This window comes from Salvelinus namaycush, chromosome 8 (genome assembly GCF_016432855.1).
Source record: "Salvelinus namaycush isolate Seneca chromosome 8, SaNama_1.0, whole genome shotgun sequence".
Lineage (NCBI taxonomy): Eukaryota > Metazoa > Chordata > Actinopteri > Salmoniformes > Salmonidae > Salvelinus > Salvelinus namaycush.
The window spans coordinates 11,637,188-11,781,366 of record NC_052314.1 but is presented as its reverse complement, the minus strand read 5'-3'; the positions used below and the strand labels follow the sequence as shown (position 1 = coordinate 11,781,366).

The 144,179-nt window shown below is 45.2% G+C and overlaps 4 protein-coding genes across 5 annotated transcripts; 3 read left to right on the top strand and 1 right to left on the bottom strand.

The window, feature by feature from the left end:
- Window positions 1-23,676: 23,676 nt before the first annotated feature.
- On the top strand, window positions 23,677-28,399 carry LOC120051766 (5-hydroxyisourate hydrolase-like). 2 transcript variants are annotated; one of them, XM_038998655.1, is made up of 4 exons: window positions 23,677-23,926; window positions 24,615-24,760; window positions 27,698-27,833; window positions 27,972-28,399. In XM_038998655.1, the coding sequence occupies exons 2-4, from the start codon at window positions 24,624-24,626 to the stop codon at window positions 28,059-28,061; spliced, it is 363 nt and encodes a 120-aa protein (XP_038854583.1). In that variant the 5' UTR covers window positions 23,677-23,926; window positions 24,615-24,623; the 3' UTR covers window positions 28,062-28,399. The 2 variants fall into 2 exon arrangements, with proteins under 2 accessions (XP_038854583.1, XP_038854584.1); XM_038998656.1 differs by having other exon boundaries at window positions 23,683-23,926; window positions 24,676-24,760.
- A 182-nt stretch (window positions 28,400-28,581) lies between these two features.
- Window positions 28,582-45,423, top strand: LOC120052392 (AFG3-like protein 1). Its single transcript, XM_038999267.1, has 16 exons — window positions 28,582-28,843; window positions 29,125-29,206; window positions 29,469-29,551; window positions 30,734-30,883; window positions 31,098-31,169; window positions 31,853-31,977; window positions 32,142-32,412; window positions 37,586-37,723; window positions 37,950-38,103; window positions 38,333-38,440; window positions 38,631-38,756; window positions 38,843-38,953; window positions 39,839-39,954; window positions 42,235-42,435; window positions 42,981-43,175; window positions 43,638-45,423. The coding sequence occupies exons 1-16, from the start codon at window positions 28,715-28,717 to the stop codon at window positions 43,860-43,862; spliced, it is 2,286 nt and encodes a 761-aa protein (XP_038855195.1). The 5' UTR covers window positions 28,582-28,714; the 3' UTR covers window positions 43,863-45,423.
- Window positions 45,424-46,917: 1,494 nt separating this feature from the next.
- On the bottom strand, window positions 46,918-118,623 carry LOC120051824 (voltage-dependent calcium channel subunit alpha-2/delta-4-like). Its single transcript, XM_038998707.1, has 34 exons — window positions 118,553-118,623; window positions 111,075-111,156; window positions 109,604-109,720; window positions 109,291-109,350; window positions 108,844-109,006; window positions 108,484-108,615; window positions 106,801-106,861; window positions 104,950-105,100; window positions 104,639-104,713; window positions 101,031-101,120; window positions 100,778-100,891; window positions 100,201-100,413; window positions 99,473-99,550; window positions 97,933-98,088; window positions 92,032-92,118; window positions 90,158-90,229; window positions 89,519-89,580; window positions 89,339-89,406; window positions 88,333-88,378; window positions 88,047-88,144; window positions 85,049-85,142; window positions 84,809-84,901; window positions 83,832-83,995; window positions 82,946-82,996; window positions 55,885-55,946; window positions 54,923-54,967; window positions 54,785-54,847; window positions 49,816-49,886; window positions 49,345-49,420; window positions 49,027-49,079; window positions 48,822-48,877; window positions 47,770-47,887; window positions 47,288-47,486; window positions 46,918-47,019 (listed from the first exon to the last, which is right to left on the bottom strand). The coding sequence occupies exons 1-34, from the start codon at window positions 118,621-118,623 to the stop codon at window positions 46,918-46,920; spliced, it is 3,243 nt and encodes a 1,080-aa protein (XP_038854635.1).
- LOC120053074 (leucine-rich repeat and transmembrane domain-containing protein 2-like) lies at window positions 79,628-81,589 on the top strand. The gene is made up of 4 exons (XM_039000326.1): window positions 79,628-79,673; window positions 80,226-80,516; window positions 80,589-80,906; window positions 81,090-81,589. Exons 1-4 carry the CDS (start codon window positions 79,628-79,630, stop codon window positions 81,587-81,589), a joined length of 1,155 nt encoding a protein of 384 aa, XP_038856254.1.
- Window positions 118,624-144,179: the final 25,556 nt, after the last annotated feature.

Here is a 144,179-nt window from a genome sequence, read left to right as displayed (position 1 = left end):
TCATAACCCCACTATTTCGTGGCAACAGAGGGCTCTCAAGGGGTGGTCAATAGAGTGCTCAGGGAGGTGTGTGGGGATTTCCATTGGTGCAACTACGGTGGAAAGTCCAGACCAGGTCTCCACCGTGCGCATCCCCTCAGAATATGCCGATTTGACTCTCGCCTTCTGTAAGAAGAGGGCGACTAAATTACCACCTCATCGACGGGGGATTGTGCGATAAATCTCCTGGTAGACGCAGCACTTCCCAGGAGTCACGTGTATCCTCTGTCACAGGAGGAGATGGTGGCTATGGAAACATATGTCTCCGAATCCCTGGGCCAGGGATACATTCGGCCCTCCACTTCACCTGCCTCCTCGAGTTTATTTTTTGTGAAGAAGAGGGATGGGGGTCTGCGCCCGTGTATTGACTATCGAGGTATCAATCAGATCACTGTGAGGTACAGCTACCCGCTGCCTCTCATCGCCAGTGCGATCGGAGTCAATGCGCACGCTTCTTCACAAAATTGGATCTCAGGAGCGCTTACAACCTGGTGCGCATCCGGGAGGGGGACGAGTGGAAGACGGCATTTAGTACCACCTCAGGGCACTATGAGTACCTCGTTATGCCGTACGGGTTGATGAATGCTCCATCAGTCTTCCAGGCCTTTGTTGATTAGATTTTCCGGGACCTGCATGGGCAGGGTGTAGTGGTGTATATCGACGACATTCTGATATACTCCGCTACACGCGCAGAGCATGTGTCCCTGGTGCGCAGGGTGCTCGGTCGACTGTTGGAGCATGACCTGTACGTCAAGGCTGAGAAATGTCTGTTCTTCCAACAGTCCGTTTCCTTCCTAGGGTACCGCATTTCCACGTCAGGGGTGGAGATGGAGAGTGACCTCATTTCAGCCGTGCGTAATTGGCCAACTCCCACCACGGTAAAGGAAGTGCAGCGGTTTCTAGGGTTTGCCAACTACTACCGGAGGTTTATCCTTGGTTTTGGTCAGGTAGCAGCTCCCATTACCTCACTGCTGAAGGGGGGACCGGTGCGGCTGCAGTGGTCGGCTGAGGCGGACAGGGCTTTTGGTCACCTGAAGGCTCTGTTTACCTTGGCTCCCGTGCTGGCTCATCCGGATCCCTCTTTGGCGTTCATAGTGGAGGTGGACGCGTCCGAGGCTGGGATAAGAGCCGTGCTCTCTCAGCGCTCGGGCACGCCACCAAAGCTCCGCCCCTGTGCTTTCTTTTCGAAGAAGCTCAGCCCGGTGGAGCGAAACTATAATGTGGGGGACCGGGAGCTGTTGGCTGTTGTCAAGGCTCTGAAGGCATGGAGACATTGGCTTGAGGGGGCTAAACACTCTTTCTCATCTGGACTGACCACCGCAATCTGGAGTACATCCGGGCGGCGAGGAGACTGAACAGGCAAGGTGGGCTATGTTCTTTACCCGTTTTGTTTTCACTTTATCCTACAGACCAGGTTCCCAAAACGCTAAGGCAGACGCATTGTCCCGGATGTATGACACAGAGGAGCGGTCCATGGATCACACTCCCATACTTCCGGCCTCTTGCCTGGTGGCACTGGTGGTGTGGGAGCTGGACGCGGACATCGAGCGGGCGTTACGCACGGAACCCACTCCCCCGTGTCCAGCTGGGCGCCTGTACGTTCCGTCTGCTGTCCGCGACCGTTTGATCTATTGGGCCCATATGTCACCCTCCTCTGGTCATCCTGGCATCGGTCAGACGGTGCGATGCCTTAGTGGGAAGTACTGGTGGCCCACCTTGGCCAAGGACGTGAGGGTTTATGTTTCCTCCTGCTTGATCTACGCCCAGTGCAAGGCTCCCAGGCACCTGCCCAGAGGGAAATTACAACCCCTACCCGTTCCACAACGGCCGTGGTCGCACCTGTTGGTGCGCCTTGCCCAGTCTCCCTATGGCACTACAGACTGCGGAGGCCCTATTCACACACGTCTTCCGGCACTACAGGGTGCGTGAGGACATAGTTTCTGATCGGGGTCCCCAGTTCACGTCCAGGGTCTGGAGAGCGTTCATAGAATGTCTGAGGGTCTCGGTCAGCCTCACCTCAGGTTTTCACCCCGAGAGTAACGGGCATGTGGAGAGAGTAAACCAGGATGTGGGTAGGTTTCTGCGGTCATATTGCCAGGACCGGCCGGGGGAGTGGGCGGCGTTCATCCCCTGGGCAGAGATGGCCCAAAACTCACTCCGCCACTCCTCCACTAACCTCTCTCCTTTCCAGTGCGTACTGGGGTATCAGCCGGTTCTGGCACCTTGGCATCAGAGCCAGATCGAAGCTCCTGCGGTGGACGAATGGTTTAAGCACTCGGAGGAGACCTGGGCCATGTGCACCTACAATGGGCCGTGAGGCGGCAAAAAGCGAGCGCCGACCGCCACCGCAGCGAGGACCGGGTCTGGCTCTCTGTTCCCCATGTTGTGTTTGTGAGTGATTGTTTATTGTAATTCAGTCCGTCTTTGTGGGCTCGGTATGTTACTTTGTAAATTTGTCTTTTTTGAGTAAAGTACATTGATTACTCATATCTGCTGTCCTGCGCCTGACTCTCTACACCAGCTACACACAGGACCCTTACAGTTATATTACTAATTTACATGATTTATATTTAAAATCACTACTGCCGTGGTATTTTAATGGTTTCATGGGAATGACCAGCGTATATGTAAAAAAAAAAAAAATTTGACACATGCTTTGTGAACAAACAGGTGTAGTTATCGTTATATAAAGATGGCTGACGTTTTACGTGTTCCTAACCAGTTGTGTTTTTTTGTTATTTTCTTTTCGTTGTTTGTCACTTTTTTTCCTTTCATTTTGTACATAATGTTGCTGCTACTGTCCGCACTCAAGGAGCTGTATTCCACCATAAGCAAACAGGAAAACGCTCACCCAGAGGCGGCGCTCCTAGTGGCTGGGGACTTTAATGCAGGGAAACTTAAATCCGTCTTACCAAATTTCTATCAGCATGTTAAATGTGCAACCAGAGGGGAAAAAACTCTGGACCAGAGAACACACAGAGAACCATACAAAGCTCTCCCTCACCCTCCATTTGGCAAATCTGACCATAATTCTATCCTCCTGATTCCTGCATACAAGCAAAAATTAAAGCAGGAAGCACCAGTGACTAGATGAATACAAAAGTGGTCAGATGAAGCAGATGCTAAGCTACAGGACTGTTTTACTGGCACAGACTGGAATATGTTCCGGGATTCCTCCGATGGCATTGAGGAGTACACCACGTCAGTCACTGGCTTCATCAATAAGTGCATCGATGACGTCGTCCCCACAGTGACCGTACATACATACCCCAACCAGAAGCCATGGATTACAGGCAACATCCACACTGAGCTAAAGGCTAGAGCTGCTGCTTTCAAGGAGTGGGACTCTAACCCGGAAGCTTATAAGAAATCCCACTATGCCCTCCGACGAAACATCAAACAGTCAAAGCGTCAATTCAGGACTTAGATTGAATCGTACTACACCGGCTCTGACGCTCGTCGGATGTTTCAGGGCTTGCAAACCATTACAGACTAAAAAGAGAAGAACAGCCAAGAGCTGCCCAGTGACATGAGCCTACCAGACGAGCTAAACTACTTCTATGCTCGCTTCGAGGCAAATAACACTGAAACATGCATGAGAGCTGTAGTCAATGAACAACATTCTCACATAGGTGTTCCTTTTGTCCAGGTGGGAAAGGGCAGTGTCAAGTGTAATAGAGATTGTGTCTTCTGTTGATTTGTTTTGGAGTGAATAAGGTTAAGGGCAGAGAAGCTTGTTTGACACTAAGAAAGCTTTGTTGTAGAGCGTTTAACACAAAATCCGGGGAGGGGCCAGCTGAGTATAAGACTATTATCTGCATATAAATCAATGAGAGTGCTTCCTACTGCCTGAGCTATGTTGTTGATGTAAATTGGAAAGAGTGTGGGGTCTAGGATCGAGGTACACCCTTGGTGACAGGCAGTGGCTGTGACAGCAGATGTTCTGAATTTACACACTGCACTCTTTGAGAGAGGTAGTTAGCAAACCAGGCCAAAGACCCCTCAGAGACACCAATACTCCTTAGCCGACCAACAAGAATGGAATGGTCTATCGTATCAAAAGCATTGGACAAGTCAATAAAATAGCAGTGAAATGCTTAGAATCAAGGGCAATGGGGACATAATTTAGGACCTTTAAGGTTGCAGTGACACATCAATAACCTGAGCAGAAACTGGTTTGCATACCAGAGAGAATACTATAGACATCAAGAAAGCCAGTTAGTTGATTACTGACACGTTTTTCCAACACTTTTGATAAACAGGGCAAGATAGAAATTGGCCTATAATAACAGTTAGGATAAACTTGATCTCCCCATTTAAATAAAGGATGTACCGTGGCTGCCTTCCAAGCAATGGACATCTCCCCATAGAGGAGAGAGTTTCAAAAGGTCAGAGAGAGGCTCAGCAAATAATAGGGGTTGCAACCTTAAAGAAGAAAGGATCTTAACCATCTGACCCAGATGTTCTTTTGGGGTCAAGTTTAAGGAGCTCCTTTAGCACCTCAGACTCACCACCTGCAGGGAGAAACTCTGTAGCGGGCAGGGGAAAAAGAGGGAGGAGCATCAGGGCTAGTCGCATTAGAAGGGGTGAGAGATGAGGAAGTGTTGGACGGGCAACACTATTTGGCTGAGTCAAATAGGAATCTGGACTTTATCAAGTGGTGATTATAGAACTCAGCCATGTACTTCTTGCCAGTAACAACCACATAATCAACATTAAGAGACATGGGTAGCTGTGAGGAGGAGGGTTTATTCTCCAGGTCTTTCACCGTTTTCCAGAACTTCTTGGGGTTAGACCCATAGAGAGATAACTGCTCCTCGAATAACTAACTTTGGCCTTCTGGATAGCCTAAATGCACTTATTTCTTATTTGCCTGAATGACAGGATTTGTGTGCCAAGCTTTTCACCAAATAGTGTTCTTGAGGTGGAGTAACTCTGCCGGATCACGGTCGAACCAGGAACTTGTTTTTCATTCAAATTTTCTTTATGGGGGCGTACTTGTTAACAATACCACTGAAAAGATAAAAAAAAGAAGGTCCAAGCATCTTCAACAGAGGGGATCAAGCTGATTCTATACCAATTTACAGAAGCTCGGTCATGAAGGAAGGCTTGCTCATTAAAGTTTTTCAGCAAGGGTCTATGACAAATCAGGACAGGTATAGCTGAGCAGCCATTACGAACGCAGGCCGTAAAACAGTGATCATTAAGGTCATTACAGAAAACACCAGACTGATTCCTATCAGGACTATGTGAGGATAACATCAAGGAGAGTAGCATTTTCTGGGTGTTTGGAGTCATACCTTGTGGGATTGGTAATAATCTGAGAAATATTTAGGGACTCCCATTGTTTTAAGACTTGGTCAGGTGGTTAAAGCATGTCCCAGTTTAGGTAATCTAGCAGGACAAATTCAGACTGAGTGGGGCCAGGAGAGAGCATAGGGCAGGTAGGGTACAGGCCGGTGCTGATGGTGGCTCAGCCAACAGATCATATGATGCAGTACTTCCCCTAGGGTTGCGGGTAGCAGGGCAGCAGGGTTTCTATATTGAAACTATCTATTGACCCGCACTGTATCCACATGACCTGGTTGTCAGCGGCTGGTGGTGATTTCACAGATGGATGAACACTGTCTCTCTGTACACAGTCTCTTTGCATAGCTGACTGGACGCCTGGCCGCCCGCCCACTGGTCCGGAGTAAAAACACAGCCCAGGGCGGCGGCAGTGGAGCACTGTGAGGAAAGGGGGAATGCCAGGGCAGTGGAGGGAAAAGGGCAGATCGAACAGAGGATGAGTGGAGAGGGGGATGACAGTATGAAAAACAAGGCACTCACCAGCCAGCTCAGGCATCGCTGATAAGTGTTCCATTCAGTCCCATCTCCCCTTTTACAGACACTCTTATGGCCATAGAAATGCAAGGCCTTGCAGTCAGAGTTAAAAAGTATCTTAACTTCATCCTGGCATTGGATTAGTGATTATATATATATGTCCTCTTATGAAAAACCTAAATCTGTTTTGCAGTGCATCCAATAAGAACTTTGGTAATTCTCTCAAACAACATCTTACCCTTTCTCTGAGTCCCAGTCTTCATCTAATATCATTGTCTTTGTGTATCTTCTTAGTATAAAGTAGCTTCCTCCTGAACTTACTTTGAACTGTAGCCTACTGTACATACGGTATGAAATGAGCTGCCAGACTAAACCACTGATTCATTCTCATTGAGCCCAGCATGTCAACAGAGGCCCTGTGTGTGTAAATATGTATTGGCAGTTATCTGCTCTGATGTGGATTAAAAGCTTACAAAGGTACAGTACTCTCAAAGTAATTATCTCTCTCCTTCATGGACTTTTCTTTGTTGGCAGAGACTACATGTAAGGTAGAGTAGGTCATCATATTCAAAAGTTCTCAGTAAAGTCAACTATATACCCACAGTTCTTTTTTGCTTCTCTACATTTCTGTAAGACTCATAGACAATAACCATGTGTGTAACGGCTCTCGTTGGTGGTATGAAGAGTGGACCAAGGCGCAGCGTGGTAAGTGTTCATGATTATTTTATTTCAAAAACACTCAAACAAAATAACAAACGTGAAAACGAAAGCGCACAGTTCTGTCAGGCAGAAACACTAAACAGAAAACAAGATCCCACAACCTAATGGTGGGAAAAAGGGCTGCCTAAGTATGATTCCCAATCAGAGACAACGATAGACAGCTGCCTCTGATTTGGAACCACACTCGGCCAAAAACAAAGAAACAAAAAACAGAATGCACACACAAATCACACCCTGACCTAACCAAATAGAGAAATAAAAAGGCTCTCTAAGGTCAGGGCGTGACAGTACCCCCCCCCCCCCCAAAGGTGCGGACTCCGGCCGCAAAACCTAACTCTATAGGGGAGGGTCCGGGTGGGCATCTATCCTCGGTGGCGGCTCCGGTTCGGGACGTAGCCCCCGCTCCGCACGCTGATCCCTCCGCTTCCGTGGAACCGGACCGTGGATCGTCGCCGGAGACTCCGGACCGTGAATCGTTGCCGGGGGAACCGGACCGCGGATCGTTGCCGGAGGCTCTGGACTGCCCACCACCGCCGTAGACTCCAGACTGCCGACCGCCGCCGGAGACTCCGGACTGCCGACCGCCGCCGGAGACTCCGGACTGCAGACCGCCGCCGGAGACTCCGGACTGCAGACCGCCGCCGGAGACCCCGGACTGGGAACTGTCTCCGGAGGCCCCGGACTGGGAAACGTCACGGGATTCTCCGGACTGGGGACCGTTGCCGCAGGCTCCGGACTTGGGACCGTCGCCGCAGGCTTCGGACAGGGGACCGCCACTGCAGGCTTCGTGCCATGGATCGTCGCTACAGGCTCCGTGCCATGGATCGTCGCTGGAGGCTTCGTGCCCTGGATTTTCGCTGCATGCTCCGGGCCATGGGTCATCACTGGAGGCTTCGTGCCATAGATTATCACTACAGGCTCCGGGCCATGGATCATCACTGGAGGCTTCGTGCCATGGATTATCACTACAGGCTCCGGGCCATGGATCATCACTGGAGGCTTCGTGCCATGGATCATCACTGGAGGCTCCGGGCCATGGATCATCACTGGAGGCTTCGTGCCATGGATTATCACTGGAGGCTCCGGGCCATGGATCATCACTGGAGGCTCCGGGCCATGGATCATCACTGGAGGCTTCGTGCCATGGATCATCACTGGAGGCTTTGGACCATGGATCATCACTGGAGGCTTCGTACGTGGAGCCGGAACAGGTCTCACTGGACTGAGGAGACGTACTGGCAACCTGGTGTGTGGAGCTGCCACGGGGCTTACCAGGCTGGGGAGACACACTGGAGGCCTGGTACGTGGAGCCGGAACAAGTCTCACCGGACTGGGGAGATGCACTGGAAGCCTGGTGTGTGGAGCAGGCACCGGATACACTGGGCCGTGGAGGCACACTGGAGGTCTTGAGCGTAGAGCTGGCACAACCCGTCCTGGCTGGATGCTTACTTTCGCCCGGCAAATGCGGGGCGCTGGCACAGGACGCACTGGGCTGTGAAGGCGCACCGGAGACACAGTGCGCAGAGCCGGCGCAGGATATCCTTGGCCGAAGAGACGCACCGGAGACCAGGAGCGCTGAGCCGGCACAATCCGTCCTGACTGAATGCTTACTTTCACCCGGCAAATGCGGGGAGCTAGCACAGAGCGCACCGGGCTGTGAATGCGCACTGGAGACACAGTGCGCATCACCGCATAACACGGTGCCTAACCGGTCACTTGCTCCCCACGGTAAGCACGGGGAGTTGGCTCAGGTCTAAACCCTGACTCCGCCTATCTCCCCGTGTACCCCCTCCAAAACATTTTTGGGAGCTGCCTCTCGGGCTTCCATCGTTGCCATGACTCCTGGTCTCGTCGCCGTTCCTCCCTCGCTGCTTCCACCTGTTCCCATGGGAGGCGATCCCTTCCGGCCAGGATCTCCTCCCACGTCCAGGATCCTTTGCCGTCCAGGATGTCCTCCCATGTCCAGTCCTCCTGGCCACGCTGCTTGGTCCGTTTTTGGTGGGATCTTCTGTAACGGCTCTCGTTGGTGGTATGAAGAGTGGACCAAGGCGCAGCATGGTAAGTGTTCATGATTATTTTATTTCAAAAACACTCAAACAAAATAACAAACGTGAAAACGAGAGCGCACAGTTCTGTCAGGCAGAAACACTAAACAGAAAACAAGATCCCACAACCTAATGGTGGGAAAAAGGGCTGCCTAAGTATGATCCCCAATCAGAGACAACGATAGACAGCTGCCTCTGATTGGGAACCACACTCGACCAAAAACAAAGAAACAGAAAACATAGAATGCCCACCCAAATCACACCCTGACCTAACCAAATAGAGAAATAAAAAGGCTCTCTAAGGTTAGGGCGTGACATCGTGCTACAACCACATAGACGGGGCAGCTGCATCTCTGTCAAACTGCAGTCAGATGATCTGAAACATCACCACACCCTCTATTCGCTGGGAAGCATACCACAGGAGGTTGGTGGCACCTTATTGGGGAGGAAGGGCTCCTGGTAATGACTGGACGGGAATTAGTGGAACGGTATCCAATACATCAAAGACAGTTTCCATGTTTTTGATGCTATACCATTCGCTCCGTTCCAGCCATTATTATGAGCCGTCCTCCCTTCAGCAGCTTCCACTGATGCACACACAGTAATCACTGGTATCAGAAGAGATATTTGAGAGAGAGAGAGACCAGCGCAAATCTAAGCACCCCAGACAGTGCTCTTTGGACAAGGGCTATTTAGTGCACCAGGCTATGAGATCAATCTAGAACAGATGATATCAATATATCACTGTGATTATAGAGTATACACTCAATATATAATGGCACCAAATAGCTTATGGACATTATAAACAAGTCCACCATTTCATTTGATTGGCATTAATAACCTTTACTGTAAATCTGTCTGGAGGCAGGTATTTTCAGTGCTGCCAGCCTGCCAGGGAGATGGAGTCTCATCCTGCAGGGATATGTCTACACTCTTAGAAAAAAAGGTGCCAACTAGAAAGTTAAAGGGTTCTTTGGCTGTCCCCATAGCAAAACCTTTTGAAGAACCCTTTTTGGTAGCAGGTAGAACCCTTTAGGTTCCAGGTAGAACCCTTTTGGGGGTTCTACCTGGAACCAAAAAGGGTTATCCTAAGGGGACAGCCGAAGAACCATTTGGACCCCTTTTTTCTAAGAGTGTATTGTCCAGCTCCCTTTTGGGAATTTAGGAACGTTTGCTCTGACACATCAGCAGGCGATTGTTTTAAAGCATATGCTAGCTGGAGAATCTTCAGTTTATGAGAAGGGGAAAAAACAATATAACTGTCTTAACTAGGGCATATCACATGGCCAGGAAAGGATCAGGACACTATTCATAAGCAATGTTCCCTATAATGTTTTTCGACATTGAGCCATTTTCAAGTCTGCTGAGCGCAACTTCCTGCGCGTGTTTACTGTGAACACTGAGGCTGTGCCCACTCTAAGTTACAGTTTTAACAGTGGCCAAGTAGGCTACTGTGGCTATTTGATCACAATGTAGGCCTACAAGAGTGGTCTACCATCAAAAACAATGGAGAAAAATGCATCCCATAACATTTTAGCATGTAAATAGCTGTTCTATCATTCAGCCTACAGTAGCAGCAAATGTGTGGTATTCAATGTAGGCCTACCAGCCATGAGATTTTGAAAAAAAAACATACTTGCGACTGCTCATGCTGTAAAAACGGTCCAGTTCATATTGAATGGCACAGATAGCAATGGCTATTTGCATATAGGTCTACTGCAGCTCTGATTGGTTACGGCGCACCGGTCTGTGTAGATTACAGGCCTTGATTGTCAATACAATAGAATCCTACTTCGATGCACTCTGCCTACAAGAATATCTCTTGTAGTTAGTTTTGCATACTAAATCTTGCATAGTTCGTTTTGTTTCAGTATGTTACGTTGAAAGTGGCTAATTTTGCGTTGATTTGAGCACAATTCCCACAGTAGAGTGAAACGATGATAGTGTTCACTAAAGGGGAAAAACTAGAACGTTTAGTGAAGTTCAATCTTGTGCTCTCTGCACGGGCTGATATTTCTTCTGTGCGGCAATCCGAGGGAAGCTGAGCTCCCACTAATGTGTGCAACTTAGAGGGAACATTGCTCATAAGTAATATTGTGTATTTTCCCTACAGGGTGATTGACTACCAGCGTGTCTCAGCCTCCGTAATGCCAGTCCCAGTGGAGCACAGCCCTATGAAACACTCCCGTGATCCCTCTTTCTCCTCCGGCCTGCACCGCTCCAGAGACAGACCACAGGACAAGAGGAGCGCACATCGCACCAGCTCTTCCAGGGCCAAGTGTAAGGGACCTCACACACTGTAACACACACACACACACACACACACACACACACACACACACACACACACACACACACACACACACACACACACACACACACACACACACACATGCACACACACATACACAATCTGTCATACTATGTCACTTACACACTCTTGCTCACGGCGCACTCTATGCAGTCACACACAGTCCCATCCTTACCACACACAGAAACACCTTCACCACACACAGAAACACCCTCACCACACAGACACACCCTCACCACACAGTACTACACTCACCACACACAGAAACACCCTCACCACACACAGAAACACCCTCACCACATACAGAAACACCCTCACCACACACAGACACACCCTCACCACACAGTACTACACTCACCACACACAGAAACACCCTCAATACCCTCACTACACACAGAAACACCCTCACTACACACAGAAACACCCTCACCACACACAGAAACACCCTCTACACACCCAGACACACCCTCACCACACAGTCCTACACTCACCACACACAGAAACACCCTCACCACACACAGAAACACCCTCAATACCCTCACTACACACAGAAACACCCTCACCACACACAGAAACACCCTCAATACCCTCACTACACACAGAAACACCCTCACCACACACAGAAACACCCTCACCACATACAGAAACACCCTCACCACACACAGAAACACCCTCACCACATACAGAAACACCCTCACCACACACAGAAACACCCTCACCACACACAGAAACACCCTCACCACATACAGAAACACCCTCACCAGACACAGAAACACCCTCACCACATACAGAAACACCCTCACCACACCCAGACACACCCTCACCACACAGTCCTACACTCACCACACACAGAAACACCCTCACCACACACAGAAACACCCTCACCACACACAGACACACCCTCACCACACAGACACACCCTCACCACAGTCAGACACACCCTTACCACACAGTCATACACTCACCACATACAGAAACACCCTCACCACACACAGAAACACCCTCACCACACACAGACACACCCTCGCCACACAGTACTACACTCACCACACACAGAAACACCCTCACCAGACACACCCCCACCACACCCAGACACACCCTCACCACACAGTCCTACACTCACCACATACAGAAACACCCCCACCACACCCAGACACACCCCCACCACACACAGAAACACCCTCACCACATACAGAAACACCCTCACCACACACAGAAACACCCTCACCACACACAGAAACACCCTCACCACACACAGAAACACCCTCACCACACACAGAAACACCCTCACCACACACAGACACACGCTCACCACACACAGAAACACCCTCACCACACACAGACACACCCTCACCACACACAGAAACACCCTCACCACACACAGACACACCCTCACCACACACAGACACACCCTCACCACACACAGACACACCCTCACCACACAGTCCTACACTCACCACATACAGAAACACCCTCTCCACACACAGACACACCCTCACCACACAGTCCTACACTCACCACATACAGAAACACCCTCACCACACACAGACACACCCTCACCACACAGTCCTACACTCACCACACACAGAAACACCCTCACCACACACAGAAACACCCTCACCACCCTCACTACACACAGGAACACCCTCACCACACACAGACACACCCTCACCACACACAAACACACCCTCACCACACACAGACACACCCTCACCACACACAGACACACCCTCACCACACAGTCCTACACTCACCACACACAGAAACACCCTCACCACACACAAACACACCCTCACCACACACAGACACACCCTCACCACACAGTACTACACTCACCACACACAGAAACACCCTCACCACACACAAACACACCCTCACCACACACAGACACACCCTCACCACACACAGACACACCCTCACCACACAGTACCACACTCACCACACACAGAAACACCCTCACCACACACAGAAACACCCTCACCACACACAGAAACACCCTCACCACACACAGAAACACCCTCACTACACACAGGAACACCCTCACCACACACAGACACACACTCACCACACACAGACACACCCTCACCACACAGTACTACACTCACCACACACAGAAACACCCTCACTACACACAGGAACACCCTCACCACACACAGACACCCCCCCACCACACCCAGACACACCCTCACAACACAGTCCTACACTCACCACACACAGAAACACCCTCACCACACACAGAAACACCCTCACCACACACAGACACACGGTCACCACGCAGACACACACTCACCACACACAGACACACCCTTACCACACAGTCATACACTCACCACATACAGAAACACCCTCACCATATACAGAAACACCCTCACCACACACAGAAACACCCTCTCCACACACAGACACACCCTCACCACACAGTACTACACTCACCACACACAGAAACACCCTCACTACACACAGGAACACCCTCACCACACACAGTCCCACCCTCACCACACACAGAAACACCCTCACCACACACAGAAACACCCTCACCACACACAGTCCCACCCTCACCACACACAGAAACACCCTCACCACACACAGTCCCACCCTCACTACACACAGAAACACCCTCACCACACACAGAAACACCCTCACCACACACAGACACACCCTCACCACACAGACACACCCTCACCACACACAGACACACCCTTACCACACAGTCCTACACTCACCACATACAGAAACACCCTCACCACATACAGAAACACCCTCACCACACACAAAAACACCCTCACCACACACAGTCCCACCTTCACCACACACAGTCCCACCCTCACCACACACAGTCCCACCCTCACCACACACAGTCCCACCTTCACCACACACAGTCCCACCCTCACCACACACAGACACACCCTCACCACACAGTCCTACACTCACCACACACAGAAACACCCTCACCACACACAGAAACACCCTCACCACCCTCACTACACACAGGAACACCCTCACCACACACAGACACACCCTCACCACACACAAACACACCCTCACCACACACAGACACACCCTCACCACACACAGACACACCCTCACCACACAGTCCTACACTCACCACACACAGAAACACCCTCACCACACACAAACACACCCTCACCACACACAGACACACCCTCACCACACAGTACTACACTCACCACACACAGAAACACCCTCACCACACACAAACACACCCTCACCACACACAGACACACCCTCACCACACACAGACACACCCTCACCACACAGTACCACACTCACCACACACAGAAACACCCTCACCACACACAGAAACACCCTCACCACACACAGAAACACCCTCACCACACACAGAAACACCCTCACTACACACAGGAACACCCTCACCACACACAGACACACACTCACCACACACAGACACACCCTCACCACACAGTACTACACTCACCACACACAGAAACACCCTCACTACACACAGGAACACCCTCACCACACACAGACACCCCCCCACCACACCCAGACACACCCTCACAACACAGTCCTACACTCACCACACACAGAAACACCCTCACCACACACAGAAACACCCTCACCACACACAGACACACGGTCACCACGCAGACACACACTCACCACACACAGACACACCCTTACCACACAGTCATACACTCACCACATACAGAAACACCCTCACCATATACAGAAACACCCTCACCACACACAGAAACACCCTCTCCACACACAGACACACCCTCACCACACAGTACTACACTCACCACACACAGAAACACCCTCACTACACACAGGAACACCCTCACCACACACAGTCCCACCCTCACCACACACAGAAACACCCTCACCACACACAGAAACACCCTCACCACACACAGTCCCACCCTCACCACACACAGAAACACCCTCACCACACACAGTCCCACCCTCACTACACACAGAAACACCCTCACCACACACAGAAACACCCTCACCACACACAGACACACCCTCACCACACAGACACACCCTCACCACACACAGACACACCCTTACCACACAGTCCTACACTCACCACATACAGAAACACCCTCACCACATACAGAAACACCCTCACCACACACAAAAACACCCTCACCACACACAGTCCCACCCTCACCACACACAGTCCCACCCTCACCACACACAGTCCCACCCTCACCACACACAGTCCCACCTTCACCACACACAGTCCCACCCTCACCACACACAGTCCCACCCTCACCACACACAGTCCCACCCTCACCACACACAGTCCCACCCTCACCACACAAAGTCCCACCCTCACCACACACACAGTCCCACCCTCACCACACACAGTCCCACCCTCACCACACAAAGTCCCACCCTCACCACACACAGTCCCACCCTCACCACACACAGTTCCACCCTCACCACACAAAGTCCCACCCTCACCACACACAGTCCCACCCTCACCACACACAGTCCTACCCTCACCACACACAGTCCCACCCTCACCACACAAAGTCCCACCCTCACCACACACAGTCCCACCCTCACCACACAAAGTCCCACCCTCACCACACACAGTCCCACCCTCACCACACACAGTCCCACCCTCACCACACAAAGTCCCACCCTCACCACACACAGTCCCACCCTCACCACACACAGTCCCACCCTCACCACACACAGTCCCACCCTCACCACACACAGTCCCACCCTCACCACACACAGTCCCACCCTCACCACACACAGTCCCACCCTCACCACACAAAGTCCCACCCTCACCACACACAGTCCCACCCTCACCACACACAGTCCCACCCTCACCACACAAAGTCCCACCCTCACCACACACAGTCCCACCCTCACCACACAAACAGTCCCACCCTCACCACACAAACAGTCCCACCCTCACCACACACAGTCCCACCCTCACCACACACACAGTCCCACCCTCACCACACACAGTCCCACCCTCACCACACAAAGTCCCACCCTCACCACACACAGTCCCACCCTCACCACACACAGTCCCACCCTCACCACACAAAGTCCCACCCTCACCACACACAGTCCCACCCTCACCACACAAAGTCCCACCCTCACCACGAACAGTCCCACCCATAAAAACAGCTCATTACAGGGAGAATGTAATCTGTGCATGTGCAGTGAACGTTTTATCTGGAGTGTGTGAGCCTATGAATCCATGTGGGAGTGTGTGTACTGTATGCCTGAATGTTCCTCCCTGTGTAATGTCATCCCTACATGGGGAACGGCAGCGCTGGGAGCCACATAGAACAGTGAGAGGCACCAGATGGTCTCTTCATTAAAAGCTCTCTGCTCCTTCCACTACCAAGCCTACCATACCCAGTCTAGCAGCATGCTGCAATTATACCAAGTTAATAGTGCATAACAAATAAGAATTGTTTATACTAGTTTATTACAAGCCTTAATAGTTTTTACTGCCAGCCCATCATATGGGAATTAGATTGTAGCTGCAGAGGTCGAACAGCTTTTAACAGTAGAGTTTCAGGGTTGTGATATGAATGTTCCATTACAGACCATAGGCTACTGGAGAGAGATGTTAAGGGAGAAGGTAGGGTGCTTACAGTGATGGCATGAATGACAAGACAAAGTGGAGGATAATTAAGGGAGGCACGATTGCCGATGACCCAGGCCAAATTTAAAGCCTGGCCCTGCCCGAAACCAGAAATAACTCTGTTAGTAAATCTGTTAGCTGCTCCTCTATCTCACTCGCTCCCTGCGCGCAGACAGCTCACTCTGCTTATGGCGGCTCTGAGGCGGTAACCATAGCAACGGCTCTGCTTGGGCTACTCTGCTCAATGAAGAGACATGAGACCAGTGAGCTGTTAGCTACTTTTCAGCACTCTAAACTCCAACATTATTATTTTCTGTGAAATAATATCTCCTGTCTTATATTTGACAAGGTTGAAGCATCTTCTGACACGATGTTATGATCTTATTCAGATATGACTGTACTGCGCAGCAGAGCACGAGCAAATGGCTCAGCTTCAAAATGTTAGTGATACACTATATATACAAAAGTATGTGGACACCCCTTCAAATTAGTGGATTTGCCTATTTCAGCCAAACCCGTTACTGACAGGTGTATAAAATCGAGCAAACAGTCCTGCAATCTCCACAGACAAACATTGGCAGTAGAATGGCCTTACTGAAGAGCTCAGTGACTTTCAACGTGGCACCGTCATAGGATGCCATCTTTCCAACAAGTCCGTTCGTCAAATTCCTGCCCTGCTAGAGCTGCCTCGGTCAACTGTAAGTGCTGTTGTTGTGAAGTGGAAACGTCTTGGAGTAACAATGGCTCAGTTGCGAAGTGGTATGCCCCACAAGTTTACAGAATGGGACCACGAGTGCTGAAGCGTGTAAAAATCGTCTGTCCTCGGTTGCAACATTCACTACCGAGTTCCAAAATGCCTCTGGAAGCAATGTCGTCACAAGAACTGTTCATCAAGAGCTTCATGAAATTAAGCATAGTGCCAACTGTAAAGTTTGGTGGAGGAGAAATAATGGTCTGGGGCTGTTTTTCATGGTTCGGGCTAGGCCCTTTAGTTCCAGTAAGGGGAAATCTTAACGCTAAAGCATATAATGACATTCTAGACGATTCTGTGCTTCCAACTTTGTGGCAACAGTTTGGGGAAGGCCCTTTCCTGTTTCAGCATGACAATGCCCCCGTGAACAAAGCGAGGTCCATACAGAAATGGTTCATCGAGATCGGTGTGGAAGAACTTGACTGGTCTGCACAGAGCCCTGACCTCAACCCCATCGAACACCTTTGGGATGAATTGGAATGCCGACTGCGAGCCAGGCCTAATCGCCCAACATCAGTGCCCATCCTCACTAATGCTCTTGTGGCTGAATGGAAGCAATGTCCCAACATCTAGTGGAAAGTCTTCCCAGAAGAGTGGAGGCTGTTATAGCTGCAAAGATGCGACCAACTCCATATTAATGCCCATGGTTTTGGAATGAGATGTTCGACGAGCATGTGTCCACATACTTTTGGTCATGTAGTGTACATTTAGTGATACCTGAGCCCTCCCGTACCCTAGTTGTTGATGAAAAAACAGGCCCTACCCGGCCCTAACCCGATGTATAATGTCGGGGCTGGTTGGACTCGGGTCGGGTAGCAGAGCTCTAGTCTGTTTCTACACTATTAAACCCCTCTGGGCCCAATCCTTTTTTAAGACCTACACTCAAACATTTATGTCAATGGGAGATTTGTGCGAAAGAGGATTCATCCTTATCTCCCTTTCTCTTAGTCTCTCCCACTCTCTTTCTGCAGTGAAGATGGCAGAGCTGCTGGCCATAAAGCGGGAGTTGACTCAGATCAAGGTGCAGATTGACGGACTGCTCGACAGCGTGGACAAGATGGACAGACAGAGGAAGGACCACTCAGGTAGAAGAGCTGGGCTGGAGGCTGGGGAGTTTGTTTTATACTATCTCTTCATTGGAAGCTTAACTTTGAGAATTTCTCCAATTCTTTAGTGCTACATGCGATACATTATTTCTAATGCTCTTGATAAGAGCTAACTGGAGGGGAAACGTATTATTCATTGATGAGAGTAATGAAAATCTATTCATCATCAGATTGTTGGCCAATTATGACTCCTATTTATTATCAATTGGGACATCTTGCATCAGTGAGAACTGCATCCAAAATGTTGTGTACAGGATTGGCAGGTTGACTAATGTGGCGCTATCTGCAACGACATTAGTAAAAAAAACAACTGTTATAATCAGGGCTATATTTGCCATGGAAAGCTGAGGTGCACTGAAAACAGAGCTTACTGTACTATTGCTGACACTGTCTCTCTCTCTGTGTGTGTGTGTGTGTGTGCGCGTGCGTCTGTGGTCCAGATTCCCCTCCTACCCAAGAGGGCAGTGTGTCGGACTCAGTGAGCAGTCTGGAAGATTCCCCCGTCAGCCTCCTACACAGACAGAGGGAGAGCCCAGAGCCTGGGGAGGCCAGCGATGATGACCAACACCTCCAACACTACCAGCGCCACTGCAGGGTAAACAATACATCATTCTGCCTCCCTCTACTGGAGACACAACACACCTGCACCACCAGTAACTACTTCTGTGTGGGCTGTTTGTCAACGTTTTCTGAAAGTCAATATCTTAGCATATTAGCTGTCACTGTTGGTTGTCATAGTTATCTAAAAGTGGGTGTATGTCATTGAACAAAGAGAGCAAGATATTGGTAGAAAAATAAGTGATTATTTAGTAGCTTATTGTCATTTAAAAAAAATATTAATTATCTGCAATTACAGCCAAGTGTCTGCCTACCTGTCTGACACAATAAGGGTTCTGGTTCTGTACCACTGTTCATTATCTATGCCAGGCCGTGAGTCCGACATGCTCACTGAGTCCGACACACTGCATGTTGGCATGTATTGTCATGAATCTTGTCCCGGAGGCAGCTCTGCAGAGTGGTCTCTAGCTGGCACAGCCACGAAGTCATACATCTGATTTTAAACCTAACCTTAACCAAAAAGTGAATTTTTGTTTTCATGAATTCTGAAGATATAGGCAATTTTTACTTTTCAGCAGACCCATCTAGTGGAAATCGCTCAATGTTGCCTACAGGGCAAGATTCATGACAATTTTATTTTAATTTGACCTTTATTTAACTAGGCAAGTCAGTTAAGAACAAATTCTTATTTTCAATGACGGCCTAGGAGCAGTGGGTTAACTGCCTTGTTCAGGGGCAGAACGACAGATTTTTACCTTGTCAGCTCGGGGATTCAATCTTGCAACCTTCCGGTTACTAGTCCAACACTCTAACCACTAGGCTACCTGCCACCAATAAACCTCAACCTGCGGCTGTGTGGGCTGAGCTGTAGGTGGGTTCACCAGGCAGGTGAGTCTTTGTTTCTCTGACAGTTGAGGGGGGAGGAAGATGGAAGGTATGAATAGAGAAGAAGATTGTTAATCAGTCATCCACTGTACTGCATCCCAAATCTGTCTCAATGGCAAGGGGTAATGCCACCTTCTACGGTTGCCAGGCAGTGTCACTCATCCCTCCTAAACTTGGTTATGTGCTGACATGACAAACACTGTGCTATATTTGCTCATCGCCATTTAGAAACCATCACTTTCACCAATCAAAAAGTGATCTCCAAAATTACCACAGCTGGGCATTTGATTAAGTTGATTTTGTTGGTCGATTAAAATATCCTGATTGCGCTGTGACTGTAATTCTCCATCTGTGCATCTGTTTAAAGTCTTCTCTCTGTCTTTTGGTTTCTCAGATAAATAACCATCAATCTGATCTGGAGGATGACATGTGAGATCAGGTGTGTATGGCTAATAAAGGTGATTTGACAGAACTATATCACAAAAAAGTATTGTTTGCATTGGAATGCTGTGTAATAAGTATAGGTTAATATATTGTGATATCGAGGTGCTTATGTTGTTGAAAATGGTCTCGGATCATGATGTACATGTTGTACATATGAATTATTGAATAGTGTAGATGACCAGGTGTCCTTCAGTCTTGGTGATGATGTATTTTTAATTAGGAAAACTTGATGTTGATTTTGGTTTTAAGACCAATGATGGAATGTACAGTACATTAACTTGAAACTGCACTCGCACTGTAGCACTTTTGTACTTTGTAAAGCAATTTAATGATCTTGAGGATTATGTGCTCCTGATAATGTTTAATGTCTGTTTTATGTGGTGAAGCCGAAAACAAATTTCCACATTGCGTGGACCAATAAAGTTTTAAAAATTTAAATTCTCCATCTTCTCACTTTTACTCACTCTAGACTCAAGGACCTCAGTGACAGCAGCACAGAGATGGAGGGGGATTGAAGTGAAAGGAGGCGCGATCATCTCTAATCACAGTCAACATGGACACAACCCTCAAATTAATATACTGTTCATTACAAAGTAGAGCTTGGGCGATATACCGGAAATTATCGACAACAACCATACCGATCACTTATCGCAGGCATTTTGCTGATATCGTTCATTATGATAAGTAGCCTATACTAGAGAAATGTGTAGTTTGAAATGAAATAAGTTTGCTAAAATGGGTGATAGTTAATGGGACAATTGATGGCTACAACCATAAACTAGTAGTAGTAGTTTAAAGGATAATAAAAAAACTGGTGCACATCAATGTTAAAAACGTATCATTCTATTTATCGTAATTGCATCAATTCAGGCAATTTTTCGCGATATGGATTTGGTCCATATCGCCCAGCTGTATTCCAAAGTTGGATCTTCAGTGAATTGTTTTGTTTGATGAATAGGACATATCTCCCTGGTTACCCTCGGTTCCTTTATCACAGTCAGATTCTGCTCATCTTCGTGTCTCCATCTCTACTTTAAAACAGGTTCCTACTGACTTATGGACTCAACAAAATATGGCAGCTTTAAAAAAAGTGTAGTCTCTTGCGAAAGGGGACTGACAACCAGTGGTGGTTCTAGCTTGTATGGCTCCCTGGGTGAACACCCCCCCCCCCCCCCCCCCCCCCCCTCAGCAGATCCTATATCACACAAATAGAATTACACATTTATCAAGAAGAGAACCGGATTATTACACTTCAAACAATAAACACACAAATTAAATTGCAAAAACTAATTGCATTAGTACTGTACAAAGTTAGAGGTGCGCTATTTGATAGATTCCCCCGCTCCCCCTACCTCACTTCCAGTGGGGAGACCTGAGGTCAACCTACCTCGCCCCCTCCCCATCTCGTACTTCTGAGTGGGAGACCTTCCCAGGCAGTAGCCTGCCTAGCTCACAAACTAGAATCAGGGCGCCCACTCTGACAAGGTTAATTGACCCACAGTCCCACACGGCGACATTATATCATTGACGTGACATGCAAATGAGCGATAGAAAACCGATCGCGCAAATGTCAGCATTCAGATTTTTTTTTTTTTTTTTTGTGTGGGCACCCCATGCCGCCCCCGGCAGATGCCGCATTGTCACCTATGAATAAATCTGCCACTGCGGATATGCTTCAGACAGACCGACAACTACATTTCCTCTCAGATTAGAGATAAGGATTTGCAATGCTGTTTGCGACTTACTGTATCCAGTTCGCCACATAATTGGAATGTGTAATAAATCAATTGATATAAAAAGCCATGCAAGATTTACCGGTGTTATCACTGGGCTTGTAATCACCATGCCTGTTGTCATTATTTGAAGCCAGCCATGTTTGGAACTAACAAAGTGGTGCCCCTATAAAACCCCAGGGACCAGTGTGCAGGGGGTTATGGCTTTGGTGAATTAGTGTTCATTTGACTGATTGAGAAACTTGATTATGAACCTAGAGGAGTCACTGCTGTTGTTTAAGAATGGGTACTGCCATCCAATCACTGTCACCACTGTAGAAGTGAGATATGTACATGTACAAGTGATGCTGAGTACTTATAAACCAAACCACCATGTTTTGTCATTGTCAATGACTTGAGGAGGGATTTGGTTGATTGAGTTATTTTGGGGACCATTACGGCTGGTGTCAAACTTAGGGGGTGCTTCAATGTCACAACTGAAAACTATTGTTCATTGTAAATAGTCATAACAATTGTCACTAATGCTAACGTTACTGTATAACGTTCTACTCATAGAAATGTATTCTGTTTCTATGATTTTACTATACCATGGTGACTGTTTGAAAACAACAGTTGAAAAAAGTACATTTCACTTTCTAAATGAGCAGCAAGAAAATGATTGAAGACTGTATTTATGTACTCTGAAAAAAGAAAGAACGTTGAACATATGATGATCCTTATACAACTTGATGAATTGACTTACAATTGACATTTTTCTTGTTATATTCCCATCCATTCATTATATAAAACATTTTGCGTTTACTTTGTGTTATTATATAGTACGGCTGTCAGAGTTAATCAGTTAACTTGAGTTAACTTTTTGTAATTTTAGTGCACACGTGATTAATCGCATTGTCTGAAAGCATTGAAAAAAACCCGGAATATATCCAACATACATAAAAACAAAATTTTTATGTCAAAACAAGTTGACATTGAGGTTAAAGAAAGTATGCTTGATCAATTTACCTGATTTTGCTTACCAGTACTCTGGACAAAATCAAGACGCCAATATTCTTAAAATGCTTTTTGTATGAACATTCTTAAATTACAGCTCAATTTGAGCAAATTCTGAATTTGAGGTTGAGATTAATCGCTGCAAATCCTGCTATTAACTCAATTGCATTTTTAAAATCGTTTGACAGACCTATTATGTTTAATGAAGCCAGGTGGCTCTTTGTGTTTAATAAATACTAAATGTGAACTATACATTGTGATAGTAGGCTTAGTAAATGTACAACTATTTTCATATAACTGAGTGGTTCAGTTCATTTGACCTTACATTAGAGGAGTAGCCTAGGCCTAGAAAAGTGGTAGCTTATTGATTTCCGTTGTTCTCTGTACCCCGCTCACTAATTCACCTGACTTGTATATTCATAAACCAAGTTGTTAACAATTAGCCAAATGGTTTGGACATTATTATATATATTTTTTATCTGTGGACTATTCCAATTTGATTTTGCATTGTCTATTATCTTGTAGTGGGCAATTAAGTCGGACACACAACCACAATAAACACTTTATCAACCATGTGGCCAAACTTTGTCAATATTGACAAGATTACGCACAGTAAACGTAGGTTATTTTAGAGATAGGTCTGGTCAACCTTTGGCACCTGACGTTTGTTTGCGCATAGTGAATCCAGAGTGAGTTACCCTCGCAAAGGATGAAAATGAACTATTACTATTCTGTCTTGTTTGATACAACTGCACTACGAGTGAGTGTTAAGAACCAAATAAACTCTAGTTTCATATAGGCTGTAGAAGTAAAACAACAAGTCATCCGCGTCGAGGAGGACTAAAACACCGGAGTCTACTGTTGTACTTGACAAGGTCCCCTAAATCAAGCCGCAATTCTGCATTGTAACCAGGTAATTACTCATAAAACAGTTTATTAATAACATACAACAATTATTTTTTACGAAGCAACTACACTATTAATGTAGCCTAATTTGTTTAGCCTATTTATTGTGCCCAAGCAAGATCTTATTCTGTGACCATTGAGTATAATTAAATCAAGTGAGGTCTCAGCAAATGACTGTCTGCATTGTCATAGGCCTATAGCCTACGTACTGATAATTGGGTAAAGTCATAAAATAAGTATTTGATCATGTAGTGTCTTTGGGTGTCTGGAAAAGTTCTCAACAATCTGTCAGAAGGATTGCTATTGAATGGATGGACAAATATTTTTTTCTCAAAGACTAAAATACACATATGAATAGCTTATTCCATTTACACTAAATGGTGCTTTGCTATTCTTTATGTAAAACGGAGGCTTCACTGATGCAAGTGTGCAAAAGAAACAAAGTGACTTGTAAACTCATATAGTGGCAGAGACTATGAAGAATAAACATAGGAAAGTAGGGGTTTCAGCCTGTTAAAAGTTTTAAAAACATTCAAATGAAAAACGAAGGTATTGGCTATTCTCCCATTATAAACAATGTATATGAACAAAAAGTAAAGGCAACTAAATAAATAAAATGTAGGCCTATTTGTATTATTATCATCAGAAACTAATATGACTGTAGGACCATCACCATGTTGTATCTTTCTCCACAGTCTTCAGAGATGTCTTCCACACTTCCAAACAGCCCCCTGACCACCTTTGTGTTGAACACAGGTGACGGAGTCCCAGGGGCAAGAATGGCCCTCAGTCTGCACCGACTGGACTCACTCCTAGTCATCTGGAACCTAGTGACTGTGGGGTAGGGTGAATAGCTGCCTGATATAGTCCTACTACCTAGTGACTGTGGGGTAGGGTGAATAGCTGCCTGTTATAGTCTTACTACCTAGTGACTGTGGGGTAGGGTGAATAGCTGCCTGATATAGTCCTACTACCTAGTGACTGTGGGGTAGGGTGAATAGCTGCCTGTTATAGTCTTACTACCTAGTGACTGTGGGGTAGGGTGAATAGCTGCCTGTTATAGTCTTACTACATAGTGACTGTGGAGTAGGGTGAATAGCTGCCTGATATAGTCCTACTACCTAGTGACTGTTGGGTAGGGTGAACAGCTGCCTGATATAGTCCTACTACCTAGGGACTGTTGGGTAGGGTGAACAGCTGCCTGATATAGTCCTACTACCTAGTGACTGTGGGGTAGGGTGAACAGCTGCCTGATATAGTCCTACTACCTAGTGACTGTGGGGTAGGGTGAACAGCTGCCTGATATAGTCCTACTACCTAGTGACTGTGGGGTAGGGTGAACAGCTGCCTGATATAGTCCTACTACCTAGTGACTGTGGGGTAGGGTGAATGGCTGCCTGATATAGTCCTACTACCTAGTGACTGTGGGGTAGGGTGAACAAGCCGCCTGATATAGGCCTACTGTCTCACTCTCTTCTCCCTTTGTGTGTTGCATATACCTTTGGGATCTAGTTAGCCTAGCTTCAGGCCTATTTGTGAAATGTTCACTGCTATTATTAATAGTGATCGACTGATAATGCATGGAGATGCACTACCTTTAGACCAACACAAACTTCTACAGACGCACCATTAAGAGCATCCTGTTTCTCCAGAGGGTGGTGCAGTCAGCCCAACGCATCACTGGGGGCACACTGCCATGCCTCCAGGACACCTACAGCACCCTGCGTCACATGAAGGTCATCAATGACCTCAGACACCTGAGCCACGGCCTGTTCACCCTGCTACCATCTAGAAGGCGGAGATGGTACAGGTGCATCAAAGCTGGGGCCGAGAGACTGAAAAACATCTCCAAGCTATCAGACAAATAGTCACCACTAGCTGACCTTCTCCCAGTACCCTACCCTGAACCTTAGTCACTGTTCTAGCCGCCTACCACCTGGCACTCTACCCCCCCACCATAGAGACTGCTGCCCTATGTACATAGTCATTGAACACTGGTCACTTTAATGTTCACATACTGCTTTACCCACTTCATATGTATGGTGCATAATGAAAGTATTCAGACCCCTTCAATTTCCACATTTTGTTACGTTACAGCCTTATTCTAAAATTGATTAAAATAATTTTGTTCCTCATCAATCTACACAATAATAACAAAGCAAAAACAGTTTTGAAATTTTTGCAAATGTATTGAAAATAAAAAACGGATATATTACATTTACATAAGTATTCAGACCCTGTACTCAGTACTTTGTTGAAGCACCTTTGGTAGCGATAACAGCCTTGAGTCTTCTTGGGTATGACGCTACAAGCTTGGCACACCTGTATTTGTGGAGTTTCTCCCATTCTTCTCTGCCGATCCTCTCAAGCTCTGTCAGGTTGGATGGGGAGCGTCGCTGCACAGCTATTTTCAGGTCTCCCCAGAGATGTTTGATTGGGTTCAAGTCCGGGGTCTGGCTGGGCCACTCTAGGACATTCAGAGACTTGTCCCGAAGCCAATCCTGCATTGTCTTGGCTGTATGGTTAGGGTCGTTGTCCTGTTGGATGGTGAACCTTAGCCCCAGTCTGAGGTCCTGAGCACTCTGGAGCAGGTTTTCTTCAAGGATCTCTCGCTTGATCCTGACTAGTCTCCCAATCCCTGCCACTGAAAACATTCCCACAGCATGATGCTGCCACCCCCATGCTTCACCATAGGGATGGTGCTTGGTTTCCTCCAGACGTGACGCTTGGCATTCAAGCCAAAGAGTTCAATATTGGTTTCATCAGACCGGTTAATCTTGTTGGTCATGGTCTGAGAGTCCTTTAGGTGCCTTTTGCCAAACTCCAAGTGGGCTGTCATATGCCTTTTACTGAGGAATGGCTTCTGTCTTGCCACTACCATAAAGGCCTGATTGGTGGAATGCTGAAGAGATGGTTGTCCATCTGGAAGTTTCTCCCATCTCAACAGAACTCTGAAGCTCTGTCAGAGTGACCATCGGGTTCTTGGTCACCTCCCTGACCAATGCCCTTCTCCCCTGATGGCTCAATTTGTCTGGGCGGCTAGCTCTAGGAAGAGTCTTGGTGGATCCAAACTTCTTACATTTAAAAATGATGGAGGCCACTGTGTTCTTGGGGATCTTCAATGCTGCATACATGTTTTGTTACTCTCCTCCAGATCTGTGCCTTGACACAATACTGTTTCGAAGCTCAACGGACACATCCTTCGACCTCATGGCTTGGTTTTTGCTCTGACATGCATTGTCAACTGCATTGACAGGTGTGTGGTTTTCCAAATCATGTCCAATCAATTGAATTTACCACAGGTGGACTCCAATCATGTTGTAAACACATCTCAAGGATGATCAATGGAAACAGGATGCACCTGAGCTCAAATTCGAGTCTCATAGCAAAGGTTCTGAATACTTATGTTTAATACATTTGCATTTTTTTTTTTTTACATTTCAAAACCTGTTTTCGCTTTGATATTATGAGGTATTGTATGTAGATTGATGAGGGGAAAAGTATTTAATCAATTTTAGAATAAGGCTGTAATGTAACAAAATGTGGAAAAGTCAAGGGGTCTGAATACTTTCCAAATGCACTGTATATACTGTATTCTAGTCAAACATAAGCATTTTACTGCACCTGTGATAACATCTGCAAAATATGTGTACATGGCCAATAATTGATTTATGCAATTGAAAAGATACAAACATACTAATTTTGGGCCATGTCAATTTTGAAACTTGAATATATGACAAAAACCCATGCAGAATCATCAACGTTCTCATTATTTTAGAACCACCGACGAAGATGGTCGCTGTCCTGGACTCATCACTACAAAAGCGTTCACGCCTGGGATGTATAAGATGCGTTTTGAGACTGGACAATATTGGGAGAGTTTGGGTCACAACTCCTTCTACCCATATGTTGAGGTAAGTGGGTATCAGCCATGGACGTATCAATACACCTACTAATACATTTGCCCTGGAGGAATTTCCGCAATTTTTGAAAGATTAAAACCAACAAACCCTTATTATGTTCTGTTTCTTTCTCTTTTTTTTCTTCAACAGATTGTCTTCACTATAACAAACCCAAACGAGAGATTCCACTTGCCCCTGCTCCTGAGCCGCTTCTCCTATAGCACGTACAGGGGAAGTTAGAGCCATCTCTCGTCTGAGCCTCTGCCCGCACTATACCATGGATGTGGTTAATCGAGCTAAAATGCTTACATGTCCAGTTGATACCTAAGTGGTCGAGTTACTGTAGTTTGAAATAGTCATGATGATGAACTGAAGTGAAATGGCTATCACGTGCTGAATATTTTGCTTTTTGTCTGTTCATCATGAACGTACATATTTTGTAATCTACCTGTCAAATTGCTCATCCATGATGCAATGTGCGTGTGTGTTTCTCAGCCAATCACAGAGCAAGATCGAGCTCCGCAGAAAGACTCAAAGTCGTCCTATTCGCGCATAAATGAAATAAAGTTAATTAAAACTGTAAACTTGTAATTATTGAACACATATCATCCTTGATATACTGTATTTTAAATATTGTTATATTTTACATGCAATTGTTGACCATACCCTAAGAATCAATGGAAAAATATTTACATTCCAATCCAGATTGTCAGGCATAATTTTGGTCAATTTATTGGGGTCCTTAGTGGTCTTGCTCTGACATTCTTGCTCTTGCAGTATGTAATGACTGTGGCTGTTATCCAACACTGTCACACTGATGAACTGTAAGAAGCCAGAATATCTAGAACATTTGATATTTTTTCAAAGAGTGGAGGGCAAGTGCCAGCGGGAGAATGGCTCAAATGTTGGGGCTTCTCTCGACGGCTGCTTTGCCTCTACGGATCGCAGTGAGAGCATGTGTACGCAATTCAGTGTCAAGGAACTTCTCTGTGCTGCCCGGCTATCGTGGCTCCACGGTCAGGGTAAGGTTGTTTTGTGTTCGTTAAACCAATTGAAATTAGGCATTAACAAATTAGCCATTCTAGCTAGTTCTATACAACACAAACACTGGCTAGAACTGTTATTGTGCTGTCAGAACTGTGTGCCGATATTAGTTAGCTAGCTAGCCTAGCTACTACTAGGCAGTGCAGTAACGTTAGGTCAACAGACTAGTTAGCCAAGTTAGCTATTAGCTAGCTAGCTACACAACCAGTTATAAATCAAACTCTTTACCATAATCCGGATGTTATGCTTTCCTCCTCAGAGGCTTGCTCAAAGTAAGTTATTGTCACCTGATGTAAAGATTACATCTCATGGACTACTGTACTCTACTGAGCCGCCAAAAGGTAAGACAAGAGACATGTCTAGAATTGTCTGTTACATAAAATCATGAACTGCAGTGCTATAGAGACAAATGTTAGTGGTATGCAGTCGAATGAAAATATTTTTTATCTGAGTGATATCTCCTCAAGGGGAATATTGGTCTACTGGTTCAACCTAGGTTACCCTGACTAGATCTGCCAACCTAGATGATGTTCCTTGGCTCTAACCAACAGTGTCTGCCTGGAGTGGACTGACCTAATGCTGTCATTCACTTTTGATTGGCAGATGGTAAAGGGAAGGAATCAGGTGGCAGTGGAGGCGGAGGGAAAAGAGGAGGAGGGAAAGATTGGTGGAGCCGCATGCAGAAGGTGTGTGATGTGAATGGTCTGTCTATATAGTATTACACACTTTTCTATGAGGGATATTTCAAATCAAATTGTATTTGTCAGATGCACCGAATACAACAGGTGTAGACCTTACAGTGAAATGCTTACTTACAAGCCCTTAACCAACAATGCAGTTTTAAGAAAAATAAGTGATAGAGTAATAAATAAGAAAATAGAAAAATAACAAATAATTAAAGAGTAACAATAACATAACAGTAGTGAGGCTATATACAGGGAGTACCGGTACAGAGTCAATGTGCGGGGCCACAGGTTAGTCGAGGTAAATGAGGTAATATGTACATGTAGGTATTTACATGTCAAATTAAGGAGCGGGTGGTATTGTTTGTGTGTGGGTTAAAAGTTTATTTGCCACTTGCACAGGATACAACAGGTGTAACTTTCCCAACAGTGCAGTAATAATATAGATCATAAAAAATAGAATAAAACACAAGAGATTCGAGATAAGATGAAGAAACACTAGAATGCAAGTACACTGAGTTTACAAAACATTACTATACTTTCCTAATTTTGAGTTACATCCCCTTTTGCCTTCAGAACAGCCTCAATTTGTCGGGGCATGGACTCTACAAGGTGTCAAGTGTTCCACAGGGAAGCTGGCCCATGTTGACTCCAATGCTTCCCACAGTTGTGTCAAGTTGGCTGGATGTCCTTTGGGTGATGGACTATTCTTCATGCACATGGGACACTGTTGAATGTGAAAACCCGGCAGCATTGCAGTTCTTGACACACTCATACCAGTGCGCCTGGCACCTACTACCATACCCCATTCAAAGGCACTTAAATCTTTTGTCTTGCCCATTCACCCTCTGAATGGCACACATACACAATCCGTGTCTCAGTTGTCTCAAGGCCTAAAAATAATTATTTAACCTGTCTCATCCCCTTCATCTACACTGGTTGAAGTGGATTTAACAAATGACATCAATAAGGGATCATAGCCTTCACCTGGATTCACCTGCTCAGTCTGTCATGGAAAGAGCAGGTGTTCCTAATGTTTTATACACTCAGTGTATATACAGGTCAGTACCATTCTCAATGTGCAGGGGTACTGGAGTGATTGAGGTAGGTATATATTTGTGTGTGACGTTCTATGGTACTGGATGCAGATACCTCAACATGTTGACCTTTCCTCTGCCTTTCTAGGGTGACATCCCATGGGATGAGAAAGACTTTCGTGCCCTGGCAGTGGTACTAGCTGGGATATCCTCTGCCACGCTCTACTATCAATTCAGAGACACAGGCAAGGAGATCACTTGGAAGGACTTTGTCCATCGCTACCTTGGCAGAGGAATGGTGAGAACAAAGTACAACAATTCAGTGAAGAATAGGGAGATACTGTTTATAGAAATACATGTTGTTTATTAGTACAATCATAATGCCAAGGTGATGTAACTGCTCAGACACAGAATTTTTTTGTTTCCATTATTTTGTTATATAATTTTTTTTTGTATGTCGCTGTCTGTGCACTGCAAGAATAGGCCTTATGCATTGTCTGTTCTCTACACAGGTCGAACGTTTAGAGGTTGTCAACAAACAGTATGTCCGAGTCATTCTAGTACCAGGAGCAGAGGCTGATGCGGTAGGTGAAAATTCCATTCTCTGGAATCAGAACAGTGACTCACTTAGCGTGATGAATCACTTGATGAGTTCATATTCATGTCGGTGTGAATAAGGGCTTTCAGTAGGCTTGATCAAACTAGATTAAATGAGGCCTAACTGAATGATAAGCAGGGTGAAGAGGTTTAATTTAGAAAAACAATAGTGTAATGATGAGTTTGTGTTATGCCTATTTGTCAGCAGCAAATCATTTGACCTTGCGGGTTGATACCATTCTCTGTAACTGGACGTAAATAATTACTATAACTCTTATTACTAATCGAATCTACAAATAAAGTTTATTAAGTGGATTACACTAATCCACTTAAGGGAAACTAAAATAGGCTACAGGCCTATGTTTTTTCTAGGACTTATTATATTATACAAAACATATCCTTGACTCTATCTAAACAAATAACTTTTGTTATTTTTTTAATTGATATATTTCCACAAATATTTTGTCATGCAATTAATCCTTTACAATAGTTTATGCACTCTTTATCAAGCGTCGGTGCTTATGTTTGCGGACCTTGCAGGTTAATATGCATCTGATGCATATGCTAAAAGGGGACACTCGGCAACATTCTCTAGCCAATACTGATAGGCTGAAAGGTTATGGTGGTAAAGAGTATCCATTGACTTGTTGTGTTGGTGGTCTTTCCCCAGAGCTATGTGTGGTTTAACATCGGTAGTGTGGACACCTTCGAGAGGAACTTGGAGGCGGCTCATCACGAGCTGGGCTTGGAGCCCTCTCATAGGGCAGCTGTCATGTACAACTCCGAGAGTGATGGGTGAGTTAATGCCGACACGCACACACGTATTCATGCCACAATAGGGCTAGACTATTTCTCACTCTGAGATTTGTTTTGAAGCACACTCATATGTCCAATTTCATGTACAAGCTAACATTTTAACTATGACTGTCATCATTTTACAATTTTCCTTCCTCCTACAGGTCATTTATGATGAGCATGATCCCCACCTTGCTGTTGATTGGTTTCCTGCTTTTCACACTGCGGCGGGGACCAATGGGAGGAGGCGCTGGGGGTGGAAGAGGTGGTCCCTTCAGCATGAGCGAATCAACAGCAAAAATGATGAAGGACAACATCAACACCAAGTTCAAGGATGTGGCCGGCTGTGAGGAGGCCAAGCTGGAGATTCTGGAGTTTGTTAACTTCCTGAAGAACCCCCAGCAGTACCTGGACCTGGGGGCTAAGATCCCAAAGGTAAGGGATGGGACAACTCGGGCTGGGCGGTGTACCGTATGTTACTATATACCGGTATTGATGCACGGACCGGTTTTTACTTTACCTTCTATAATGGTATTTCAATGTTTGGTTTGTTAAATGTGATACGCAACTCTGGCACGTGTACTGTCAGTTTTTATAGTTGACTGCATTTGCTTCTTGAGTTGTCTCTCTCCCTCTCCTCAAACTGCTGCATGCCGCTCAGCACACCAAACCATGCACCCTGTCACTTAAGGAGTGAGCAGTTGATCGACCACGGAGTCACAAGCACTTTCTTGTCGTTCACTCTGCATGGTCAGATGGATGCAACAATGTTGGAGTACCACAAGCGTTCTATACACTTAGTTTGTGTATCTTACTGTCTGCAAACCACTATCTACTACTTTGTGTTTTCTTAGCAAGGTGTTGCTAAAATAATTTGCTAATTGCTAGTTAGATGGCTAGCTAGCTTGCTAAATGTGCTAACACAGATAAAACAATGAGCCAGATCTTTCACCGGATGTATAAATGTGAAGCATCCGAGTGGCGTTTCCACTCACTACCAAATATGGTGATGAGAGAGCCCAGTGGACGGCAGTGGGAGAAGATGGAGTGAGATGGACATTCGCTAACATTCTGCAAATTCTATGAAACATCTGATCGCCATACAGTTTTCTGTTTCCAAAACTAGAATCTGTAACAGAGTGGACTGTGTTTTGTAGACTTTACCCTTTGCCAAAGTTTCTAAAAAATTACGTTGTTTAGGAGGAGTGCAAGTGCAAATTGAGTTATTGCACACCCGCACTTCAGAGTAGGCGTTCCTTAACGGAAAATGCAAATAAATTGTAGAATGCGCCAATAGGATCTTACTAGCTCATGCTTGGCTCTGCCTACCTCCTTGCTTATTCTGCCCATTATGATTAATTTGCGCCCATTGGAAACAACAGGCTCTGGTCTATCATGGGTTAGTTAAAAAAATATTTTGTACTATGTGTCAGAGCAAATGTAGCTAGCTAATACTGCCTGATACCAGTGCTGCTGTAGGCCTACAGTAGATAAGCATGTTTGTGCAACGGTTTATTATCAGAGAGGAATAGGCGAGGCATGAATATGTTGGCTAGCTAGCGACATGAAGTTAGAAAACATGTAATGTAACATCTAATGAAGGTCACCTGGAAACCCTGACCAACACTTTGGTTCCTATCCTGTCAATAATTCCTCCCTGGTTTATTAATTCGTTGTCATGTGAAACAATAATGTATTCAAGGTGCTGCCCACTAAATTATAACTATAGTATTAGAATAATAATTTTATTTCCATGATTCCAACAGTTCACCAATTAACTAGGCCTATATTTTCTTTCTTGTATCATGCTGCGTTGCACAGTGCGGAAATGATAATCCAAGTGCGGGAAATGTAGAAATTGATCAAAATGCTAATAATTTATGAGTTTTTTTTTTGTTTGGACTTGGATTGAACAGTATAAATGGAGAAAGCCCCATTTATAATCACTTATTTGCCACCCTAGGGTCATGAACTACTCATAAAGCATATTGAGAACTTTTATTATTTTAAACATAAAATCCCTTCAAATACAATCATACTGTCGTAAAATTTCAAAAGTATCGTGATATGATATTTTGTCCATATCATCCAGCCCTAGGGACAACATTAGTACCTGGACCTGGGGGCTAGGCTTGGGCAGTATACTGTATACTGGGCTATTTGGAAATAGCCATGGGATGGTTTTTCAATACCGTTGAAACTATTTTACGTTTTTCAATACATTTTTATATTTGTATATCTACTTTTTAAGTAAATACCTGCAGTCAACTTGTGCAATACGGTAAGAGAAAAAGCAGATTTGTGTTTAATTATTTTCCACTATGAAGCTTACCATAGTTCCCTGAACAGTTAAGCCAGTCATGTGCTCTTTTGTAAATAGTACAACGGGTGAAAGCGGGAGCAGGTGACTCCAGCTGTGTATTGACAGGGGTCGCATTTTATATTGAAGCCAAGTATTTTTTGGCTTCAATAGAGTGATCAGAGACGTGCAACTATAGAAAATACATTAGTGCAACACATTCAGCAGAAAATAGCTGAATTTTCATAAGATGACAGAAGTTCAACGCTATAAGTAAATTAGCTTACTATGAAAAAGCAAGGTATTTTTTGCAAAAACTATGCATGGCCATCATATTTCCAATGTTTATCATAGAATTGTGCGTTAATGTGAGCCCTAAGTTTAACTTGCTTGGGAAACTGTAAAGTCCATGGAGAACAAGAGCACCTCCTCCCAGCTGCCCACTGCACTGAGGCTAAGTAACACAGTCACCACCGATAAATCCATGATAATCGAAAACTTCAACAAGCATTTCTCAACGGCTGGCCATGCCTTCCACCTGGCTACTCCAACCTCGGCCAACAGCTCCGCCCCCCCCCCCCCCCCCCCCGCAGCTACTCGCCCAAGTGTCCCCAGCTTCTCCTTTACCCAAATCCAGATAGCAGATGTTCTGAAAGAGCTGCAAAACCTGGACCCATACAAATCAGCTGGACTTGACAATCTAGACCCTCTATTTCTGAAACTATCCGCCGCCATTGTCGCAACCCCTATTACCAGCCTGTTCAACCTCTCTTTCATATCGTCTGAGATCCCCAAGGATTGGAAAGCTGCCGCGGTCATCCCCCTCTTCAAAGGGGGAGACACCCTGGACCCAAACTGTTACAGACCTATATTCATCCTGCCCTGCCTATCTAAGGTCTTCAAAAGCCAAGTTAATAAACAGATCACTGACCATCTCGAATCCCACCGTACCTTCTCTGCTGTGCAATCTGGTTTCCGAGCCGGTCACGGGTGCACCTCAGCCACGCCCAAGGTACTAAATTATATCATAACCGCCATCGATAAAAGACAGTACTGTGCAGCCGTCTTCATCGACCTGGCCAAGGCTTTCGACTCTGTCAATCACCATATTCTTATCGGCAGACTCAGTAGCCTCGGTTTTTCTGATGACTGCCTTGCCTGGTTCACCAACTACTTTGCATACAGAGTTCAGTGTGTCAAATCGGAGGGCATGTTGTCCGGTCCTCTGGCAGTCTCTATGGGGGTACCACAGGGTTCAATTCTCGGGCCGACTTTTTTCTCTGTATATATCAATGATGATGCTCTTGCTGCGGGCGATTCCCTGATCCACCTCTACGCAGACGACACCATTCTGTATACTTCTGGCCCTTCCTTGGACACTGTGCTATCTAACCTCCAAACGAGCTTCAATGCCATACAACACTCCTTCCGTGGCCTCCAACTGCTCTTAAATGCTAGTAAAACCAAATGCATGCTTTTCAACCGTTCGCTGCCTGCACCCGCCCGCCCGACTAGCATCACCACCCTGGACGGTTCCGACCTAGAATATGTGGACATATATAAATACCTAGGTGTCTGGCTAGACTGTAAACTCTCCTTCCAGACTCATATTAAACATCTCCAATCCAAACTCAAATCAAGAATCGGCTTTCTATTTCGCAACAAAGCCTCCTTCACTCACGCCGCCAAACTTACCCTAGTAAAACTGACTATCCTACCGATCCTCGACTTCGGCGATGTCATCTACAAAATAGCTTCCAATACTCTACTCAGCAAACTAGATGCAGTTTATCACAGTGCCATCCGTTTTGTTACTAAAACACCTTATACCACCCACCACTGCGACCTGTATGCTCTAGTCGGCTGGCCCTCGCTACATATTCGTCGCCAGACCCACTGGCTCCAGGTCATCTATAAGTCCATGCTAGGTAAAGCTCCGCCTTATCTCAGTTCACTGGTCACGATAACAACACCCACCCGTAGCACGCGCTCTAGCAGGTATATTTCACTGATCATCCCCAAAGCCAACACCTCATTTGGCTGCCTTTCCTTCCAGTTCTCTGCTGCCTGTGACTGGAACGAATTGCAAAAATCGCTGAAGTTGGAGACTTTTATCTCCCTCACCAACTTTAAACATCTGCTATCTGAGCAGCTAACCGATTGCTGCAGCTGTACATAGTCCATCTGTAAACAGCCCACCCAATTTACCTACCTCATCCCCTTACTGTTTTTATTTTTTTTAACTTTTCTGCTTTTTTGCACACCAGTATCTCTACTTGCACATGATCATCTGATGATTTATCACTCCAGTGTTAATCTGCTAAATTGTAATTATTCGCTCCTATGGCCTATTTATTGCCTACCTCCTCATGCCTTTTGCAGACAATGTATATAGACTCATTCTTTTTTCCTACTGTGTTATTGACTTGTTTATTGTTTACTCCATGTCTAACTCTGTGTTGTCTGTTCACACTGCTATGCTTTATCTTGGCCAGGTCGCAGTTGTAAATGAGAACTTGTTCTCAACTAGCCTACTTGGTTAAATAAAGGTGAAATAAAATTAAAATAAATAAATATAAGTAAGTAGCTGAATTAATAAGGATGACTGGGCATCCATATTGTTAGCTTTCTGCTGTGTTTGAGAAGTCAAATCCCTTTGGATGAGTTATCTGTAGGCTTGATTTCCTTGCGTTGTTTTTCTCCTCTCCGTTCTCGGCCTGTCCGCTCTTCCCCCCTCCTCGGAAGGCCATTTCCCTAGCGACTCCACACAGACACCACTGTACACATGCTGCTCCAGTGCCGGTACCGTTCTTGCTTTAGACAAGTATGCATCAACTTTGTTCAGTTACACAATGTCACTCGTTCACATTCGCTTGTAAATGTCCAAACTCACCAAAAATGACATTTGGTTGTGCCTCGTTTTTTCTGTTTGCGCTATTCACTATTACTTGTGATACATTTTGTTAGCATTCTGGTAATAGACGCCCAATGGGCTTTTTAATTTATTTGTAAAAAATTGCACACACTTCTGTACTAAACCGGTAATACCGTAAATCCCGGGATGAGAGAAGGACAGTATTACGATATGAACATCTGGATACAGCTCAACCCTACTGGGGACCAAGATCCCAAAGTTAAGGGATGGGACAACAGCCCAGCAGTCATACTAGTCATGAAACACCTTTAAATGTAGGAAGAAAATGCCTTTTAATTTTAGATGTAGTTTGCTGTCTTTTCACAGCCCATGAGAAATGAACATTCCATTATACTGGTATTTTAAATCTCATGTGTTGTGCTGTGTTTTCTCAGGGTGCTGTGCTCTCTGGACCTCCAGGCACAGGCAAGACCCTGCTGGCCAAGGCCACAGCAGGAGAGGCCAACGTCCCCTTCATCACTGTCAACGGCTCTGAGTTCCTGGAGATGTTTGTGGGTGTTGGGCCTGCCAGGGTGAGTTCACACTAGAACCAGAGGGAACACTTGCACCTGACTCCATAACATCTGTTTTCAAATCACATGATGTGCATTTTAGATCATAGCTGAAAATAGCTGTATCTACTGGCTAGCTAACCACATAGATACATTTCAATCCATTTTACTTGAAATGCATTGCTTACTGTGAGGATGTGAATGAAAATGTTTTAGAGACTTAGTATTGACTGTTTCCCCCCTGTAGGTGAGAGACATGTTTGCCATGGCCCGGAAGAACGCCCCCTGTATTCTGTTTATAGATGAGATAGACGCCGTGGGTCGCAAGAGGGGCGGGGGGAATTTTGGTGGCCAGAGCGAGCAGGAGAACACACTCAACCAGCTGCTAGTGGAGATGGATGGTGAGTATGGGTGAAATGAGATCGCAAACTATCACACTCTCTATCATATTGCTGGTTAATCTCATAGATGTCCCCTATTTATGAAATAATAACTGTTATTATGTAACATTGGCGCTCTATGATGTCATCTGTTATAAAGCTGTTATTTTCTGCCATTACTCTAAAATGTTTACTTAATGAACTGTAATGCATATACTGTGAGGGTAATTCCCTAGTGTTTTTCTTCTAGGATTCAACACCAGCACTAACGTCGTCGTCCTGGCCGGCACCAACAGACCAGACATCTTGGATCCTGCACTCATGAGGCCTGGCAGATTTGACAGGCAGATTTACATAGGTATGGAGTCTTTCAATTGAACTGGAGCTCAGGCTGTGCAGTGATAATTTCAGTGAAATGTCAACATACAGCATATTGATATTCATATTGACAAGGACTTCATAACACATTTAGAACCCATACATAACAATTTCCTAATCAGCAGACTAAATGAGCGTTCCACGAAATCCAATACATGTCCATGTTTTAGGCCCACCTGACATCAAAGGCAGGGCGTCCATCTTCAAAGTGCACTTACGGCCCATCAAACTGGACCCTGCTATGGACAAAGACGGACTGGCCAGGAAGATGGCTGCCGCCACACCAGGCTTCACAGGCAAGTTGAGCTGCTCTGTGTGAGAGATGTCATGTTATCATGTCAATGTTTTTGAAACATCCTCACTGTCTTCCTGTCTTCACCAGGAGCCGACATAGCTAACGTGTGTAACGAGGCTGCCCTCATTGCTGCTAGACATCTCAACCCACATGTGGAAGGGAAACACTTTGAGCAGGCCATCGACAGGGTCATTGGAGGTGGGTTGTAATGTCTTCCATGTCCTGGTATTATTATGTTATCTCAGCTTTGTGAATCAGTGTTAATTAAATCAACAATGGCTATGACAATAAATATTTCTCAACAACCTATTTCCCCTGAGAAAACTAACGATGATAACGAGACGAGATGCCATGGAAAGAAAAAAAAAATTTGTTTTCATTTTAATTGACTAAAATGTGACGAGATGAGAAATCCACTTGACTATTGGACATTCAATTTGACATAAACCCGCTGTGCACAGGTGTCTATTCCACATTGAGTCAACGTGGAAACAACGTTTATTCAACCAGTGTGTGCCCAATGGGAAGCTTCTTTTCATCTGTTTAGTCCAATCATAAGCATGCATGCCAAGTATTTAATGCAATCCTCTCATTGGCAGAATTAACGTCTTTCAGTTGCGTGATCCGATTGAGACGATCTGCCCGGCTCTCCCACACAGCTCCCAGGCAGTCATTCAGTCACTCGTCAATCTTTTGAACTGATGGGCAGCCAGCTAGTTACTTCAATTGTAACTAGCTTAAACTAGAAACAATCATTTTTACCATCTCTTGCTTTCATGTAGGCTTTGAAAGTAAAACAAATGCACTGACTAATATGTGACTAAACTGACTAAAACTAGACAAATTGTCCCAGAGTTTTAGTCAACTGATTATAACTAAAAATAAGAAGAATAAAATGACTAAAATTGGACTTAAAGGTGTTTTAGTCATAGACACTAACACACACAAAAAAAAATGAAATCTAAAATAGCTGACAAAATGAACAGTGTTGTGAATGTCCCATCTTTAGGATGAGGTGAGGTGTGGATGGTAGTAGAATGGTGAAGAATAACACTGCTGCTGTCTGTCTCTCTCTGCCTGTAGGTCTTGAGAAGAAGACCCAGGTTCTGCAGCCCAATGAGAAGAAGACTGTAGCGTACCATGAGGCTGGCCACGCCATAGTGGGTTGGTTCCTGCAACATGCCGACCCACTGCTGAAGGTACAGTAACTCCCTCTTTTAAAGGCCCGGTTTTGTTTACCTGGCTGTTTGGTTGGGGGTTGCTAACCAGAGAAATATATATATATATTTTTTACTAGCACATTTGCATGTGACTTTCATAGTGCAGTTTTGACACTGCACACAACAGACAGCTCAGCTGCACCTTCCACTGTGTGTTGGTGTGAATAGAGCAGTGTTTCCCAAACTCTGTCTTGACCCCCCCCCCCCACCCCCCGTGTGCACATTTTGTTTTTTGCCCTAGCACTACAAGCTTGATGATTTGGTTATTTGAATCAGCTATGTAGTGCTAGGGCAATAACAAACTCTCCCAGTACTGTCCAGTCTCAAAACGCATCTTATACATCCCAGGTGTGAAATAGTGTACAAATCATCCAAGTCCCACTGCAGTACTGTTCACATGGTCATACTGAACAGTTTCTGACATTGGCTTGCAGACGGGTCAATGACAGTGTCTGTCACACAATTGGATCACAGGTTGGAATATGGGGATGTTGAATGGATTTGAGTGGGGTTCTAAAATAATAACTTTGATTCTCCTGCATGGGTTTAACACACATTTAGGTTTCAAAATTGACATGGCCCAAAATGAGTACGTTTGTTTTAATTGCATAAATTGGTCGAGTACACGTGACCAAAAGTATGTGGACACCTGCTCGTCGAACATCTCATTTCAAAATCATGGGTGTTAATATGGAGTTGGTTCCCTCTTTGCTGCTGTAACAGCCTCCACTCTTCTGGGAAGGCTTTCCACTAGATGTTGGAGCATTGCTGCCGGGTCTTGCTTCCATTCAGGCACGAGCATTAGTGAGATCGGGCACTGATGTTGGGCGATTAGGTCGGGCACTGATGTTGGGCGATTAGGTCGGGCACTGATGTTGGGCGATTAGGTCGGGCACTGATGTTGGGCGATTAGGTCGGGCACTGATGTTGGGCGTTTAGGTCGGGCACTGATGTTGGGCGTTTAGGTCGGGCACTGATGTTGGGCGATTAGGTCGGGCACTGATGTTGGGCGATTAGGTCGGGCACTGATGTTGGGCGATTAGGTCGGGCACTGATGTTGGGCGATTAGGTCGGGCACTGATGTTGGGCGATTAGGTCGGGCACTGATGTTGGGCGATTAGGTCGGGCACTGATGTTGGGCGATTAGGTCGGGCACTGATGTTGGGCGTTTAGGTCGGGCACTGATGTTGGGCGATTAGGTCGGGCACTGATGTTGGGCGATTAGGTCGGGCACTGATGTTGGGCGATTAGGTCGGGCACTGATGTTGGGCGTTTAGGTCGGGCACTGATGTTGGGCGATTAGGTCGGGCACTGATGTTGGGCGATTAGGTCGGGCACTGATGTTGGGCGATTAGGTCGGGCACTGATGTTGGGCGATTAGGTCGGGCACTGATGTTGGGCGATTAGGTCGGGCACTGATGTTGGGCGATTAGGTCGGGCACTGATGTTGGGCGATTAGGTCGGGCACTGATGTTGGGCGTTTAGGTCGGGCACTGATGTTGGGCGTTTAGGTCGGGCACTGATGTTGGGCGATTAGGTCGGGCACTGATGTTGGGCGATTAGGTCGGGCACTGATGTTGGGCGTTTAGGTCGGGCACTGATGTTGGGCGATTAGGTCGGGCACTGATGTTGGGCGTTAGGCCTGGCTTGCAGTCGGCATTCCGGCTTGTGGCTGAAATAGTCAAATCCACTAATTTGAAGGGATGTCCACATACTTTTGTGTATATAGTGTATTTTGCAGATGTTATCGAAGGTGCAGAGAAATGCTTATATTTTTTGCTCCAACAGTGCAGTATAGCAAACAATACACACAAATCCCCAAAATAAAGAAATGAAGAAACAACTGGAATCAATAGGAGACTGGGAGACTTGTTAGAGCTCATTATGTTGTATAACCATGAGTCAAGAGAGCGAACTAGGTCCCCATGACGGGTAGCAGTCTGCAGGCATAGCGGTCTCTTTGTGTGGACATTAAGACTTACGTCATGAGGTGCTTTATGGCCCAATTCAATCAAATTCTGCAGGTTCAGCCCCACTTTTTTCTCTTTGCATTGAGAGTCTCTTGCAGAGTGAGTTTGATGGAAATGTTGGGATATGATTTGATGTGATTTATTTGATCATTTAAAAACACAATTCAACCACACGTGTTGATACAATGAGATTAAAAGATGTGGCATGTGTGATCTAGAGGAGCAGGATTTGTAAAGTTGCTTTTCTGTCACTATTCTAATGCCATGTGTCCCTTTTCTCTTCCCCTAGGTGTCCATCATCCCCAGAGGGAAGGGTTTGGGGTATGCCCAGTACCTCCCCAAGGAGCAGTACCTGTACACGCGGGAGCAGCTGTTTGACAGGATGTGTATGATGCTGGGAGGACGTGTGGCTGAACATGTCTTCTTTGGGAAGATCACCACTGGAGCCCAGGACGACCTGAAGAAGGTCACCCAGTCAGCCTACGCACAGGTACCCTACTGTATGGCATTCAGAGGAAAGTTCAAGCGTTGCACTTTAATTGATAGCTAAGCTAACATTTCAGCCTCAGAGATTTTAGAATGAATCCCCAGAGCTTTTAAAATTAATCCCCAGTTACAATAAAAAAACAAAGCAATGGTTAAAAAAAGGTATGGTTACTATTCAACAGTGTTGATAGGAGTTTGTCTTAGGAAATGTTACTGTCTATTATAAACTGGGTGGTTCGAGCCCCTGAATGCTGATTGGCGGATAGTCGTGGTATATAAGACTGTATACTACAGGTATGACAATGTTTATTTTTACTGCGCTAATTACGTTGGTAAACAGTTTATAATTAAGCACCTCAGGGGTTTGTGTTATATGGCCAATATACCACGGCTAAGGGCAGTGTCCAGGCACTCCGCGTTGCATCGTGTATAAGAACAGCCCTTAGCCGTGGTATATTGGCCATATACCACACCCCCTCGGGCCTTATTGCTTAATTATCTCACAGTACCTGTTGTATTTCTGATCCCCACATCTCTTCCTGTCTCCAGATAGTGCAGTTTGGGATGAGTGAGAAGGTAGGCCAGGTGTCTTTTGACCTTCCTCGGCAAGGGGAGATGGTGATGGAGAAGCCTTACAGCGAGGCCACTGCAGAGCTCATAGACCAGGAGGTCAGAGACCTGGTGGACAGTGCCTACCAGAGGACCATGGAGCTGATTGTGGACAAGAGAGAGTGTGTGGACATGGTGAGAATTGCATTGACCTACGTGAACATCACGTAGTTCTAAGGTTTTCAGATTACTCTGCCATGTCATGCTCGACTGTCAAGGGCACACCCGTCTAGATTTAGTTTTCTTGCTGGGCTTAAAGATGGGAAACGGCACCACTGACCGCCCCACCACCGTTGTTATTGTAGCAGAGCTGAGGAGCATTGTGCAGCATGGTAAAGAAATGATGGCAGTACATATTGTGCTCTTCTATCACGTGTGCAATGATGTCTGATGAGGAAAAAACTGTGTTGATGGTTTGCAGTAACTTCTATGTTGTAATATCTCAAAACGTATGTGACCGTTTCACCTGTAAGGATGGCAGCTTTAAGATCAAACAGAAATGTAGTAGTCCCTAGAGCTGCTGTCTGGCTCTTTCTCATGTCCACCCTGTGTCATGAATGCCACTGGGACCCCACCGTTCCTCTCTCTTCACCCCAGGTGGGGAAGCGTCTCCTGGAGAAGGAGGTCTTGAACAAGGCAGACATGCTGGAGCTGCTGGGGCCACGGCCATTTGAGGAGAAGTCAACCTATGAGGAGTTTGTGGAGGGGACAGGCAGCTTTGAAGAGGACACCAGTCTGCCAGAGGGCCTGAAGGACTGGAACCAGGAGAGAGGGGACCTAGCTGAGGAGCTGGACACAGCCAAGGAGAAACAGGCCCAATAGGCAGGACAAACGGTGACAGGCAACCTCTTAACCCAACCTCTGTCTTAGCACCTACCAGTCATGTAGCCTAGGCAGAGAGGAGGGTTGGGTGACTTAGCATAGTACACTGCCCCCGGACATATTTATCTGAGTGCAAAACAAACTTTCAATCAGAATGCAAATCTTTTAATGCCTTATTATTGGCCATATTGGAGGTGAGCCTCATGGTACTCAAAGGTTAATTTTAATGGACAGTGGACACATTGTGTTTGAGAGATTTGATCTTTTTACGAGTAGCATGTTTTCTCTTTCTCCACATAAATAAGTTTGTCAACTGAATCATGTACATTTGGCTCGTGTTTTGATATCTTCAGCTATTTATTTCAATAAAAGGGGCTTCCTCCCAACTGTATTTCTTTCCCTCCCTCAAATGAATGCTACACTTCAAAATGTGTCGTTCATCTCTATTTACCAATGACATAAAGGTACTGGTTATGAACAATGTTAATATCCTAGTTCATCAAAATGCTACTGGCAGAAAGATAAAAATATACTCCCCTAGATGTGTTGAAATGTGCACTGTCTCTTCCATCTCTCAGCCTTGCACTGGTCATTTGTGATTAAGCCCTCACACTACAACTGTATAGTGTGGTGTTAAGGCCAGTTTATACCTGGTGCTAACATGGTCCTTTTTCCTGATCTTGTCTACATTCTGATTGTGCCTGTATTTCCAGAAATGTGTCTATTATCCATCCACTGTTTCTGGATTGTGACCAGATGTCCTGTTCCTACTTTTATGCAAATTGTTTCACAGCTATCCTTTCTAAATATTTATTGTAAGACCTATTGATGTACTCAGTCAATGATGCCACTTAGAGGGCAGAATAATTATTTAAATGGTTTCTCTGTCCAGATCTGTCTACACTTGTAAGGTATTCAGACACAATGCGTGGGCAGGATGATCTGATCACAATCGGTCTTTTGATTGTCTGCATGTCTAAAAATGTGGGCACAATCAGAATGTGGACAAGAGCAGGACAAAGGACGCAAGTTAGAATCATGTATAAACAGAGCTTTAGATGTTCTGCTGTTGTTGATGTACAGTATTGCTAGATGCATACATCTCTACAGAATTGTAAACAAATTATTGTATTGGGTGATCTGTGTGAATCAGGAAGTTGCTACCTCACTTTAAAGCAATATATTCAACTAAATTTCTCTCATAGGTTTGTGAAAATTGTCCCCCTAGATATTTCAGGATTTCCAGTATACTGTAGTTCTGTCATTACTACTGATCACCACTGAAGATGTCTAACAGTTTAGAATTACAGATGTAATAACCTATAATACATTTTGTTTAAAATGTGGTTGTGTGTAGTTGAGGGTTTTTGGATTGTGCTCTGAAGGTAAGTTTGCCTGTTACTATACAGTCAACCTCTTGTTCTCCAGTTACTGGGGATGGACAGAAAGAGCTTTTCCATTTGTATTAAAAAGATAAAGATTCTGTGTACGAAAGCAATGGCTATACTACAATGTATAAAACATGTTTTTGTTTGATAAATAAATGCAGTGGTACATTTTCTCAGTATCGGTGTGTTTCCAGTACAAACTGCCATCAACCATTTGCACACGTCACAGAATGTCCCTCTGTATCAGTTTCTTATTGGTCTAGCTCTTATAGGGGACAACAATGAAAAAGGTACAAGATACCATATTTTAGATATTCAATATATTGTAATATTCCTCAATATCTCAAAGCACCTATGGCATCTCATTTACATGTAGTCCTAGCTACTATATGCAGATCGTTTTGATGATTCAAATATTGAAATAGACCATGTTTACCAACAGTGAGCTTGTAATAATTTTACAGGGAAGAAATGGGCCAGAGGGTTGCTGGCATCAACATCTCAGGTGCCACCTACTGCCGTTGTGCCCTTGAGCAAGGCACTTAACCCCTAATTTCGGAACAAGAAACACAAGCATTTCGCTACACCCGCAATAACATCTGCTAAACACGTATGTGACCAATAAAATGTGATTGATTTGATAATGCTGCTCTGTGGATGATCCTGTGCTGCTCTCAGCTTCTCATGTAAGTATGGGCTCAATTCAATCCGTATCGCCGTAATTCGTCGCTATAGCGCAATTTAAATTTAAAGGCAATGTTCCCGCTTTTGAGGAGACTGCATTCACAGTAAACACTGCATATGTCAGCTCAATTAGAGCTACTGCGCTGGACTACGGCGAGACAGATTCTATTGAGCCCTGGGTCCAGTGGGGTTGGGAATAAGACAGAAAAATATGTAATGTTCTGATTCACATTTGACAATAGGTTATTGTTTAACAGTCTCCTCCCCCTGACAATTATTTCGTAAAGCTTCATGCGTACCAGTAATCATAAACTATACTAGATCTCACCTCTCAGTTCTGAGGGAATTGTCACCAGCATGTTCCATTCAAATCACCAGTGTAATGACATACATTATTGCTTATAAATTAGAGATTAATATTCCTTCCTCTTTTGTAGCACAAAGTTTTGGTACGGTAGTTCATTCCAACATACAAAAAAACAACAGTATCAATACAGTACATCTTAATGTTACTGTGTATAAATATGAGAAAATGTTCCTATTTTCCTGTTGATGGGCATATTATGGCAACAGTTCTCCAGCTGAGTGAGGTTGTCAGGGTGGTTGTCCTTCAGTCTGCACTAAGATGGATTGCCCAGTAGAGGGCTGAAATCTTTCTACCATATCAGTGTCTCCATGAAAATAACAGTCTCTCCCTTCGATTCACATGTCCACAAACTCATATCCCATGGCTCGTACAGAAGAAATTGAGGCATTTGTTAGGACTGGTTCGTTTCTTTCTCTATCGGTGTGGGAAAAGGAGTCTTACAAGAAAATAGCCCTTTTATTGTTACTCCAGAGTTGACTTGAACTACTGTGTTAGTAGGTTATTTACGTAGTTGTAGGTCTTTTAGAAAATGTACAAAAATGGAATGTTAAGATTGTTTAGTCTGCATTCTCATGTCCATCTGAGAACCACAGGCCATAAGAGAGATGGAGCCTGGTTAATTCCATCTGCGCAGGGCCAATGAGGTGGCCAGAGAAGCCAAGAAGAGGGCCACCGATAGGCTGATCTCTGAAGCTCCTCCACAGTCCTTGGCATTTTCCTACAATCAGCAAGAAGACCATTTCAATATTAACACAAAACGTCATGGAAACTGCTGTGACTTCACTGCTACTGCTTTATATTGATTGACACAATATTCTACTTTGACTATTCATCTGTAGGACTAGAAGTACATTTAAATTGAACAAACACTTCTCTCTTTCAATTTCAACATGCCTGCAATGCAAACATTGTAACCAGCAACTGTAATTAAGTCAATATTATGCCATTATACAACCAGTTAAAAAGAGAGGAGGAGGATGGCTGACCTTAGGATGGTAGGCATGGCAGGACTTTGGGCGCCGCCGGACTTTCTGAGATTTCATCCTGTTACACTTGACTGATGCGTTGTATTTGACTTCTTTGGGCTCCAGGGTGATGGAGGAGTACTGCCGGGAGCAGTCACAGTCCGCCTGAACCACCATCAACACCAGGTTACTGTCAGGGACTGCCTGCACCACAAACATCCTGCCACACAAAATATTAAGTTAACATTACATAGAATTATATAGTCATTTAAGGTAACACTTTATTTTATTGTTAGTATCTCTGTGTAACATCACTCCAAACATTCTGGAACAGAACACATTCATTTAACATTCCATTATGGAACACAACACATTCAGCTATCAATACATTGTGGATACATTGAAAAAAAATGTAGTCAAAATGCAGTTCAGATAATTGCAGGTAGGTATCATGGCCACAAGATGGCGCCACCACTGTGGAGTTGACTGAGGAGGTTTCTTACTTCTGACAGCGTCCACATTTGAGGAGGCTGTTGGTCTCTTTGATGGAGTTGTCTAACATGAAGCCAGGATACTCTGTGTCACACGGCTGCAACGCGTCCGTCCTCTTTGCTTTATGGGCTAATGAGGATAAAGTTGTTTGTTTCAAAGACATGCATAGCCTACTCGCGCAGGCGCTGGCCCATGCACACGCACACGTACACACACACACACTTCCTACCCAGAAGTAGGCACCCATCCGAGAGCTGTGGAGCTCTACTCACATGTATGGTAGCCAGCCTTGGCTGTGTTAGGAATCCCGGTGGAGAGGATAGGAGATGGAGGGGCACCATTCACCATGGAGATGAACATGTCAATGGGATCGGCATACAGTCAAATGATAGCCATGGGGGACAAAACGGTTGGGAGAAAGCAATTGGATGAGAGAAATGGTTGGGAGAAAGCAATTGGATGAAGAGAAAATGAATTGTGAACCATGAGATATGGTATGAAAACTGCAGGATGATTCAGCAAATGTATATGAAAGCACAAACATGTATTCAGACTGTTATACAGTCACCACTAGCCTTAGTCACTGTTCTAGCCGGCTACCACCTGGTACTCTCCCCTGCACCTTCGAGACTGCTGCCCCATGGACATAGTCATTGAACACTGGTCACATTAATAATGTTCACATACTGTTTTACCCACTTTATATGTATATACTGTATTCTAGTCATGGCTCATCCTATATAACTACTGCTGTACACACCTTCTCTATTCATATACTGTCCATACTGTCTATTCACATCATTATTTGTATATATATTTATATTCCAGTCTCTGACATTGCTCCATCTGATATTTCTTACTTTCTTATTTTTCTGGATTATGTGTGTATTGTTTTATTTTATATTACCAGGTGTTGCTGCACCTGCGATAACATCTGTAAATCTGTGTATGCGACCAATCAATTTAGATTTGATTTGAAGTTTGGTGTAGGACTCTACCTCCACAAGTATGTATCCAAACCTCTTTGCAATGGCCTTTGTCACAAAATATTGAGAGCATTTACCATCTACAACGTAATCCGAGTGCCATAGCCCACAGAAGTTGAACTCCAGTAAGAACCTGTGCAGAAGCAGAGTTGTTGGGAGAGAAAATCAAGTGTCAAAAACAATTCAGTTCAGTTCAAAACAACATTACACTAGAGTGATGACAAACAGCATATACACACCATTTTTCATAAACTCAGCCTGAAATGTGCATTTCACACTTACATCAACATGTGAGAGAAGAACCATTTAATCACTGCAGCAAGGCCATAGAAAGGCTACAGGAAGGAGAGATAGAGATACAGTGAGATACAGAGATACAGAGAGAGAGAGAAAGAGGGAGCGAGAGAGAGACACACAGAGAAAGAGGGAGAGAGAGAGAAAGATGAAAGAGAATAAAACATAGGTAACCCAAGTGAAAGAGAACAAGAAGAGAGCATCCGTTAAGTAATTATATTTTACAACCAGCAGGCAGCACATAACAAACGTTTCAGCAAATAGTGCCTTCTTCAGGGTTAAGAAATATTGATAAAGATGACTCACGCTGAGCAGAGGGCGAGCACTACTGGAATGACTGTGTCCTGATCTGCACATTCCCTGGTAGTCATACAACGACACCCTGTTGGACACACAACAATAAGCCTTTTACTGCACTGGGCTAAATCAGGGTCACACAGAGTGTTTCTTGGTAGTATTAAACAAATCTACTTCAAAAAAAAGTATACACCTCACACACATGGTTATGGGCCTAATAAAAAGAACACATGTGTACCATGTCACATATAGAGCTGAAATGTATTCAATGTTGAGTTTGCATCCTAATATGACACTTTATATACATCACAGAAGACTGAAATATAGCAAACTGTTTGACGTAGAAGCACCAGATTTTCGGCGGTAAAAAAAGTTGACTGCAGGAAAGGGTCTACGAAGTTAGGGGTTACATAACCTTGCACAATAGGATCAATCAATGGGATAATATCCATATATCCATCGTAATGTAGCTCCTCTTACTTCTTGTACATGCCCGACTTAATCAACGCTGCCATCACAGACCCGTCCACTTCCCCAAAGAAACGTCCGACCTGTAGAGACGATGACAGGAGGGGGTTATATTCAGAGATGACATCATCTAGGTCTACAGAGCCTTCTGACTATACAAGGGATCTCTTTTGCATCAGAGAGATGGAGCCAGAGGGAGATTGCGTAACACCAAGAATAGCCTTCAGTACCTTATTGCTTCAAATCTGCATGACCTAGCACAAACTCCCATAGCAACACCATCAATTAGACACAGCCACAAGAGGCTAAACTTAATATGCCCTCTTGCTCCTTACAGTATTCTGTACCTCTATGTATTTACCTGTTACTATCATGTACTGTTTGGTTAGTCGTTTTACACTTCACAGGGTGATACTGTTGTCTGTGAATGAGTGTCACAGCTTATTTAACATGACAGAAAGGTTAACCTCATATACAGTACAGTATACACTCCCCTCTATCTGTCTTCTCTTACTGTAGCACATCCCTGTACTCTGAATTATTCAAGGTCACTTTGTTTAAGCCACACTGTCCAAGTTTCCAAGTCATCCTCCCTCCTCGTCCCGTTTCTCTCTAACTGCGGCTGACACTTTATTTCAATCTCAGGGAGAAGGGAAGGGGACGCATTTCCCTGTGGCTTTTTAAGAGATGCAGTGTTTGCCGAGGGTCTGTGTGTGTGTGTCTGTGTGAGTATGTGTGTCTGTGTCTGTGTCTGTCTCTGTGTTTGTCTGTGTGAGTGTGTGTGTCTGTGTGAGTATGTGTGTCTGTGTGAGTATGTGTGTCTGTCTCTGTGTGTCTCTGTGTGTCTGTGTGAGTGTGTGTGTGTGTGTGTGTGTGTGTGCCTGTGTGTCTGTCTCTGTGTGAGTATGTGTGTCTGTCTCTGTGTGTCTGTGTGAGTGTGTGTCTGTCTCTGTGTGAGTATGTGTGTCTGTCTCTGTGTGTCTGTGTGTGTGTGTGTCTGTGTGTGTGTGTCTGTGTGTCTGTGTCGGTGTGTGTGAGTGTGTGTCTGTGTGTGTCTGTGTGTGTGTGTGTGTGTGTGTGTGTGAGTGTCAGTGTGTGTGTGTGTGTGTGTGTCTGTCTCTGTGTGTATGTGTGTCTGTCTCTGTGTGTCTGTGTGTGTGTGTGTGTGTCTGTGTGTGTGTGTGTGTGTGTGTGTGTGTGTGTGTGTGTGTGTGTGTGTGTGTGTGTGTGTGTGTGTGTGTGTGTGTGTCTGTGTCTGTGTGTGTGTGAGTGTGTGTGTGAGTGAGTGTGAGTGAGTGTGTGTGTCTGTGTGTGTGTCTGTGTGTGTGTGTGTGTGTGTGTGTGTGTGTGTGTGTGTGTGTGTGTGTGTGTGTGTGTGTCTGTGTGTCTGTGTGTCTGTGTGTCTGTGTGTCTGTGTGAGTGTGTGTGTGTGTGTGTGTCTGTGTGTCTGTGTGTCTGTGTGAGTGTGTGTGTTTGCCGAGTGTGAGCTCTGGTCCCTGGGTCCCTGAAACCAGAGCTCGGAATGGAACTTGACGCTCTATTTACCTGAAAGAAATGCAGTGAAATAAAAACGCAACAACGTTTCGGTGCAAAACTTGGCAAACAATGCATCCATCCTAGGACAGAAATCTAATGCAGAACCAAAACAGCAGTGTGTCCTCCATCAAATCTATTACCAACATACTACATGTTGTGTTGTCAGCATCTAGACTTTGTTTCTGCTTAGTCACACTCTAGTACGAGCTATGTACATCAGAAATTCTAAGGAAGTTGGTTATGACCCATTTCTTCAAGGCAGCACTGTACTCCTTCCGTATCTTGAATGATTAAATATTTACAGAGCTCTGCCTTAGCCCAATCCTTCTCTCTGAATAAAAAGGGGGAGCACTTGGTGTTCCCACAAAACTTTGTCAAAGTCCTAACCTCAGCAAAATGTTACGGGGTTGCACTTTATCATAATATCTGCTTACTAAGGTTTGCTTTAGTGCCTTACTGAAACATAAACATATTGAATTAAGAGGGAAAATTTAAATACGTGCATCCTTGGTTTGGCCTGAGTAGTCTTAATGTCAGTAAATGTTTTATTTAATCGGGACTGGCAGTGATACAGTAGGAATATGTATACACTGACAGGCCGAACAAGATGGTGTGTGTGTGTTTGTTTCACTCACCTCCAGCCCACACTCCTCCTTAACCCCAAAGATATCTTTTTTCATTATGAAATGATGACAAATATTAATTACATTCCACCCATGAGGCCAACATATTGTGATTTGCTCATTTGACTGCAGGAAATTATGAATTTAATCTGCATTCGTTTTTATCAAAGTGGTTTTAGTAGACCATGGTAATCCCAGGGTACACGCATGATATAAGATACCACTGACTACCTACTATAATGTGTAGTATAATAGGGTCTTATAGCCCCCCACGGTCATAGTCTTCAAGTGCATTCTAAGATTTAAGGGCCCAATACCCACCACACTGTTATGCTATGAACACTTATGTTATGAACACTGCCATGGCCCTTGTCCATTCCACCCCACTAATTCTCAGTAATACGGTTTGTCCAGTCCTCCCTCTACAGTCAAGTAAAGGTGGCGTGGGCTGCTTGGTACCTTTAGCTCCAGTTAGTGATAAGGTGGCGGCTTACTGTCTTTAGCCCCAGTTAATCAGTCAGTTCTCTGCTAATTCCTGTAAGAGGGATTAGGACCATAAATGTCCTGAAATCCTATGAGTGCTCCAGGTGTTGTTTTGGCCTGTTACTTACTGCCTCACAGTGTGCTCTTCTCTCTCAATTCAGTTAAATTCAACAGACTTTATTAACATGGCAAGTTAAATGAATTACATTGTCAAAGTACACATACTGTATGAAGTGGCTCTATGGCAATTCAGATGGCTGATTGAGGACCTTTTAACTGAAGAATGTGTAACTTTTCTACGATTGTGTTTTTTTTCTCTGTTTTGCTTTTCGTAGTGTATTGATATATATATTTTTTGTAATTACAGGGCTCATCTGTAAAAGAGACCTTGGTCTCAGCATGACTCCCTGTCAAAATAAAGGTACAACAAAATGGTTGGACTAACAGTTATAAAGTAATACTAATAACAGGCGTAGTAGCAGTGGAAATTATATTAACATTAACAGCAACTACAACAATTGTCATGAGAATATTATTAAATTAAAGTAATGGCAGTAGGCTAATTGTAACATGGCTGAGGAGCCACATGGCATGGTATGAAAGACAAAACACAACGCCAAATACTATTGTTACATTGTACTTTTCACTGGCTGTCCCTCAGGTTGTGGCTGGATTACACAAATTTGGCTGACAAAACTGCACATTTTGACTGAAAATAGTCTGGGTAGCCATTTGATTAGATGTTCAGGAGTCTTACGGCTTGGGGGTAGAAGCTGTTTAGAAGCCTCTTGGACCTAGACTTGGCGCTACGGTACCGCTTGCCGTGCGATAGCAGAGAGAACAGTCTATGACTAGGGTGGTTGGAGTCCTTGACAATTTTTAGGGCCTTCCTCTGACACCACCTGGTATAGAGGTCCTGGATGGCACGAAGCTTGGCCCCAGTGATGTACTGGTTCGTTCGCTCTACCCTATGGAGTGCCTTGCGGTCGGAGGTTGAGCAGTTGCCATACCAGACAGTGATGCAACCAGTCAGGATGCTCTCGATGGTGCAGCTGTAGAACCTTTTGAGGATCTGAGCAACCATGCCAAATCTTTTCAGTCTCTTGAGGGGGAATAGGTTTTGTCGTGCCCGCTTCATGACTGTCATGGTGTGCTTGGACCATGTTAGTTTGTTGATGATGTGGACACCAAGGTACTTGAAGCTCTCAACCTGCTCCACTGCAGCCCTGTCGCTGAGAATGGGGGCATGCTCGGTCCTCTTTTTCCTGTATTCCACAATAATCACCTTTGTCTTGATCACGTTGAGGGAGAGGTTGTTGTCCTGGCACCACACATCCAGGTCTCTGACCTCCTCCCTATAGGCTGTCTCGTCGTTGTCGGTGATCAGGACTACCACTGTTGTGTCATCGGCAAATTTAATGATGGTGTTGAAGTCGTGCCTGGCCATGCAGTCATGAGTGAACAGGTAGTACAAGAGGGGGCTGAGCACGCACCCCTGAGGGGCCCCGGTGTTGAGGATCAGCGTCGCGGATGTGTTGTTACCTACCCTTACCACCTGGGGGTGGCCCGTCAGAAAGTCCAGGATCCAGTTGCAGAGGGAGGGGTTTACTCCCAGGGTTCTTAGCTTATTGATGAGCTTTGAGGTTTGAGTCTTTGACACAGTGTAATAGGAAATGCAGCTCTGTCTCTACCTCTCCCCGGGGGCAGAGTGAGCACAGCCCGTCCTCTCTGGGCAGCCAGGTTTGCCTGTGACGACTGGACTCTATGGGCAGGCTGTTCTTTCTTTTTCTTCTCCCCCCCTCTCTCTGCCACCCCCTCTCTCTGCCACCCCCTCTCTCTGCCACCCTATCTATCTATCTATCTATCTATCTATCTATCTATCTATCTATCTATCTATCTATCTATCTATCTATCTATCTATCTATCTATCTATCTATCTATCTATCTATCTATCTATCTATCTATCTATCTATCTATCTATCTATCTATCTATCTATCTATCTATCTATCTATCTATTGTTGTTAAGGAGACACCTGCGCTGAACATGCCCTCTAAGAAATGTGTTAAGATGCGACCACCTGACCTTACGTGTATTTACATGGTCAAGCCGACCAGATAGTGATTATATAAATGATCCCTCCCTTGGTCTGCTGATCTGCTTACGGTTCAACGTGTTCATTAACAACAGTTATCATTCATTACATAACAAAGCATGTATGATGTACTATATGTGGGCTACATAAGAGTTGTCAACTGGTGTATCATGGTGGTGGTGTTAGCTGAACGGATTGGTTTGATCTGTTCGGGTCACTGGGTGGTCATGCTGTCAGACCCTTACCTCTGACCTCTCTTTAGAGACTATGATGAAGCCGTTGCTGTCCACAAGGAAACAGTTGACATCCTGGAGGAATAAGAGACAGGACATTAGTTAAACAGTATTGGCACTTATTCAATGATGAACAGGCTCAGTACTTACAGTGCTCTGACAGCTGAGAGGGCAGACACCTTCCACTTCAGTACACTGGAGAGAGAGAAGAGAGAGAAGAGATGGACGAACGGACGGACGGACGGACGGACAGACAGACAGACAGACAGACAGACAGACAGACAGACAGACAGACAGACAGACAGACAGACAGACAGACAGACAGACAGACAGACAGACAGACAGACAGACAGACAGACAGACAGACAGACAGACAGACAGACAGACAGACAGACAGACAGACAGACAGACAGACAGACAGACATAAAGGTCAAGGTATTGAATAAGGTCGACCACCACTCAGATTCACATGAATCATGTGACTGATAGCTGTATATGGATTTGGAACATATCAACCACCATAACAACAACATAAACATGACTGGTTCTACAGCCAGTCAATATGGTGTGATAACTTCTACACTCTAGAGAGGAGTTCATGTACTGTATCAACAGAAAATAAAAGGTCACTGTTTACGTACGTCTGTGTCAGCGGGCTGTGAGTGGACGTGAGAGACAGAGGTAGACCAGGAGAAAGACAAAGAGACAGAGAGATGATAAAGAATTAGCACTTAGCAGATAATCCTAAAATATACATATGTAGGATATTTTGCTGTTGATCATTTCAGACGTTACTTTACGAAAAATTTACCAAACCCTTCAAAAATGTCCATTAATTATAATCCACATAATAATTCACATTTCCTGTTGCTGCAGGATTATTTTCCTGCTGTGGCAAACTGGCTCAAATTAAGATCCTACATCTGTAGTGATGTCACACATTGTGTGTATGTGATCCCTGCGCAGGAACTGATCCTGTGACCTTGACGTTGCCATGCTCTTACCAACTGAGCCAGAGATGGATTTGTGTCAGTAGTGTGTGTGTGTGTGTGTGTGTGTGTGTGTGTGTGTGTGTGTGTGTGTGTGTGTGTGTGTGTGTGTTGCTCCCTCACCTGGAAGGCAATGGTCCATAGCCTCTTCTCCAGCATCTCCAAGGACATCTGCACCCCAATGGCTAAAAATAGAACACACACACAGGTCAGTTGAGAGAGGAAAACATGGACTCTGCAAAAACCCTGAAGCCTAATTTACTGTGTCCGTCTGTGAGTGACTATTGAGAGGCTGGGTGGGTGTGGTGTTGGGCATTATAGTGTGACAGGAAATCAATCAGGCCTTCAGTTCACCTCTATGCAGTTTGCTCAGTTAGCATCAGGCTTCTGCTGTTTGCATGCAAATGGACACTGTAGTACCACTGATGGGCTAGCATGTTTATTATCTAAGCATAACAGTGGTGGAAAAGGTACCCAATTGTCATACTTGAGTAAAAGTTAAGATACCTTAATAGAAAATGACTGAAGTAAAAGTAAAAGTCACCCAGTAAAATAATACTTGAGTAAAAGTCTAAAAGTATTTGATTTAAAATATACTTAAGTATCAAAAGTAAATGTAATTACTCAAATATACTTAAGTATCAAAAGTAAAATAATTTAAAATTCCTTTTATTAAGCTAACCAGACGGCACCCTTTTCTTATTTTAAAAAATACCGATAGCCAGAGGGCACACTCCAACATTCCAACATCATTTACAAACGAAGCATGTGTGTTTAGTGAGTCCACCAGATCAGAGGCAGTAGGGATGACCAGGGATGTTCTGTCCTGCTAAGCATTCACAATGTAACGAGTACTTTTGATTGTCAAGGAAAATGTATGGAGTAAAAAGTACATTATTTTCTTTCTGAATGTAGTGAGTAAAAGTAAAAGTAGTCAAAAATATAAATAGTAAAGTAAATTACAGATACCCCAAAAACTACTTCAGAAGTACTTTAAAGTATTTTTACTTGAGTACTTTACACCACAAATGCGTAGTCACTTTACAAATGACCTCGACTAACTTGTACCCCTGCACATTGACTCGGTACCGGTACCGCCTGTATATAGCCTCGTTATTGTTAAGTCATTTTCTCGAGGTACTTTTTATTTTTTATTTTTTACTTTCGTTAATTTAATAAATATTTTCTTAACTCTATTTCTTTAACTGCAATGTTGGTTAAGGGCTTGTAAGTAAGCATTTCACAGTAAGGTCTACACTTGTCGTATTCGACACATGACAAATCAAGTTGGATTTGATTTGAGGCGTGCGTTACAGGTAAATTGTGTTTGGGAAGGGTGAGACTCTGAACACATCTACCAGGCTTTCACGGTAGCTCTGTGCTTGTTGATACTTCTGCAGAGTTCTGTGTCGTGAGATATCAATGCTTCATTTCACCAGATGGTTACTTAATTGTCTTGTTAAAATGGTAATTAGCTATTGATTGTCTGATGTTATGCCTATATCATGTCTCTCTTTTTGTTGTGGATCTCTTTTGACGCAATGCAATTTCTGTGAATAACAGACAACAAAAGTACTAATCTAAACTCATCTAATATCATCTAACCTCATCTAACATCATCTAACCTCATCTAACATCATCTAACCTAATCTCATATCATCTAACCTCATCTAATATCATCTAACCTCATTTTATATAATCTAACCTCATCTTATATCATCTAACCTCATTTTATATCATCTAACCTCATCTTATATCATCTAACCTCATCTTATATCATCTAACCTCATCTCATATCATCTAACCTCATCTAATATCATCTTACCTCATTTTATATAATCTAACCTCATTTTATATCATCTAACCTCATTTTATATAATCTAACCTCATCTTATATCATCTAACCTCATCTTATATCATCTAACCTCATCTTATATCATCTAACCTCATTTTATATAAAATTAACCTCATCTTATATCATCTAACCTCATCTTATATCATCTAACCTCATCTAACCTAGTAATTATGCAATTTACTCAAATTTTATGATGGCTCACACACACATGCAGGCAAGTAAATTGCATAATTACTAGGTTAGATGATATTAAATGTGTGTAAATATACAAAAGTATGTGGACATCCCTTCAAATTAGCGGATTCGACTATTTCAGCCACACTCATTGCTGACAGGTGTATAAAATTGAGCACAGCCATGCAATCTCCATAGACAAACGTTGGCAGTAGAATGGCCTTACTGAAGAGCTCAGTGACTTTCAATGTGGCACCGTCATAGGATGCCACCTTTCCAACAAGTCAGCTCTTCAAATCTCTGCCCTGTTAGAGCTGCCCTGGTCAATTGTAAGTGCTGTTATTGTGTAGTGGAAACGTCTAGGAGCAACAACGGCTCAGCTGCAAAGTGCTAGGCCACACAAGCTCACAGAACGGGACTGCCAAGTGCTGAAGCGTGTAGCGCGTAAAAATCATCCGTCCTCGGTTATAACACTTTCTACTGAGTTCAAAACTGCCTCTGGCAGCAACGTCAGCAAAATACATGTTTGTCGGGAGCTTCATGAAATGGGTGTCCATGACTGAGCAGCTGCACACAAGCCTAAGATCACTATGCGCAATACCAAGCATCGGCTGGAGGGGTGTAAAGCTAGCCACCATTGCAGTGGAAACGCGTTCTCTGGAGTCACCATCTGGCAGTCTGACGGACGAATCTGGGTTCGGTGGATGCCAGAAGAACGCTACCTGCCCCAATGCATAGTGCTAACTGTAAAGTTTGGTGGATGAGGAATAATGGTCTGTGGCTGTTTTTCATGATTCGGGCTCGGTCCCTTAGTTCCAGTGAAGGGAAATCTTAATGCTACAGCATACAATGACATTCTGGAGAATGCTGTGCTTCCAACTTTGTGGCAGTTTGGTGAAGGCCCTTTCCTGTTTCAGCATGACAATGCCCCCGTGCACAAAGCGAGGTCCATACAGAAATGGTTGGTAGAGATCGGTGTGGAAGAACTTGACTGGCACCTTTGGAATGAATTGGAACGTCGACTGCGAGCCAGGCCTAATCGCCCAACATCAGTGCCCGACCTCACTAATGCTCTTGTGGCTGAATGGAAGCAAGTCCCTGCAGAAATGTTCCAAAATCTAGTGGAAAACCTTCCCAGAAAGAGTGGAGGCTGTTATAGCAGCAAAGGGGTGACCAACTCAATATGAATGCCCATGATTTTGGAATGAGATGTTTGACGAGCAGGTGTGTAGTGTCTTTTGGTCATGTGGTGTCGGTACGATGCACACACAAACACACCCAGTCTGATCACTCTACTAATGAGTCCTTCTGACCAAAACCATGTCATCTGCAGTCCGGAGAAGGAGGACCACACACACTGACTGATTGACTGACTGAATTAATGACAAGGTGATATTCAACACCAATGACAGGTTGATAACAAAGATATATCTTTAAGCCACATCTTTAAGCCCCCTTGGAGTAGAGTAAGTTGTTGGTGACCTCTAATTGGACAGAACAGAGGAGGAGCCAATCAGAAGACCTATACCTCCCTGTCAGACACTGCCTACCTTTCCAGCAAGACCAATGACACAGCAGAATGAGTCAAGAACAGATTCTGTCTATCTCATAATGACATGATCCTTATCAGTGGAAGTCAGGCTGCCTGGCACGAGCCACTGGTGCAGCAGGGGTGCTTTTATTGTTTTGCAGTTTTTCTGCAGTCAATAGTCTTCCACCAGATGCAAAGCTGAAAGTAATGGAAAAAGAGGCACACACACCAACCATCACTAGGCATTTTAGGACAAATGCAGCTCAGGGTCCAGGATTTACAACAGCCTATAGAGACACTCTGATCTTCTGTGAGGTACTGAGCTTTATCAGCTGATTCCTCCCGCCATCACAACCCCCCTCTCTCTCTCTCTCTCTCTCTCTCTCTCTCTCTCTCTCTCTCTCTCTCTCTCTCTCTCTCTCTCTCTCTCTCTCTCTCTCTCTCTCTCTCTCTCTCTCTCTCTCTCTCTCTCTCTCTCTCTCTCTCTCTCTCTCTCTCTCTCTCTCTCTCTCTCTCTCTCTCTCTCTCTCTCTCTCTCTCTCTCTCTCTCTCTCTCTCTCTCTCTCTCTCTCTCTCTCTCTCTCTCCCCCCCTCCCCCGTTCCCTCTTCCCCTCCTGCTCTCTCTCTCTCTCTCTCTCCCTCTCCCCTCGCTCTCTCTCCCTCCCCCTCTCCTTACCCTCTCTTTCCCCATTTTATCTCCCCCATTCTCTCTCTCTCTTCCTCCTGCTCTCCCTCTCCCCCTCTCTCCCTCCCCCTCTCTCCCCACTCTTCCCCTTTCTCTCTCTCCCTCTCCCTCCTGCTCTCCCTCTGTCCTGCTCTCCCTCTCCCCCATTCTCCCCCTCTCTCTCCCTCTCCCCTCACTCTCTCTCTCTCTCTCTCTCTCTTCCCTATCTCTTCTCTCTCTCCCTCCTTTTCCACTCTCCCCCCCCCCCCTCTCTCTCCTTCTCTCTCTCTCTCCCCCGTTCCCTCTCCCCCTTTCTCTCTCCCTTTCCCTCTCCCCCTCCTGCTCTCTCCCTCTCTCCCATTCTCTCTCTCTCTCTCTCTCCCTCTCCCCTCGCACTCTCTCTCCCTCTCCCCTCGCACTCTCTCTCCCTCCCCCTCTCTTTACCCTCTCTTCCCCTTTCCCCCTCTCTCTCTCCCCCCATTTTATCTCCCCCATTCTCTCTCTCTTCCTCCTGCTCTCCCTCTCCCCCTCTCTCCCTCGCCCTCTCTCCCCACTCTTCCCCTTTCTCTCTCTCCCTCTCCCTCCTGCTCTGCCTCTCCCCCCTCGCTCTCTCTCTCCTGCTCTCCCTCTCCCCCATTCTCTCTCTCCCTCTCTCTCTCTCTCCCTCCCCCTCTTCCCCTTTCCCCCCTCTCTCCCCATTTTATCTCCCCCATTCTCTCTCTCTCTCTCTCTCTCCTGCTCTCCCTCTCCCCTTCGCTCTCTTCCCCCTCTCTCCCTCCCCCTCTCTCCCCACTCTTCCCCTTTCTCTCTCTCTCTCCCTCCTGCTCTCCCTCTCCCCCCTCGCTCTCTTTCCCTCCCCCTCGCTCTCTCCCCCCCCTCTCCCCCTCCCCCCCTCTCTCCTCATCTCACTCTCTCTCTTTTCGTCAAACCAAGCTTCATGCACACACACACAGCTAGACTGAACCTCTGGACAGTAGTGTACTCCAACTACCAGGAAAGCACAGTCGGTAAGAGGACCTGAGAGGAGAGGAGAGGTGAGAGAGAGAGAGACCGCTCCGAGAGGCAGAGAGAAGGAGGAAGCAGAGGAGAAGACAGGAGTTTAAGAGCATGTGTTTGTTCCCTTGGGACCCCAGCATCCAGGATACACAGAGATACAGCAGGAACCAGGACCTTTCTCCAAACACCTCCATTAGCAGCAACATCAGATGAAGCATATTGTTTTTTCCACACAGGGAGGATAAACGATACTACTGAAGCACTTTTCTTATTTAAGAGCTATAGCACTTTGGAGACTGAGACATCACCAGATGGTGAGTAATGCACTGGCTGTGTGAGAGAGCGAGAGAGAGAGTGTGCTGCTGCTCTGTGTGTGTAGAAGTATCTGTTGTTAGGGAGGTTTTCCCTTTCTCTATGCTTCTTGTGAAAAAATATTCCAGCTACTAGGCTAATGCATTGAGTCTGTTTGCAGGTAAGACATTTTTTATTTTTTTCCACTGTTTTCCCCCTCATTCCAGTGCAATTATCAGAAAGAACTAATCCATAAACTTGTGGGAGCAAAACACAACCAAGGGAAATTGTCCTTGTCCAAGCTGCAGTGAGGTACAGTAGCATTGCAATGCAGGTAGTGTGTACTGGGATGAAAACAGGACTTTATAAAATGTAAAAGACTACAGACATAAAGTAGAGTTAGTAGCTGAATAACCTTATATATCAACTCTGCATACATACATCTAGTAGTTAGTAGCTGAATAACCTTATACGTATATCAACTCTGCATACATACATCTAGTAGTTAGTAGCTGAATAACCTTATATATCAACTCTGCATACAGACATCTAGTAGTTAGTAGCTGAATAACCTTATATATCAACTCTGCATACAGACATCTAGTAGTTAGTAGCTGAATAACCTTATACGTATATCAACTCTGCATACAGACATCTAGTAGTTAGTAGCTGAATAACCTTATATATCAACTCTGCATACAGACATCTAGTAGTTAGTAGCTGAATAACCTTATACGTATATCAACTCTGCATACAGACGTCTAGTAGTTAGTAGCTGAATAACCTTATATATCAACTCTGCATACAGACATCTAGTATCGGGGGTGGATTTTTAAATAATACTGCTTACTATAAGGTAGTAAATTAATATAACATAAATGGACATGTTCTATAGATGTATAGTTACACACTGTATAGCCTTCTTTATAGTACATCGACCCTTTTGGTTTTGCGGTCTAACAACAACACAGTTTAGGATGAGAAATAATGTAGAATAAATGACGTATTATAGATTTAGAGCGTGAGTTCACACTGGGGGCCATGTGTGGTTTTATGTGTGTGTTCTATGTGTGGTTTTATGTGTGGTTTTAAGTGTTCTGTGTGTGGTTTTAAGTGTTCTGTGTGTGGTTTTATGTGTTCTACGTGTGGTTTTATGTGTTCTACATGTGGTTTTATGTGTTCTACGTGTGGTTTTATGTGTTCTACGTGTGGTGTTATGTGTTCTACGTGTGGTGTTATGTGTTCTATGTGTGGTTCTATGTGTTCTATGTGTGGTTTTGTGTGTTCTATGTGTGGTTTTATGTGTTCTATGTGTGGTTCAATGTGTTCTATGTGTGGTTCTATGTGTGGTTCTATGTGTTCGATGTGTGGTTTTTGTGTTCTATGTGTGGTTTCATGTGTTCTATGTGTGGTTCTATGTGTGGTTTTTGTGTGTAGTTTTATGTGTTCTATGTGTGTAACGATTCTCGTTGGTGGAAGGAGAGGAGGACCAAAATGCAGCGTGGTAAGTGTTCGTCATATTTTAATTTCAAACTGAACACTACACAAAATAACAACGATAAGAAAAACGAAACAGTTCTGTAAGGTGAACAGACACTAGACAGAAAATAAACACCCACAACCCATAGTGGGAAAACAGGCTACCTAAATATGATTCTCAATCAGAGACAACGATCGACAGCTGCCTCTGATTGAGAACCATATCAGGCCAGACATAGAAATACAACATAGAAAACAGAACATAGACTACCCACCCAAACTCACGCCCTGACCAACCTAACACAAAGACATAAAAAGAAACTAAGGTCAGAACGTGACAGTACCCCCCCCCCCCCCAAAGGTGCGGACTCCGGCCACAAAACCTGAACCTATAGGGGAGGGTCTGTGTGGGCGTCTGTCCGCGGTGGCGGCTCTGGCGCGGGACGTGGGCCCCACTCCACCATAGTCTTTGCCCGCTTAAGTGGCGCCTTTGGAGCGGCGACCCTAGCTGCCGACCTCGGACTGGGAACCCTTGCAGCGGGCCCCGAATAGATGGGATACTCCGGCAGCGCCGTAGTGAAAGGCGACTCCGGCGGCTCCTGACTGACGGGCGGCTCCGGCAGCTCCTGACAGACGGGCGGCTCCGGCAGCTCAGGACAGACGGGCGGCTCCGGCAGCTCAGGACAGACGGGCGGCTCCGGCAGCTCCTGACAGACGGGCGGCTCCGGCAGCTCAGGACAGACGGGCGGCTCCGGCTGCTCAGGACAGACGGGCGGCTCCGGCAGCTCAGGACAGACGGGCGGCTCCGGCAGCTCAGGACAGACGGGCGGCTCCGGCTGCTCCGGACAGGAGGGAGACTCCGGCTGCTCCGGACAAGAGGGAGACTCCGGCTGCTCCGGACAAGAGGGAGACTCCGGCTGCTCCGGACAAGAGGGAGACTCCGGCTGCTCCGGACAAGAGGGAGACTCCGGCTGCTCCGGACAAGAGGGAGACTCCGGCTGCTCCGGACAAGAGGGAGACTCCGGCTGCTCCGGACTGGAGGGAGACTCCGGCTGCTCCGGACTGGAGGGAGACTCCGGCTGCTCCGGACCGGAGGGAGACTCTGGCTGCTCCGGACCAGAGGGCGTCGCTGGAGGCTCCGGACTAGAAGGCGTCGCAGGAGGCTCCGGACTAGAGGGCGTCGCAGGAGGCTCCGGACTAGAGGGCGTCGCTGGAGGCTCTGGACTGACGTCCTTCGTTGGAGGCCTCATGCCATGGATCCTCACCGGAGGCTTCGTGCCATGGATCCTCAATGGAGGATTCGTGCCATGGATCCTCACAGGAGGCTTCGTGCCATGGATCATCACTGGAGGCTTCGTGCCATGGATCATCACTGGAGGCTTCGTGCCATGGATCATCACTGGAGGCTTCGTGCCATGGATTATCACTGGAGGCTTCTTGCCATGGATCACCACTGGAGGCTTCGTGCCATGGATTATCACTGGAAGCTTCTTGCCATGGATTATCACTGGAGGCTTCGTGCCATGGATTATCACTGGAGGCTTCGTGCCATGGATTATCACTGGAATGGAGAGACACATAGGAGGCCTGGCTCTGGGAGAAGGCACAGAACTCACCAGGCTGGGGAGACATGCAGGAGGCCTTGTCCTTGGCCGAGGCACCGGATGCACTGGACCGTGGAGGCGCACTGGCGGTCTCGAGCGCAGAGCTAGCACCACTCGTCCTGGCTGGATCCCCCCTGTAGCCCGGCAAGTGCGGGGAGTTGGAACAGGCCGCACTGGGCTGTGCTGGCGAACTGGAGACACCGTGCGTAGGGCTGGTGCAGTATACCCCGGGCCGAGGAGACGCACTGGAGACCAGATGCGCTGAGCCGGCATCATCCCTCCTGGCTCGATGCCCACTCTAGCCCAGCCGATTCGAGGAGCTGCGATGTAGCGCACCGGGCTATGCGTGCACACTGGGGACACCTTGCGCTTCTCCGCATAACACGGTGCCTGCCCAGTCACTCTCTTGCCACGGTAAGCACGGGGAGTTGGCTCAGGTCTTCTACCTGAGTCCGCCAATCTACCCGTGTGCCCCCCCCCCCCCCCCAAAAAAGTTCTGGGGCTGCCTCTCGTGCCCGTTTCCTCGCGCCAATTCCTCGTAGTGGCACCGCTCCGCTCAAGCTGCCTCCAGCTCCTCTTTCGGACGGCGATACTCCCCCGGCTGTGCCCAAGGTCCTTTGCCATCCAAAATTTCCTCCCATGTCCAGGAGTCCAGAACCCTCTGCTCCTGGTTACCACGCTGCTTGGTCCTTTTCTGGTGGGTGGTTCTGTAACGATTCTCGTTGGTGGAAGGAGAGGAGGACCAAAATGCAGCGTGGTAAGTGTTCGTCATATTTTAATTTCAAACTGAACACTACACAAAATAACAACGATAAGAAAAACGAAACAATTCTGTAAGGTGAACAGACACTAGACAGAAAATAAACACCCACAACCCATAGTGGGAAAACAGGCTACCTAAATATGATTCTCAATCAGAGACAACGATCGACAGCTGCCTCTGATTGAGAACCATATCAGCCCAAACATAGAAATACAACAACATAGATAACAGAACATAGACTACCCACCCAAACTCACGCCCTGACCAACCTAACACAAAGACATAAAAAGAAACTAAGGTCAGAACGTGACAATGTGTGGTTTTATGTGTTCTGTGTGTGATTTTATGTGTTCTATGTGTGGTTTTATGTGTTCTATGTGGGGTTCTATGTGTTGTTCTATGTGTTCTATGCCGATGACGTGGATGTCGATTAAGGCATGCCCACGCACCTTTCTGATTCAGAGAAGTTAGGTTATATGCGGAAGACACATTTCAGTTGAATGCATTCAGTTGTCCAACTGACTAGGTATCCCCCTTTCCCTTCCTTTCTATGTGTTGTGTTGTTTTATGTGTTGTTTTATGTGTTCTTTTATGTTTTCTATGTGTTGTTCTATGTTTTGTTCTACACTATATATACAAACGTATGTGGACACCACATCAAATTAGTGGATTCGACTATTTCAGCCACACCCATTGCTGACAGGTGTATAAAATCGAGCACACTGCCATGCAATCTCCATAGACAAACATTGGCAGTGGAATGGCCTTACTGAAGAGCTCAGTGACTTTCAACGCGGCACCGTCATAGGATGACACTTTTTCAACAAGTCAGTTCGTCAAATTTCTGCCCTGCTAGATCTGCCCCGGTCAACTGTAAGTGCTGTTATTGTGAAGTGAAAACACCTAGGAGCACCAACGGCTCAGCTGCAAAGTGGTAGGCCACACAAGCTCACAGAAAGTGGCCGCCGAGTGCTGAAGCCCGTAGTGCGTAAAAATCGCCTGTCCTGGGTTGCAATACTCACTACCGAGTTCCAAACTGTCTCTGGAAGCAACGTCAGCACAATAACTGTTCATCAGGAGCTTCATAAAATTAGTTTCCATTGCCGAGCAGCCGCCCACAAGCCTAAGATCACCATGCGCAATGCCAAGCATCAGCTGAAGTGGTGTAAAGTTCACTGTCATTGGATTCTGGAGCAGTGGAAATTCGTTCTCTGGAGTGATGAATCACGATTCACCATCTAGCAGTCCGACGGACGAATCTTGGTTTGGCGGAAGCATAGTGCATAGTGCCAACTGTAAAGTTTGGTGGAGGAGGAATAATGGTCTGGGGCAGTTTTTCATGGTTCGGGCTAGATCTCTTGGTTCCATTGAAGGGAAATCTTAACTCTACAGCATACAATGACATTCTAGATGATTCTGTGCTTCCAACTTTGTGGCAACAGTTTGGGAAGGCCCTTTCCTGTTTCAGCATGACAATGCCCCCGTGCACGAAGCGAGGTCCATACAGAAATGGTTTGTCGAGAACTTGACTTGCCTGCATAGAGCCCTGACCTCAACCCCATCGAACACCTTTGGGACGAATTGGAACGCCGACTGCGAGCCAGGCCTAATCGCCCAACATCAGTGCCCGACCTCACTAATGCTCTTGTGGCTGAATGGAAGCAAGTCCCTGCAGCAATGTTCCATCATCTAGTGGAAAGCCTTCCCAAAAGACTAGAGGCTGTTATAGCAGCAAAGGGGGGACCAACTCCTTATTTCAGTTTTTTCTGATTGCTTAGGCACCATCTTTGAAACTTTAGGCTATTTTTGCAGAACTCTACCACTAACCACAAAACCTTACACCAAACATTATACATCTCTTGTAAAAGCAAACAATTCTTGTAAAACTCTTCAAACTCTTAAAACAAATTGTGTTTCTGCGTCAATACAGTACACACAAACCATCATTTGAATAAGTACACGAAGCACCAACTAGGCACTGATAGTAAAAATGAAAAACACTTGTGGCTTTTTCTTTTTCTGTGTGCAGTGCACAGCATTTTTTTTTTTTTTTGTCATACATGTAGTAAACACACAGGTATCCAAATGTGTAAAGTATGGAAGTGTTTTCCGAACATAACACACCGTCAACACAAATAAGGGGAAAACATATATATATATATATTTTTCAAAATGTTCTAACACTCCTCAAAAAACAAAAGCACAGTAGAAGAAAACAAAAACATTTGTGGTAGAAAAATAAGAAGAGAAAAAAAAGGAGGCTCCATCTCGTCCTTGGTGGGTCTGGCCATAAGACTTCATCCACATCACATGCCATGTTGTCTTGACGAAGGCAACGTGGAAAGTATCACATGCCTGGCATGACCCCTGATCGATGTCTCCACAAGCCTCCTCCATTGCCTGTAGAAGGGGATTGGTGGGGCTGGCGATCATACACCTTCCAACGCAATGTAGAGAATAATTCTTCAATAGGATTCCAGAACGGAGCGTATAGGGGAGATTTGAGTGCGATGAAAAGTGGGTGACCTGTGAACCAATTGCGGCCCACAGCAGCCCGGTGGAAACTAACATTGTCCCAGATGATAACGTACCTGCGCTGCTCTGGTCCCTGGTCATTGGGATTAGTCTGTTGTGGAGGGTGTCCAGAAATGTGATAATGTGTGCAGTGTTGTATGGGCCTGTTGTATGGGCATGATGGTGAAGGATGCCGTTTTGACTAATAGCCACACACATTGTTATGTTGCCTCCACGTTGTCCCGGGACGTTGATGATGGCACGGTATCTGATGATATTTCTGCCACGGCCCCTTGTTTTTGCAAGGTTGAAACCTGCCTCGTCCACATATATTAGCTCATGATGCACTGCATCTTTTTTAGCTCCATGACTCTCTGAAAGAGACAAGACAAAACAATGTAGCACAGTATGAAAAGACAGGGATCAGTCAATATGATTGAGCACCATACACTTCCAGATCCAGTACCAATGATAGGATAGTATAGCTTACCTGCACATATTCATACCTCAGTTGTTGAACACGGTCTGAGTTTCTTTCGAAGGGGACTCTGTACAGCTGCTTCATCCTAAATCTATTGCGTTTCAGTAGACGAGAAAGTGCAGAGAGACTCACTCTGTTGACGTTTTGGAATATAGTGTTATCTGCCATTATGTGGTCCTGCAGTTCTCTGAGTCTGATGCAGCTATTTGCAATGACCATATTTACAATGTGGGTCTCCTGCTCTGAGGTGAACAGTCGACCTCTTCCACCAGATACTGGTTTTCTTGCAGTTCTGTAAAACATTTGAATGGTTTTAGTGATAGATCCTTCTCATTATGAAAGTACAGTACATACTAATGTACCAGTAAGACTACAGCACTTACAGTTACTTACCGGTTCTCATTTCGATATATCCGGATGATACCTGCAACAGTATAGCGGCTCAGATTTGGTTGAACCTGTTGCCCAGCCTCCCTCATGCTCATCCTATGGTGGACAACATGGTCAACCACAGTCGCTCTGATTTCATCAGTTTATTGTTTTCCTGACTACCCTTCCTCGTCTTCTTCCCCGTCCTCTCCTCCCCCCCGTCCTACTTCACCTCGTCCTTCTCCTCCTCTAGTTTTCACCCCTCTTACTCTCTGTCCAATATTGGCCTCCATTGTTGTCCAAACCAATTGTTTATCAGTGGCCTATTTATAGTGCTCCATCTCTGATTTGTAAGTGAACTCATTATCTAAAAGTGTTTTCACATGTGTCAGTGTGGAAAGGAAATTGGCGGAATAGTGTAGCAATGTAGGGACCAATGTTAACAGTATTGCTATTAGTGTGTTATTAAATTGCAAATTGAGTGTAAAGCAGTGAGTTGTATTTACAGTTTTGCAAAAAGTGTGTTATAAAATTACAAACTGAGTGTAAAAAAGAGAACGTGCATTCAATTTGGCAACACTTGATGAATGCATTGGCTACAAGTGTTAATGGTTTCAGACTATAGTGCTTCAAGAATTACTGTTAGTGTTTAAGCATTCAGAAAAAACTGTAATGCCCATGATTTTGGAGATGTTTGACAGTGTCCACATACCTTTGGTCATGTAGTGTATGTGTTCAATGTGTTCTACACTACTGGTCAAAAGTTTTAGAACACCAACTCATTCAATTATTATAAAAAAAATTACTATTTATTTTACTAATAGTGAATACATCAAACCTATGAAATAACACATATGAAATCATATAGTAAGCAAAAAAGTGTTAAACAAATCAAAATATATTTAGTATTTTAGACTCTTCAAAGTAGCCACCCTTTGCCTTGATGACAGCTTTGCACACTCTTGGCATTCTCTCAACCAGCTTCATGAGGTAATCACCTGGAATGCATTTCAATTAACAGAAATTATTTGTGGAATTTCATTCCTTCTTAATGCGTTTGAGCCAATCAGTTGTGTTGTGACAAGGTAGGGTGATATACAGAAGATAGCCCTTTTTGGTAAAATACCAAGTCCATATTATGACAAGAACAGTGCAAATAAGCAAAGAGAAACAACAGTCCATCATTACTTTAAGACATGAAGGTCAGTCAATACGGAACATTTCAAGAATTTTGAAAGTTTCTTCAAGTGCAGTCGCATAAACCATCAAACGCTACAATGAAACTAGCTTTCATGAGGACCGCCACAGGAAAGGAAGACCGAGAGTTACCTCTGCTGCAGAGGTCAAGTTCATTAGAGTTACCAGCCTCAGAAATTGCAGCCCAAATAAATGCTTCAGAGTTCAAATAACAGACACATCTCAACATCAACTGTTCAGAGGAGACTGCCTGAATCAGGCCTTCATGGTCGAATTTCTGCAAAGAAAGCACTACTAAAGGACACCAATAAGAAGAAGAGACTTGCTTGGGCCAAGAAACACTGGAAACAATGGACATTAGACCGGTGGAAATTTGTCCTTTGGTCTGGAGACCAAATTGGAGATTTTTGGTTCCAACTGCTGTGTCTTTGTGAGATTTTGATTAAAAATTTCTTTTTTAACCTTAATTTAACTTGGCAAGTCAGTTAAGAACAAATTCTTATTTACAATGATGGCCTAGGAGCAGTGGGTTAACTGCCTTGTTCAGGGGCAGAACAACAGATTTGTACCTTGTCAGCTTGGGGAGTTGATCTAGCAACCGTTTGGTTACTGGCCCAATGCTATAACCACTAGGCTACCTGCCGCCCCAATGTGGTGTGGGTGAACGGATGATCTCTGCATGTGTATTTCCCACCGTAAAGCATAGAGGAGGAGGTGTTATGGTGTGGGGGTCCTTTGCTGGTGACACTGTCTGTGATTTATTTAGAATTCAAGGCACACTTAACCAGCATGGCTACCACAGTATTCTGCAGAGATACGCCATCCCATCTGGTTTGGGCTTAGTGGGACTATCATTTGTTTTTCAACAGGACAATGACCCAACACACCTCCAGGCTGTGTAAGGGCTATTTTAACAAGAAGGAGAAAGATGAGTGCTGCGTCAGATGACCTGGCCTCCACAATCTCCCGACCTCAACCAAATTGAGATGGTTTGGGATGAGTTGGACCGCAGAGTGAAGGAAAAGCAGCCAACAAGTGCCCAGCAAATGTGGGAATTCCTTCAAGACTATTGGAAAAGCATTCCAGGTGAAGCTGGCTGAGAGATTGCAAAGCTGTTATTAAGGCAAAAGGGTGGCTATTTGAAGAATCTCAAATATATTAATTTGTTTAACACTTTTTAGGTTCAACATGATTCCATATGTGTTATTTTATAGTTTTGATGTCTTCACTATTATTCTACAATGTAGAAAATAGTAAAAATAAAGAAAAATCCTTGAATGAGTAGCTGTTCTAAAACTTTTGACTGGTAGTGTACGTGTTGTTCTATGTCTTGTTATATGTGTTTTACGTGTGGCTCTACAGGGGCTTGCGAAAGTATTCACACCCCGTAGCATTTTTCGTATTATGTTGCCTTACAACCTGGAATTAAAATGTATTTTTTGGGGGTTTATATCATTTGATTTACACAACATGCATACCACATTGAAGATGCAAAATATTTTCTTTTGTGAAACAAACAAGAAACAACACAAAAAAATGAAAACTTGAGCGTGCATAACTATTCAGCGTGCATAGCAATTACAGCTGCAAGTCTATTGGGGTATGTCTCTAGAAGCTTGGCACATTTAGCCACTGGGAATTTTGCCAATTCTTCAAGGCAAAACTGCTCCAGCTCCTTCTAGTTGGATGGGTTCCGCTGGTGTACAGCAATCTTTAAGTCATACCACAAATTCTCAATTGGATTGAGGTCTGGGCTTTGACTAGGCCATTCCAAGACATTTAAATGTTTCCCCTTAAACCACTCAAGTGTTGCTTTAGCAGTATGCTTAGGGTCATTGTCCTGCTGGAAGGTGAACCTCCGTCCCAGTCTCAAATCTCTGGAAGACTGAAACAGGTTTCCCTCAAGAATTTCCCTGTATTTAGCGCCATCCATCATTCCTTCAATTCTGACCAGTTTCCCAGTCCCTGCCGATGAAAAACATACCCACAGCATGATGCTGCCACCACCATGCTTCACTGTGGGGATGGTGTTCTTGGGGTGATGAGAGGTGTTGGGTTTGCGCCAGACGTAGCGTTTTCCTTGATGGCGAAAAAGCTCAATTTTAGTCTCATCTGACCAGAGTACCTTCTTCCATATGTTAAGGGAGTCTCCCACATGCCTTTTCGCGAACACCAAACGTGTTTGCTTATTTTCTTCTTAAAGCAATGGCTTTTTTCTGGCCACTCTTCCATAAAGCCCAGCTCTGTGGAGTGTACGGCTTAAAGTGGTCCTATGGACAGATACTCCAATCTCCGCTGTGGAGGTTTGCAGCTCCTTAAAAGTTATCTTTGGTCTCTTTGTTGCCTCTGATTAATGCCCTCCTTGCCTGGTCTGTGAGTTTTGGTGGGTGGCCCCCTCTTGGCAGGTTTGTCGTTATGCCATATTCTTTCCATTTTTTTTATAATGGATTTAATGGTGCTCCGTGCGATGTTCAAAGTTTCAGATATTTTTTTATAACCCAACCCTGATCTGTACTTCTCCACAACTTTGTCCCTGACCTGTTTGGAGAGCTCCTTGGTCTTCATGGTGCCGCTTGCTTGGTGGTGCCCCTTGTTTAGTGGTGTTGCAGACTCTGGGGCCTTTCAGAACAGGTGTATATATACTGAGATCATGTGACACTTAGATTGCACACAGGTGGACTAATTATGTGACTTCTGAAGGTAATTGGTTGCACCAGATCATATTTAGGGGCTTCATAGCAAAGGGGGGTGAATAAATGTACACACCACGTTTTTTAAATTTTTTAAAATAGTTTTTTGAAACAAGTTCTTTTTTTAATTTCACTTCACCAATTTGGACTATTTTGTGTATGTTCATTACATGAAATCCAAATAAAAATCAATTTAAATTAGAGGTTGTAATTCAACAATATAGGAAAAACACCAAGGTGGATGAATACTTTTGCAAGGCACAATGTGTTCTATGTGTTCCACCGCCACACAAACAGCCATCTGGAATCATAACTAGCATCTGTCCTGCAGTCTAAACCCTGCTGCCGGGGAGGATTGAGACCTGTGTCCTAATCTGGGGCAGGAATAACTGCACATTTACCATCAATAAAGTGGGAGGCGGAGGGAGGCCTAATCCAATGTGATCTGTGTGATGGTGCACTTGATGGTACCAAGCTGTCAATGCAGCTCACAACGCCATCGTTTGTAATTAAACACTTGGTATAATATGGGATACTTTCATACACTGCACCGCCAGTTGGAGCTGTTGCATATGCAGATGCAGTTAAATGGCACCATTGCATTTTACATTGGAGTGTAATGGAGCAAAATGTTCCCTTTTCTCTTTTCAGAACTGGTTGAATGGCTATTTGTACCCTGTAGGCACCTGCAACTTACCACAGGTGAGGTAAATTAGACATACACGAGAATCACCTGCCTCCAACCAAATTAATTTTAATTTTGTATAATTTAGTCCAGGCCATTTTTTCCCTTTCAAGTGAAATATCTAAATTTCAGTTCAGATGTATTTATTTTTTTATCCTGTAAATCAAACAAATACATATGTGTACACCCCAAAGGTTTCAATTTCAACTTATTTTAGAAGAAATAGTGAAACATGTAAGGGTGCCAAAACACTTAATTGTGTCTGTATAGACTACCATATTTGTCCCAACACTTACGCGTCTATCTATCTTCCTTTTGTGGCAAGGCTGTACTAAATTATGTATGCTAGCTTTTTATTGTCATCCCCCTCCCCCAAAGCTTCTCTCATCAGCTAGAAGTGTAATTCAATGAGGCAGCCCCCCTGGAATGGACTCCCAAGTGCTTCAATCACTTCGATTTGACTACTGTACTGGACCTAAAAAAGTAGGGCAGAGACAAGGAGAAGTAGAGGCTGACTGAGGGACAGAATGAGAAGTGCTCTGATGTGGGAGGGAGAGAGAGAGAGTGTGTGTGTGTGTGTGTGTGTGAGTGTGTGTGTGTGTGTGCGAGTTTGTGTGTGCGTGTGTGTGTGAGTGAGTTTGTGTGTGAATGTTTGTGTTTGTGTGAGTGTGTGTGTGTGAGTGTGTATGTGTGATACGTAAATGGCAGGAGTGTGGCCAGAGGCTTCTGTTCAAAGCCATATCCATAGAAAATTAGGTACCTCCCCTAAATCTGAGTGTTCCCTCTTCTATACATGTCCTTGGATTAGGGCAGTGTGTGTATGTGTGTATGTGTGTGTGTGTGTGTGTGTGTGTGTGTATGTGTGTGTGTGTGTGTGTGTGTATGTATTGTGTATGTGTTTGTGTTCCCTACTACGCAAGAGTCTGACCTAAATGTAATACTCTCAGTTTAGGTTAAAATATTGCGTGCTTGCATATTCATACTGACATTTCACTTGGTGTCAAGATGTTACATTTCCACAAATTCCTTTGTAGCCGTGGAAATTAAATGAACGCTCTGAAAAGGCCTTATATCAGATATCCCCACTTCATCTATGTCTTCTGTAACTTCCTTGGTGCTGGACCTCTGACAGACAGGTCAGGGTAATCTTCTCGGGACCCCAGCACTAATTGAGGAATGAGGATTACCTCATCCTCTTAAGGCTGGTTAATTAAGCTGCTGCTGCACTGGCTCCAGACCAGACAGTGACAGAACATTGTGGATCAACTGACTCCAGATCAGATGTACTCATCATGCCCCTGATTAAACAGGACAAGCACAGCACACCTCACAGCTCACACAGAAAAACACCCTCCACTATACACTAATATAACCAAGCGCACCTAAAACTGAGAAACAGAAGCAAGCACACTTCATATCGAGAATTAAGAAACAGAAGCAAGCACACTTCATATTGAGAATTGAGAATCAGAACCAAGCACACTTCATATCGAGAATTGAGAATCAGAACCAAGCACACTTCATATTGAGAATTGAGAATCAGAACCAAGCACACTTCATATCGAGAATTGAGAATCAGAACCAAGCACACTTCATATTGAGAATTGAGAATCAGAACCAAGCACACTTCATATTGAGAATTGAGAATCAGAACCAAACACACTTCATATCGAGAATTGAGAATCAGAACCAAGCACACTTCATATCGAGAAACAGAAGCAAGCACACTTCATATTGAGAATTGAGAAACAGAACCAAGCACACTTCATATTGAGAATCAGAACCAAGCACACTTCATATTGAGAATCAGAACCAAGCACACTTCATATTGAGAATCAGAACCAAGCACACTTCATATTGAGAATTGAGAATCAGAACCAAGCACACATCATATTGAGAATCAGAACCAAGCACACATCAAATTGAGAATCAGAACCAAGCACATTTCACATTGAGAAACAGAAGCAAGCAAACTTCATTTCGAGATTCAGAACCAAGCACACTTCATAAATCTAAAACTAAAACTATTGTAGTGAGTAGTTGACTCAAACAATAGTTGAACAGTTTTGAAAAAAATGGAGAGATTTTGTTGTATTTTAAAAAAAACATTCACTTTCACTTAGCTAGCGAATGCAGATCGCTAGTTTACCCCACTCAAACACCCAGCTCAAACAGAGAGGGATGCTAAAACTCTTCCAAGTCAAGGTAAGCTTTTGGTTTTATTGATTTATTGCCACAGGGGCCTCCCGGTGTAACTGCTAAACTGCTTGCTGACTATACACTGTACTGCATGATTGTAGTAGGTTTGCTAACACATTAGTTCTAGTAGCTTTGCTGACTATGACGTTAGCTAATATGGTGACAACGATGTAGGCTTTGTGTAGCAGTTAGCGGTTATGATATGAAGGTTTGGTCACAGACAGCTGATGTATTGTGCACAGAAGTCCACAAGCCAAGGGAAAATATGAGAGGAGGAGATCACATAGATGCAAGAAGGAATTATACAATGAGCAAAATAATCATGCTGTTTGCATGTGGCTGCTATGAAGGTGAACTGTGTTTGCGTGTAATCAGGAGTGTATTCATTCTGCCAATTCTGTTGAAAAAAGTTTCTTAATCTTATGGCTGCAAGCCCGAGGTCGGTACACCTATGACAACATCCCCCACCCCCCCCACACTGATTAGCATCGCTAGCATAGCGTCACAATTAAATAGTAGCATCTAAATATCATTAAATCACAAGTCCAAGACACCAAATGAAAGATACAGATCTTGTGAATAAAGCCACCATTTCAGATTTTTAAAATGTTTTACAGGGAAGACAAAATATGTAAATCTATTAGCTAACCACGTTAGCAAAAGACACCATTTTTCTTTGTCCACCATTTTTTCTCTCCACCAGTAGCTATCACCAATTCGGCCAAATAAAGATATTGATAGCCACTAACCAAGAAAAAACCTCATCAGATGACAGTCTGATAACATATTTATTGTATAGGATAGGTTTTGTTAGAAAAATGTGCATATTTCAGGTATAAATCATAGTTTACAATTGCACCCACCATCACAACTCGACTAGAATAAATACAGAGCAACGTGTATTACCTAATTACTAATCATAAAACATTTCTTAAAAATACACAGCTCACAGCAATGGACAGACACAGATCTTGTGAATTCAGACAATATTTCAGATGTTCTAAGTGTTTTACAGCGAAAACACAATAAATCGTTATATTAGCATACCACATGTGCAAACGTTACCAGAGCATCGATTCAAGCCAAAGAGAGCGATAACGTAATCATCGCCAAAATATATTAATTTTTTCACTAACCTTCTCAGAATTCTTCCGATGACACTCCTGTAACATCATATTACAACATACATATAGAGTTTGTTCGAAAATGTGCATATTTAGCCACAAACAACCGTGGTTATACAATGACAATACTAGCAAAACTAGCCTGAAAATGTCGGACGCCATCTTTCACAGTGATCTTGTCTCATGGATAACTATTCATAAACTTGACTAAAAAAATATAAGTTGGACAGCTATCGAAAGACAAATTAGTTCTTAATGCAATCGCTGAATTACATTTCTAAAATTATCCTTACTGTGCAATACAGGGTTCGCCAAGCGAAGCTATACCAAACAAAATGGCGGAATATGCGTTTAAAATTTTTCGACAGAACAACGATTTATCATCTTAAATATTTCTTACTATGAGGTGATCTTCCATCAGAATCTTGGGCAATGTATCCTTTCTTGGGTCTAATCTTCTTTTGGTCGAAAGATGTCCTCTGTCCGTCGAAATGCCCACTAACGTTCGACCGGGACCCCGAAACGTGCCCAGCTCTTGGATGGGCGTCACATAGAACTGCCTCAAAATCGCACTAAACGGATATAAATTGCTATAAAACGGTTTAAATTAACTACCTTATGATGTCTTTAACACCTATAACGAGTAAAAACATGACCGGCGAAATATTACTGGCTAAACCCAAGCTTGGAAAGAGAGCAGGTCCAACGTACATCGTGCGTCAGGCGCAGCAGGAAAAGAACGGTACATCCGGTCTTTGTCGTTTTATACAGGCCCTGATTGCGCAATCGACTCCATTCAAATTGTCACCTCTTACTGACATCTAGAGGAAGGCGTAGGCAGTGTTTGTAGCATCATAGCCTTCACAGGGACTTATGAACTGACCTGGGAGCAGGGGCCAAGATGTCTGAAATCTCACACCATATCAGGAAAAGTGCTGTAGAATGAGTTCTGTTCCACTCAGAGACATAATTCAAACGGCTATAGAAACTAGAGAGTGTTTTCTATCCAATAATAACAATAATATGCATATTGTACGAGCAAGAATTGAGTACGAGGCCGTTTGAAATGGGCACCTTAAACAGAGCTACTCAATACTGCCCCTGCAGCCATAAAAAGTTAAACGGAAGCAAACAGAACGAAACAGAGATAAACATACCTGAATTTGTCCAATAGAAACTCTCATTTGCAACTGTTGGACTAATGATTACACCCTAGATCAGGCAAGATTGTGCAAGGCAGTATTGAATGTGTCACTGTCTGTCACCTTGATTACTCACATCTTTCTCTCGACTATGTTGTAAACTTTCATTCATAGGTTGTAGCAACCTCATGGGTATGTAGTAGCCTAAACCTATCGACCTAATACATTGAGCTGGGTGAACGGAATATGAACGACAGTCATCCAACATGCTGTAATAGAAATAAAGCCATGCTCATAAAAAAAATATAAAAAATCGTCCTCCCTCATCTTAAACATCACCAACCGCCACAAGCGTACATCTCAGGCATTGCGCTTCACACGATCAAATAATCCCGCTAGTGCCCCCAATGCCCCCTAACTCTACCTACAGATGAATACAGAATGTTAAATAACACAAGTGTAGATTTAGACATATACAGGTATAGGATTTTAATTTGATCACAATGTTGTTGCAGGAAACAACATACATGTATAGGAGATTTAAAAAGTCTCCTTAAATTTGCAATTTCCACTTAAAGATGTCAACTTGATTTACCCAAACAGATAAATCTATCAACCCCTATAAAAATGTCCAGGAATTATAATCCACACAATAATTCACATTTCCTGTTGCTGCAAGATTATTTTCCTGCTGTGAGAAACTGGTCAAATTAAGATCCTGCAACTGTATAGACTGTGCGTACGTATGTGAGTACAGACTAAGCGAATGGGAGAGGAATGTTGAGCGGAGGAGAGCAATTCAGGATCTCTGTGGACCGATGACAAAATAAAGACCTTAAGGCTCCTCTTAACTGGCTCCTCTAAGTGGCAGCAGAGGCACGCATGATGGAGCTACATCATTTCTTTCAAATCAGTAAATGAAGGACCTCTCTCTCTCTCTCTCTCTCTCTCTCTCTCTCTCTCTCTCTCTCTCTCTCTCTCTCTCTCTCTCTCTCTCTCTCTCTCTCTCTCTCTCTCTCTCTCTCTCTCTCTCTCTCTCTCTCTCTCTCTCTCTCTCTCTCTCTCTCTCTCTCTCTCTCTCTCTCTCTCTCTCTCTCTCTCTCTCTCTCTCTCTCTCTCTCTCTCTCTCTCTCTCTCTCTCTCTCTCTCTCTCTCTCTCTGTCTCTCTCTGTCTCTCTCTCTCTCTCTCTCTCTCTCTCTGTCTCTCCTCTCTCTCTCTCTCTCTCTCTGTGTCTGTCTCTCCTCTCTCTCGCTGTGTGTCTCTGTCTCTGTCTCTCTCCGTCTGTCTGTCTCTCTCCGTCTGTCTCTCCTCTCTCCGTCTGTCTCTCCTCTCTCTCCTCTCACCTCTCTATCCCTTTCTCTATCCCTCTCCTTCTCCACTTCAAATCAACACAGAGACCAAAGGCCACAAGATCTCAGCCTGGGAAAAGAAACTATGACTTTATCCTCTGTGATTGTCTGCATGTGAAAGATGAGGGTCATCTGTAAGACTTCTACAGTTGAGTGGCTGTTCAGTAGAAAGTTAACTTTGACTTGGTGCTCTGTTCAGTCTGTATCGCTGAAGCGTTACAGATTGCGCAAAATAAATGTAAAGCTAATTGAGGATTATATGCAGCGTTTACGGTGAATTCATTCTCTGCTAACGCAGGAACATTGCCTTTAAATTTAAATCAATTTAAAAAACCTCTGTAGAGTACTTGCATTTACTTTTGGCTAAGCACAGAGCACATGCATCAAGCTCCTTTTTGACTGAACCCCCCCCCCCCCCCCCTCGAAATACCAGGGAATTGAAAGGGATGAAAAGGGAAACAAACTCTTGAACAGTCCGAGAGGGAAGAGGGGGGAAGAGGGGGAAGTATATAATGATGCTTTTCCAAATCAGATGGAACAGATTATATTGTCTTTACTAATCTGTACACATATTGACATAGTCAGTATTATATAAGATGAGAGTCAAAACGGCCAACAATCTCTCTCCTACAGATCAACACCATGTACTACCATCTCTCTCTCTCTCTCTCTCTCTCTCCCTCTAGCTAGTGGGTGGCACAAGGAGGGCACCTACTGAGACAGCCCGATGCCAGTGCCAGTCTAGGGTGGCAGCAGACATGCAGCCCCTCGACCTGCCTAGGAGTACCCACCTGGAGAGCCTGGGTGAGTGACTGCCACAGTGGGCTGATTGACGGACAACAGTGTTGAGTTACTCATCACCCGAGCCATGGCCTGTTCTTCCGGCTTCCATCACGAATACGCAGGTAGTACAGGAGCATCATGGCAAATACTGGAAGACTGGCCGACAGCTTCTACGCCTAGACCATCAGGCTGCTGAATAGACACCACTAGGCAGCAACCTGCTCCCCTTGTCCCCCTTCTGCCCCTCCCCCCAACAGACATTTACCCTGCCCCTACCCCAATGAACATTTACCATTATTAAAGTGTTAACATGTATATATTTTATTTAAATGTATTTATAATCTTTATTATTACATGTATTGTTTTATTTCACTTTGACCTGCATTGTTGGAGCTCGGAGCTTATGATTTTCTTTACTGTACCCTGTAATTATGCCTGCAACCCTGTACATGTGACTATTAAACTTCTAATCTAATCTACTCCAGAACTTCCTGTACGTACAATATATTTGTTTTAGATTGCTTAGATTTATCAAAGTCCTCTTCCTAAAGCCCTCTTCTTCTCTCTCCCCAGTCTTTGCAGCCCTGCCCAGTCTGCTGCTAGTACTGCTGGGTCTGCTAGAGGCAGCTAGCGGTTGTCCCACTGTGTGCATCTGCAACAGCAACGGCACAGACTGTACAGGCCTGGCTCTGCTCTCCCTAACCACCGTCCTGCCTCTGCTGCCCCAGGACACCCGCACCCTCCTCCTGCCCCACAACAACCTCTCCTCCCTGGGCGACGGGGACCTGTCCAACCTCAGCGCTCTGGAGCTCCTGGACCTCTCTGACAACCACCTCTCCAGCCTGCAACCAGGGTCATTCTCCGGCCTCAGCGGCCTGCAATGGCTCAACCTCTCAGGGAACTACCTGGGTGACTGCCCCCTACTTACCCCTACAGACCCCAGTAACCAGACGGAGGTTACCCAGTGTAACGGTAGTCACTGGGGGTTAAGCCGAGAGCTGTTCCAGGGTCTTTGGATACTGAAAGGGCTGGACTTGTCCCTGAACGGCCTGGTAGTTTTTCCCAATGGGCTGCTGGACGGGCTCCAGGGCCTGGCCTGGCTGTCTCTGACTGGGAACAAGCTGCGGAGCCTGGACAGAGCCACCTTCCAGCCCCTGGGCAGCCTGCTGAGCCTCCAACTGGCAGGCAACCCTTGGGAGTGTGACTGCAACCTGAGGGACTTCAAGCACTGGATGGAGTGGCTGCTGTACAGACGTCAGTATTATGTTGTGTATTGCTTCAAGCTTACAGTGTTTCATGTACAGTCAAGTCAGTTTGGCCTTTGTTCCATGTCATGTACTAGTCTGATACTGTGTCATGTCTGTTATTGATCTGTAAATGAGCTTGATTATCTATTGATCTTGCTAGTGATCCACTAGATCCCTATGTGTGTTTCAGACGGGCAGGTGGATGCTGTGAAATGCAACCTACCCAAGGAGCTGAGGGGGCGGGACATCCGCAGCATCCCCATAGAGATGTTCAACTACTGCCTGCAGTTGGAGAACCAGGCCAGGGTCCCTGGCTACGATGGGCCCCGTGGGGGGCGGATCAACGGGCTCATGAACGGGCCCCAGGCCAACCAAGAAGACTGTGTACGCCAGCGCTACCGGCCCATTAGCGTGCGCAGGGCCTGGGGGACTCAGATCGTGGCGGCGTGTGTGTGTGGTGTGGTGTGTGTGATGATGGTGGTGGCGGCCACCTACGGCTGTATCTACGCCTCTCTTATGGCCAAGTACCAGAGGGAGCTGAAGAACACATGGCAGCCATTGATGGCTGGGGAGGGAGGGGGGGAGACAGACGTCGAGGACGGCGTCTTTCCTTCCTCCCCAACATCCCCAGCTGAGCCAGAACCAGAGTCCAGTCCCATAGTCCACACATACAGAATAACAGGCTTTTGACCTTTGTTTCTCTGACTGGCTGACATTCCTGTTGCAAGGATTCAGGGGGGGCTGCATTCCCTAACTGTGTGTCTTACTACTCAGTGCTCCAGGGCATTCTAGACTAGGGAATGTATAGAGCTGAGAAAGCGTATCTCTGCTGCACTTTGCTGGTGTTCGAGGCATACCGACATGATCGTACAGTTGATCGTCAAATGGAAAACTGGAACGCTGCATTGCTTCAAGACGTGTGGATGCTACGTGATTGGTACTTTAGTCAGCTCTCCAACTGTGTGGTGGACGTTCTGGTACCTCTGCACCTTGGTTCAAAGACTTTCCTAGAAATCGTCTTTGAAATCCATTATAATTGTACGCTTATTCCTTGATCCGACCTTCCATCAAAGTTCTTTGTGTTTCAAGCAAAAAATGCCAATAGATCAAGTCCCTGTCTAATGTAATGTAACTGCTCCTAACGTTTTGCTACAAAAGCCCAGGTTAACAATCCCAGTAGTGGTTGTCGCTCAAATAGTTATAGTACACATGAATGTACAAGAATATAGTACACAATGTTCTGTGGAATCAGTGTTAGACAGATGCAGTCTTGTGTATCAGACCTGTGCTCAGGTGCAGTGACTCAATCCTCTCTCTACTAAATGAATATTCCAAGTCAAATAAATGTTCATATCTGTACAGAGTAAGCCTGCTTTCAAAGCCATACAATACAACAGCAAACTACTGACCTCTAGAGGATGTTATGATAACAGCAGCTGAAGAGAGTCAGTATCCATGGCTAGCAGCCATATTCATTGCGAACTGAATCTAGTTGGCAACCATTTCCATTTAACCATTTTGAACTGTCGAAGAGATCAGCACTGACCTAAAAACATGTACATATATCAGTATCTCATTAGTCCTTTAATCGTTATTTCTGTCTCTGTGTTAACATTACACATTTGCTCTTAAGTTTTGCTCAAGAAATAACGATAATGTGATATTCTGTTAATCATGCTGATGACAATAAAGCATTTATTTATCTAACCTTGCCCATCACAATTTATTCCAGCTGATGTAAGCATCCCCTACATTTTTGTGACAGGATATGAGAAAAGGCCATGAGGATAAAGCTCATGATGATGTGAAAACCATCACATACACTTAACAGTAACCCTCCTCTTCTAGGGACCTTCACAAGACACATGGAGCGCTTCCCTCTCCACAAGCCAAAAGTGTGTCAAACATTTAGCAGTAGCACCACAGAGAATACTACTACAGTAATGGACACTTCAATACACGTAGAAGCCACAAGATGCATTAACGCCTCCAGGATTGGTGTTAAGCAGCCCGACATTTCAGAGAACGTAAAAGTCAGAAGCTTACCTCCAGCCATGGCCATCTTGCCTCCCGATGACACAGTCACAGCTGTGGCGGCTATGACATACTTTGACGCCCCTGTCACAAGACAATCAACCAATCATCAATCAGTCTAACACAACCTTTGAGCTTCTGTAGGTCTGGGTTGATTTCCCCCAAAACATAATGATTGTCTTTAGCAATAAGAGCATCGTTGGTCCGTTGCCGAAGTTACCAGTAGACTTCAGAATATCTTAGTGCTAAAGATTATCATTATGTTTTGGGGAAACTCACCGCTGTTCTGTTATAATGTCATGTCAATAGTAATAATCAAATATTAGCAGAGTTGGGGTCAATTTCAGCCAGCTGGAGCTGTAAATTTCTCCATTAAATTCCTAAATTGACTTGGTAGAAGACGTAATTCACTAGACTGATGCTAGGTCTGTTTGTGTTGTCTTGCCAACTCCTACTGCCATTGTCACAGCAAGCATTGCCAAGACAGCTCAAACCGATCTGGGACTAGGCTAATCAAATCAAATTTATTTATATAGCCCTTCTTACATCAGCTGATATCTCAAAGTGCTGTACAGAAACCCAGCCTAAAACCCCAAACAGCAAGCAATGCAGGTGTAGAAGCACAGTGGTTATGAAAAACTCCCTAGAAAGGCCAAAACCTAGGAAGAAACCTAGAGAGGAACCAGGCTATGAGGGGTGGCCAGTCCTCTTCTGGCTGTGCCGGGTGGAGATTATAACAGAACATGGCCAAGATGTTCAAATGTTCATAAATGACCAGCATGGTCAAATAATAATAATCACAGTAGTTGTCGAGGGTGCAACAAGTCAGAACCTCAGGAGTAAATGTCAGTTGGCTAGGGATGGACCTCAACCCTGGATGATAGGGATGGACCTCAACCCTGGATGATAGGGATGGTACCTGTTTTGTCTCTGTTGTCTTTGTCCTCCACAGGGATGTAGTAGACGAAGCTTCCAGGGGGGTTCTCCATGGCCAGGCGGTACCACAGGGGGAAATGGTCCACGGTAAACAGGTTGTCCTTATCAGCTGGAGTCAAGAACTTTCTGTAGAGCAGGAAGTAGTTATTAAGAGAGAGTTTAGAGCAAACTCCTGAGACCTATTCATTAGCGCACACTGTAGCAAAACGTTTTGCAAAGGAAAAACAAGTGTTTCATATTGGACAAGTTCAGGTACTGACTGCCTGTTTCTTTCATTTGGTTCCTAGTGAATACTTTCCTGCTCAAAGGACACAGGCTGTAATATGGGCTAACTCTGTAGGGCTAATGTAGACTGTAATATGGGCTAACTCTGTAGGACTAATGTAGGCTGTAATATGGGCTAACTCTGTAGGGCTAATGTAGACTGTAATATGGGCTAACTCTGTAGGACTAATGTAGGCTGTAATATGGGCTAACTCTGTAGGACTAATGTAGGCTGTAATATGGGCTAACTCTGTAGGACTAATGTAGGCTGTAATATGGGCTAACTCTGTAGGACTAATGTAGGCTAACTCTGTAGGGCTAATGGAGGCTGTAATAAGGGCTAACTCTGTAGGGCTAATGTAGACTGTAATATGGGCTAACTGTGTACGGCTAATGTAGGCTGTAATAGGGGCTAAATCTGTAGGGCTAATGTAGTCTGTAATGGGCTAACTCTGTAGGGCTAATGTAGTCTGTAATGGGCTAACTCTGTAGGGCTAATGTAGTCTGTAATGGGCTAACTCTGTAGGGCTAATGTAGTCTGTAATGGGCTAACTCTGTAGGGCTAATGCAGTCTGTAATGGGCTAACTCTGTAGAGCTAATGTAGTCTGTAATGTGTTAACTCTGCAGGGCTAATGTAGTCTGTAATGGGATAACTCTGGGGTAGTGTGACTCACTTGGCGACCCTGGTCTCTATGCCAGTGTATCTGGTGAGCCGGATAAGGCCAGAGCGAGTTCCCAGAAAGGCTGTCTCCACACCCATCTCCATCCTGAACACACACAAATACACAGATTGGTATTTAATGCACTCAATACACATCCACACACATATGCGCGCACAAAACACACAACACACATACATACACTAGCTAACATAAAAGGAAAGGAGTGAAAAACATATAATTTTGTAGTCTTACCCAGATGCATTGAGCATGACGGCCTGCCAGTAGGCTTCTAAGGGGGCTGTCACTACGGCATCAAACAGTGTCTGCTGCAGCAGCACCTCGTCACCTGGGAGTCAGAGACACTCAGTCAACATCAAACCTGAAATTTGCCAGATATTATACTTGTTTTTTTGTCTTAATAATCATCTCTATTATCCCTATTAGCTGATGACCTCGCACAGGCAAGTCTTCCTGGGGATCCACAAAACAGATGTTAGGGTCAGAGTTAGGGTAACATCAGCGTCGGGGTTAGGGTAACATCAGCGTTAGGGTAACATCAGCGTTGGGGTTAGGGTAACATCAGCGTTAGGGTAACATCAGCGTTGGGGTTAGGGTAACATCAGCGTTGGGGTCAGGGTAACATCAGCGTTAGGGTAACATCAGCGTTGGGGTTAGGGTAACATCAGCGTCGGGGTTAGGGTAACATCAGCGTCGGGGTTAGGGTAACATCAGCGTTAGGGTAACATCAGCGTTGGGGTTAGGGTAACATCAGCGTCGGGGTTAGGGTAACATCAGCGTCGGGGTTAGGGTAACATCAGCGTTAGGGTAACATCAGCGTCGGGGTTAGGGTAACATCAGCGTTAGGGTAACATCAGCGTTGGGGTTAGGGTAACATCAGCGTAGGGGTTAGGGTAACATCAGCGTTAGGGTAACATCAGCGTTGGGGTTAGGGTAACATCAGTGTTGGGGTTAGGGTAACATCAGCGTTGGGGTTAGGGAAACATCAGCATTGGGGGAACATCAGCGTTGGGGTCAGGGTCACATCAGCGTTGGGGTTAGGGTAACATCAGCATTGGGGTTAGGGTAACATCAGCATTGGGGTTAGGGTAAAATCAGAGTTAGGGTAACATCAGCATTGGGGTAACATCAGCGTTAGGGTCAGGGTAACATCAGCTTTGGGGTTAGGGTAACATCAGCGTTGGGGTTAGGGTAACATCAGCGTTGGGGTTAGGGTAACATCAGCGTTGGGGTTAGGGTAACATCAGCGTTGGGGTTAGGGTAACATCAGCGTTGGGGTTAGGGTAACATCAGCATTGGGGTTAGGGTAACATCAGCGTTAGGGTCAGGGTCAGGGTAACATCAGCATTGGGGTAACATCAGCATTGGGGTAGGGTAACATCATCGTTGGGGTTAGGGTAACATCAGCGTTGGGGTAGGGTAACATCATCGTTGGGGTTAGGGTAACATCAGCGTTGGGGTTAGGGTAACATCTGCATTGGGGTAACATCAGTGTTAGGGTTAGGGTAACATCAGCGTTGGGGTAACATCAGCGTTAGGGTAACATCAGCGTAAGGGTAACATCAGCGTTGGGGTAACATCAGCGTTAGGGTAACATCAGCGTTAGGTTTAGGGTAACATCAGCGTTAGGTTTAGGGTTAGGGTAACATCTGCGTTGGGGTTAGGGTAACATCAGCGTTGGGGTAACATCAGCGTTAGGGTAACATCAGCGTTAGGGTAACATCAGCGTTAGGGTAACATCAGCGTTGGGGTAGGGTAACATCAGCGTTGGGGTTAGGGTAACATCAGCGTTGGGGTTAGGGTAACATCAGCGTTGGGGTTAGGGTAACATCAGCATTGGGGTTAGGGTAACATCAGCGTTGGGGTTAGGGTAACATCAGCGTTGGGGTTTGGGTAACATCAGCGTTAGGGTCAGGGTCACATCAGCATTGGGGTCAGGGTCACATCAGCGTTGGGGTTAGGGTAACATCTGCGTTGGGGTAACATCAGTGTTAGGGTTAGGGTAACATCAGCGTTAGGGTAACATCAGTGTTAGGTTTAGGGTAACATCAGCGTTGGTGTAACATCAGTGTTAGGGTTAGGGTAACATCATCGTTGGGGTTAGGGTAACATCTGTGTTAGGGTTAGGGTAACATCAGCGTTGGTGTAACATCAGTGTTAGGGTTAGGGTAACATCAGCGTTAGGGTAACATCAGTGTTAGGTTTAGGGTAACATCTGCGTTGGGGTTAGGGTAACATCTGCGTTGGGGTTAGGGTAACATCTGCGTTGGTGTAACATCAGTGTTAGGGTTAGGGTAACATCAGCGTTAGGGTAACATCAGTGTTAGGTTTAGGGTAACATCTGCGTTGGGGTTAGGGTAACATCTGCGTTGGTGTAACATCAGTGTTAGGGTTAGGGTAACATCAGCGTTAGGGTAACATCAGTGTTAGGTTTAGGGTAACATCAGCGTTAGGTTTAGGGTTAGGGTAACATCTGCGTTGGGGTTAGGGTAACATCAGCGTTGGGGTTAGGGTAACATCAGCGTTGGGGTAACATCAGCGTTGGGGTAACATCAGCGTTGGGGTCAGGGTAACATCAGCGTTAGGGTAACATCAGCGTTGGGGTAACATCAGCGTTGGGGTTAGGGTAACATCAGCGTTGGGGTTAGGGTAACATCAGCGTTGGGGTCAGGGTAACATCAGCGTTAGGGTAACATCAGCGTTAGGGTTAGGGTAACATCAGCATTGGGGTCAGGGTTAGGGTAACATCAGCATTGGGGTCAGGGTTAGGGTAACATCAGCATTGGGGTCAGGGTTAGGGTAACATCAGCATTGGGGTCAGGGTTAGGGTAACATCAGCATTGGGGTCAGGGTTAGGGTAACATCAGCATTGGGGTCAGGGTTAGGGTAACATCAGCATTGGGGTCAGGGTTAGGGTAACATCAGCATTGGGGTCAGGGTTAGGGTAACATCAGCAGTAGGGTTAGTGTAACATCAGCGTTGGGGTTAGGGTAACATCAGCGTTGGGGTTAGGGTAACATCAGCATTGGGGTCAGGGTAACATCAGCGTTGGGGTTAGGGTAACATCAGCGTTGGGGTTAGGGTAACATCAGCGTTAGGTTTAGGGTAACATCAGCGTTAGGGTAACAACAGCGTTAGGGTTATGGTCAGCGTTGGGGTTGGGCTTTGAATAAATGGCATTGGGGTTGAATAAGTATTTATCTATGGAGCAGGCTGTAGAGACAGTACTCACACTCCAGGTCAGGCTCCTTCCCCTGCAGGTAGCGAATGACAGCCTGAAGCTGAGAGTATTTGCGGTGGTGAGGATCAATGTCTGTCTCACAATACGTCCTGAACGGAAAGACAATGGGGTTTTCACTCCATGAAGGGCCATTTAAGGCCAATAAAGTATTACAGTCCAACACTCTGTCACTTAGTGTTACATTTCAGTAAATTTATTTAGAGGATTACAGTCCAATAATATATAATTTATAATATTACATTCAATACTTTATTCGTTAGTATTTATCCATGCTTACCACTCATTGGATATGGATAGATCAGGGGACGTCAGGTCATGCAGGCCTGAGTGGAGATTGGATGCAACCAGTAAATAAATCTGATTGTTCTGCAGTAAATGAGTGGCAGAGAGAGTGGCCAGTAGCAGTAGAGCGGTGCAGATGAGAGGCAGAGAGAGTGGCCAGTAGCAGTAGAGCGGTGCAGATGAGAGGCAGAGAGAGTGGCCAGTAGCAGTAGAGCGGTGCAGATGAGAGGCAGAGAGAGTGGCCAGTAGCAGTAGAGCGGTGCAGATGAGAGGCAGAGAGAGTGGCCAGTAGCAGTAGAGCGGTGCAGATGAGAGGCAGAGAGAGTGGCCAGTAGCAGTAGAGCGGTGCAGATGAGTGGCAGAGAGAGTGGCCAGTAGCAGTAGAGCGGTGCAGATGAGAGGCAGAGAGAGTGGCCAGTAGCAGTAGAGCGGTGCAGATGAGAGGCAGAGAGAGTGGCCAGTAGCAGTAGAGCGGTGCAGATGAGAGGCAGAGAGAGTGGCCAGTAGCAGTAGAGCGGTGCAGATGAGAGGCAGAGAGAGTGGCCAGTAGCAGTAGAGCGGTGCAGATGAGAGGCAGAGAGAGTGGCCAGTAGCAGTAGAGCGGTGCAGATGAGTGGCAGAGAGAGTGGCCAGTAGCAGTAGAGCGGTGCAGATGAGAGGCAGAGAGAGTGGCCAGTAGCAGTAGAGCGGTGCAGATGAGTGGCAGAGAGAGTGGCCAGTAGCAGTAGAGTGGGGCAGATGAGTGGCAGAGAGAGTGGCCAGTAGCAGTAGAGCAGTGCAGATGCGTGGCAGAGAGAGTGGCCAGTAGCAGTAGAGCGGGGCAGATGAGAGGCAGAGAGAGTGGCCAGTAGCAGTAGGCCAGGGCAGATGCGTGGCAGAGAGAGTGGCCAGTAGTAGTAGAGCGGGGCAGATGAGAGGCAGAGAGAGTGGCCAGTAGAAGTAGAGCAGGGCAGATGAGAGGCAGAGAGAGTGGCCAGCAGCAGTAGAGTGGGGAGACTTACCCTCTTCCACAGAGACTGTCCCCATGAACATCAGCTGTCCGTGACCCCTTGTCAAAACCATACCAAAACTGCAGAGGGAAATACATACAATAAAGGAGTGAGTGAGATGTTCATTGACTTCATTCAATCCAACAGGCCTATGACTACATACCACACTCGCCATCATAGCATCACACTTACCTGAATGGGGTGTCATTGATGGTTGTGTAGAAGTAGTCATTTGTTAAGAACAAAGGCCTTTTCTGTTGTGAAGGGAAAAAATTTGAATTGTGTTATGAGACAGTTGTTAGAATCAATATAGTGTCTCTAGACCTCCAAGTTGACTCCCACAATTTTCAAATGTTCCGGCTTAACACGTCTGTACATAACAGAACATCAGTTTGGCATAGAGGAACTACGACACTGCTTAAGTCACTACCTTATCCGCTTGAATACAAAATAATTGCTTGATTACAAAATAATTGCTAGCAAGATGGAGATCACGGAGGGTATTTTTAATGAGTGCATTTTGCAAGTATCTAATTTGCATCAACTACCTTCACTTAAATCACTGCAAGATTTTGCCTGCCTCGTTTCGAATTGCGACGTTCTGTCATGTCTGCCTCATGATTTGTTATGAGAGTTGTCCGTCTGAAGAGCACCTGCCCCGGAACAATTTTTCTTCACTTATTGAAGTTGCCAAAAGAGTCCGTCATTGAAAGCAGAACCTAGTCACTGCTGTCGCCTAGGGTTGGGTGTACGAGACTACTATTAATATTCCATTAGGCATAAGGCATTGAGCCACATCTAATCCCCCCACACACACGAGGTCCCACTCACCGCTTTGTCCACTGATGCTCTCACGTTTAAAGACAGAGTGCCCATCTCCCCTTTCACCATGGCTGTCCTTAGCTGGGAAAAACACACACAATAATGCACACAATCACTGTTGACCTTGTATTCAGTTACCTTACCAGCACAATTACCCAAACAGCACTGTTAGAGCCCAGAACATACATGAATATATATTCATACCTAGAAAGGGGTTATACTGTACAGCGAGAAATAGTAATGGCGTCTTTTGGTAGGCAATAACTCTGCCATTGCTCGTTGGACAAAGCCTATGGGGAAATTAATGGTTTTTTTGGAGGGTTTTTGGATAAACGGCGACAATAAGGTCTGCGATAAACAAAGGCTTAGGAGATCTTCTAGGTTTTGTTCTGAGATAATCTTCAGCAGCTAACATCACTTTTTCTGATTTTTTAAGCATTTATGTAATCAAAATAAGCACATAAAGGCTTCATAATTAATAAAGGTCATGTTAACTGACTGATATTATGTCACGACTTCCATCGAAGTCGGTCCCTCTCCTTGTTCGGGCGGTGTTCGGCGGTCAACGTCACCGGCCTTCTAGACATCACGGATCCATTTTTAATTTTCCATTGGTTTTGTCTTGTCTTCCTTCACACCTGGTTCCAATCCCATCAATTACATGTTGTGTATTTAACCCTCTGTTTCCCCTCATGTCCTTGTCGGAGATTGTTTGCATGTATGTGATGTGCATGTATTATGTTGGTGTGCGACGGGTTTTGTACCCACTTTTGTTATTTTGTACATTTTGTTTTTTTGGAGTTTTATCAGCATTTATTAAACAACTCCGTTTTTACCAAGTTCGTTCTCCTGCACCTGACTTCCCAGCCACCAACACGCACCCATTACATATTATCTCATAGAACAAAATGTATAAGATCTCCTAAGCCTGTATTAACCTCAGACATTATTTTCGGCTTTTATCCAAAACCCCCATTCTTTCCCCCCATAGGAATAGCTGAACGAACCAGAAGGGGACATTTTTTTTCGGATTACAAGCTGGCAAGCTCTTTTGAAGACATTCAGTGTGTTGTCGGTGGGTTATGTGATATGGTATGTACAGTACATGTGCAATAATCATAGCAGGTAATATCTGTTGGAAAATGTCAATTTTGGGGGGGCCCCTCAACAGCATTTTGAAACCGTCCGTCAAACCACTAAGTCCACCCCTGACTGTACATGTGTATTCTGAGTGTTCTTCCTGATTTTATATCCGGGCTCACTTACTCGTTTTTTTGTTGTTGTTCATTGTAAAGTGCTGTAGAAGACCTATGTATTAATATTACTACTATACAACTCACTGTCTCATCTATGTATTAATATTTATACTATATTACCTCATCTATGTATTAATATTACTGTTACTACTACTGTATACAACCCACTGTCTCATATATGTATTAATGCTACTACTATACTACAACTCACTGTCTCATCTATGTATTAATATTTATACTATACTACCCCGTCTATGTATTAATATTACTGTTACTACTACTGTATACAACCCACTGTCTCATATATGTATTAATACTACTACTCACTATCTCATCTATGTATTAATATTACTGTTACTACTACTGTATACTACCCACTGTCTCATCTATGTATTAATACTACTACTATACTACTCACTATCTCATCTATGTATTAATATTACTGTTACTAGTGCTGTATACTACCCACTGTCTCGTCTATGTATTAATACTACGACTATCTCATCTATGCATTAAAATTACTGTTACTAATATACTACTCACTGTCTCATCTATGTATTAATATTACTAATATACTACACCATCTCATCTATGCATTAATATTACTGTTGCTATTATACTACTCACTGTCTCATCTGTGTCCTCCCACTCCACCTCAGCCAGATCAACACTGTTGTAGTTAGGCTTGGGCTTCAGCGTCTTGCCTTCTTTGTACTGTGGGACAGGAAAGGAGGAGATGAGGAAGACGACATGGGTGAAAAGAATCAGGAAGAGGACAGATACAAGTTTTATATAGAACCTCAGCTGTCTGTCTGTCTGCTGTCTGTCTGTCTGTAATATGTGTTTATTCTCTAGGCTGAGCCAATCACTTAGGACAACTGTGTTTGATGGACATCTCCATGACATGGTATCCTGACTTCAAAGGCTCCATCTCCATGGCAACTGGCTCCAAAAGGAACAAGTAGGCTTATTATTGACCACATAACATGTTTGTTTTCTATGATTTTTATATTGATATGAATATTGATGTGTAGAGTTGAAGTCGGAAGTTTACACACTTAGGTTGGCGTCATTAAAACTTGTTTTTCAACCACTCCACAAATTTCTTGTTAAAACTTCTTATGGCTGCAGGGGCAGTATCAAATCAAATCATCAAATCAAATTTTATTTGTCACATACACATGGTTAGCAGATGTTAATGCGAGTGTAGCGAAATGCTTGTGCTTCTAGTTCCGACAATGCAGTAATAAGTATTGAGTAGCTTGGATGAAAGGTGCACAGAGGTGCCCATAGTAAACTGCCTGCTCCTCAGTCCCAGTTGCTAATATATGCATATTATTATTCATATTGGTTAGAAAACACTTTGAAGTTTCTAATACTGTTTGAATGATGTCTGTGAGTATAACAGAACTCATATGGCAGGCAAAAACCTGAGAAAAAATCAAAACAGGAAGTGGGAATTCTGAGGTTGGTCGATTTTCAACCAAGACCCTATTGAATACACAGTGGGATACGGCTTCCACTAGATGTCAACAGTCTGTAGAACCTTGTCTGATGCCTCTACTGTGAAGGGGGGGGAAATGAGAGGGGATTGAGTAAGGTCTATCATGACCTGACCATGTTCTGACCATGCGCGTTCACATGAGAGGGAGCTCTGTTCCATCGCACATCTGAAGTCAATGTAATTCTCCGGTTGGAACGTTACTGAAGATTTATGTTAAAAACATTCTAAAGATTGATTCAATACATCGTTTGACATGTTTCTACTGACTGTTACGGAACTTTGACATTTCGTCTGCTTTTAGTGAACGCGCTTCCTGACTTTGGATTTGTTTACCAAACACGCTAACAAAAATATCTATTTGGACATAAATGATGGACATTACCGAACAAAACAAACATTTCTTGTGGAAGTGGGAGTCTTGGGAGTGCATTCCGACGAAGATCAGCAAAGGTAAGTGAAGATTTATAATGCTTTTTATGAGTTTTGTTGACTGCACAATTTGGCAGGTAACCTTTTGTGGCTGAACCCTGTTCTCAGATTATTGAATATTGTGCTTTTGCCCGTAAAGCTTTTTGAAATCTGACACAGCGGTTGCATTAAGAACAAGTTTATCTTTAATTCTATGTAAAACATGTATCTTTCATCAAAGTTTATGATGAGTATTTATGTTATTTGACGTGGCTCTCTGCAATTTCTCCGGATATTTTGGAGGCATTTCTGAACATGGCGCCAATGTAAACTGAGGTTTTTGGATATAAATATGAACTTAATCGAACAAAACATATATGTATTGTGTAACATGAAGTCCTATGAGTGTCATCTGATGAAGATCATCAAAGGTTAGTGATTAATTCTATCTCTATTTCTGCTTTTGTGACTCCTGTCTTTTGTCTTTGGCTGGAAAAATGACTGTGTTCGTCTGTGATTTTGCGGTGACCTAACATAAACGTTTGTGGTGCTTTCGCTGTAAAGCCTGTTTGAAATCGGACACTTTGGTGGGATTAACAACAAGATTACCTTTAAAATGGTATTAGATACATGTATGTTTGAGGACTTTCACTGGCTGTTGTCATATCATCCCGTTAACGGGATTGCAGCCATAAGAAGTTTTAACAAACTATAGTTTTGGCAAGTCGGTTAGGACATCTACTTTGTGCATGACACAAGTAATTTTTCTAACAATTGTTTACAGACAGATTATTTCACTTATAATTCACTGTATCACAATTCCAGTGGGTCAGAAGATTACATACACTAAGTTGACTGTGCCTTTAAACAGCCTGGAAAATTGCAGAAAATTATGTAATGGCTTTAGAAGCTTCTGATAGGCTAATTGACATCATTTGAGTCAATTGGAGGTATACCTGTGGATGTATTTCAAGGCCTACCTTCAAACTCAGTTCTCTTTGCTTGACATCATGGGAAAATCAAAAGAAATCAGCCTAGACCTCAGAAAAAATTGTAGACCTCCACAAGTCTGGTTCACCCATGGGAGCAATTTCCAAACGCCTGAAGGTACCACGTTCATCTGCACAAACAATAGTACGCAAGTATAAATACCATGGGACCACACAGCCGTCATACCGCTGAGGAAGGAGACGCGTTCGGTCTCCTAGAGATGAACGTACTTTGATGCGAAAAGTGCAAATCAATCCCAGAACAACAGCAAAGGACCTAGTGAAGATGCTGGAGGAAACAGGTACAAAAGTATCTATTTCCACCGTAAAACAAGTCCTATATCGACATAACCTGAAAGGCCGCTCAGCAAGGAAGAAGCCACTGCTCCAAAACCGCATAAAAAAGCCAGACTACGGATTGCAACAGCACATGGGGACAAAGATCGTACTTTTTGGAGAAATGTCCTCTGGTCTGATGAAACAAAAAATGTACTGTTTGGCCATAATGTCCATCGTTATGTTTGAAGGAAAAAGGGGGAGGCTTGCAAGCCGAAGAACACCATCCCAACTGTGAAGCACAGGGGTGGCAGCATCATGTTGTGGGGGTGCTTTGTGGCAGGAGGGACTGGTGCACTTCACAAAATAGATGGCATCATGAGGAGGAACATTTACATATATATATTGAAGCAAAATCTCAAGACAGCAGTCAAGAAGTTAAGGCTTGCTCACAAATGGGTCTTCCAAATGGACATTGACCCCAAGCATACTTCCAAAGTTGCAGCAAAATGGCTTAAGGACATCAAAGTCAAGGTATTAGAGTGGCCATCACAAAGCCCTGACCTCAATCCTATAGAAAATTTGTGGCAGAACTGAAAAAAGCGTGTGCGAGCAAGGAGGCCTACAAACCTGACTCAGTTACACCAGCTCTGTCAGGAGGAATGGGCAAAAATTCACCCAATTTATTGTGGGAAGCTTGTGGAAGGCTACCTGAAACGTTTGACCCAAGTTAAACTATTTAAAGGCAATGCTACCAAATACTAATTGAGTGTATGTACACTTCTGACCCACAGTGAATGTGGTGAAAGAAATAAATGCTGAAATAAATCATTCTCTCTACTATTATTCTGACATTTCACATTCTTAAAATAAAGTGGTGATCGATGTGCAATTGATGTGTATAGTGTATATTGAAGTGTAATTGATGTGTATTCATGTGTATACAGGGCTCATCTGTGAAAGAGACCTTGGTCTCAGCATGACCCCCTGTCAAAATAAAGGTTAAATAAAACAGAAAATAACACCCAGAATCACATTTTATGGTTGCCTGGGAGGGACAAGCTGAAGTTGCCCAATAAGAAAGGCTTTTTTTCATTATCTGTTGTAAAACATTTTGTCTACGGTGTACACTAATGAATACAACCCTCCACTGTGCTGCTCTAGGTGTTGAGCACGAGGCTGTCATCTGAGACTCTTTAACCATTTAAATTATTCATGCTCTGTTCAATAACCAATCAGTGACCCCACACAAAATTTGCAAATTGAACATTGAGATGGTCTTTAGGTTAGACTCTTTGGACTGTTTGAGCGTGGCCACTGACTGTTTGAGTGTGGTCACTGACAAGAACGAAGAATTTAAAAACACAATGTGCCTTGCACCACCCTCCAACATCCTAAGCTCAACAATATTGCATGCTCTTCCTACATCTCACACCATCTCAACATGACGACTGTCCAATAGGAGCTTGATCTATCTGCCTGTTATTTGTGGCATATTGCTGCAGGGAAAACATGTTTCTGTCTGATTCTTTTCATTATTTTTTCATTATCTACCTTCACATGGGATTGATGAGACTTAAACGTCTGGCAGCTGTCCTACACCTTACTAAACAATCTGTTGATCTGCTACACTCAGCGTTCCCTTTATTGTACTATCTTCTGTTCTGATGTACTGTGATTTTGGAGGTTGGTGGAAGGCATATTGTGTTTTTATGGCTATTGTGTTTTTAAATTCTTAGGTGACTCTGGCACTCATAGCGATAGAGATATATGTGCTTATTTGCCACAACATCCACTAGCTGAGAATAATAACTTCCAGGAATGTGCGACTTGCTTTGGGGCTAATCTGGGTGCTGAGTTCTACTGTTGGTAGTAATCATCACCTAGTCCAGCTCAACCTGTGACAGAGTACCTTTAACAGAGCCACTGCACAGCTGCTCTGTAAGCCTAGAATTGTGGGTGTATACACTACCATTCAAAAGTTTGGGGTCACTTAGAAATGTCCTTGTTATTGAAAGAAAAGCACATTTTTTCCATTAAAATAACATGAAATACAGTGTAGACATTGTGAATGTTGTTAATGACTATTGTAGCTGGAAGTGGATGATTTTAATGGAATATCTACATAGGCGTACAGAGGCCCATTATCAGCAACCATCACTCCTGTGTTCCAATGACACGTTGTGTTAACTAATCCAAGTTTAACATTTTAAAAAGGCTAATTTATCATTAGAAAACCCTTTTGCAATTATGTTATCACAGCTGAAAACTGTTGTTCTGATTAAAGAAGCAATAAAACTGGCCTTCTTTAGACTAGTTGAGTATCTGGAGCATCAGCATTTGTCGGTTCGTTTACAGGCTCCAAATGGCCAGAAACAAAGCACTTTCTTTTGAAACTCATCAGGCTAGTCCATGCGAGAAATTGCCAAGAAACTGAAGATATCGTACAACGCTGTGTACTACTCCCTTCAAAGAACAGCACAAACTGGCCCTAACCAGAATAGAAAGAGGAGTGGGAGGCCCCAGTGCACAACTGAGCAAGAGGACAAGTACATTAGAATGTCTAGTTTGAGAAACAGATGCCTCACAAGTCCTCAACTGTCCTCAACTTATTACAGGTATAAGTGTTCAGGTGAGTGCTACAGTCCACTGGATATATTGTGGGACAAACATCCTATATGTGCTTCTAATAAGGTTACATGTTTGAAGTGTGTGTTCAAGTGATTGCGTCTGATCCCTATATGTTTTAGGATGTTGCAGAGTTGCTTCTCTCGTCTTACACTGCTCAGTGAAGTGTCTTTCGTTGTGATTGATCTTATTCCACTGTTTTAATATTTTATGTTTTTGTCTCAGAATTCTACAACCTCAAATCTATATTATTAACTCTATAAATAAAAATGGAAATAAAGCAACAGTGTAGACGTGTGATAATTATTGTTTATTAGTTGAATGAATAGTCCAGGCAGCCTAAAACAAACACTAAAAGTATATGAAAGATTTCAAATGGGATGTGAAACCAGGTCAGAGTAGTAGTAGTATTAGTGGTAGTTTTTACTGCGGTAGTAGTACTGGTGACTGCAGTCGTAACTATAGTATTAGAAACAGGGACTGTAGTAGTATTAGTAGTGACGAGGGTTGCAACATTTTGGGAACTTTCAATAAATTCCCTAGTTTTCCATAAATCCTGGTTGGAGGATTACGGAATTCCTGCTTATTCCCTCCAGATTCCGGGAATCCACCAACTGGGATTTCGGGAAAACCACAGAATTTATTGAAAGTTCCCGGAATAACGCAACCCTACTAGTGACTATAGTCGGAAGCAAGCGTAAGCTCTACAGCGGTTGGACTCACCAGAGGTCGTAGGTCAGGGTGTGCCAGGATGTACCCGTTGTTGGTGATGAGGAAAGCGTAACCATGGGGACCCAGCCTATATCTGGGAGCCAGCTTCATTACCTCCAACAGGGGGATGTCAGAACCCACCACCCCCAGCAGGATCCCATGGCTCAGCTGGAGGAGAAGGGGAGAGGAGGATTTATAAGACTTCTAATGGCACAACAACTACAGTAACATGTCACTGCAGTACAGATGCATTGTGCACACAGTGAACTGCTTGAGCAGGTTCAAATATACAACACCAGTCAAAAGTATGGATACATACTCATTCAAGGGTTTTTCTTTATTTTTACTATTTTATATATTGTAGAATAATAGGGAAGACATCAAAACTATGAAATAACACATATGGAATCATGTAGTAACCAAAAAAGTGTTCAACAAATCAAAATATATTTTAAATTTGAGATTCTTCAAAGTAGTCACCCTTTGCCTTGATGACAGCTTTGCACACTCTTGGCATTCTCTCAACCAGCTTCATGAGGTAGTCACCAGGAATGCATTTCAATTAAATTCTATTTTTATTTTTATTTAACCTTTAACTAGGCAAGCCAGTTAAGAACAAATTCAATTAACAGGTGTGTCTTGTTAAAAGTTCATTTGTGGAATTCCTTTCTTTCTTAATGCATTTGAGCCATTCAGTTGTGTTGTAACAAGGTAGGGGTGGTGTACAGAAGATAGCCCTATTTGGTAAAAATACCAAGTCCATATTATGGCAAGAACAGCTCAAATAAGCAAAGAGAAACGACAGTCCATCATTACTTTAAGACATGAAGGTCAGTCAATGCGGAACATTTCAAGAACTTTGAAAGTTTCTTCAAGTGCAGTCGCAAAAACCATCAAGCGCTATGATGAAACTGGCTCTCATGAGGACCGCCACAGGAAAGGAAGACCCAGAGTTACCTCTGCTGCAGAGGTTAAGTTCATTAGAGTTAACTGCACCTCAGATTGCAGCCCAAATAAATGCTTCACAGAGTTCAAGTAACAGACACATCTCAACATCAACTGTTCAGAGGAGACTACCTGAATCAGGCCTTCATGGTCGAATTTCTGCAAAGAAAGCACTACTAAAGGACACCAATAAGAAGAAGAGACTTGCTTGGGCCAAGAAACACTAGAAATGGACATTAGACTGGTGGAAATTTGTGGCTATTTTGAAGAATCTGAAATATAAATTATATTTTGATTTGTTTAACACTTTTTTGGTTACTACATGATTCCATATGTGTTATTTCATAGTTTTGATGTCTTCACTATTATTCTACAATGTAGAAAAACCCTGAATGAGTAGGTGTGTCCAAACGTTTGACTGGTACTGTACCTCACATACCTTTTATAGCTCTAGATTACTACAGTTGTAACAGGCTATTGGGGAAGAATAGTCTGGTGCCTCAAAGGGACTACAACAATTACAACTTCTAACTGTTATTACTTTGATTACCACCATTCCTATGTTTAATATACCTTTAAATCTAACATAGGTTTTTAGTCCACTGACCGTCTCTTTCTTCTTGCTGAAGACGGGCATTGCCACCGTGGTCATGAGAAGTAAACTTTGAGCCTTTGTGGCGAAGAGCTGGAGGAATAATTGCAGCATTAGTACATATTTATGCATCAGAAATAACGTTTTGTTTATCCTAAACCAAATCAAAAAGCTGTTGGTTCTGGTACTACTCCTACTTGTTAATTCTAATACCTGCAATTAAGACTCGTTACGCTAGAGGGTGCCATACAACTGCAACTGGTGACAGCCAATCGAAAGCTTGGGAGACTGCGTTCACTATTACCACAAGGCCTAAACAGAAGAGGACTACACTAAAAGGGCTTCCCTATCAGACAAGATGTATTTCCCACAGTCTCTTTTTACCTCCTTCGTATTGGGTAGCTGTCAGTGTGAGTGAGTGAGGGTCAGGTCCGGTGATAGAGGTGAGGTGAGATGAGAGAATGAGCACAGTAGCAGGACAGAAGACAAATACAGGGAGGAGTCATAAACTACACAGACACACAGAATGAATGAACTAATGTAACTGACAGCACACCATGATAATACAGTAGACAGTTGACTTTCAAACAGGGCAGTGTGAGGTGACAAACGTGGTTAAATGCAACAACAACACGTTGCCTTTGAAGCCAAAGAAAGTGCAGATTTGGATCCTGGAAGAAAAGGCAGAATGTACTGCAGTTAACAGGCAAAGCCCACTGGGTAAGTATAGCTGCCGTACTCACCACAGTGTCCATGTAAGCCTCGGTCCAGATGATGTCATGATTGTGATTGATGACCATTGGTCGGCTCAGGACGTGAAGGTACTCCATGACATTCTCCTGCACGTCAGCCAGAGTGGAGATGTGTGTGTAGTAACCCTTGTTGTTGCAGGCGATCCACTTGGTGTTGTCTGCAAAGGTCATCTCTCTGCCAATAAGGTAAGTGAAGAGGCGCACCTGAAAGAGACAGTATAGGACACTGATATTCAATTCAGTCAGTTCATTAAGTAAATACTGAACATATTAAACTGATATGGCTGTTAAAGTGATGTCATCAAAATACCTTGCTGTTCAGGGGAAGTAGGGAAATAGAAAATAGAATAACAGAAGAATTTACGTGTATTGTTAGATATTACTGCACTGTTGGAGCGAGGAACACAAGCATTTCGCTGCACCGGCTATAACATCTGCTAAATATGTGTATGCGACCAATTAAATGTTATTACATTTTATTTTAATGTACCGTAAATAGGTATTACTGTAGGTCAAGTGGGTGTGTAGTTATTCATATAGAGTAAATAGTAGTTTTGCCCTACAGTACCCTGCGATCAGGCCAGTTAAACTCTTCAAACACGTCTTTGAAGTCCTCCATGGCTCCATCTGTGATCAGCATGATGGCCTGGTTACACAGGCTGCCCTGGCCCTTGGTCGCAGCCTGGGAGGAAGCACCACACAGTGAAGAACTGAGACTGGGCCAACAGCAAGTGTGTGGAAGTATACGTATGTATGTGAGGGTGTGTGTGTGTGTGTGTGTGTGTGTGTGGTGTGTGTGTGTGTGTGTGTTGGAAGCAAACCTCGTTCAGGATTTTGAAGGATTCTTTCATGGCCTTTGCAACTTTTCCCTCTCCCTTCACATGAAGCTCATCCACTAGCACCTTAAAATGCTAGAGAGAGAGAGAGAGAGAGAGAGAGAGAGAGAGAGAGAGAGAGAGAGAGAGGGGAAAAGGGCAACCAGTGAAGAACAAACACCATTGTAAATACAACCCATATTTATGTTCATTTATTTTCCCTTTTGTACTTTAACTATTTGCACCTAATATGACATTTGATATGTCTTTATTCTTTTGGAACTTTTGTGAGTGTAATGTTTACTGTAAATTTTTGTATTGTTTATTTAACTTTTGTTTGTTATCTATTTCACTTGCTTTAGCAATGTAAACATATGTTTCCCATGGCAATAAACCCTTCAATTGAAAATGTAATTGAATTGAGGGAGAGGTCAGCACCTTTTACGGTGAGAAAACAATGTGATCACACTCTTGCTCTTTTGCACCCCAGTATCTCTACTTGCACATCATCATCTGCACATCTATCACTCCAGTGTTAATACTAAATTGTAATTATTTTGCCTCTATGGTCTATTTATTGCCTTACCTCCCTATTCTTCTACATTTGCACACACTGTACATAGATTTTTTTATTGTGCTATTGACTTTACGTTTGTTTATGTGTAACTCTGTGTTGTTGTTTTTGTCGCACTGCTTTGCTTTATCTTGGCCAGGTCGCAGTTGTAAATGAGAACTTGTTCTCAACTGGCCTACCTGGTTAAATAAAGTTATTATATATATGTTTTAATTACAAAAATGCAGCACAGCACAGCCTAGCACAGGACATGACAGTGTAAGGTCAAATACACCAGTCCAGTTGACTGGATACCAAGAGAGATTTTCATGGCCCCTCTGACCTGGTTGCAGTCTCTGGTTGCTGGCTATAAAGCTATTTGTGACAATTGTATTTAACACACTATTCCAATGGTATTTGATTGATTGAAAACTATAATGCAAAAAAGTGTGTAATGTTCCAAGTTTGTTTACTTAACACACCTGGCAACTACACAGGCATGAATTACCTTAACAAAGAGAGTACTCTAGGTTCTAAGGGTAACCAGAGTGTGAACCTCATTCCTGGGGTTATACCCATCTTGGTGCCAGAGGCATACAGAATGTTTGCGAGAGGATCTGGTTGTAGGATATACTGTAGGAGCAGATGCCAGGTGGATAAAACCAAACAGGAAAACATTAGTAGCTCTGCTCATAAATCACCCAGCGCAAAGTTTACCGGCCAGTATGCTTGCCTCCCTCCCTCCCTGTCTGTCTGTCTGTCTGTCTGTCTGTCTACCTAACTGCCCACTTACCTGCCTGTCAGTCAGTCAGTCTGCCTACCCAGCCATCACTTAGTTGACTGATTACTGCTATGGTACAGTATATGGACAGAGTGATTGATTGACTGATTTAACATCACTTTTCAGCAGGGGTTGGAACCGGTTCAAGGAACAGAACCGAAAACCAGAAAATGTTGAACATTTTTGAGGAACAGAATCAGAACAAAAGTAATCTATACTGTTCCAGAACAAAACCGTTATTTTAAAAGCATGGAAACCAGTTAATAACATGAATTTATGTTTTGGGCATTTTTTTCCATTCGCACAAAAAATGCAACAAAGCGTGAATGCAAAGCCCTCACTCAGAAACCTATTCCAGTGTCTGCCTGCCAGCTGAAAATCTTTGCCAGTGTGTGTGCATGTGTAAGGTATCTGCCCCTCCCCCCGAAGCATAGTCTACTGTAGCTACTGAAGTTACAAGCGTGATTCAGAAATTAGGGAGAACTTTTTTTTCAATGCTAGAAAAAAGGATTCCAAAAGGGTTCTTCAGTTGTTGCCATAGGTTAACCCTTTTTGGTTCCAGGTAAAACCCTTTTGGGTTCCATGTAGAACCCTCTGTGGAAAGGGTTCTACTTGGAACCCAAAATTGTTAAACCTGGAACCAAAAGGGTTCTACCTGGAACCAAAAAGTGTTATTCAAAGGGTTCTCCTATGGGGACAAGAGAGCATATTTTTTTCTAAGAGTGTAGTTAAGGATACTACAGTTATCACATTTCACTGTCTGAAGTTCAAAGACATTCAAAGTTCCTTCATAGAAGCCGCTCCTCTGTGGGTATAATTATGTGGGCCTAATTCAGACAAGGCAGGTCATAACAACAAGATGCCCAGCGTTTCAAGCCAAGCCTCCTCCTCCACCCTCTCTCACTCTCTCCACACCCGCACATTTTTTATCGCACCTTGCGCCTTACACTTGTCTGTCTAACGCATGTAAATAGCTTGCCCGCCCCATAGCAAGCTGCTCTATCCGCCCTGATTGGTCAATTAATTTAGAATTTTGAGGTTTGAAAAGGAACAGAAAGGAATGACATAAACCGTTCGTTCTTTTTGGTATCGAACCGGTTCAGAACTTTATTTTCCTTGTTTGGAACAGTGGAACGTAACAAACTAAACAATGATTATTTTTCAGAATGAAATTATTGGAAAATTATAAGGTCCCAAGCCCTGGTTTTCAGGATGTTATCTCTCGCACATTGCACTGCCAGACAAGCCCTGGTTTTCAGGATGTTATCTCTCACACATTGCACTGCCTGACAAGCCCTAGTTTTCAGGATGTTATCTCTCACACATTGCACTGCCTGACAAGCCCTGGTTTTCAGGATGTTATCTCTCGCACATTGCACTGCCTGACAAGCCCTGGTTTTCAGGATGTTATCTCTCACACATTGCACTGCCTGACAAGCCCTGGTTTTCAGGATGTTATCTCTCACACATTGCACTGCCTGACAAGCCCTGGTTTTCAGGATGTTATCTCTCGCACATTGCACTGCCTGACAAGCCCTGGTTTTCAGGATGTTATCTCTCGCACATTGCACTGCCTGACAAGCCCTGGTTTTCAGGATGTTATCTCTCACACATTGCACTGCCTGACAAACATACATGTAGTCTACGTACACATTTTGTGAGCTAAATCATATTGACTTATCAATACATTTTATGCATACATTACATTTCTATATTGGGGCGGAAGGTAGCCTAGTGGTTAGAGTGTTGGACTAGTAACCGAAAGGTTGCAAGATCAAATCCCCGAGCTGACAAGGTAAAAATCTGTCATTCTGCCCCTGAACAAGACAGTTAACCCATTATTCCTACGCCGTCATTGAAAATAAGAATGTGTTCTTAACTGACTTGCCTAGTTAAATAAAGGTAAAAATATCAAATAAATACATTTGTGTTCTACATATTATAGTATACATATTTTAAAAATGATTCCATCCCTGTCAGTCACACTCCATTACAGTCCCTCTCCACAGTAGGCTGATGGTTGTGAATGACGGCTGACCTGGCCTGCTCTCTGATCCACACTGGGCCAATGCATGAAGTAGGAACTAGGCCAACAGGTGGAGCCAACTTCTCCACACTTAGCTTAGCAGCATGACTGACAGCCAAGGTGGCCCTTCACGCTCCACCTCCACAGGGGTGTAATGTCATAACAGAACACTTTGAGTTGCTAGAGCCCTGCTGAGAGGTAAGAGCTCTGTGGCTTAGTGGTCACAGATTACCTGAAGAAGATAATGGACTTACCTCGCGGTTGTCCAAGTCAGCCTGCACCAGGGTGCCTTTGAAGCATGGCTCTACGTAGCGCACGTAGTCAGTGTACTGTGGGGAGAAAAGACATGGCAGGGCTGTAGTCCTGTCAACAGTGTAACACTGTTGTGATGTAACAGTGTAGTGGTGTAACAGGTAATGTGTGAAGGTGTGATAATGTAATGGGGATGGCTTAGTCAACTGAACACCAACTGAACACCACATTTCAACACATGGGAATCACAAAACCCTATGTTTGAGATGTGTTGTTCCATTGGTGCTTAGTGGCAGGAGGAGGGTTGACTCACAGCGATGACGTTGACAAAGTCGTTCTCCCCCAGTGTGTCCAGGATGGTGTTGATGGTGTGCTTGGCGATGGTCATCTTCAGACCCTTCATACTGCCACTGATGTCCACCACGATAATAATGTCCTTTGGTGAGGTGGCAGCCTGGATATACCTGAGGGACAGGGGGAGAGAGAGATGGGGTTACACCATAGTGTTACCATACTATGTGAGGATTCTCTACCTCTACTGTACTTGAGGCTTGTGTGGTCCAGGGTAGAGCACGGTGCACCGCAGGACCATAGGATGGAGGCCCCAGTCAACGGTTCTCTCACTTTCTCATGCTGCTTCATGAAAAAACGTTCCCCATATAATTCTCAACCCCTTGACATAACGATCCACATTCAATTAAAAAAGCGGTGTAGGCCTACAGCATACGGCACTGTATAACATCCCAACCACAGTGTCCCTCCCTATCAACTTAGTTTCAAAACATGACAAATGTAAATGCACACACACACACACACCTTTTTGGTATTTTTTGTATCTACATGTTTATAAATAGGGACATATGGCATCCATGTGAACCCCACTGACCTGGGTATTGAGCTGTTGTAACCACTTAAGGAGCAGCTTAAAGTATTTCTAGGGGATCAGATCAGACTGTCCTGGCCTGGCCTGTCTGTGTCTTTCTGTGTTGCTGTGTTGCTGTGTTCAGAGCCTTGGGTGCTATCCTTGCCACTAATCTGAAAGTCAGGGGCAGCCCAGGTCCCAGGATACTCTCTACCTGAGTGGAGAGATAGGTAGGGCATCCATATACTACCGTAAAGCTCATCAACATGGCCTGTTGAATACCTGGAAGCTGGAAATGCTACTGATTGGCCAGTTAAGAGGATATCCTCCCTCGGGCCTAGGGAGACCCCACCGCCTAACAGCAGTGATTGGAGACTCATACTGGACTGCATACGACGGTAAATCAAGGTCCTGACTCTCAGTTGTCAGTAATTATATCATGGTACTTGTTGTTGGAGCAGGGTTGATAATCACAGTTTCCATCCCATTCCTTAAACTGCCAGCTCAAGTGTCGTGTGGGTGCAATACATGGCCAAGTCCTAGGACCTACCACATTAGAGCAACATATCCATGGCACTACACACTCTCTTACCACTGGCTAAGTAAAGTAAAGTAGGGTGAATGCTGTAGTGATGTTTTGTTCAATTTAAAAAGCCAAAAAGTAAATAAATGACACCACTAAAATAGATAAAAGCTTGCGTATAGATGTCACATAAGCCTATACAGTCTTAAGGTATATGAGGTCACATGACTTTAATCTCTCTCTCTCAGGAATACCTGGACTAATGACTCTCTAGAGACAGCAGGAGCGGTAGAGATACTCTGAATGATCGGCTATGAAAAGCCAACTGACATCTACTCCTGAGGTGCTGACCTGTTGCACCCTCTACAACCACTGTGATTATTATTATCTGAGCCTGCTGGTCATCTATGAACATTTGAACATCTTGGCCGTGTTCTGTTATAATCTCCACCCGGCACAGCCAGAAGAGGACTGGCCACCCCTCATAGCCTGGTTCCTTTCTAGGTTGCTTCCTAGGTTCTAGCCTTTCTAGGGAGTTTTCCTAGCCACCATGCTTCTACACATGCATTGCTTGTTGTTTGGGGTTTTAGGCTGGGTTTCTGTACAGCACTTTGTGACATCAGCTGATGTAAATAATATAAATAATATGATATAAATAAATTTGATTGATTGATGTCTTAGTGTCTAGCTCCTCCCCTTATCATGATACCAGGAAGTGTCTTACTCTGGTCAAGGTCGATGCCACCCAGAGGCTACTAGTAGATTTACTAATAGCTTACCAGTTACGGTTCCTGCAGTCAAACGCAGCCACACCATTCGAATCTGGAGTCCATTTGATACCTGTATAAAAAATAGTCACACCATCTCTACAGTGAGTAAACATCATGGCATCCATTAAAATCCTACAACATTATATTGAAGTCGACATCTTACAGCCTCCCGAGTGGCATAGCGTTCTAAAGCACTGCATGAGGCGTCACTACAGACCCGGGTTCGATCCCAGGCTGTGTTGCAGCCGGCTGCGACCGGGAGACCCATGAGGTGGTGCACAGTTGTCCCAGCGTCGTTAGGGTAGGGTTTGACCGGCTGGGATGTCCTTGTCCCATCGCGCTCTAGCAACTCCTGTGGCAGGCCGGGCGCATGCATGCTGGCATGGTTTCCAGTTGTATGGTGTTTCCTCCAACACATTGGTGCGGCTGGCTTCCTGGGTTAAGCGAACAGTGTGTCAAGAAGCAGTGCGGCTTGGCAGGGTAATGTTTTGGAGGATGCACGGCTCTCGACCTTCGCCTCTCCCGAGTCCGTACGGGAGTTGCAGTGATGGGACAAGACTGTAACTACCAATTGGGGGTAAAAACAAATACAGTTGACATCGTAAAACAGATGGTATTCTATGGTTTCTTTTTGATAGTATGCTTTTTGTTTTGCTTTGCTATATTTTCTGTTACGCTATACTCTGGATTTATACACTATTATACCATAGCACTGTTGAATACTCATTTTTGATTGGCTTGAAGGGCATTCTAGAGCGTGCATTATTTCCCTATAACGCATGGTGTAATTGAATGACTATGAAGTTCATTCTTACATGTTCTATGTTTGTCCTGCTTTTGAAAGCAAAACCCGAAATGAAAACATTATTGGTATTGTTGAATTAGATTTTCAAAATCGCAAGCTAGGATGATGGTTTGGTTAGCTAAGCTAGCAAGTCTGTTTTCTTGGTTATCATAGTAACTACTGTAGCTATCTAGCTAGCTAGTAAACTTGTCACATTTCTACTGGCAAATTAATACATTTCTAGCGGCAAATATGTTCATTTATAGCCATAGTATGAAAGGAATAATCAACTCAGGGCTCTATGTATTCTCTGGAAAATGACGCAACTCCGTGAAAGGTTAGTTCCACAACGCTAAGGAATCGTGGAACACACGTTCCACATCATGCATTATCTTCCAGAGAAGGCATAGCCCATCGTTGATTATCCCTTATTAACCAAACTTTTCAATACACTATTCTGTGCTGCTATCAGTTGTATGGAGCTGACTGAGGGCTCCAAACATGATAGTTCTTTGCTTAGTCCTTTTATTTATATCTAGGCATGTCAGTTAAAAACAAATTCTTATTTACAATGACAGCCTAGGAACAGTTGGTTAACTGACTTGTTCAGGGGCAGAACAACAGATTTTTACCTTGTCAGCTCAGGGATTCGATCTAGCAACCTTTCGGTTACTGGCCCAATGCTCTAACCACCTAGGCTACCCGCCACCCTTTACAGTGGAGGCTGGTGGAAGGAGCTATAGGAGGACAGGCTCATTGTAATGCCTGGAATGGAATGAATGGAACGGAGTCAAACGTGGCTTTCATATGTTTGATGTGTTTGATACCATTCCAATTATTCCATTCCAGCCAATACAATGAGCCTGTCCTTCTATAGCTCATCCCACCAGTTTCCTCAGGTCTTTTACCAGGGTAGATTCTGAAGAATCCTGAGGAGCTGCCAAAGTACTGCCAGGTGAGGGTGGGGTCTTTCTGGAAGTTGTTCATGAACATGTCATTCAGAGCCTCCGACCAATATATTCCATTGAGGATGTAGGCATCTTTCCACAGAGGAGAAAGAGAGAGCAGCAAATTAATGGGATGGAAAGTGTGACATCACATATAGTAACTGTCACCTGTTTCACTTTAAAGGATGACTAAGCCACACCTAACCCAATTTTCATGCTAATCTCTCATTGAATTCAAAATCTGTATTTCATGCATAGATAAGTTAGGATCTGGACCCAAGGGCCTGAAAACAATTATTGTTTGAACTTCATCACACACACCTTTGTTGTAGACGTTGGTTGGAACCTGTACGTCACTCTGCATTGTGTTGACTGGCAGGTTGTTGAAATGCTCATTCTTCTCCAGAGGAAACTCACCACCCAGCTCTACGAAGTTACCATCTTCATCTGCTGTGTTCACCAGCATGGAGTTATAGTAGTCAAACTGGAGAAGGCCAGCAGTGGAACGGTGGAAAAGTTAGATTCATAAACTATCATTGGAGAATTGTTGTAAGTCGAGTAACATTAGAAGTGTACAGCCTATATTTTATCTGAAAAAGGCTTCTGCTCATGGTATAGTGTGTTTTTGTGGTCATCAAAATGTGCATGATAGTTAGGCATTTCATTTTCTCTATTGTGGTACTGTGGCAAAGGTTTGTGATAATCATAATAGCAGTACTTTTATAAATCTGAGATCTCATATTCCCACAGACAGATAGAATGACAAACCTCTAGCGTTTTGTTGAAGTCGTGGTACAAATCTGCATCCTCCGCAGACTCAGCCAACCTCTAAGGAGAAAATAAAGATATTTATTTAAAGACGTTTCTTAAATCGCCAGCCTAACCACAACACACACGGTAACAGTTCTGTGGATGGTAACTCAAAGATAGTATGCTGTAGCAGGCGACATCAACTGGCGGCCCGATGGCCAAACCTGGTCCGCAAGGTAATCTAATGTGTTTTAGGTTGTCTTAGTTAAAAGTAAGAAGAAAAAAACACTTGGCCTGAGAGAGACCTCTGACCTCTAACCTCTGTACTCACCTTAACTGACTTCATCTTGGACCCCAGCATTCTCTCCATGTCCTCTGCAAAGTCCCTCACTTGATCTCTCCCATCGATGTCCACTATCTTAATAATGGACTCCACATCTTTGAGTTTCTGTAAAGAGCATGGGAGGGGATATTCAACAACGCCTTCTACTATGATTAATACAATACCTTCGATCATCTGCTTTCCATTTTTGTACAGGAAATAAAATAAAGCTAATGTTTTATTGTCAAACTACATGTATCATTTTTTTCTCTTAGAACTGATTGATCGAGATAAGTTAAGTGTGAGCCATTAGTTCAAGCCATTTGAGGTACCTGTAAATAAGTAGAGGGCGGGAGTCCAAACAAAGCCAGCGGAGACCTCTGGATTTAGTTTAATTTTAAGTCTTAATTACTCGATTAAGTCACTCACTAATCCCAATTAATCCAAGCAACCCATATACTGAAGGCTGAAGGCTTCCTACGGTGTATACTGAGGTTAATAGAGCAGTCTTGTGTGAATAGCTCTGGTGGGGAGAGAGTTCAACCATGCTGGATACCGGTGTTTTTACTCAGGCAATTCACAGGCACAATTACACTGGGCACAGACTTCAGTTCAACGTTTAGTTTTGATTTAGATTTGGTTGAGTTGTCAACTAATGTGAATTCAATGTGAAATCAACAAAATATGTCACAAGGATATTGGATTTAGGTTAAAAGTTGGGTGGAAAAAATAGAAAATACCCTTACGTTGATTACTTTTTGCAAATCCAATTAATTTCCCACGTTGATTCAATGTCATCACATAGATTTTTGGGCGTGGAAACAACGTTGATTCAACCAGTTGTTTCCCAGTGGGATGACTCCACAATGGTCATCATTATATCAGATATGGAGGTAGACATGTAACATAGACTACATCAGCATACCATTAAATAGTAGTCATAGTAATGGAATAATTAGTGTAGAGACAAAGAAAACAAACAAACATTCTTAAAACAGGATTGGAACATTACTATATGAAACAAGTACAGGACATAACATCCTGAGGATCATTATGGTAAAGTGTTCCTGATCCTGTTAGTAGCCTAGCTGCCCTGTGGCCTGTGTGTCTCTGTCTGCTGCCCGGGGCCACTAGCTGTGCCAAGTCTCTCCCTGACCTGATCTGACCAATGCAACCTAAGGGGTGAGGAAGCCCTTTAGATAGAGTGTGAACACCTGGCTCTGGCACCAACATCACACTCACTGACTTGGTGGACATAATGAGATTACAGGTAGCAGGTGGTGATAGAGGAGAATATGGGGCGCCACAGGAGGTTAAGACACGTGGTGAGACAAGGAACGAATGGGGCGGATGGTCATCAGTGTAACGCTATGGAGCATCTCAGATGGAAATGGGAAATAATGAGTGGTTCATCTTTCGGTGAAAAGACTATGTGCAAATTGTGATTGTAGTTTGTCTAACAAAAAGCCACATATTTTACCTTTTGTAGAATGTTAGCTCCAGAGTATCTTGTGGTAGTCTCGCGTAGTTGCACTGAAAGGATATTAGCCCAAAACTGGACCCTGAAATAGACACAGAGCGAGAGAGAGAGAGAGAGATTGGTGATGAGGGATACTAGATAATCTATCATCCCGTCCATGACAGAATATAATCACCAAGATTTTTTGGCCTTGCTGTCTACATGGCGTTCAAAACCCAGACAGGATCCATGTGCCAAAAAAGTCCATGAATATCACAACCGTAATAACAATTTGTTTATTAATCCAAATAGACAGTAGAAAGTTCCAGGTGTCCTTTAAGCACATGATGGGGTTTTAAGGCACCTCTCTGTATATCAACAGACAGACAGAGAAATTGTGTTGTACTGAAATGAAATAGAATGCTGTGGAACGTTATTGGTTTGCTCCTCATAACCTCATCTGAGATTGCTTTAGAACTCTTTGTTGCTCTTTTGTCTGGATGTTGTGTAGAATCCTGAGGTAGGAATGTCTGCTCGTACCATGTACCTTTATGAAGGATGCTACAGAAGCCATTGTATTACTGTCACTCATAAATTAAACAGGGTTCAGTCTACTACAATAATGATGTGAAATCCATAATGCAATGCGGCACTCCATTAAACAGGATGGAACTGAATTAGGATAATATTCAGACCCCTTGACTTTTTCCACACTTTGTTACATTACAGCCTTATTCTAAAATTGAATACATTGTTTTTCCCTTCATCATTCTACACACAATACCCTGTAATGACAATGCAAAAACAGATCTTTAGAAATATTTGCAAATGTATAACAAAATAAAAAAACAGAAATATCACATTTACATAAGTATTCAGACGCTTTACTCAGTACCTTGTGGAAGCACCTTTGGCAGCAATTACAGCCTCAAGTCTTCTTGGGTATGACGCTACAAGCTTGTCACACCTGTATTTGGGGAGTTTGTCCCATTCTTCTCTGCAGATCCTCTCAAGCGCTGTCAGGTTGGATGGAGAGCGTCGCTGCACAGTTATATTTAGGTCTCTCCAGAGATGTTCGATCGGGTTGAAGTCCGGGCTCTGGCTGGGCCACTCAAGGACACTAAGTAGCCCCAAAGCCACTCCTGCTTTGTCTTGGCTGTGTGGTTAGGGTCGTTGTCCTGTTGGAAGGTGAACCTTCGCCCCAGTCTGAGGTCCTGAATGCTCTGGAGCAGGTTTTCATCAAGGATCTCTCTGTACTTTGCTCTGTTCATATTTCCCTCGATCCAAACTTCTTCCATTTAAGAATGATAGAGGCCACTGTGTTCTTGGGGACCTTCAATTCTGCAGATATTTTTTGGTACCCTTCCGCAGATCTGTGCCTCAACACAATCCTGTCTCGGAGCTCTACGGACAATTCCTTCAACATCATGGCTTGGTTTTTGCTCTGACATGCGCTGTCAACTGTGGGACCTTATATAGACAGGTGTGTGCCTTTCCAAATCATGTCCAATCAATTGAATTTACCACAGGTGGACTCTAATGAAGTTGTAGAAACATCTCAAGGATGATAAATGGAAACAGGATGCACCTGAGCTCAATTTCGAGTCTCATAGCAAAGGGTCTGAATACTTATGTAAATAAGGTATTTCTGTTTTTATTTTTAATACATTTGCAAATTTCAAAAAACCTGTTTCCACTTTGTCATTATGGGGTATTGTGTGTAGATTGGTATGAATTGAAAAAAATCCTCATCCATTTTAGAACAAGGCTGTAACGTAACAAAATGTGGAAAAAGGGAAGTGGTCTGAACACTTTCTGAATGCACTGTACAGGTAGGTGAATATTATCCATGAACTGCATACTAGAGCTAGGATGACAAACTGAAAATGATCAACACCATCATTGCCGATCACTTATCGCAGGCATTTTGCTGATATCGCTCATTACAAAAGTAGCCTATACTAGAGAAATGTGAAGTTTGAAGTGAAATAGTTTGCTAAAATGGGTGATAGTCAATGGGACAATTGATGGCTACAACCATAAACGAGTAGTAGTAGTTTAAAGGATAATAATAAAAACTGTGGTGCACGTTGTTAAAATTTATCGTTATCACGTCAATTCAGGCATCAGTGGTAACCTGTATTGGAAACCACACAATAGCATCAGTTAATGATAATACAAGGTAAAGAAGTATAGGACATGGGTGCAATGGCAGGTACTGTACCGTTGGAATTGGAGTCAAGGCCTAACTACTGTATAGTATAAAGCTTAGTGATGAACAGGAGCAGCTTTAGAGGTTAAGTTCATTAGGATTTCCATTAGGTACATGCGGCAGCTACTCTTCCTGGGGTCCACATAAAACATACACATACATTACAAAGTACAGAACAGTTCAAGACAAGAGCAACATAAGATATTACTTTAAATTCAAAAGAAAAAATATAAATAAGAGTTATATATTGAAAAGACAGCAAGAGACAACAAAAAATACTATTTATACACTATTCACACACACACATATATATATATATATATTCATATTCTTATATACAGTAGAGTTAAATTAGAGCTTTACAGAGAGGAGAGACGCTGTGATACAGGATGTTTCTTCTCTGTTTATCTGTGGTAGAGCATTCCACGATGACATGGCTCTATACATAACTGAGCAAAGCATTCAATCTGTTTTTGGTTTCGGTACCGTGAAGAAACCCAAAGTGGCATGTCTGGTGGGGTATGTATGTCTGTTTGAAGTGTATGCAAATAGATTATACAAGTGGTTTTCAACACACACATGTTTCTAAACAAGACTAGAAGAGAAGTAGTCTATTTCTCTTTAACCCTCAACCATGAAAGAATATGCATGTTGTTGAAGTTAGTTCTGTGTGTGCAGTTAAGTGCAAGAATTGCTGCTTTGTTTTCAGCCAGCTGCAGCTTTTCTAGGTATTTCAAATCAAATCACATTTTATTAGTCACATGAGCCGAATACAACAGGTATTCGGCGCATGTGTCTACACCTTACAATGAAATGCTTACTTACGAGCCTCTAACCAACAATGCAGTCTTAAAAAATACAGATAAGAACAAGAGATAAAAGTAACAAGTAATTAAAGAGCAGCAGTGAAATAACAATAGCGAGACTATATACAGGGGGGTACCGATACAGAGTCAATGTGCGGGGGCACCGGTTATTTGAGGTAGTATAAACATGTAGGTAGATTTATTAAAGTGACTATGCATAGATGACAACAGAGAGTAGCAGTGGGGGGGGCACTGCAAGTAGTCTGGGTAGCCATTTGACTAGATGTTCAGGAGTCTTATGGCTTGGGGGTAGAAGCTATTTAGAAGCCTCTTGGACCTGGACTTGGCGGTCCGGTACCGCTTGCCGTGCGGTAGCAGAGAGAACAGTCCATGACTAGGGTGGCTGGAGTCCTTGACAATTTTTAGGGCCTTCCTCTGACACCGCCTGGTATAGAGGTCCTGGATGGCAGGTTAACTTGGCCCCAGTGATGTACTGGGCCGTTCGCACTACCCTCTGCAGTGCCTTGCGGTCGGAGGCCGAGCAGTTGCCATACCAGGCAGTGATGCAACCAGTCAGGATGCTCTCGATGGTGCAGCTGTAGAACCTTCTGAGGACCCATGACAAATATTTTCAGTGTCCTGGGGAGGAATAGGTTTTCTCTTCATGACTGTCTTGGTATGCTTGGACCATGTTAGTTTGTTGCTGATGTGTACACCAAAGAACTTGAAGCTCTCAACCTGCTCCACTGCAGCCCCATCAATGAGAATGGGGGCATGCTCGGTCCTCTTTTTCCTGTAGTCTGTTGAGGTAGGTTCCTTGTTCCTTGTCAATCATTGGCTATTGGTGAAATCAGCAATCAGACAATATCTTTAAGTAAATCAATCAAACGTTTATTAATGCAATTGCAGCCAGAAGTTGACAACGGGAACATAGCACGCACGTTTCCGAGTAAGTTCTGCAAAATAGGAAAGGTCCAAGTTGCTTTAATATGCTTGTAATCAACCCTTAGTGATGTAAACCCTAACACCTTCTACTCATGAGACCAAGTCCATGCATATACAGTTACACAAACTTGCAGGAGAGAACAATAGTCCAGTGTTTTCAAAGGGCTCAACAGTAATTTTCCACTCCCGTGTGGCTTACAGTGGTATGTCTGACTTGTCTCTTATCTCTTTCACTCCCCTGCAGGGTTCTGTGTCTATGAATCTCTTTTAGCCTTGAGGCGCTTTCTCACAGACACCCTGTTTTGACTGCAATAGCGCACACATCTCTCAGACCGTTTCTTATAAGAGGCAGAGACTAGAAAAGAACTGTGGAACAATATTAAACCTTATAATGCATATATATATATATATATATATATATATATTGCTAATCTGTAGTCCAGGACCATATAAATGTAGTGGGGGAGGGGTCTTATAGCCCTTCCTCTTCTATTAATACAACATCAGCAAAATCAATAATTTGGTGCAGCCCCTATCATGACCCAAAGGTGACCCGATCAAGTCCACAATCATCTCCTTTGTCTTGATCACGTTGAGGGAGAGGTTGTTGTCCTGGCACCACATAGCCAGGTCTCTGACCTCCTCCCTATAGGCTGTCTCGTTGTTGTCGGTGATCAAGCCTACCACTGTTGTGTCATTGGTAAATGTAATGATGGTGTTGGAGTCGTGCCAGGCCGTGCAGTCATGAGTGAACAGGGAGTACAGGAGGGGACTGAGCACGCACCCCTGAGGGGCCCCTGTGTTGAGGATCAGCGTGGCGGATGTGTTGTTACCTACCCTTACCACCTGGGGGAGCCCGTCAGGAAGTCCAGGATCCAGTTGCAGAGGGAGGTGTTTAGTCCCAGGGTCCTTAGCTTATTGAGCTTTGAGGGCACTATGGTGTTAAATGCTGAGCTGTAGTCAATGAATAGCATTCTCACATAGGTGTTCCTTTTGTCAAGGTGGGAAAGGGCATTGTGGAGTGCAATGGAGATTGCATCATCTGTGGAGCTGTTGGGGCGGTATGCAAATTGGAGTGGTCTAGGGTTTCTGGGATGATGGTGTTGATGTGAGCCCTGACCAGACTTTCAAGGCACTTCATGGATACAGACATGAGTGCTACGGGTCGGTAGTCGTTTAGGCAGGTTACCTTAATGTTCTTGGGCACAGGGACTATGGTGAACTGCTTGAAACATGTTGGTATTACAGACTCGTACAGGGAGAGGTTGAAAATGTCAGTGAAGACACTTGCCAGTTGGTCAGCGCATGCTCGCAGTACACGTCCTGGTAATCCATCTGGACCTGCGGCCTTGTGAATGTTGACCCGTTTAAAGGTCTTACTCACATGCGGAGAGCGTGATCACACAGTCTTCCGGAACAGCTGATCTTCTCATGCATGCTTCAGTATTACTTGCCTCGAAGCGAGCATAGAAGTTTAGCTCGTCTGGTAGGCTCATGTCACTGTGTTCCCCTTGTTGTCTGTAATGGCTTGCAAGCCCTGCCACATCCGACAAGCGTCAGAGACGGTGTAGTAAGATTCGATCTTAGTCCTGTATTGATGCCTTGCCTGTTTGATGGTTCGTCGGAGGGCATAGCGGGATTTCCTATAAGCTTCCGGGTTAGAGTCCCGCTCCTTGAAAGTGGCAGCTCTAGCCTTTAGCTCAGTGCGGATGCTGCCTGTAATCCATGGCTTCTGGTTGGGGTATGTACGTACGGTCACTGTGGGGACGATGTCAAAGATGCACTTATTGATGAAGCCAATGACTGATGTGGTGTACTCCTCAATGCCATCGGAGGAATCCTGGAACATATTCCACTCTGTGCTAGCAAAACAGTCATGTAGCTTAGCATCTGCTTCATCTGACTTTTTTATTGATCAAGTCACTGGTGCTTTCTGCTTTAATTTTTTGCTTGTAAGCAGGTATCAGGAGGATAGAATTATGGTCAGATCTGCCAAATGGAGGATGAGGGAGAACTTTGTATGCTTCTCTATGTGTGGAGTATAGGTGGCCCAGAGTTATTTTCCCTCTGGTTGCACATTTAACATGCTGATAGAAATTTGGTTAAAGAGATTTAAGTTTCCCTGCATTAAAGTCCCCGGCTAGTAGGAGTGTCGCCTCTGGGTGAGCGTTTTCTTGTTTGCTTATGGCGGAATACAGCTCATTCACTGCTGTCTTAGTGCCAGCCTCTGACTGTGTTGGTATGTAAACAGCTACAAAGAATACAGATTAAAACTCTCTCGGTAGGTAGTGTGGTCTACAGCTTGTCATGAGATTCTCTACCTCAGGCGAGCAATAGCTCGAGACTTCCTTAGATATCGTGCACCAGCTGTTGTTTACAAACATACATAGACCGCCGCCCCTTGTCTTACCAGACGCCGCTGTTCTATCCTGCCGGTACATCGTATAACCAGCCAGCTGTATGTTGATGTTGTTGTCGTTCAACCACGACTCGGTGAAACATAAGATATTACAGTTTTAAATGTCTCATTGGTAGTTTAATCTTCCGCGTAATTCAACGATTTTATTGTCCAAAGATTGCACATTTGCTAGCAGAATGGAGGGAAGTGGGGGTTTATTCGATCGCCTGTGAATTCTCAGATAGCAGCCGGACCTTCGGCCCCTCTTTCTCCGCCTCCTCTTCACGCAGATCACGGGGATCTGGGCCTGTTCCCGAGGAAGCAGCGTATCCTTCACGTTGGGCTCGTCAGAGTCGTGAAAAGAAAAAGAGGATTCTGCTAGTCCGTGGTGAGTAATCGCAGTCCTGATGTCTAGAAGTTATTTTCGGTCATAAGAGACGATAGCGGCAACATTATGTACAAAATAAGTCCAAAAATAAGTTACAAACAACGCAAATAAGCAAACAAAAAAACACAATCGGCTTGGGGCACGTAAAACGTCTGCCATCTTCTCCGGCGCCATCTTGTGTTTCTTTGCTGCACCTGACCATTATACAGGACAGTAATCAGCATGGAACAAGACCAGAGCCTGAACAACTAGTACAGTTTATCTTCGTGTAAAAAACGCAAAACACATTTTTTATAAAAGACATTCTTCACTACAACTTTGTCAATATGACTTGGCCATGATAACTGGCATTGTGTAGTGGATAAACTAGATGGCCCCTTCTGGCCTAACAGGGCCCTGGGGCACTGGAGCCAGCAGACTGGGACAGACTGGCAGAGGAGTAAGAAGTTGGGCTGGGCTGGGAGAGCTAGCATGATCTCGTTAGAAGCGGCAGGGTAGCCTAGTGGTTAGAGCGTTGGGCTAGTAACCGAAAGGTTGCAAGTTCAAATCCCCGAGCTGACAAGGTACAAATCTGTCGTTCTGCCCCTGAACAAGGCAGTTAACCCACTGTTCCTAGGCCGTCATTGAAAAATAAGAGTTTGTTCTAAACTGACTTGCCTAGTTAAATAAAGGTTAAATGTAAGTCGCTCTGGATAAGAGCGTCTGCTAAATGACTTAAATGTAAATGTAAATGAAGGCCAGCAGTCAGACATTAGAGCAGACTGGATCTGTGCAGCCTGGGCTAGGAGCTCGGTGTTGTAGGAACCTGTGGGGCGGCCCATCCCCCGAAGTGACTCTTATTAACTGTATGCAGGGATGCCTTTGTGTTGTCTAGGAATGCTGCATTATCTCACCAACACACATTCTGTCACACCTCTGTGATGAAGAGGTTCTGTCGGCTTTACATCCCGTAGGTCTGATATTTGATTGGAGGTTAACTCAACAGTAATGCTATTGGTCAACAACTCATCACTGCTTTTACCTATTCACTACCAAGGCCAAGGCATGCATACTTCAGGAGAGCCTGGGTCAGTCTAGGTTCAGTTGTGAAACAAATGCTGCCAGCATCCACTGAAAATCAATCACTAATCACTTTTTCTCTCTCCTCCATCTCTCCCTGAACCCTCCATGACTCTCTCTTCTTTGTTCCTGACCTGTGCTGGTGAGATACCTACACTGTCTGTCTTTCTCTCTCTCTCTCCACCCCAGGGACTCTTGGAGCATGTCCTTTCGGGCTAGGACTTCTCTCTCTCTTTCTCCCTCTCTGATCATGCCTAGAGTAATGCATTGTAATGCTTGTTAATGTTTTGTAATTTAAGCTTCATGCCTTGTATTTGATTTTATTAATTTTACAATGTTATTAAATATCTGCCTTCACTATTCCACTCACAGACCAATTCTAGCTAGTCAGCGTCAACTCATTGCCTAATGCTTGCTTGCATATTTGAATTCTCTTTATGGAGTCAGATAAACATTTCAATAGGATAATTGCATAGTCTTATCACGGGCTTCAGATGAGGTATATACGGTATATAATATACATATGATAAATATTCCGTCACTACAAAGTGGGCTGGGAGCTGCAGGTGGTGCAGCCTGCAGGCTATAGAGCCCAAACAGACACAGTCAGGATTATGGCACTATGGCTCAGCTCAGGATAATGCTGTATATAGGATCAGATATAGGATCAGATATAGGATCAACTGATGGGCTTAAAGGGTCCCAGCGGGACACATACACACTGCACATTGCCGTTACACAGCAGTGTTGTGTATTTATTTGTGTGTGTGACTGTGCGTTTGTGTGCATCTGTGTGTGTGTGTCTGGCTGTGTGAGCAATATCAAAGCAGATTTGTTTAACCAAAGATATAACATATTGTTAACATTCTGTCCCAAATCAAGCAACGCTCATTCCGACTACTACAGTCGTGCTGAGGCTTCAGGCGGTGATGGACCCAGCGGGGTGCAGGTTAACACACAGGAGGTTCCTCTGACTACACACTCCAATCTGCACCACCATCTGTGTGGGCCTCTGTGTGTGTATGTGTGTGTATATGTGTACATACTATATATATATATATAATATATATATATATTCCTGCTGACTGACTGACCACCGCTGACTGACTGACCACCGCTGAATGACTGACCACCGCTGACTGACTGACCACTGCTGAATGACTGACCACCGCTGAATGACTGACCACCGCTGACTGACTGACCCCCGCTGACTGACTGACCACCGCTGACTGACTGACCACCGCTGACTGACTGACCACCGCTGAATGACTGGCCACCGCTGACTGACTGACCCCCGCTGACTGACTGACCACCGCTGACTGACTGACCACCGCTGACTGACTGACCTCCGCTGACTGACTGACCACCGCTGAATGACTGACCACCGCTGACTGACTGACCCCCGCTGACTGACTGACCCCCGCTGACTGACTGACCACCGCTGACTGACTGACCACCGCTGACTGACTGACCACCGCTGACTGACTGACCACCGCTGACTGACTGGCCCCCGCTGACTGACTGACCACCGCTGACTGACTGACCACCGCTGACTGACTGACCACCGCTGACTGACTGACCACCGCTGACTGACTGGCCATTGCTGAATGACTGACCACTGCTGACTGACTGGCCACCGTTGAATGACTGACCACTGCTGACTGACTGGCCATTGCTGAATGACTGACCACCTCTGACTGACTGACCACCGCTGAATGACTGGCCACCGCTGACTGACTGACCACCGCTGACTGACTGACCACCGCTGACTGACTGACCACCGCTGACTGACTGACCACCGCTGACTGACTGGCCATTGCTGAATGACTGACCACTGCTGACTGACTGGCCACCGTTGAATGACTGACCACTGCTGACTGACTGGCCATTGCTGAATGACTGACCACCTCTGACTGACTGACCACCGCTGAATGACTGGCCACCGCTGACTGACTGACCACCGCTGACTGACTGACCACCGCTGACTGACTGACCACCGCTGACTGACTGACCACCGCTGACTGACTGGCCATTGCTGAATGACTGACCACTGCTGACTGACTGGCCACCGTTGAATGACTGACCACTGCTGACTGACTGGCCATTGCTGAATGACTGACCACCGCTGAATGACTGACCACTGCTGACTGACTGACCACCTCTGACTGACTGACCACTGCTGACTGACTGACCACCTCTGAATGACTGACCACCGCTGACTGACTGACCACTGCTGAATGACTGACCACCGCTGAATGACTGACCACTGCTGACTGACTGACCACCTCTGACTGACTGACCACCGCTGAATGACTGACCACCTCTGACTGACTGACCCCCGCTGACTGACTGACCACCGCTGACTGACTGACCACCTCTGACTGACTGACCACCGTTGACTGACTGACCACCGCTGACTGACTGACCACCGCTGACTGACTGACCACCGCTGACTGACTGACCACCGCTGACTGACTGACCACCGCTGACTGACTGACCACCTCTGACTGACTGACCACCGCTGACTGACTGACCACCGCTGACTGACTGACCACCGCTGACTGACTGACCACCGCTGACTGACTGACCACCGCTGACTGACTGACCACCGCTGACTGACTGACCACCGCTGACTGACTGACCACCGCTGACTGACTGACCACCTCTGACTGACTGGCCACCGCTGACTGACTGACCACCGCTGACTGACTGACCACCGCTGACTGACTGACCACCGCTGACTGACTGACCACCGCTGACTGACTGACCACCGCTGACTGACTGACCACCGCTGACTGACTGACCACCGCTGACTGACTGACCACCTCTGACTGACTGACCACCGCTGACTGACTGACCACCGCTGACTGACTGACCCCCGCTGACTGACTGACCCCCGCTGACTGACTGACCCCCGCTGACTGACTGACCACCGCTGACTGACTGACCACCGCTGACTGACTGACCACCGCTGACTGACTGACCCCCGCTGACTGACTGACCCCCGCTGACTGACTGACCCCCGCTGACTGACTGACCACCGCTGACTGACTGACCCCCGCTGACTGACTGACCACCTCTGACTGACTGACCACCGCTGACTGACTGACCACCGCTGACTGACTGACCACCGCTGACTGACTGACCACCGCTGACTGACTGACCACCGCTGACTGACTGACCCCCGCTGACTGACTGACCCCCGCTGACTGACTGACCACCTCTGACTGACTGGCCACCGCTGACTGACTGACCACCTCTGACTGACTGGCCACCGCTGACTGACTGACCACCGCTGACTGACTGACCACCGCTGACTGACTGACCACCGCTGACTGACTGACCACCGCTGACTGACTGACCACCGCTGACTGACTGACCACCGCTGACTGACTGACCACCTCTGAATGACTGACCACCTCTGACTGACTGACCACCTCTGACTGACTGACCACCTCTGACTGACTGACCACCTCTGACTGACTGACCACCGCTGACTGACTGACCACCGCTGACTGACTGGCCACCGCTGACTGACTGACCACCGCTGACTGACTGACCACCTCTGACTGACTGACCACCTCTGACTGACTGACCACCGCTGACTGACTGACCACCGCTGACTGACTGACCACCGCTGACTGACTGACCCCCGCTGACTGACTGACCACCTCTGACTGACTGACCACCGCTGACTGACTGACCACCGCTGACTGACTGACCACCGCTGACTGACTGACCACCGCTGACTGACTGACCACCGCTGACTGACTGACCCCCGCTGACTGACTGACCCCCGCTGACTGACTGACCACCTCTGACTGACTGGCCACCGCTGACTGACTGACCACCTCTGACTGACTGGCCACCGCTGACTGACTGACCACCGCTGACTGACTGACCACCGCTGACTGACTGACCACCGCTGACTGACTGACCACCGCTGACTGACTGACCACCGCTGACTGACTGACCACCGCTGACTGACTGACCACCTCTGAATGACTGACCACCTCTGACTGACTGACCACCTCTGACTGACTGACCACCTCTGACTGACTGACCACCTCTGACTGACTGACCACCGCTGACTGACTGACCACCGCTGACTGACTGGCCACCGCTGACTGACTGACCACCGCTGACTGACTGACCACCTCTGACTGACTGACCACCTCTGACTGACTGACCACCGCTGACTGACTGACCACCGCTGACTGACTGACCACCGCTGACTGACTGACCACCGCTGACTGACTGACCACCTCTGAATGACTGACCACCTCTGACTGACTGACCACCTCTGACTGACTGACCACCTCTGACTGACTGACCACCTCTGACTGACTGACCACCGCTGACTGACTGACCACCGCTGACTGACTGGCCACCGCTGACTGACTGACCACCGCTGACTGACTGACCACCTCTGACTGACTGACCACCTCTGACTGACTGACCACCGCTGACTGACTGACCACCGCTGACTGACTGACCACCGCTGACTGACTGACCACCTCTGACTGACTGACCACCGCTGACTGACTGACCACCGCTGACTGACTGACCACCGCTGACTGACTGACCACCGCTGACTGACTGACCACCTCTGAATGACTGACCACCTCTGACTGACTGACCACCTCTGACTGACTGACCACCTCTGACTGACTGACCACCTCTGACTGACTGACCACCGCTGACTGACTGACCACCGCTGACTGACTGGCCACCGCTGACTGACTGACCACCGCTGACTGACTGACCACCTCTGACTGACTGACCACCTCTGACTGACTGACCACCGCTGACTGACTGACCACCGCTGACTGACTGACCACCGCTGACTGACTGACCACCTCTGACTGACTGACCACCGCTGACTGACTGACCACCGCTGACTGACTGACCACCGCTGACTGACTGACCACCTCTGACTGACTGACCACCTCTGACTGACTGACCACCGCTGACTGACTGACCACCGCTGACTGACTGACCACCTCTGACTGACTGACCACCGCTGACTGACTGACCACCGCTGACTGACTGACCACCGCTGACTGACTGACCACCGCTGACTGACTGACCACCGCTGACTGACTGACCACCGCTGACTGACTGACCACCGCTGACTGACTGACCACCTCTGACTGACTGACCACCGCTGACTGACTGACCACCGCTGACTGACTGACCACCGCTGACTGACTGGCCACCGCTGACTGACTGACCACCTCTGACTGACTGACCACCTCTGACTGACTGACCACCTCTGACTGACTGACCACCGCTGACTGACTGACCACCGCTGACTGACTGACCACCGCTGACTGACTGACCACCTCTGACTGACTGACCACCTCTGACTGACTGACCACCTCTGACTGACTGACCACCTCTGACTGACTGACCACCGCTGACTGACTGACCACCTCTGACTGACTGACCACCTCTGACTGACTGACCACCTCTGACTGACTGGCCACCTCTGACTGACTGACCACCGCTGACTGACTGACCACCGCTGACTGACTGACCACCTCTGACTGACTGACCACCGCTGACTGACTGACCACCTCTGACTGACTGGCCACCGCTGACTGACTGACCACCTCTGACTGACTGACCACCGCTGACTGACTGACCACCTCTGACTGACTGGCCACCGCTGACTGACTGACCACCTCTGACTGACTGGCCACCGCTGACTGACTGGCCACCGCTGACTGACTGACCACCGCTGACTGACTGACCACCTCTGACTGACTGACCACCTCTGACTGACTGACCACCTCTGACTGACTGGCCACCGCTGACTGACTGGCCACCTCTGACTGACTGACCACCGCTGACTGACTGACCACCTCTGACTGACTGACCACCTCTGACTGACTGACCACCTCTGACTGACTGGCCACCTCTGACTGACTGGCCACCGCTGACTGACTGACCACCGCTGACTGACTGACCACCTCTGACTGACTGACCACCTCTGACTGACTGACCACCTCTGACTGACTGACCACCTCTGACTGACTGACCACCTCTGACTGACTGACCACCTCTGACTGACTGACCACCTCTGACTGACTGGCCACCTCTGACTGACTGACCACCTCTGACTGACTGACCACCTCTGACTGACTGGCCACCTCTGACTGACTGACCACCTCTGACTGACTGGCCACCTCTGACTGACTGACCACCGCTGACTGACTGACCACCTCTGACTGACTGACCACCTCTGACTGACTGACCACCTCTGACTGACTGACCACCTCTGACTGACTGACCACCTCTGACTGACTGACCACCTCTGACTGACTGGCCACCTCTGACTGACTGACCACCGCTGACTGACTGACCACCTCTGACTGACTGACCACCTCTGACTGACTGACCACCTCTGACTGACTGGCCACCGCTGACTGACTGGCCACCTCTGACTGACTGACCACCGCTGACTGACTGACCACCTCTGACTGACTGACCACCTCTGACTGACTGACCACCTCTGACTGACTGGCCACCGCTGACTGGGATTCCGGTGGTAGACAAAAAAAAACACGATTCTCAGTGCAAAAGACAATGACGTCCTATGCCAAATGTTGCCTGATGGGAACTAAGATTAGTAAAGTTATCAAATGCTCATACATAAACAGTTCAAGAGTAGCTGGTCAAGTATCTTCTATCTGTGACACACTTGTGTAAAAACCAGTAGAGCCTCATTATTGTTATTTTATTGTGTTTCTTATTTTTTAGTTTATTTTCGTAAATATTTTCTTAACTCTATTTTCTTAAGACTGCATTGTTGGTTAAGGGCTTGTAAGTCAGCATTTCACTGTAAGGTCTACAACACCTGTTGTATTTGGCGCATGTGACAAATAAAATTGTATTTGATTTTATTTGAGCTGTCGGCGGTAAGCTGTTGGCAACTTTGAAGAGCGCGATAGCTCTGGGTCAATCAGTATGATTTTCGACCTGACTCAATTATTTAAATGTATGTAAGATCAGGAGAATATGGCGTTTGTCCAGCGCCAGCCCTGTAAAAGCCTACAAATACAATCTACAGAAACCCAGACAAGCACAGAACAGCCAGCTCTCCCCATTGTGCCTAGGGGAAATAGTGATGCACTTTACCACAAAGACAAGTCTAGACTATTCCCACATGGGAAATATAATGTAACGAACCACTGGACAAACAGTCCATCACATCAGCACACTAAGTGACCCGATGATGAGGTTTGTTCTCTTACAGCTGAGTAAAACAGTGGCTGATTTCCACAAGAGGAGAAAATCTGGATTTTGAAAGTAAGAGGGAAAAAAATCAGGGCTTTGTCACAATCACATCAAATCATGTTGTGCGACTGGCCTGGATGCCGGCTGGCTCTGTCCCCTAATGTGGCGGGATGAGAGATGAATGTGGACACAGGGCCAAGCGGGCAGAGAGCAGAGGGCAAAGTGTGGGACTCAACCGTGATTAATCTCCCAGGCTCATGTGACCTTTTTGAGGGCTGTGGTTTTGGTGACAGTTGGATGGGGTTAAATTATAGCAGAGGGAGAGAAACGGATAGAGAGAGGAATCAGGGTCAATGTGTAATCAGGCCTTAAAACGCACCGAACAGCAGCTGACTGCAGATAAACAACAAGCACCAGCCAGTCAGCCAGTCAGCCAGTCAGCCAGTCTATCAGACAGAACGTATCAGAATAGAGATTCAATCTCCTCCTTATATGCCATTTATCAGACAGTTTAATCCTCCTCATCTATAACTGGGCTGGATTCGACTGGTCAGACATTTTATCCTCAAACATTTTGCAAGAGCAACACTTACATTTGTTAGAAGTGAGAAAGTTAGTCACTTGCATCCATCCTCTTTTACTGCTGCTGAACCGTAGTTAGGGTGACAAGATGCTGAGAAAACTATGGAGACCCATCAACATCAACTAGAGGATTGCGACAGACCACATAGATATAGGAGATAGTATAGTGAGAATACCACTGATCTGAGTGAATTGCTCAGCATAGACTTGTGCCTCTAAATTTGGCATGAGCCCTCAGATCCTCAGAAAGTTATACAGCTGCACCATGTAGAGCATCCTGACTGGTTGCATCACCGCCTGGTAGCATCACCGCCTGGTATGGCAACTGCTCGGCATCCGACCGCAAGGCGCTACAGAGGGTAGCGCATACGGCCCAGCACATCACTGGGACCCAGTTCCCTGCAATCCAGGATCTCTATACCAGGCGGTGTCAGAGGAAGGCCCTAATAATTGTCAAAGACTCCAGCATCTCAAGTCACAGACTGTTCTCTCTGCTACCGCACGGCAAGCAATACTGATGCACAAAGTATGGAACCAACAGGACCCTGAACAGCTTCTACCCCCAAGCCATAAGACTGCTAAATAGTCAGTTAAATAGTTAACCAATAGTTACGCGGACTATCTGCATTGACCTTTTTTGCACAAACTCTTTTGGCTCATTACATATGGTGGTTATTATCTATCTATCCTGTTGCCTAGTCACTTTACCCTTACCTACAGGGTTAAAGTATATGTACATACAGTGCCTTCAGAAAGTATTCAGACCCCTTGACTTTTTCCACATTTTGTTATGTTACAGCCTTATTCTAAAATGGATGAAATTGTTTTTTTACTCATCAATCTGGGGTATTGTATTTAGATTGATGAGGAAAAATATAATTTCATCCGTTTTAGAATAAGGCTGTAACGTAACAAAATGTGGAAAAAGTCAAGGGGTCTGAATACTTTCTGAATGCACTGTATCTACCTCAATTTCCTCATACACCTACACATGAACTTAGTACTGGTACCCCGTGTATATAGCCAAGTTAACGTTACTCATTGTGGATTTATTCCTTGTTATTTCTCTAATTTCTCTCTCTCTGCGTTGATGGGAAGGGCCTATAGGTAAGCATTTCACTGTTAGTCTACACCTGTTGTTTACCAAGGATGTGACAAATAACATTGTATTTTATTTGGATTTGACACACAAAGCATCAGTAGGCTATATGAAACGTTAAAGGAGAGACTGTTGGAGGTGAGCAGTACTACATAGTTTTAAGGGTCTACTCACGTCTCAGGCGGTATCTTCATCTGAGCTTGAGCAGTGAAGCAGAACCAGCTGAAACACAGGATCCACAGGCCCAGCCTCAGCCCTGTGGGGGTTCCTCTGGGGCCCAGCCTCAGCCCTGTGGGGGTTCCTCTGGGTCCCAGCCTCAGCCCTGTGGGCGTCCCTCTGGGTCCCAGCCTCAGCCCTGTGGGGGTCCCTCTGGGTCCCAGCCTCAGCCCTGTGGGGGTTCCTCTGGGTCTCAGCCTCAGCCCTGTGGGGGTCCCTCTGGGGCCCAGCCTCAGCCCTGTGGGGGTTCCTTTGGGTCCCAGCCTCAGCCCTGTGGGGGTTCCTCTGGGTCCCAGCCTGTTTGTTTCTCCACCTGATCTGGCTCTGGGTTGTAGTCCCATCCTGCTCTGGTCCACTGTGTCGCCTGAGGAGGACATCCGTACGGCTCCGCTGGCTATGGCTCCTCTCCAATATCTCAGTCAGCACAAAACAACGACAACACACTTCAGGATCAGCAAGCCTCAGGAAAGTGTTGAGGAACATCCCAATGAGTCTGCAGGGTTAGGGTTAAGTTTCCTCATGTCGGCTAAAGGAAGTGGAAGACTCTGACGTTCTTTTTGACTGTGTTGAATGTGTGCCGACTGCTCTTCTCCTCAGTGTGCGTGAATATCCGGTGTCTGGATCCTGTCATCCTCCAACCCTTTCTCTCCTTATTTTCTCATCCTCTCAAAACCACAGGTCAACCTCTCCTCTTTACAATCCTAAAGCACCACAACCTGCTCCTGTTGCCTTCTGGTGTTGGAAGATCAGAAGCTATAAAACACTCCAATATGACACAATGAAGAGGCAGTATTTAGATCACTGTGACCTGTCCATCAACCACGACCAAGACATTCTAACAAGTATTCATCAGAAGTTCACCATGCAGTGGTCATTCACATGGATCTAGAGTGCGGTAGTTCCTATGCGTCCTGCCGGTGAAGGATCCCCTCCTGGTCCCTGGTAGCCCACAGCAGATGAAAAGGTTACGCAGAGACCAGACCAGACAGACGTGCCGTCACACTGACAACATCAACGACCAGATGAAAATATCCAGAGATAGAGGCAGGAGGGACGCATGTAGCAGCCATTGATTTGCCGACGCTGCCTTCTCTGACAGTCACCCAATTTAGGGCATAATCTACTTGGATTAAAACTCCCTACCCCAACCGACAAGGGGATAGGAGAGAGAGAGGAAGGGAGGGGTGGATAGAGGGAGGTAGGGGAGTAGAGATGAGGGAGGTAGAGGAGTAGAGAGGAGGAGGGAGGGGATTAGAGAGGAGGAGGGAGGGGAGTAGAGAGGAGGAGGGAGGGGAGTAGAGAGGAGGGAGGGAGGGGAGGGGAGAGGAGGAGGGAAGGGAGTAGAGAGGAGGAGGGAAGGGAGTAGAGAGCGGGGAGGGGAGTAGAGAGGAGGAGGGAGGGGAGTAGAGGAGGAGGGAGGGGAGTAGAGAGGAGGGAGGGAGGGGAGTAGAGAGGAGGAGGGAGGGGAGTAGAGAGGAGGGAGGGAGGGGAGTAGAGAGGAGGAGGGAGGGGAGTAGAGAGGAGGAGGGAGGGGAGTAGAGTGGAGGGAGGGAGGGGAGTAGAGAGGAGGGAGGGAGGGGATAGAGAGGAGGGAGGGAGGGGAGTAGAGAGGAGGAGGGAGGGGGGTAGAGAGGAGGGAGGGAGGGGAGTAGAGAGGAGGAGGGAGGGGAGTAGAGAGGAGGGAGGGAGGGGAGTAGAGAGGAGGAGGGAGGGGAGTAGAGGAGGGAGGGAGGGGAGTAGAGAGGAGGAGGGAGGGATCGAAGCGGAGAATTGGATGAGGGGTTTGTTTTATCTAAAAGGATTATAGTGATTTCTGGAGACAGGCCCTTGTCCATCCAATCAGTGGATGAATAAAAGCCCCAACAGGTAGTTTTTAGTGAAGGAGGTGTTGGACTGTCTGGGACATCTAGCAGAGCCTGATACTCCCCTCCAACATCAACAAAAACACGTTTGCCAAGCCAGCTCCCGCCCGGCAACTCTGACACTGTGACACTCTGATACAGGAGCACCACTAAGCAGGGATGGAGCAGTACTGAGTGAACACACTCACTCACTCACGCATGCACGCACACACACACACGCACATCTTTAAAAAAACGTATGTTAGTATTTTTGTCTTGATAACACTTTGGAAACAGTGCTGCAGTGAGGCTAAGTGATAAGGGATGTACAAGTGGGACATCAACTAGAGGTACTTTAAGACTAATCTCCTTTAAAACATCTATTAGAGGAGAAGAGCACTAAGCTGCTACTCTCCTGACCTAAGGGATCTCATGGTCTCATATTCAGAGTGTCTTATCCATGACCTCCAATAGAGAATAGGGTTTAGACTCCATAACGGTTTGGAGCATTTGGCACTAATCAAAAACGGTCAATTTCTAAAATGACACTTTGAGCTAAACCTATCAACCCAAAGTCGTCCTTGGTAGAGACTGAAGTCAAGACAAGAGCTCCCTCTGCTGGCATGCAAGGAAACACGCAGGCGTTTATCTCTGGGAAGGGACACAGAGGGAAAGCAGTTACATTACTGCAACTTAGTTGACGCAAATACTACTAATTTCTCCTAACATGGTGTTCATTGTGGGGTGATGAGACGGGGGAAAGAATGCCACCCACAAGAAAAGAGAATATTACTACAGTTAACTTTCTCAGAACTTCTTGTCAGGACCATTGTGGGTCCCTGTGCAGAGGTCAGGTTTAGTGGCACCCCTGTAGTAACTCACAGTGGCCTGGGTGTCAGGTTGGCCACTGTAGCAACCAGAACCGTGCTCTTTGGCCAATGCACAGCGTGACAGAGTAAATCACCCCCAGTTACATGGATTGTAATCTACGCCCACGCTGGACAACTCCACAGTAAAAGGTGCAGAGAACTCCTAGATGAGCACTTCTATGTGGAGATGTGAATATCGGCCCAGCAGCATGCGATTCATCACATTCCATTCTCCTCTCCAAAAGAGTCGCTTAATAGTTCTTCATGCACCTTGCCTGGGAAGACAGGTAATGATAGAATTTTTCTCCCCATGAGTCTGCAGCAAGGTCAATTTCATGTCATATTGACCTCACACCCAGAGCCAAATCAGTTAGTCCATTTAGGCCGTCAAGAGAGAGTAGTTTCATATGGACCCACAATCACATCAAGCTCATCTGATCAAGCTCCACGACTCTTCTAGCTCTCTGATATGGGGGCTTATCCAGCGCTCCCCAGAACAATGCTTCCATTGAGGAGAACAGAGTGGCCCCCGTGTGGCCCCGGCCCTCAGAGACCAGCCAGGGCCAACCAGTGGGGTCTAACAGGCGGCTAATAGGCAGGCGGGGCACGGGGCCCAGGGCCTGATCCATGCAGCTGTCGCCTGGCACACTCCGGCCTCAGGGAGACACGACAGCTTATGTTAGTGCCAAGTAGCCTGCTGCTGTGGAGGGGGTGGTAGGGTACTGCCTGGTGCAGCTCTTTCATCGTGGGTACATGGAAACAGGGGGAGTGGAGATGGAGGATGGATGGACAGACGGATAGACGGTTGGATAGATGAATGGTGTAGTAGTTGCAAGGCCAGACTGCACAGGGCGGTATGCACCCAACCACCCACCCATGATCCACCCCTCATCAACATCTTCACCTTGTCTGTCCTCTCAGTCTGCCCCAGTCACCATGCTGTTCAATGGGCAGCGACTAGAGACAAGATAACCCCCTCTGGGATGGGCATTCTACAGAGACAGGTTGGTCTTGTCTGGAAGATAGTGTGAGAACTAGGCATAGTTTCAACCCTATGTGAGAGTTGAGCAGAGTGGTCTGGCTGGAGGATAGGGGAGAAGACGAGGTCTATGTGAGAGTTGAGCAGAGTGGTCTGGCTGGAGAATAGGGGAGAAGACGAGGTCTATGTGAGAGTTGAGCAGAGTGGTCTGGCTGGAGGATAGGGGAGAAGACGAGGTCTATGTGAGAGTTGAGCAGAGTGGTCTGGCTGGAGGATAGGGGAGAAGACGAGGTCTATGTGAGAGTTGAGCAGAGTGGTCTGGCTGGAGGATAGGGGAGAAGACGAGGTCTATGTGAGAGTTGAGCAGAGTGGTCTGTCTGGAGGATAGGGGAGAAGACGAGGTCTATGTGAGAGTTGAGCAGAGTGGTCTGGCTGGAGAATAGGGGAGAAGACGAGGTCTATGTGAGAGTTGAGCAGAGTGGTCTGGCTGGAGGATAGGGGAGAAGACGAGGTCTATGTGAGAGTTGAGCAGAGTGGTCTGGCTGGAGGATAGGGGAGAAGACGAGGTCTATGTGAGAGTTGAGCAGAGTGGTCTGTCTGGAGGATAGGGGAGAAGACTAGGTCTATGTGAGAGTTGAGCAGAGTGGTCTGGCTGGAGGATAGGGGAGAAGACGAGGTCTATGTGAGAGTTGAGCAGAGTGGTCTGTCTGGAGGATAGGGGAGAAGACTAGGTCTATGTGAGAGTTGAGCAGAGTGGTCTGGCTGGAGGATAGGGGAGAAGACGAGGTCTATGTGAGAGTTGAGCAGAGTGGTCTGGCTGGAGGATAGGGGAGAAGACGAGGTCTATGTGAGAGTTGAGCAGAGTGGTCTGTCTGGAGGATAGGGGAGAAGACTAGGTCTATGTGAGAGTTGAGCAGAGTGGTCTGGCTGGAGGATAGGGGAGAAGACGAGGTCTATGTGAGAGTTGAGCAGAGTCGTCTGTCTGGAGGATAGGGGAGAAGACTAGGTCTATGTGAGAGTTGAGCAGAGTGGTCTGGCTGGAGGATAGGGGAGAAGACGAGGTCTATGTGAGAGTTGAGCAGAGTGGTCTGGCTGGAGGATAGGGGAGAAGACAAGGTCTATGTGAGAGTTGAGCAGAGTGGTCTGTCTGGAGGATAGGGGAGAAGACTAGGTCTATGTGAGAGTTGAGCAGAGTGGTCTGGCTGGAGGATAGGGGAGAAGACGAGGTCTATGTGAGAGTTGAGCAGAGTGGTCTGGCTGGAGGATAGGGGAGAAGACGAGGTCTATGTGAGAGTTGAGCAGAGTGGTCTGGCTGGAGGATAGGGGAGAAGAGAGGTCTATGTGAGAGTTGAGCAGAGTGGTCTGGCTGGAGGATAGGGGAGAAGACTAGGTCTATGTGAGAGTTGAGCAGAGTGGTCTGGCTGGAGGATAGGGGAGAAGACGAGGTCTATGTGAGAGTTGAGCAGAGTGGTCTGGCTGGAGGATAGGGGAGAAGACGAGGTCTATGTGAGAGTTGAGCAGAGTGGTCTGGCTGGAGGATAGGGGAGAAGACGAGGTCTATGTGAGAGTTGAGCAGAGTGGTCTGTCTGGAGGATAGGGGAGAAGACGAGGTCTATGTGAGAGTTGAGCAGAGTGGTCTGGCTGGAGGATAGGGGAGAAGAGAGGTCTATGTGAGAGTTGAGCAGAGTGGTCTGGCTGGAGGATAGGGGAGAAGACTAGGTCTATGTGAGAGTTGAGCAGAGTGGTCTGGCTGGAGGATAGGGGAGAAGACGAGGTCTATGTGAGAGTTGAGCAGAGTGGTCTGGCTGGAGGATAGGGGAGAAGACGAGGTCTATGTGAGAGTTGAGCAGAGTGGTCTGGCTGGAGGATAGGGGAGAAGACGAGGTCTATGTGAGAGTTGAGCAGAGTGGTCTGGCTGGAGGATAGGGGAGAAGACGAGGTCTATGTGAGAGTTGAGCAGAGTGGTCTGGCTGGAGGATAGGGGAGAAGACGAGGTCTATGTGAGAGTTGAGCAGAGTGGTCTGGCTGGAGGATAGGGGAGAGGACTAGGTCTATGTGAGAGTTGAGCAGAGTGGTCTGGCTGGAGGATAGGGGAGAAGACGAGGTCTATGTGAGAGTTGAGCAGAGTGGTCTGGCTGGAGGATAGGGGAGAGGACTAGGTCTATGTGAGAGTTGAGCAGAGTGGTCTGGCTGGAGGATAGGGGAGAAGACGAGGTCTATGTGAGATTTGAGCAGAGTGGTCTGGCTGGAGGATAGGGGAGAGGACTAGGCCTTCCTTAGAGTTGAGCAGGTCTACCAGCTTTGTAGGACATTCACTATAGTGTTTGCCACAGTAAGCAGGGATCCACTCTTCCCAGAGCTGAGGGGTGCTGAGACATGGGTAATTACAGATACTAAAATACTGCAGCATGTGTTGGAGCTAGTGGCTGTGCTGCTACAGCACACACACACACACACACACACACACACACACACACACACACACACACACACACACACACACACACACACACACACACACACACACACACACACACACACACACACACACACACACACACACACAGCGATAGATAGGGTTACCTTGCTGACAGAGCAGGATGCCTGGCATTACAGCCCAGGAAAATGCTCGAGAAGGACGCCCAAAGGGTCTAGGGTAGCAACAGGGACTCGGAGCCTCAAATATTCCTGCACAGAGCCTCAAATATTCCTGCACAGAGCCTCAAATATTCCTGCACAGAGCCTCAAATATTCCTGCACAGAGCCTCAAATATTCCTGCACAGAGCCTCAAATATTCCTGCACAGAGCCTCAAATAGTCCTGCACAGAGCCTCAAATATTCCGGTGACACTGCAGAAAAATGATGATAAGTTTGAATGTTGCATGCTGATGGAATTTTGGTGGCATGTACTGTTTGAACATGTAGCTCTGTACAGTGCAAGGTGTCTGTCACTGTGACCCCCACAGTGACACCAGCAGAGGGTGCTGATATGGGATGTGTAGTAGACAGGACAGGCATTTGCTGTAACCTTAACCTAGATATCACTGTGTTGCATTCTGAAACCATGTTTGAGCAAGTATGAGTATTTATGATGCTCTATTTCATGAATGTCACTGTGGGGATACGTTCAAAACAAAGTGGTATGGCACAATGACACTACTATGAGTCTTTGGCTCATCTCGGAGGGGTCCCCCTTTGGAGGAGTCCATCGTGATGATCTCTGAATGGGTTCCTCTGACTGCGTGCCTCCAGATGAGCAGACACTGATCCAACCAGAGAAACCATTTTGCTCTCCAGCTTATGTACTGATGCCTGTGCATATAACATCACCACGCAGTCCAATATCAGGTTGCTCAGAAGTTGAAATATTAATGGCGACATCTGCTTAATTAAACTTCAGAGCCTAATCTTCTGTGCCAAACTGCGGGTGCCGGGATTTAAAAGTCATGCATTTCCCCCCCTTTCTAGCAGCCTTTCCTCCCCCTGCTGAAGAACAGTGCTTATCTCACAGTTGGTTTATTATTTATCCCCAGGCATTAGGCCAACAGTTGCCGTTCGTTCTGCCTGTTGCTCCCTCTCTCCAGCCCTGTGTCTGTCCACACCTGCAGCTGTCACTTCTGCCTGCTATCGCCACGGTTACTGCAGCACACTCTACCCCCTCCCTCTACGCCAGCCGTCAGCCGAGCACCTTCTGGAGAGACCCCTAGTCAATAGAGAGTAGAGACCTCCTTCTGGAGAGTAGAGACCCCTAGTCTATAGAGAGTAGAGACCACCTTCTGGAGAGTAGAGACCCCTAGTCTATAGAGAGTAGAGACCTCCTTCTGGAGAGACCCCTAGTCTATAGAGAGTAGAGACCTCCTTCTGGAGAGACACCTAGTCTATAGAGAGTAGAGACCTCCTTCTGGAGAGTAGAGACCCCTAGTGTATAGAGAGTAGAGACCTCCTTCTGGAGAGACCCCTAGTCTATAGAGAGTAGAGAACTCCTTCTGGAGAGACCCCTAGTCTATAGAGAGTAGAGACCTCCTTTTGGAGAGTAGAGACCCCTAGTCTATAGAGAGTAGAGACCTCCTTCTGGAGAGTAGAGATCCCTAGTCTATAGACAGTAGAGACCTCCTTCTGGAGAGTAGAGACCCCTAGTCTATAGAGAGTAGAGACCTCCTTCTGGAGAGACCCCTAGTCTATAGAGAGTAGAGAACTCCTTCTGGAGAGACCCCTAGTCTATAGAGAGTAGAGACCTCCTTTTGGAGAGTAGAGACCCCTAGTCTATAGAGAGTAGAGACCTCCTTCTGGAGAGTAGAGATCCCTAGTCTATAGACAGTAGAGACCTCCTTCTGGAGAGTAGAGACCCCTAGTCTATAGAGAGTAGAGACCTCCTTCTGGAGAGACCCCTAGTCTATAGAGAGTAGAGACCTCCTTCTGGAGAGTAGAGACCCCTAGTCTATAGAGAGTAGAGACCTCCTTCTGGAGAGACCCCTAGTCTATAGAGAGTAGAGAACTCCTTCTGGAGAGTAGAGACCCCTAGTCAATAGAGAGTAGAGACCTCCTTCTTAAGAGACCCCTAGTCTATAGAGAGTAGAGACCTCCTTCTGGAGAGACCCCTAGTCTATAGAGAGTAGAGACCCCTAGTCTATAGAGAGTAGAGACCTCCTTCTGTAGAGACCCCTAGTCTATAGAGAGTAGAGACCTCCTTCTGGAGAGTAGAGACCCCTAGTCTATAGAGAGTAGAGACCTCCTTCTGGAGAGACCCCTAGTCTATAGAGAGTAGAGACCTCCTTCTGTAGAGACCCCTAGTCTATAGAGAGTAGATACCTCCTTCTAGAGAGACCCCTAGTCTATAGAGAGTAGAGACCTCATTCTGTAGAGACCCCTAGTCTATAGAGAGTAGAGACCTCCTTCTGGAGAGACCCCTAGTCTATAGAGAGTATAGACCCCTAGTCTATAGAGAGTAGAGACCTCCTTCTAGAGAGTAGAGACCCCTAGTCAATAGAGAGTAGAGACCCCTAGTCTATAGAGAGTAGAGACCTCCTTCTAGAGAGACTCCTAGTCAATAGAGAGTAGAGACCTCCTTCTGGAGAGTAGAGACCCCTAGTCTATAGAGAGTAGAGACCTCCTTCTGGAGAGTAGAGACCCCTAGTCAATAGAGAGTAGAGACCTCCTTCTGGAGAGTAGAGACCCCTAGTCTATAAAGAGTAGAGAACTCCTTCTGGAGAGTAGAGACCCCTAGTCTATAGAGAGTAGAGACCTCCTTCTGTAGAGTAGAGACCCCTAGTCTATAGAGAGTAGAGACCTCCTTCTGTAGAGTAGATACCCCTAGTCTATAGAGAGTAGAGACCTCCTTCTGGAGAGTAGAGACCCCTAGTCTATAGAGAGTAGAGACCTCCTTCTGGAGAGTAGAGACCCCTGGTCTATAGACAGTAGAGACCTCCTTCTGGAGAGACCCCTAGTCTATAGAGAGTAGAGACCTCCTTCTGGAGAGTAAAGACCCCTAGTCTATAGAGAGTAGAGACCTCCTTCTGGAGAGTAGAGACCCCTAGTCTATAGAGAGTAGAGACCTCCTTCTGGAGAGACCCCTAGTCTATAGAGAGTAGAGACCTCCTTCTGGAGAGACCCCTAGTCTATAGAGAGTAGAGACCTCCTTCTGGAGAGACCCCTAGTCTATAGAGAGTAGAGACCTCCTTCTGGAGAGACCCCTAGTCTATAGAGAGTAGAGACCTCCTTCTGGAGAGACCCCTAGTCTATAGAGAGTAGAGACCTCCTTCTGGAGAGTAAAGACCCCTAGTCTATAGACAGTAGAGACCTCCTTCTTGAGAGACCCCTAGTCTATAGAGAGTAGAGACCTCCTTCCGGAGAGACCCCTAGTCTATAGACAGTAGAGACCTCCTTCTGTAGAGACCCCTAGTCTATACAGAGTAGAGACCCCTAGTCTATAGAGAGTAGAGATCTCCCTCTGTAGATACCCCTAGTCTATAGAGAGTAGAGACCTCCTTCTGAGAGAGAGGAGACCTCCTTCTGCAGAGAGAAGATACCTTCTTCTGTAGAGAGAGGAGACCTCCTTCTGCAGAGAGAAGAGACCTCCTTCTGCAGAGAAAAGAGACCTCCTTCTGCAGAGAGAAGAGACCTCCCTCTGAGAGAGAGGAGACTCCTTCTGCAGAGAGAAGAGACCTCCTTCTGTAGAGAGAGGAGACCTCCTTCTGCAGAGAGAAGAGACCTCCTTCTGTAGAGAGAGGAGACCTCCTTCTGAGAGAGAGGAGACCTCCTTCTGTAGAGAAAGGAGACCTCCTTCTGTAGAGAGAAGAGACCTCCTTCTGCAGAGAGAAGAGACCTCCTTCTGAGAGAGAGGAGACCTCCTTCTGCAGAGAGAGGAGAACTCCTTCTGTAAAGAGAAGAGACCTCCTTCTGTAGAGAGAAGAGACTCCTGGTCTGTAGAGAGAAGAGACCTCCTTCTGTAGAGAGTAGACTCCTGGTTTGTAGAGAGAAGAGACTCCTGGTCTGTAGAGAGAAGAGAATCCTAGTCTATAGAGATTAGAGACCTCCTTCTGTAGAGATTTGATTTATTAGGATCCCCATTAGCCGACACCAATGGCGAAACCTAGTCTTACTGTGTGTGTGTGTGTGTGTGTGTGTGTGTGTGTGTGTGTGTGTGTGTGTGTGTGTGTGTGTGTGTGTGTGTGTGTGTGTACTGACACATGTGTGTGTGTGTGTGTGTGTGTGTGTGTGTGTGTGTGTGTGTGTGTGTGTGTGTGTGTGTGTGTGTGTGTGTACTGACACATGTGTGTGTGTGTGTGTGTGTGTACTGACACATGCGTGTGTGTGTGTGTGTGTGTGTACTGACACATGCGTGTGTGTGTGTGTGTGTACTGACACGTGTGTGTGTGTGTGTGTGTGTGTGTGTGTGTGTGTGTGTGTGTGTGTGTACTGACACATGCATTCTGAAAGTATTCACATCACTTGACTTTTTCCACATTTTGTTACACACAATACCCCATAATGACAAAGTGAAAACAGGTTTTTAGAAACTTTTGCAAATGTATTACAGTTTTTTCCAACTGCTTACACACAAAATCTCTTCATGTCACACGATTTTTGAAACCTCTCACTCAAAGTGCAAAACTACACACCAAATATCCAAGACCATAAGCTAATTCTCAGCCTTTGACTCCGTTGTCAATTGCATAAAACACTTTTTTTCAAAACACTGCACACAATTCTCTACCTAAAACACAAAAATCTAACAGGAAGTGACTTGCTTTCCTTTTCCAAACACAACCAATCAAAATGCTACACTTATTCACCAGGTCACACACACACTCCTCACATGTGCAAACACTAATATCTTAACTGATCACTAGCCAATCACTGCTTTACTGTAGTATAGGCCTATAAATAGGTCAAAGGTCAGATTACCTGTTTTGAACAATGGATGCCAACAATGGACAGAGAGCAAGAGGAGTAGGAGGAAGAGGAAGAGGAAGAAGAGGACGAGGGCAAAGAAGAGAAGGAAGGAGAGCCATCTCTGATGAGATTAGGGCAACACTTGTTGATCATGTGATCAACCACGGTTTGACCATGAGAGAGGCTGGACTGAGAGTCCAGCCCAACTTGAGTCGATTTACAGTGGCGTCCATAATTCGAACCTTCAGAAATGAGAACAGGTATGCAACTATCTAATGACTATTTTAGCATTACAGTAATGTACTGTAAAATACGTATGACTGCATAGTATTGCATAAACATTTGTAACTCTAAGCCATCCATTTACTGCACTGCATTGAATGAGGTTGGTTATCATGCTGTACTACATTTTTTTGTACATTGTTTACAGTTCCTATGCTGAACACATACTGTGTTTGAATTCTGTACAGAGTGGAAAGGCAAAGACATCATTGAGGATGAGGACGCTTGTTTACAGATGTACAAGAGACTGCAATTATAAATATGGTTTTGGCCAACAATGCAATTAGGATTCGAGAGAGAAGAGAGCATATCTTGAATAATGACACCATATTTAACAACATCAATGCTGTAAGCCTGTCGACCATACAACGCATCCTCCAACGGCACCGAGTGACGATGAAACAACTTTACAAGGTGCCATTTGAGAGAAACTCTGACAGAGTCAAGAATATGCGACATGACTTTGTAGAGGTATGTATGCAACACTACTTCCAGTACTTCAGACATACCATATTTACTCATCTGTATATCATTTTGTCTGTTACAGAGAGTATTGGAGCTGGATGCCCATGTACTTCGCCATTAATTTATTTATGTGGATGAGGTTGGCTTCAACCTCACCAAAACCAGGAGCCACGGAAGAAATGTAATAGGACAGAGGGCAATTACCAATGTCCCTGGACAGCGTGGGGGTAATATAACTATGTGTGCTGCCATCACTCAAAACGGGGTCCTCCATCACAATGCCACACTGGGTCCGTACAACACCGGCCATATGCTCACTTTTCTGGATGCAATTTACACAATGCTTGTCCCCGATCCAGATCAGGTGCCTGCTAGATTTGTGGTTTTATAGGACAATGTTAGTTTTCACCGGGCTGTTCTGGTCCAAAACTGGTTTGCCACCCAGCCACAATTTTTAGTTTTGTACCTACCCCCATATTCACCTTTTCTAAAACCCATAGAGGAATTCTTCTCAGCCTGGCGCTGGAAAGTGTATGATCGCCCTATGCCCGCATGCCGCTTCTCCAGGCAATGGAGGATGCATGTGGGGACATAGAGGTTGCCTCTGTCCAAGGTTGGATATGCCATGCTAGGAGATACTTCCCTCAATGTTAGGCAAGAGAAAACGTATCTTGTGATGTGGACGAAGTATTGTGGCCAGACCCAGGCCGGAGAAGAGATGAAGCGTAGCTTAGCACTGGTGACTGGAAGCGTAGCTTAGCACTGGTGACTGCCCCTCCCCTACCAATTCCTGGACTGCCCCCCCGGGACCCCACACACACAATTGTGTTCTTTACTGTATTCTAAAGAATATACTTTTGGTTTACATATGTTTATGGTTTTGTTGTATGCTACTGTATACAACAGTAATGTTTGGCCTAATAAATATTTTCTGTTTCTACATTGCATTGGTGTTTACAGTGTACTTGTTACCCCTCTCAGCATATTACTTTCACTGTAGAACATTGTATTGAAATGTAGATATAAGCCTATGAAAGACCAAAGAGCTTTAGATTTAGAACAACAGTGTTTACATGGTATATCCAAAAATGTACTATTATGAAAGCAGTGTTTGCCATTTGATGCAAATGCTTCATTCTGACATGTGTTTATGGCATTTTGAATGCAGTGTTACATTTTGAAGGAGATGTGAGGCATTTTGCATTTTGTGTGTGCAGTTTTGGGAATTGTGTGTAGAGTTTTGAAAACGTGTGTAAGCAGTTGGAAAAAACTGTAAACATTAAAAAAAATGAAAATACCTTATTTACATATGTATTCAGACCCTTTGTTATGAGACTCGAAATTGAGCTCAGGTGCATCCTGTTTCCATTGATCATCCTTGAGATGTTTCTACAACTTGATTGGATTGATTGGTCCCCAAAAACACAGTGGCCTCCATCATTTTTAAATGGAAGAAGTTTGGAACCACCAAGACTATTCCTAGAACTGGCTCCCCGGCCAAACGGAGCAATCGTCGGAGAAGGGCCTTGGTCAGGGTGGTGACCAAGAACCTGATGGTCACTTAGACAGAGCACCAGCGTTCCTCTGTGGAGATGGGAGAACCTTCCAGAAGGACAACCATCTCTGCAGCACTCCACCAATCAGGCCTTTATGGTAGAGTAGCCAGACGGAACCCACTCCTCAGTAAAAAGGTACATGACAGCCAACTTGGAGTTTGCCAAAAGGCACTTAAAGGACTCTCAGACCATGAGAAACAAGATTCTCTGGTCTAATGAAACCAATATTGAACTATTTGGCCTGAATGCCAAGCATCACATCTGGAGGAAACCCGGCACCATCCCTACGGTGAAGCATGGTGGTGGCAGCATCATGCTGTGGGCGGCAGGGACTGGGAGACTAGTCAGGATCGAGGGAAATATGAAGAGAGCAAAGTACAGAGAGATCCTTGATGAAAACCTGCTCCAGAGCATTCAGGACCTCAGACTGGGGCGAAGGTTCAACAGCATTGGCTTCGGGACAAGTATCTGAATGTCCTTGAGTGGCCCAGCCAGAGCCCGAACTTGAACCTGATCGAACATCTCTGCAGAGACCTGAAAATAGATGTGCAGCAGCTAAGCTCCCCGTCCAACCTGACAGCGCTTGAGAAGATCTGCAGAGAAGAATGGGACAAACTCCCCAAATACAGGTTTGCCAAGCTTGTAGCGTCATACCCAAGAAGACTCAAGGCTGTAATCGCGGTCAAAGGTGCTTCAACAAAGTACTGAGTAAAGGGTCTGAATACTTATGTAAATGTGATATTGTGTAGATTGATAAGGGAAAAAACGATTTGTAACAAAATGCAACAAAATGTGGAAAAAGTCAATGGGTCTGAATACTTTCCGAATGCACTGTAATGTACTGTACAGTAGCACTAAATGAGTCAATCAATGACAACGGTTCAATATACATTTTTTTATGTTGATAAAGGCCATATAAACCATATTTAAAGGTATATAATATACAGGGCATATTTATTACGTTTATGCTATCATCTATAAGCACTAACCATAAGCTGACCATAATAAACTGGTGATATCAGAAGAGCACTCACACAGAAGGGTAAGAAACCCCAACCTAGAGAGCCAAAGCCTACCACCCCTCCTCCCTTCTGATAGTCAGGGGTCAGTAGGAGCACGGTGAACTCAACTCAGCATCAGACAAACTCACGCGTTATACCCCTGGCACACCATCAACCTCTCTCTCTCTCACCCCCAAAAAGCTATCAATAAAAGATTTCCAACTTGGCAAGATTTAGCGGACTATTAACACACACAAGAGGCCCACAGTGCTGCAGAAATCCCCTGTTCTGCCGCACGGTGTCCAGTTACTCTGACAATTTTCAGGGGGTTTATCGACTTCCTGTGGAAATCAATATATTCTCTGTGGTATAATTATTCACGTCGAAAGTTTGACCAAAGCAAATGCTTATCTCCCTGGCGGGGCTGCAGCCTGTTGCTACTGAATGTCCATACTTCAAAGTGCTCATCCTTCTCTGACATTCGGCTTAAGCACAGAGAACAGCCTTTGGGGACAGAACTTGTCACACTTGTCTCACTCAGTTACTTTATGTGTCAAAGTTTTAAATGGTTTGCTGTGTTTTAATGTTGTTTTTTATTTACTTTTTGACATTTTTAGCGCCACCCTTTGGGGGAATTATCATATTCTTGGTTGGGGTCATTTCCTGGAAGTGGATCCCCAGTAGGCCGTCATTGTAAATAATATTTTGTTCTTAACTGACTTGTCTAGCTAAAGTGGAACTGACAACATTTTAGCAACATGAAATCTTATTAAAATCTGTTCATATACACCCCCAGGAAGAATATTACACTTTTTCATTTTCTGACAAGTGAGCACTTAGATATGGTCATTTTCATAAATTCTTAGAATGTTTGGGAATTATGTACACTAAGGCATTTGTGAAAATTCTATAGCAATATAGAGTGGGAAGTCGGCCATGTGTTTGGACAATTAATAGACACTGCAGTGAATAAAACCTAATAAAAACATGTGTCTCGTCCAGGACCGGAGTCTACACAGACCGGTAAGCCATAGCCAATCAGAGGTACAGTAGGCCTACCTATATGCAAACCAGCCATTTGCCAAGGGCCTGCCATCATTCACTTTGAATTGGATTGTTTATAGGCAGATGCAACAGCGCAACTTTAGATCATTAGAATGCATTCGGCAAAAGCCACGAAATACACTTGAATGGATTCCTGCAAATATGTAGCTAAATACCACCGTAGTCCTCTTATATTTGGGAACTTTACAGTCATATTGATCAAACAACCTTAAAAGGCTTTATTTCCCTATATGCACATCAACAACAACAAGATCAACAACTAATGCTAGCCAGAGCAAGATGAGCAAATATCTAACGAAGGAAGATTAGATAAAGCCTCTCAAACGTTTTCAGCTAGTTGTCAGTCAAAACTGCACTGATAAATGAAGGGGAATAGCCTGCTCGTTCTTCTGCAGCTTGGCTGCCAATGCATGTGATCTGGCACACTCAGACAACAAAAAACTGAGTGGATAGCTAGCCAGAGTGAATTTGCGAACGCAAGTGATATGCTAACGAGATAGCAGCCGTTCAGCATAGCTCGCTAGCTAGCAAAGTGATTCACATTTCTTGCTAGTTTACCAAATGACACATGCATCTCTAGCTGTGTAGCCACTGAAAAATGATACGAGGGGAAAAAGTCAGTCACCCACTCCAACAATGACATGACGTCCTCCTAGCAGCTAGCTAACTTTAGACTCTGTGCTTTTAGTTTGCTACATAAATAGATACGCTATCATATTAGCCACACA

Excerpts from the sequence above, each read along its gene's own strand:
- LOC120051766 (XM_038998655.1), top strand. The coding sequence starts at position 24,624 with ATGTCTTCCACACTTCCAAACAGCCCCCTGACCACCTTTGTGTTGAAC. Across the intron at positions 24,761-27,697 it reads TGGAACCTAGTGACTGTGGG|AACCACCGACGAAGATGGTC; the intron begins GTAGGGTGAATA and ends TCATTATTTTAG. Across the intron at positions 27,834-27,971 it reads CCTTCTACCCATATGTTGAG|ATTGTCTTCACTATAACAAA; the intron begins GTAAGTGGGTAT and ends TTTCTTCAACAG.
- LOC120052392 (XM_038999267.1), top strand. The coding sequence starts at position 28,715 with ATGGCTCAAATGTTGGGGCTTCTCTCGACGGCTGCTTTGCCTCTACGG. Across the intron at positions 28,844-29,124 it reads ATCGTGGCTCCACGGTCAGG|AGGCTTGCTCAAAGTAAGTT; the intron begins GTAAGGTTGTTT and ends TTTCCTCCTCAG. Across the intron at positions 38,104-38,332 it reads GCTGCTAGTGGAGATGGATG|GATTCAACACCAGCACTAAC; the intron begins GTGAGTATGGGT and ends TTTTTCTTCTAG.
- LOC120053074 (XM_039000326.1), top strand. The coding sequence starts at position 79,628 with ATGCAGCCCCTCGACCTGCCTAGGAGTACCCACCTGGAGAGCCTGG. Across the intron at positions 80,517-80,588 it reads GCAACCAGGGTCATTCTCCG|ACCCCAGTAACCAGACGGAG; the intron begins GCCTCAGCGGCC and ends TTACCCCTACAG. Across the intron at positions 80,907-81,089 it reads GGAGTGGCTGCTGTACAGAC|ACGGGCAGGTGGATGCTGTG; the intron begins GTCAGTATTATG and ends TGTGTGTTTCAG.
- LOC120051824 (XM_038998707.1), bottom strand. The coding sequence starts at position 118,623 with ATGGGCCGCCCCACAGGTTCCTACAACACCGAGCTCCTAGCCCAGGCT. Across the intron at positions 100,414-100,777 it reads TTAACTGGCCTGATCGCAGG|GTGCGCCTCTTCACTTACCT; the intron begins GTACTGTAGGGC and ends TGTCTCTTTCAG. Across the intron at positions 85,143-88,046 it reads GAAGGAGCCTGACCTGGAGT|GTGACGAGGTGCTGCTGCAG; the intron begins GTGAGTACTGTC and ends TCTGACTCCCAG.